The sequence below is a fragment of the Solanum dulcamara genome, chromosome 3, assembly GCF_947179165.1.
Source record: "Solanum dulcamara chromosome 3, daSolDulc1.2, whole genome shotgun sequence".
Taxonomy (NCBI): Eukaryota; Viridiplantae; Streptophyta; class Magnoliopsida; order Solanales; family Solanaceae; genus Solanum; species Solanum dulcamara.
Genome location: NC_077239.1, coordinates 74984753 through 75107623, shown reverse-complemented (window position 1 = coordinate 75107623; position 122871 = coordinate 74984753). Strand labels below are relative to the sequence as shown.

General features: G+C 33.0%; 11 protein-coding genes across 16 annotated transcripts; 5 read left to right on the top strand and 6 right to left on the bottom strand.

Annotated features, from left to right (window-relative positions):
- Positions 1-15403: 15403 nt before the first annotated feature.
- LOC129882952 (U1 small nuclear ribonucleoprotein A) lies at positions 15404-20730 on the top strand. The gene is made up of 5 exons (XM_055957470.1): positions 15404-15688; positions 15785-15957; positions 19328-19421; positions 19634-19722; positions 20228-20730. Exons 1-5 carry the CDS (start codon positions 15565-15567, stop codon positions 20519-20521), a joined length of 774 nt encoding a protein of 257 aa, XP_055813445.1. The 5' UTR covers positions 15404-15564; the 3' UTR covers positions 20522-20730.
- A 342-nt stretch (positions 20731-21072) lies between these two features.
- On the top strand, positions 21073-36839 carry LOC129882951 (gamma-tubulin complex component 4). Its single transcript, XM_055957469.1, has 16 exons — positions 21073-21470; positions 22380-22671; positions 23283-23419; positions 25534-25632; positions 26113-26230; positions 27452-27721; positions 27904-27984; positions 28056-28139; positions 28919-29005; positions 29417-29472; positions 29549-29743; positions 30014-30239; positions 34675-34763; positions 35673-35826; positions 36387-36509; positions 36593-36839. Exons 1-16 carry the CDS (start codon positions 21292-21294, stop codon positions 36653-36655), a joined length of 2253 nt encoding a protein of 750 aa, XP_055813444.1. The 5' UTR covers positions 21073-21291; the 3' UTR covers positions 36656-36839.
- A 1243-nt stretch (positions 36840-38082) lies between these two features.
- Positions 38083-41016, top strand: LOC129882950 (blue-light photoreceptor PHR2). Its single transcript, XM_055957468.1, has 4 exons — positions 38083-39174; positions 40060-40289; positions 40384-40476; positions 40653-41016. Exons 1-4 carry the CDS (start codon positions 38221-38223, stop codon positions 40729-40731), a joined length of 1356 nt encoding a protein of 451 aa, XP_055813443.1. The 5' UTR covers positions 38083-38220; the 3' UTR covers positions 40732-41016.
- An 874-nt stretch (positions 41017-41890) lies between these two features.
- On the bottom strand, positions 41891-43810 carry LOC129882948 (pentatricopeptide repeat-containing protein At3g62890). Its single transcript, XM_055957464.1, has one exon. The coding sequence runs from the start codon at positions 43697-43699 to the stop codon at positions 42350-42352; it is 1350 nt and encodes a 449-aa protein (XP_055813439.1). The 5' UTR covers positions 43700-43810; the 3' UTR covers positions 41891-42349.
- A 4626-nt stretch (positions 43811-48436) lies between these two features.
- LOC129882949 (60S ribosomal protein L22-3-like) lies at positions 48437-51053 on the bottom strand. Of its 2 annotated transcripts, none has more exons than XM_055957467.1 (3): positions 50922-51053; positions 50570-50829; positions 48437-48853 (listed from the first exon to the last, which is right to left on the bottom strand). In XM_055957467.1, exons 2-3 carry the CDS (start codon positions 50803-50805, stop codon positions 48709-48711), a joined length of 381 nt encoding a protein of 126 aa, XP_055813442.1. In that variant the 5' UTR covers positions 50806-50829; positions 50922-51053; the 3' UTR covers positions 48437-48708. The 2 variants fall into 2 exon arrangements, with proteins under 2 accessions (XP_055813442.1, XP_055813441.1); XM_055957466.1 differs by having other exon boundaries at positions 50570-50832; positions 50922-51049.
- Positions 51054-51969: 916 nt separating this feature from the next.
- On the bottom strand, positions 51970-57739 carry LOC129882947 (60S ribosomal protein L22-2-like). Of its 3 annotated transcripts, none has more exons than XM_055957463.1 (3): positions 57364-57739; positions 55138-55387; positions 51970-52434 (listed from the first exon to the last, which is right to left on the bottom strand). In XM_055957463.1, exons 2-3 carry the CDS (start codon positions 55365-55367, stop codon positions 52290-52292), a joined length of 375 nt encoding a protein of 124 aa, XP_055813438.1. In that variant the 5' UTR covers positions 55368-55387; positions 57364-57739; the 3' UTR covers positions 51970-52289. The 3 variants fall into 3 exon arrangements, with proteins under 3 accessions (XP_055813438.1, XP_055813436.1, XP_055813437.1); XM_055957461.1 differs by lacking the exon at positions 57364-57739 and adding an exon at positions 55502-55621 and having other exon boundaries at positions 55138-55390; XM_055957462.1 differs by lacking the exon at positions 57364-57739 and adding an exon at positions 55502-55608.
- On the bottom strand, positions 56840-65565 carry LOC129883680 (uncharacterized). The gene is made up of 4 exons (XM_055958295.1): positions 65481-65565; positions 62970-63061; positions 57540-57621; positions 56840-56985 (listed from the first exon to the last, which is right to left on the bottom strand). Exons 1-4 carry the CDS (start codon positions 65563-65565, stop codon positions 56840-56842), a joined length of 405 nt encoding a protein of 134 aa, XP_055814270.1.
- Positions 65566-79188: 13623 nt separating this feature from the next.
- LOC129882946 (caffeoylshikimate esterase-like) lies at positions 79189-83624 on the top strand. Of its 2 annotated transcripts, none has more exons than XM_055957459.1 (8): positions 79189-79408; positions 79502-79592; positions 79685-79717; positions 81876-82022; positions 82288-82418; positions 82552-82689; positions 82816-82914; positions 83030-83624. In XM_055957459.1, exons 1-8 carry the CDS (start codon positions 79388-79390, stop codon positions 83426-83428), a joined length of 1059 nt encoding a protein of 352 aa, XP_055813434.1. In that variant the 5' UTR covers positions 79189-79387; the 3' UTR covers positions 83429-83624. The 2 variants fall into 2 exon arrangements, with proteins under 2 accessions (XP_055813434.1, XP_055813435.1); XM_055957460.1 differs by having other exon boundaries at positions 79190-79408; positions 79546-79592.
- Positions 83625-84913: 1289 nt separating this feature from the next.
- On the top strand, positions 84914-88767 carry LOC129882945 (uncharacterized). 2 transcript variants are annotated; one of them, XM_055957458.1, is made up of 6 exons: positions 84914-85057; positions 85847-85871; positions 86741-86815; positions 87072-87176; positions 87375-87493; positions 88507-88767. In XM_055957458.1, the coding sequence occupies exons 1-5, from the start codon at positions 85053-85055 to the stop codon at positions 87489-87491; spliced, it is 327 nt and encodes a 108-aa protein (XP_055813433.1). In that variant the 5' UTR covers positions 84914-85052; the 3' UTR covers positions 87492-87493; positions 88507-88767. The 2 variants fall into 2 exon arrangements, with proteins under 2 accessions (XP_055813433.1, XP_055813432.1); XM_055957457.1 differs by having other exon boundaries at positions 86738-86815.
- A 375-nt stretch (positions 88768-89142) lies between these two features.
- On the bottom strand, positions 89143-94712 carry LOC129882944 (UDP-glucuronic acid decarboxylase 2-like). Its single transcript, XM_055957455.1, has 7 exons — positions 93985-94712; positions 93694-93841; positions 92735-92814; positions 91366-91449; positions 91183-91257; positions 90705-90797; positions 89143-89652 (listed from the first exon to the last, which is right to left on the bottom strand). Exons 1-7 carry the CDS (start codon positions 94600-94602, stop codon positions 89428-89430), a joined length of 1323 nt encoding a protein of 440 aa, XP_055813430.1. The 5' UTR covers positions 94603-94712; the 3' UTR covers positions 89143-89427.
- A 17656-nt stretch (positions 94713-112368) lies between these two features.
- Positions 112369-116219, bottom strand: LOC129882943 (mitochondrial zinc maintenance protein 1, mitochondrial). The gene is made up of 2 exons (XM_055957454.1): positions 115914-116219; positions 112369-112859 (listed from the first exon to the last, which is right to left on the bottom strand). The coding sequence occupies exons 1-2, from the start codon at positions 116161-116163 to the stop codon at positions 112783-112785; spliced, it is 327 nt and encodes a 108-aa protein (XP_055813429.1). The 5' UTR covers positions 116164-116219; the 3' UTR covers positions 112369-112782.
- Positions 116220-122871: the final 6652 nt, after the last annotated feature.

Here is a 122871-nt window from a genome sequence, read left to right as displayed (position 1 = left end):
AGACACTAAATGAAATGAATACTGAATATTTTGGTATAACCAAGAGTGTCTCAAGCCAGAAATATGTTTTGAAAAAATTACCAACTTTATCGTGTGGCCTATATTATGCAAAGATTAGTGCAATTGAAACACATATGATTGTAAACCAGAAGTTTACTGATCCAAATACATTTGTGGTATGGCATGATCGAATAGGTCATCCTGGATCAATAATGATGAGACGAATTCTTGAAAATTCAACTAGACATTCGTTAAATAACCAGAAGATTCTTACGAATGATGAATTTTCATGTGCTACTTGTTATCAAGGCAAATTAATTGCCAAACTATCGACCCTGAAGGTTGACATCGAATCTTCTGCCTTTTTAGAGCATATACATGGAGATATATGTGGACCTATTCATCCACCTAGTAAATTGTTTAGATATTTTATGGTCATGATAGATGCATCATCTAGATGGTTTTATGTGTGTTTGTTATTATCTCGCAATCTGGCGTTTGCGAAGTTGTTGGCACAAATAATAAGATTAAGGGAGCAATTTCCAGATTATTCAATTAAGGCCATTCACCTTGATAATGCTGAAGAATTTACATCCCAAGCTTTTGGTGATTATTGCTTGTCAATTAGGATTAAAATGAACATCCTGTTGCTCATGTTCATACTCAAAATGATCTTGCAGAGTCATTTATTAAGCATCTACAATTAATAGCAAGACCCCTACTAATGAAAATAAAATTGTCAATTACTGTTTGGGGTCATGCTATCTTACATGCAGCAGCACTTGTGCGTCTCAGACCGACACATTATAATAAATACTCTCCGTCATAATTAGTATTTAGTCATGATCGAAATATAGCCCATCTAAAAATTTTTGGTTGTGCGGTATATGTGTCTATAGCACTACCACAACGTACAAAGATGGGCCCTCAATGAAGGTTGGGCATATATGTTGGGTTTGACTCACCCTCCATAATTCGATACCTTGAACCATTGATTGGAGACTTATTCACTACTCGATTTGCAGATATTCGATTTGATGAAATAATTTTCCCGCCATTAGGGAAAGAGAAAAAGGAACCAGAAAAAGAAATTGCGTGAAAGTTTCATCACTATCTCATTTTGATCCAAGTACCCGCACATGTGAGCAGGAGGTCTAGAAGATCATCCACTTACATAAAATAGCTAATCAAATGCCAGATGCATTTACTGATTTAAAACAGATAACTAAGTTACATGGCCCTACAGTGAATGTGTCTATCCGAATTGATGACCCAAAAGAACCATCTACTAGTATCATAGCTTTTGAATCCCAAACACGCCTGAAGAATGGTAGACCATTGGGTTCAAAAGATAAAAATTCTAGAAAGAAAAGCGTAAAAAATAATAAAAATGATATTATACAAGAACCTCCTAAAAAAGGTCAACATTTGAGTAATCCTGATATTCCTGAAGAAATCAGTGAACCTGAGACTCATGTGAATGAAGAACTTTCAATAAGTTCTACCGGTGATGAGATAAATTTAGATCGATCGAAAATTACGGTGGATAATATTTTTGCCTATAATGTTGTAATTAACCTCATTCAAGATAGTGAAAGTTTTGAGCCTAAATCCGTCAAAGAATGTCGACGTAGATGTGATTGACCAGAATGACAAAAGGCAATTCAATCAGAATTAGACTCACTTGCTAAATGTGAGGTTTTTGGACCTATAGTCCAAACCCCTGAAGGTGTAAAACCAGTTGGCTATAAATGGGTTTTTGTGCGAAAATGAAATGAGAGAAATAAAATTATGAGATACAAGGCACGCCTTGTTGCACAAGGATTCTCTCAAAGACCCGGAGTCAATTATGAAGAAACATATTCACCTGTTATGGATGGAATAACATTTTGATATCTCATCAGTCTAGCTGTACATAAAAATCTTGAAATGCATCTAATGGATGTAGTTATAGCTTACCTTTATGGTTCACTTGATAATGAAATTTACATGAAAATCTCAGAAGGATTAAAATTGCCTAAAGCATTTAATAAGTCTCGGGAAATATACTCAATGAAATTGTTAAAATCATTATATGGTCTAAAAGAATCAAGGTGTATGTGGTATAATCGCCTAAGTGAGTACTTAATAAATGAAGGCTATATTAATAAAGTTATTTGTCCATGTGTTTTTATTAAGAAAACGAAATCAGAATTTGTTATACTCGCCATTTATGTTGATGACATAAATCTCATTAGGACCCCTGTAGAGGTTCAAAAGGCAATTAAATATCTAAAGAAAGAATTTGAGATGAAAGATCTTGAAAAGACAAAACTTTGTCTAGGTCTACAAATTGAACATTTAGTAGACGGGGTATTTGTCCATCAATCGGCCTACACTGAATTTTTTTTAAAAGATTTTACATGGACAAAACACATTCATTAAGTACTCCAATGATTGTTCGATCACTTGAAGTGGAAAAAGATCAATTTCGACCTCCAGAAGAGGATGAAGAACTTCTTGGTCCTGAAGTACCATATTTAAGTGCAATTGGTGCACTTATGTATCTTGCTAACGCAACCCGACCTAATATAACATTTTCTGTTAATTTGCTGGCAAGGTATAGTTCATCCTCAATGCGAAGGCATTGAATCAGTATCAAACATATTTTGTGATACCTTAAGGGTATTATTGATATGACATTTTCTGTTAATTTGCTGGCAAGGTATAGTTCATCCCTAACTCGAAGGCATTGGAACGGTATCAAATATATTTTGCGATACCTTAAGGGTACTATTGATATGGATTTGTTTTAAACCAACAAAGGTTGTGCAGACCTTATTGGTTATGCAGATGCAGATTATTTATCAGACCCACATAAAGCTCAATCTCAGATAGGATATCTATTTACACACGAAGGAAATGTTATATCATCGCGGTCTACAAAGCAGTCTATTATTGCTACTTCTTCAAATCATATTGAAATAATAGCAATTAATGAAGCAAGTAGAGAATGTGTGTGGTTGAGATCGATGACACAGTTCATCAAAGAAAGATGCGGTCTTGAAAATGATGTCAAAGTACCCACGGTTATATTCAAATACAATGCCGCGTGCATAGCCCAATTAAATGGTGGCTTCATAAAAGAAGATAGAACGAAACATATTTCACCAAAATTATTCTTCACACATGATCTACAGAAGAATGGTGATATTGATGTACAACAAGTTCGTTCAAGTGATAATCTTACAGATTTATTCACAAAAGCATTACCAACATCAACTTTTGAGAAGTTAAGATATAAGGTTAGAATGCGTCGTCTCCAAAATATCAAATGAAGTTTTCATCAGATGGAGTAAAATATTCGCTGCACTCTTTTTCCCTTAACCATGATTTTGTCCCACTGGATTTTCCTGGTAAGGTTTTTAATAAGGCAGCACTCAAGGCGTATTACCAGATGTGTGTACTCTTTTTCCTTCACTAGGCTTTTTCCCATTTGGTTTTTCCTAGTAAAGTTTTTTTTTTAACGAGGCACAACATCTATGAGAGTTGAGAATTACTATGTATATTATTTCTTGTAATTTTATTTTTTACACGTGGACATCCAAGGGACAGTGTTATGAAGGTGGATTGTCCACCTTATGAAAGTGGATTGCCCACCTTGTAGAAATCACTTTCTCATTGTTCTTTTTATCCCTATAAATATCATGTTTTGGCATTGTAATAAAAGGAATAAGGAAAACAACTTAATCTTCCTCTCTCTTCTTCATATTTTCTACTTCTTGAATTGTGAAGTTATTTAATCTTTTGCTCCTCTATTCTCCTTTCTTCCTCCTACTTTCTCTAAAATATTTTTTCACAATAATTTTTATAACATAAACAAGATTTTTATGCACTAAATTTGATACCACTTGTGTCTTATTTGATAATCCCACATGAATTTGACACTTGGTTTAGTCTAATGATCTTATCCATAAATTTTCAATTTAGCAATAAAGGTGATTACATCATTCAAGAATGATTAATTATACGTGTTGAGAAAAGATGGGTTTCTTTCTTAATTTATTTTCCTTTTGAACTTATCTTTATTTTCACATTCTCTTGTTATTATGCAAAAGTGGAGCCAAAAAATTAAATTTATGATTGTTGAATTGCAATTTTTTATTTACTAAATTTTAAATAAATTATTTAATTTTTTTTAAAAAATACAAACACTAAATCTGAATGAAAATTAATAAATTTTATGGAATCTATAACTATTACTATAGCTCCACCCATATTATTAGGCGGTACTATTCATAATGTTTTTCCTATTTATTTTTTTCTAAAGCTTATTAACATAGTAAAAGAGAATATCATAAATCTTCTTATGACTCGTCCTTGGAAGTTGACTCGATAATACTTCAATTTGATTTTAAAAGATTTACTCTCTTTTAACTTTAATCTCATCTAAGAAAATTAATTCAAACTTCAACCACATCAGGTCTAATTGATAATGATTTCAACTTCAATCAATTGAGCTATTAAAATTCGGCAGAATAATAATATTCATTTTTCCATCATCTCAATAGATTTTTGATATCATCTCCAATTATTGAGAAAGTTGTGATTGACAAAATATTCTAATATGTTCAGCTTTTTTTTATGTCCACTCGAAACTTGTGATGTGGTACTTTTCTTGAGAATTCAAAAGATTTTTCAAAGAATAAGTGGGACTAGTATATACTGTGGTGCACTTAATTGCGTACTGGAAATCAGGGTTCGCTTTCCAATAGAGACAAATTGTTGGGGAATAATTAAAAAATCATAATAATAATATAATTTATATTTAGCAAAATAATAGAACTTGAAAATTAGATAGATGTTACTATAATAATAATTATTAATAATACATATAAATAATACTTGAATCGTGTTGGACACTGTTCTAAAAAATTATTTTAGCGGTGTAAAATATTTTTATAGAATTAAACAAGCCTTTTCTAATTAAATAAATAATATAAAAATCAGCAAATTAATTAACATCAACAAGTTATTACAGGGAATAAAATAGCAAATTCAAATTTAATTAACTTAAAAGAAAAGGACGAGGAGAGAGGCAGAACGTGAGAGAGTAAGAGAGAGCAAGCAAGAAATACAAACTTCTCAACTACACTTCTTAAAAAATTGTCTTTCCAAATATATTTTGATAAATTCATTTGAAATAATAAATATTGCTCACAATCCCCCATATATTTTAAAAGAATTTGTCGAAAAAAAATTTAACCTGTTGGATTTATATGGATAAAATGCAATAGGTTTGGTATCTTCTGGACTATGAACCAAACATAGATCGAAAAAAATTTGCTTAAAGATTTACTGGTGAAATATAATATTTCTATGAACCAATAATTCTTATTATAAGTCAAAGACTTTATCAATCACATTTTGACCTCGATAATTTTGTTGTTCAACACGGTTTTGCGCCAATAAATCATGTGTGTGCCTGATTATTCATGAGAGCTCTAGAGAGTAGGCCAAAGTCTCATAGGAGTGGCCACACTCCACTTCTCATATAGATGAATTCATCAAGTGTATACTGCTTTAAATACACCATCCTAAATTAAGGACTATGAATTTATTAAGAGTTAATAATTCATCCCTCATAATTTGTAGCAGTTCAAGCACTCTCAGTTAGTGCGTAGTGTCAATATTGACTTGTTATTATCCATGTGAACCTACTTCATAGGATCTCCAATCACATAGGTTGGGTTACCATCTCTATTGACAATCACATTGGCCTTAAACCCATCTCTTTTGAGGTTCGAAGAATTAATTTTCTTTCCACGGATTTAGTCAGTGAATCGGTCGAATTCAATTCTGACTTTACATAATCAATGAAAATTATTCCACCTCTCAGCAGCTGCTTAATGACATCATGCCTCAATTTTATGTGTCAGCTATTACAATTGAAAGATTTATTCTTCGCAATAGCAATTGCGACATGACAATCACAGTGTATAAACACAGGAGGCAACTCATCCTTTATTAAAGGGATATTCGCTAAGAAATTTCTTAGCCATTCAGCCTCAGAACCAGCTAACTCTAGAGCTACAAACTTTGACTCCATAGTCGATCTAGCAATGATCGTCTGTTTAGCTGATTTTCATTATATTGCACCACCACCTAAGGTGAACTATCCATTAGTGGATTTTGTCTCATCTGAATCGGAGATCTAGGATGCATCACAATATCCTTCTAATGTAGAAGGAAATCCACTATACGTGATACCATAATTCATGGTTTCTCTCAAATATTTCATCAGTCTAATTAATGCAAATCAATGCTCAGTATTGGAATTATGAGTATATCTACTCAATCTGCACACAACATAGCCAATATCAAATTTAGTAAAATTCATTAAATTCAGTAAACTTCCAATAATTTGAGCATATTTAAATTGAGTAACTGGATCACCACTATTCTTTTTCAATTGTGAGTTAGCATCATAAGAAGTGGCTACATGTGTCACCTCAAAACATTCAAACTTTTTAAGAAATCTTTCCACATAATGTTCTTATGACAACATTATACCATCTTCACTCCTTATAACTTTAACTCCCAAAAGTATATTGTCACGATCCAAACGGGGCCATGGGTGGCACCTACACTTAACTTCCTAGGTGGGAGAACCAACGATACAAACCCCAACTTACATTAACGATTCAGCTTATAAACCACGATAATAATGCAAAAGCTCAATCTTATTAAAGGCAAAAATAACAAAAACTGCTAAAATCTATTACATAATGTTTCCCCAAAATCTGAAAGTCATCACATTAGGACATCTAAATTCTAAAATTAAGTCTGAAAATGTCAAACACCAAAATAAATAAATAACAAAATGTGTCCGAAAAACTAAGGACACCATGCCATGACCGAGAGAATCCATCACGAGCTAGAAAGATAGCTCACCCTGAAATCTTATGGACTGGAGACTGACTAGAGCTGAGGTCGAGTCGAAGTCGGTAGAACACTCGCTGTACTCCACAAAATAAAATAAAAAAAATACAAGTAGGGGTCAGTACAGGACAATATGTATTGAGTAGATATCATTAGCCGACTCAAAATAGAAATCAATATGCATAAAGTAGTAGCGGGAAATTAACCATAGCACTTAACAGGTGACAACCAACAAAATCAAGATCAAGTGACAACACAATGAACAATTTCATAATCAGTCAATAATATCAAGATCACACATGAGGACTCAGGCCTCCACATCACGCTATTTTGAAAAATGAGTTATTGAATATTGAGTAGCATTAAGTCATTTTAATTTATTTTCTTTTAATATTATCGTGCTAGAACGTGACACCCGATCCAAATATACCGTATCGGAATGTGACATCCGATCCAAATATATCGTGTCAGCTCGTGACACCCGATTCAAATATAATTAATTTATCATTCTTTATTATTACGTTCCACTTCATTAGCAATATTTTATCAAGCCTTATTTATTCAAGACACCATTTTTTTGATAGGGCAATTTCAAGATTATAGATTTCACGGTCTTGGGATCTCAGACTAATCACAACAACATATCAACCATCCAAACTACAATAGATAAATGCATAGTAAACTTCACACATTACTCAATGACTATCAATAACTATTAAGAGTCTATCTATGATATAGAATAAAATCATAACCTACCTCAACCGAAGAATCGAACTCAAGCAAGTTAATTCACCAACGATTTTCCTTTCTTCGATGCCTCGCGTTTCCAATCTATCAAGTATATGATATTCGTAAGTAAACGAGTCTATCAACACCCATATTACTATATGTCTAGCCTAGACCCAAAACTCACCCATCCAAATCTATAATCAAACTTCTAAATTTGATAACAACTAATATCTCAGGTCTCATATTCCTAAATTTTAAGCAAGGGTTAAGTTTTAATTTCTTCAAATAATATAACTCTAATAGTATTTACATAATATAATATACCGATTATTTAATTACATATCTCAATATATCAAAATTTAAATTATAAAATAATAACTATAAGAAAAATTCGAAGAAATAATGGAGATCAATTTGGATAGTTGCATCAATTCCCTGCAACCAACAATTTGCAGACATTCACCACTAAGGTTTGTCTCCCCAATCCCACATTCACACACTATGGGGGATAGAATTAAAAGAGACTTTTGAGTTATCTATTTGAAGATTTAGGACCCAAGTTTTAAAAATTGGGTAAAAGGAAATCTAGTATAATTAGGTATTAATGAGTTATGCTAATTTAAGAAAGAATATTTTTATACACCCCAAAGTTTTGCTATTTACAAACAGGCTCAACATATAAGATGATTGTTTAGCCAAAAGAGCAACAAACAATTTCCAGAAAATTTACTCATTTTTTCAGCGGGAGCAGCAGCAGCCACCCTTCCCACATTCATCTTCGTCTTCTTCCATATCTTTTTTTTCCAATGTCAATACATTCCAGCCTTCCAAACGCCGATGTTTAAACATTTGTCTAAACAACTAACAAATGTTTTCATATCTCGATCTCCAAAATAATTAGCAAATATTTTTATATTTCTCCAAACAACTAGCTGATATTTAAAATATTCTCATTGTTTTAACTAAAGAATCATAAAAACACCTAAACAACTTAGGATTATTTAAATATCTTCTAGTTGTTTGAACTAAACAACTTTTGGTTGTTTAAATAATTTTTGGTTGTTTAAACAACTTCTGTTGTTTGAACTAAACAACTTAGGGTTGTTTAAACAACATCTCTTGGTTGATTGAACAACTCCTGTTTATATAAACAACATATCCTCTCCTCTCTTCTCTTCTCTTCTCTTTTCATCATTTTTTAATATAATTTTCACAATCAAATCGGAGTGAAAGAATTGGGGAAAAGAAAAGAGAAGAGAGGAGAGGAGAGGAGAACAGAGAAAGAGGAAGAAATGCATTTAGAAAATGGATGGAATTTTGGATTTTGTTAAAAGTTTTTGATCTTTTAATTTTTTATCCTAAATTTTAAAAAAATTTAAATCAACCCCATCTCTTCATAATTAACCCCTAATTAAATGTTTATAACAAAAGAAAAGGAAAAAGAAATAGAAATCCCCTATCCTTCATTCCACTCTCAAATAACCCTTTTAGCTCATTTTCCCACACACTATCACCTTCCAAGCCAATTCTTCATATCTAATCTATATTATAATATATTACAACTCTTTAAATCACATATACATACTATCATTTAATGCTAAGTATTTAATGAAAGAAATAAAGGTATTCTTACATGATCGTTCTTCTCTGTCGCCGCACAAGTAAGATTTTCTCTCTGTTATTTTATTTTTTTCTACTTAATTATGTATCAAAATTAATAAACCCTACCCTTTTCCTTTAATAATTGGTATAGAGTGTTAAATAAATTTATCCCTCAACTAAATAACTATGGTTATCGAATAGTTCAAATACCCATTAAAAGTTTACGGAATGAGCCTTTTATAAAATAAAAAGTTCTAGTTCTCAAAACGACCTAATGGGTCGTTACATATATTTACTTCACCCAGATCTATCATATCAAAATTAGTACACAGAAATAATTTGGTACTTTTCACAATATTTAAATTTGTACCAAATATAAGCATGTCATCAACATATAAACATATTATCACATAATCATTTTCTAACTTTTTAATATAAACACATTTATCCACTTCAATAGAGAAAAGGTTGTCTCTCAGTAGAACTTGATCTAATTTTTCATGCCACTATTTAGGAGCTTGTTTAATGCCATAAAGAGATTTAATTAGTTTACAAACTTTATTTCTTGTCCAGAAATAATACATCCTTCGGGTTGAACCATATAAATCTCTTCTTCTAAATCACCATTTGAGAAAGCTATTTTGACATACATTTGATGAATAAAAAGCTTGTAAATTAATGCTAAGGTAATTAAAATTTGAATAAAGGAAGTCCTAGTAATGGGTGCAAACGTATCAAAATAATCAATATTTTATTTTTGAGAAAATTTTTTTGCTACTAAACGAGCTTTATATTTATCTATAGATTCATTAGAACTAAGTTTCTTTTTGAAAATTCATTTACAACCAATAGGTTTTGGCGCTTTGCATCAGGAGGTAAATCAGTCAAAATTCATGTATTATTTTTCATAATTGAATCAATTTCAATTTTTATTGTCTGTTTTCAAAATTTAGCATCAGAAAAAGATATAGCTTCAAAATAATTTAACGGTTCATTGTCAATAAGAAAAGTTTAAAAACCATTTTCATAAGAATTTTTTTTTTGGCCTTTTACTCCTTCGCAGTTCCTCAGTATCAGAAATAGACTCACTATTTTTTTTACCAGGTGCATGAAATATTTTATTACATAGTGAAAAAATATGTTCAAAAAATTCAGCATTCTTAGTCTCAATAATAGTATTGCAATCAAGCACATCACTCTTCAAAATAAGAAATCTATATGCAACACTATGTTCATCATATATAATAAGCATACAATCAACACCTTTTAAACATATTTTTCTCTTTTTAGGTTCAGGCAAGAGGACTTTAGCAAGGCACCCCCATTTTTTAAATATTTTACATTAGGCTTATAACCTTTTCACAGTTCATAAGGAGATTTGTCACTTCTTTTTATGAGGAATTCAATTTTATAAATGACAAGCAGATAATATAGCTTCACCCCACAAATTATTAGGAGCATTAGAACTAATTAATATGGAATTCATCACTTCTTTCAAAATTCTATTTTTTCTTTAAGCTACGCTATTAGACTCAGACGAATAAGGCGGAGTTACTTCATGAATAATTTCTTCATTTTCACAAAAAACATTTAAAAATACATATTCTCCACCTCTATCAGATCTTATTTTCTTAATTCTTCTACTAAGTTGATTTTCAACTTCAGTCTTATATCATATAAAAGCATAAAATGCATCATCTTTATTTTTAAGCAAATACAACTTGATAAATCTGAAAAAATCATTAATAAAAGTCACATAATATCTTTTACCACCTCTAATCATAGTCTGTTTCAAATCACTTTCAAATCACCCAAATCAGTGTGAAGTAAAGATAATAATTCAATTTCTCTATTTACAAAAATATGACTTTTTTATAAATTTAGCTTCAGCACATATTTCACATTTATCAAAATTATTTGAATCTAAATCAAATATTAAATCAAGAGACTGCATACTCTTTTTATGTGAGACATTAACATGTCTTAGTCTAGCATGCCATAAAGAAATAGGTTCAACCATATAAGCAAAAGTAAATGCATTTTTAGTAAAGTCATTATAAACATTAAGCACAAACAAGCCATGGCTACAAAATTCATTGCTCACAAAAATATTATTTTTGGTCAATATGATCTCATTAATCATTATCTTCAAAAGAAACCTTCATTCCAACATTTTCCAATAATCCCACAGAAATCAAATTGATTCGAATTTTAGAAACATGCAATACATCACCCAATGTCAAGGTTTTACCAGATGTGAGTTTGAGAAGAACCTTTCCTTTTTCAAAAACTTTAGTTGTTCTTGAGTCACCAAGATAAACAATTTCTTCTCCTTTTTCAACTTAGGTGTGTGACACAAAATCATTTTAATTTATACAAATGTGTCTTGTAGCACCAGAGTCTTATCACCCAATTTCTTAAATTGGCCTCAATATTTCTTTCTGACCACAATAATTATATCATTTGTTTCAGCCAAATTTAATTTTAGCTTAGCGGAATTGTCATTTCTTTCAGATACTTCTTTGCATTGAGGTGCATTTTTTTAAGAAGGTTTTATTATTAGCATTAGACTTGTAACCATGTCTATTTACATACCTGTATTTTCTGGCAGAATGACTGGAACAGTAGCAGTTAGGATAATAGCACCAATATCCATGTCATTAGCAATTTCAGGACATGAACTATTTGAAATAGTTTCTTAGATTGTTGGGGAACAATTAAAAAATCACAATAATAATATAATTTATATTTAGCAAAATAATAGAACTAAAAATTAGATAGATGTTATTATATTATCAGTAATACATATAAATAATACTTGAGTCGTGCTGGACACTATCCTAAAAATTATTTCAGCGATGTGAAATATTTTCCCAAGATTAAACATGTCTTCTCTAATTAAATAGAGCAAATATGAATCAGCAAATTAATTAATATCAACAAGTTATCCAATTAAATAAAGCATGCATGAATCAGCAAATTAATTAACATCAACAAATTATTATAGGGGAATAAAATAGCAAATTCAAATTTAATTAACTTAAAAGATGAAGGACGAGGAGAGAGGCAGAACATGAGAGAGTAAGAGAGAGCAAGCAAACATATATAGAGTAGTTCATTATCTTATGTATTCACCAAGGAGAATTGCCTATTTAAAGGCTAAGAGGAAGATTAAAATTAAGACAAGTGTCACTACACTTGTCCTCTAAGGAAACAATTGAGTGTCAGCATATTCCTTAGCCATCTTCTCCAAAAAATACAAACTTCTTAACTACACTTCTTAAAAAAATTGACTTTCCAAGTATAGTTTGATAAATTCATTTGAATTAATAAATATTGCTCACACAAATATCTTAGATTATGGGCCCGTTTGATCATACGATATGAAATCATTATATGAAATTATGAGATGAAGTTGAAATTTTATTTTGACATGGAATTTGGACTTTTTATGTTGTATGTTTTCTCATTAACATAAAACCCTCATAAGTTGTGTAACTATTAAAATTGTCTCAATTATTTATTCAATCTTATCAAATAAATAAAAGTTTATAAAATCGCATAATATGCTATCAGAAAACTATCCCATTGTGAAATTAATGTCATTGTTGTGAGTCCTGTCCACTCAATATAATGATGAAAAAAATATTTTTTATTAAACGTTGATTTGAATGAAGTAGTAAAAAATTTGATAAAAAATAATAAATTTGATGAATTAAATGATAAAATAGGAATTAATTTTATTTACATATGAAACAAATGGTGAGTAGATATAAATGTGGGGTTGTTTTTATAATAGATAAACTTGTGGGTCAATTTTTGTATTTGAAAAATCCCAAATCATGATTTGAAATTCGCAAATCATGATTTTTGGAGAATTTGAGATTTCATCTCATTCTATAAAATCATGCGATGAAATCAGCGTGAAATCGCATATCCAAACGCTGATTTCATCTCATGATTTCATATCGCGATTTCATATCGAATATCCAAATGCCTACTATATGTAGCCGTGTAAGTGAAGTGCGCTTAGTTGAATATTTTTGAATGAAAAATTATAATAAGCATATAAAAAAATACATATTTTCCTCTTTAAATGAGTTGATTCTTAATTTTTGTCCTTTAATATTCGAATTTATGTCCTTTAGAAACTAAAATCACATTCAAACATAACTCTAAAATATTACAATACGAAAGTATAAAGGTCTATCATGTGTAAGGTTTATTTGTTATGAGAGACAGAGATTATAAACCAACTCAAAATAGGGACGAGTGCAAATGAACCCTTTCAAATGTTAGTTTTGTACCTAATTAATTATTTTCAAACTCGATATTTTATATAAATGAGTTAATAGTTAAAAGCTTCTAAAGCTTGACACATTTTATTAAGTGCACATCTAAATTATGAAAAGTCTTAGTTATTTTTTAAAATATGTGATTTATAATCACGTAATATTAATAACTTAGGTTAGACCACGTTTTTAAAAAAAATTGTGTCAGGTCAAATTATGTCATATAAATAGGAACAAATATTATATCGTTTTGCTTTATTAGGTGTCCGTGAGAAATAACCATAAGACGTGAAGACAAATAATAAAGTAAAATGATATAATTTTAGTTCATATTTATATAATGTAGCCTGGCTTGATACGAAGTTTAAGAAATATATGGTCTAAGATAAGTTATAAATATTTGTGCGGCTATAAATCATTTCATTAGGGATAAAATGAAAATTATAAAATTAATTTTTTAATAATTATAAGAATATTTCATTCCTTTTGGGATTGACTAAAAAGAAAAGTTGAGTCATATAATTTGGGACGAAGTAATATTTTTGTGCCATTTGACATATTAGGGGGTGAATAGTTCAAAAAATCCATATTTGAGGAAGATTTCTCATAGTTTAGATATGCATTTAGTAATGTGTGTCAAATATAGGGGGCTTATAACTATTAACAATTTAACTCTATCTAAATTAATTAATAAATAAATGACGTGTATCAATTATACACATTTCAATCGTGTAATTATGATATATTAACTGATAAATATTTTCACTTCCAATCGAGTGTAGATTTGTGTTTGGACATGCAATATGAAGTTATGATTTTAAATCAACAATTAGACATGCAATTTGGAATCTTAATTTGAAATCACCCAAATTCTTCATAATAATAATAACAATAACAATAATAACAATAACAACAACAACAACAACAACAACAACAACAACAACAATAATAATAATAATAATAATAATAATAACAATAAAATAATAATAATAAGAAGAAGAATAACAAGAACAATAATTATAATAATAATAATAATAATAACAACAACAACAATAATAATAACAATAGTAAAATAATAATAATAATAACAACAAAAACAACAACAATAATAATAACAGTAATAATATCAATAATAATAACAATAACAACAACAACAACAACAACAACAATAATAATAATAATAATTATTGTTGTTAATGATGATGATGACATGATCATCATCATAATAATTATTTGGAATTTCAAATCGTGATTTCAAATTTTTTTAAATGTAAAACTTGTCAAATAAGTTTATATTTTTTTTAAATAGACATATCATTTTAAATTTTACAAAAAAGAACCCATGCTCAACGTGAAGATATTGTTTGTATCATGTGAAAAAGATTATATTAGAAAATAATTAAATACTATGGTTGTCCACCAGTGAATCTTTATAAAATTATGTGCATTTAAAATTTGTAATGACAAATATTTATATAAAAGGAACATGAACGATATCCGATTTATCAATGTGACACTTTAGGATATTACGACATCTTGTTTTATGAATTATGATTTGCTCATTAGTTAAAATTGTATAAGAATTAAGAAAATAAATTGATAGTTTTCACAACTCATGAATTTTTCATGTTTATGAGAAAAATAAAACTTTAAAAAAATTCAAATTGTATATTCAAATAAAAGTTCAACTTCAACATTCCATATCGCACATCCAAATGGGTTGGCCGCCATGTCTTAGGTGCCGTTTAACCACAAATATTCTCAAATAAATTTAGAAAAAAAAACATAAAAAATAGTGTTTGGTTGCTATTAGCTCCCTCGAAGGATCAATTGTCCAAATTAGTAAATCAAACTGGGCTGATTTTCCTTCCGATTGGATTAAGGGGCTCCAAGCCCAATTGTTCATCTAGCCCAAGCCCAAATAGGATCCCTATTCGTGCCCAGAAATTTCTGGAGAAAATTAACACAACTGAAGTTTTAGCCACCGGCGAAAGTTGCAGCAAGGCCTAGACGAGCAGCCATGGCGGAGGCGAACCAAAATACGAACCCGAATCCGAACCCGAACCCGAATCCCAGCGGCGGCGAAGTTCCACCGAATGTGACTATTTATATCAACAACCTCAATGAAAAAATCAAGCTAGAAGGTACTCCCAACTTGCATCGTATGTTTACGTAAATTATTATCTTCATGTTTCAATGTGTATTAAATGTGTTATGTATTGATGGTGAATGAATTGTAGAGTTGAAGAAATCGATGCACGCTGTGTTCTCACAGTTTGGTAAGATACTGGAGGTTTTAGCATTCAAAACCCTAAAGCATAAAGGACAGGCGTGGGTAGTGTTTGAGGAAGTTTCTTCTGCTAGCAATGCACTTCGACAGATGCAGGGTTTTCCTTTCTACGATAAGCCTATGGTACCTTTTTTGTGTCAATTCGTTATTGTTTTAGAATTTTCATTACTGGAACTTAGCTTGTAACTGTTGCAATGTGTTTGCTGCAATTCTAATTCATTGACACAAAAAGTAATCAACTTTACTATCTATCCATCAAATATACCTCTCAAACTAGTGGGGTTCAGCTATATGTAGGTTTATATTGTAAATCAATTTAGTTATTTTTATGCTGGCTGTGAATCCACCATAATCTTCATGCTTTGTCTTTATACTGACTTTGGGACTTGATATGGTTTGTGAGCATAGGTGGAACTAAAAAAATTAAATATTCTAGTGTGGCTATGATTATTTATTTATTTAATTATATATTTGTATATTTATATCTTTTGTTTTCCTGAAAATATTAATGATCTGCAGGAAAGGTATCATAAGCCTAGTTGTTCGATAAATGCTCCTAGATACATATTGATTACTCAAGCATTTAGGCATCATACCTATGCTTAATTAGAGAATACTCTTTTTCATGGTTAAACATAATACTCCCTTGCGTTTTAATTTATATGACACAATTTGACTCGGCACAAAGTTTAAGAAAGAAATGAAGAATTTTGAAACTTGTAGACTTAAATATGCCATGACAAAGAAATGAAGAATTTTGAAACTTGTAGACTTAAATATGCCATGACATTTGTGTCACTATAAGATTTTTGAAACTTGTGATCTTAAACATGTCATATCATTAGTGTGTCTCATTAGAGTGAAATGAGAAGTTAAAGTTAGATTCTTCCCAAATATAGAAATGTATAATTTTCTTGGAACGGATTAATAATGTGTAACAGAGTGAGTATCACACTGTCTGACTTTGGGGCTGTGATGGATTTCATAAGTATAGCTGTTAGGAATTAGGAGTAAGGATGAGTGTTCTTGAGGTCTTCAAACCAGTTGCGCTATATGGAAAGAAGAACTGAACTGCTTTGGCATTTTTGTTTTAGCAAACTACTAGATGAGATTAATTGAAGAGATATGGACAATGATGATTCATATAGTCAATTGCAACTTCCTTGGGATCGGATTCTTTTCATAACCCCCAATACATTTTGTGTGCATATACTAGAATAGCATGATAAAAACCAAAGATTGTGTCCAATTTGAAGCGATCTCGATTGTTCCCTCATTACTTCTCAAAGGAGCTGGAGCATGTTTGTTGTAATCTGGCAAACAACTAGACAAAATTTTTCAAGCAAAGAATGTTGTCTCAATTCTTAATTATTTGGGATTGGCTACAAGAATCCTTTGTATTTCCTCTCTATATAAGTTTCTAATATCTTAAATAATTTGTTGTTAAAAAACTAGATGCTCTTTGGATATTACAATTATCCCATACTGACATACAAGTCTCTGACCAGATTAGGGAACTCCGTTTAATCACAAGACCTTTTATGCTTTTGATTCAAGATATTTGACATTTTAAGGCTTTTGATTCAAGATATTTGATATGTTAAGAGTGATTGACTGATAAGGGCACATTAGTTAGTTCTTTGGCTAATGACATGGGCCTAGATCCGTCACGACCAAGTGTCAAGGTTAGCGGTTTTTGGTCTCATTATTTGAAGGTATAAAAACCATGTTGATTCATAAGATTCTATATTTCATAGAAACAGTATATTATTATAGTTAGCCTTCTCTCCCATGAATTCTCCAATCAACCAAATTGTATCTGCCTTCGCAAGTCTTTCTGCACTTTCTGCAAAATGTATCTAGAACGTATGATGTGATGGCCCGAGGTAGAGAACTCAATGGGTTAGGACAACCCATTTTTGTCTTATCAACACCAGTGAAACTCCCATTACAGGTCTATTAATGGAAGAGTAACATCAAAAACTAAGGCTAATTCCCAACTAGTTGACTGTTATCTATATAGTTGCTTTTGTTGTGTTGTGTCCTAGGTAAGTCCCATTTAATTATGTGAGGTCTTCATCAAAAAAAGTCCCAATTAATTATGTGAGGTTGTAGGTTTTTTACGAGACAAGTTTTCTCTTTTTATTTTTAGTCTACTTTGTTCCTTTTAGCACATTCTATCATTGTAGTGTAATATCCATGGACCGGAGGTGAGAGGTCTATATAGGACATGATCAATCCTCGATATGTGCTACTTGCATCCTCAGTCAGATCCCTTTGGTTTTGTTCTTCTGTGATATTCATGCATATATATTGGTCCATAGCTTTATCAAAAAAAATATTGGTCCTTAGATGGAAGAATGGAGTCTGAATAGATAATTGCAGTCATAATCTGCTTTGATCTCTTAATTGTTTCAATAAACAACTGTATCTCCTGGTCTCAGAGATTGGTTAAGATAATCCTTCTCAAAGATATTTCGACCTGGAAAATTATTTTTGTCATCATCCAAATGAGGATATTCTGGAATAGTATAATATACATGCTGCTTCAGCATCATGTGGCTGGAATTTGCAAATTATACTCCTTTAGTTCAATTGTGTATTATATGCATATTTCTTCTCTTCACTTGAATTTAAGAGTGTTTCTCTATGCTAGTTCTAGGTGTCACCTCATTGCTTGCTATTTTTTCAAAGACTGTTTTGATGAATACAGTTAAAAGTTAATACTTTCCATAGGCAACCAAGAATTGCAAATAGTTGCAGGGAAAAACCCAAACACCTGCAAAGAGTTGCAGGAGAAAAACTTAAACGCCCACAAAGTTCAGGTAACTCTAGTAAAGTGACTATGTGATACACATTAATGATGTTACACCAAAAAGACAAAAAGTACAAACATCTGTATTTTAGTTGTTTTTTGTTCTTTTGCAAAACATGTTACCATCTATATTTTGTTGTTTTGTCCTTATAAAATAATTGTTTTTGTTCTTGCATGGCATGCTACCGTAACTACTGATGATTCACACGCAGAAAGGTTAAAATGTTTATGGATTTTGTTTTACATACTTTGGTATTCTTACATCATAGATGCTACTCTTTCCGTTTCATCAAATTGAGTAAAACAACTTGTTTTAGTGAATTTTCACAATGTTTACTTTTAAATGGAATGTTACTCTTTACACTTACCTGTTTAGCATGTGACGGAGTTTAGCTTAGTGCATGTAATGCTATACAATGTGGCCACCTCTTTGTTTGTAGTTCTTACATGTGCATGCCATGTTCATCTGTTGATTACTCTAAGCAAAATTTATGTTGCTTCTAGATACTTAATAAGGTTGGGGTTTCATACCTGGAGTCACTCTTTAGTTCCTGAAATAACTTCTTTACCTCAATTATGTCTTAAAATGTCATTTTGATTGATACTGTTATGCTATGTTTTATTGGTGTACTATAGATTGGTTACATAGCTATTTTGACACACATATCTGTCTATCAGAGAATACAATATGCAAAGACGAAATCTGATGTTGTAGCAAAAGCTGATGGTACGTTTGTTCCTCGAGAAAAAAGAAAGAGGCACGAGGATAAAGGTGAGTTCTTTCATTTGAAAATTTTCGAGTTTCAATATACGTTTGCATACAGCTTAAAGCAAAAAGTATGTAGCAAACTTCTGTGGTTTGAGATTAGCTTCCCTCTTCCCCCTCCCCGACAACCCACCCACATCCCCAAATAAAAAAGTAAAGAAAGTACAATTACTTGACTATTGCAAAATTTTAGCTCTTTATTTACCATGATCCTGCAGGGAGAAAGAAAAAGGACCAGCAAGATGCTAATCAAGCTGGAATGGGTCTGAATCCTGCATATGCTGGTGCTTATGGTGCAGCACCTCCTGTAAGGATTTTCTCTTCTTTTCAGAGACTTCATTGAGTTTCCTGCTTTCTGTGCCATATATGTGCTTGTATTATCTGTTGTCCTGTTACTACGCACTATACGAAGTTAATCAGGTGATGTGATGTAGATGTTGTTTTGAATGATGTTTGTCTGATTTATCCAATTATGCATAACATTTCTTGGGATGAAAGAAATCGGGAGCAATACTTGAAAGTGTTCCATGGTGCATGGAAAGTGGCAGCTATGTACTTGGGAGTTGGGATGTAGATAAATCTCTGCTCTAAATCTTGTTGATTTATTTGTTGCTGCCTACTGGGTTCTTGATTAGCTTGCGATTTGTCTAATTTTGGTGAAATCTTGACTCATTAGTTTAATTTGATATGGGAATACCCTTCTTATGCACATAGGTTAAAATGTAGTCAATTTAGTACTTCTTTGTGATTATAGATGCTTTTATAAGAAACTTCCTAAAATGTAATTTTTTCCCCTTTTCCAAATGCTGCAGTTCTCACAAATACCATACATGGGTGGAGCTAAAGCTGCTGTGCCGGAGGCTCCTGCTCCTCCAAATAGCATATTGTTTGTGCAGAATCTACCTCATCAGTCTACTCCAATGATGCTGCAAATGCTGTTCTGCCAATACCCTGGCTTCAAGGAAGTTAGGATGGTAGAGGCAAAGCCTGGAATCGCTTTCATAGAATACGGAGATGAGATGCAATCGACTGTTGCTATGCAGGCCCTGCAAGGATTCAAAATCACCGCCGAGAATCCCATGTTGATTACATATGCAAAGAAGTAGATACAGTATATTTTAGCTGCTGTCTGTAGAATTAACATTATCTTTCACTAGGATTTGAGTGTTGCAATTTAAAGCTCATGATCCTTGGATATCGAAGTTTACCCGTGTATTTGCTGTGTACTATTAGACCATTTACCATTTTCAAGAAGTGTCAGTCTCATTTGAACATTATTTTTAGTGGAGAAAAAACAATCTCTTTGCCTTGTCTACATTATTGAAGTGATCAGTGTTTCAGTTATCGCAAGTCGGTACCATGGCTCTATCAAGTATCTGGAATCCACTTGTTTGATTAGTTCAAGCTCGCATAGTCTAAGGCTCATTCGTTTTATTTCTCAAATAGTTACAAAACTATTGCAAAATATAGTACTCTTTTCGAGTTGTGTCCTTGTTTCTATTATGGGTTCAAATTGGTTGACACTAGCTTTCGATCATTATATAACACAAGTTACGACTTACATTGAATATGTTGTCGTGTGTTATGACTTAAAAGGTACAACAAGTTATGCCACTGAATTTCTACGGGATTTATTTATGCAGAAACAAAAATTAAAGCCACGCCGCGAACGCCTAATCGAGAACCCGACCCGTTAAAATTCGGACTCTCTCACTCTCCAGTCATCAGTCCAAACCCTTTCCCGCTTTTCCCCCACATTCCCAGCAACGATCCTCCAAACTTTTTAAAATCAAACTCCAATACACTCTCTCTCTTCTACTTCTTCTTAACTCAAATCAATTCAATTCATCTCTACCCTATTTTGTTCAACTCAATTATGCTGCACGAACTCTTACTTGCCCTGTTGGGTTACACCGGAGATCTCATCATCGACGTTAGAGAACAACAAGAAGAATCATCTGGGGCCCACATTCCCTTATCACCAGATGCACCCATCTCTCAAGAACCAACCTTTAGGCTTGCCCCTGATGTCTCCTTCATTCAACCCAGTGAAAGGTTTGAAATTTATTGTCTTTTTCTTCTAATGTGTTATTGATACTTCCTTCGGCCTTGCGTTTTTTTTTTTAAAAAAGTACTTTTTCTTTCTTTTTTATTTGTGGTATGTAATATGTTTTTAGATGTGTATGTTGGTAGAAATGTAAAGGAACTTTAGTGTTAGAGAACCCCAAATGGTTGATTTTGCAATAAAACTAGTCTAAATGGGATAGTGAGGATTCATATAGCTAGCCCAAACTAGTTTAATTGAGTCAGGAGTAGTTTTTTTTTTTGTAAACATGGAAAGAATTCATTTCCCTTTGACGATTTAAATATGTAGAACCTCACTATGTTAGGAAGTATCTGCATGTGTAGTTAAATAATACTATGTGGTTTTCTTCGTTTAGTTCATAAAATTGTTCCAACCATTTTATTGGGTTGTGAAGTCTAGGTGCTTCTTGTGATTTTGGTTTTAGGTGCCGGGATGTCTTTGGGAGGATTTTTGCTTAGGAAAAAATTGTTTCCTTATTTATGGTATATATAGATTCTTGATGCATTTTTGGACTGCCTTTTCTGCTTATCTAGCTAATTAGTATGCGGCATATTATCTTTATAATTATACATCCAAGGGTGTGATCTAGTGGGCAATGAAGTGGTTGAAGATCCATGAGGTCTCGGATTCAAATCCCGGTGGAGATAAACACACTAGGTGATTCTTCCCATTTGTCCTAGCCTTGGTGGACAGAGTTACGTAGCCTTGGTGGACAGAGTTACTTGATAGTTGTTTCTGGTGGGAGGTGACAGGTATCCCGTGGAATTAGTCGAGGTGCTCGAAAGCTGGACCCGATACCATGGTCATTAAAAAAGTATAAAAATATTACCTTTATAATTATTTGGCTGTAACGTGCTGTGATTTTGGTTTGGGTGCAGGGATGTCATTGAGAGGATTATTACTCTAGGATTTTACTACAGGGAGCTAGACCGCTTTGCAGCCAAGTCTCGTAATTTAAGTTGGATCAGGTCCCCAAATGAGTCACCTCTGTCGAGGACATCCCAACTATTGAAAGGGAAAACATTGAAGCAGAGTGTGTATAGGAGGGCCATTGCGAATGGTATTGTTGAGGTGTTGTCAGTTTACAGGTCTGCTGTTCTACACATTGAGCAAAAGTTACTGTCTGACTCACTGCCTATCGTGGCAACACTTACTCAAGGCATCAATAAGGTGGGTCAGTCATTTCCTCTATGTAATAGACTTTGTTTTGATTCTTCTTTGCTTATGATCACATTATTGATGGCTATTTGTCCACTGTGAAAAGAGTCGAGCAAAAGTGGAAATGTAGACCATCACTTTAATATGTTATCATGGAATTCTGAATTTGAATCATAGATCCATACAGAGGTTGTTCTTTTGCATTTGTTTAACTTTCTGCCATACTAAAAACTGGACTGAGAAATTGTTAGATTGGCTGATTGCTTTGGCTGTATCAAGTCTTTTCTTGCATGTTTCTTCTGGTACATAGCTCCTTGTTTCTTTATCCTAGTCAACTGTAAGTGAGCGTGGCTGATTTTAAAGTTTTCTGTTTTCCTTTTCTTTTTCTAGTAGCTTATCTCTTCTTCCTGAATCTGCATTTCTCTGCTTTTCACTAAATTTTTATTAGTTCTTGATGTGGCACTTATTTCGCTCTGATCAAGGCTTGATGGTGCTTCCTCAAGTTTCATATTATTCTTGTAGCCATATTTTTCCATGGTTAATTTTCTTGGTCTTCCTACTTCAGTACATTCAATGAACTTGCGTTTGTTCCTTATATGACTTGCTAACATATCTTATTTTAGTTCTTTGTTCTTTTGCCTCCTCTTTTTGAGCTGATTCTAGAGATTGAGCGTGATAACATTTATGGCGGGAAACTTCTCAACCTTTTACACAAACGTTGCCACTGTGGGGTTCCTGAATTACAGACATGCATTCAGAGGTGAGCATCTAAAAATGGGAAAAGGGTCATATTTATCCCTCTACTATTAAAAAAGGTTTAATATTGCCCTCCATTATACTATTGGTTCATATATGCCCTTGATGTTATAAAAGTGGCTCAAATTCACCCTTCCTCCGTTTACCCCATCCATTTTAGCCAAAATGACATGTCAACTCACCACATCAATCCTTCTTCTTCCGTCACTACCCAAAGTCAAAGTCACCAACACATTCACCATATTTACCATCACCATCAACTTAAACCATCTACACACCAACACATTCCTTCTTTCTTGATAATTGAAAGTTTGAAATGTAAATAAATATTACAGTTAGTTATTATCTTGGTATTTTAAAAGTCATATCTTCTTCAAAACGAATATCAACTTATGAAATGATATTTCCAAAGTATGTCAAAAATTTGAACTAGGAGTTAAACAAGTCTAAGAAAAATTAAAAATGCCTTCTTATATACTGTGAAAAGAATTCATACTTAGCAAAACACATATCTAGGAGTCAAGTAATATCACATTATCAAGTATCAACGTAGCTCCAAAACAATAAACTTGAAGACTTGCTCAACATTTGTAAACCCAATTAAAATAATTACTGGACTAAATTATGAATAGGTTCTATCCGATTACCCAATAACCTATTTTCTTATTGCACTTCCTCTTTTTCTTTTTCTGTTTGTAAATCTGCATACACTAGAAATTCAATTCAAATATTCTACCTTAATGTGTTAATGTGGAACTTAATATTTTGAATGATAGACTGTGATGGGAAATTCACAACCAATAGCTTTAGCATGCTCAGTTAGTAGTATGTAAAGAAAGATTAAAATAGTGAGTTGGTGGTGATGGTACATATGGTGAAGGTGATGGTGACTTTGGTTAGTGATGGAAGAAGGAGCGTTGGTGTGGTGAATTGGCATGTCATTTTGTCTAAAATACGGGGTTAACGGAGGAAGGGAAAATTTGGGCCACTTTTGTAACATTAAGGGCATATATGGACCGATAGCATAACTGAGGGTAATATTAAACCTTTTTCAAAGTAGATGGGCAAATATGATCCTTTTCCCTTTAAAAACTTTATCACATTTTTTTGCCGTCTCAATTCTCGACTATTTTTTTCCTGTTTCTTCTTTCTTTTTCGTGGATTATCTATTTGTCATGGTTGTTGCCATACTTCTCAAAAGTTGCTTACTTGTCTTTGAATACTATGCTAGCGGTTGTACGATTTGTATTTTCCTTCTGATAGGCATGCAGATGTCTTCACAGAAAAACACACTTATTGATGGGGCATTTTTCGAGAAATTTAAATTGATATCATTAGTCAAGCTCGGTCCTTTACTAGCACTTGTGTTAATGTGTGTATCTGACCTGCCCCTTGCTGGAGCTTGTATTGGTTTATCTTCCTGTCTAACTCTGCCCCCTTCCAAACCATTCCAATTAAAGTAAAGGTGGAGTATCATAGTGTTATTAACTCAACTTTTTCGACTGTGATATCATTATAATGGAAGTAGGTCATGATTGTTTTCTGTATCCTAAAGAACTGATGTGGGAAAGGATTTCTGTCTAGATAAGTATTCTTCTTTTTCTGTTGTTTGTTTTCTGAATATGATCGAGAACCTCATGACCAAAATGTAATCAAAGATAAGAGAGTTGAATGTGGATTAGACATGCTTTTTATAAATTAGTCGTTTGGAAGTGGAAAAGTATCTTCCCTGAACTGATAACAGTTTATACTCAAAGTGGACACTGAATTGAGCAAACCAATAAAAATAAGTCAACTCATTCTCTTTGAGAGTTGATTGAGTTTGCTAGTCTCAGGAATTTTTTCAAAATAGTGCCTTAGATTTTTACTTTTTTCTTATAATTTTTCTTCTGTTATTGAGGATGCAAATGTTTACTCTTCCTGCAAGAACGTATCCATCCCTTGGATTCTTCTTCTTACAATTTAATTTGACAAAGTTAGAAAAAAATTATTCCTAGTGGAATCAGAAGCTGCAAACTCTATGATGGTATCTCTGCTATTACTGTGGCTTATGGATCCAAAAATAACAATTGTTCCCCTCCTTACACATGTTTCCTTTTCTTTTTCCTTGAAGCACAGGCTTCTATGGCATGGGCATCAGGTCATGTACAATCAGCTTGCTTCTTGGGTGGTTTATGGAATTCTTCATGATCCATATAAAGAATTCTACATCAGCAGGTAAGCACTGAGAAGGGCGTCTTTATTTCTATTAGAAAATTTTAAGCTTGTTGCAGCATTCGAATATTAATCAAAATTTATTCATTAATAGTATTAGTCCATAGCTTGATCTGGACCATTCAGTAGCTTGATCTGGACCATTCAGTTAAGGGTGTATGATTGTGAGCTGTGTGTTTCAGTAGATTCCCAACTTGCGTAGAACTTATCATACTGTCCGGTACTTGAAATTTGTCTGAAGCAACCACCTCATTCACAATACTTCATCATGCATATAGTAGATCACATTTATTATATCATCAAGCCACATGAGTGATTGCTTATCGTCTTAGAAGAACCAAACATGTTAGTCAGTGTCGTCAGTCCACCTAACATTGCTCATAGTGGTGCATGGTGGACATTCAATTTATGTCTCTATAATGTCCTGTAACTTTTCAAACAGCCATATGTAACATATCTAAGTAAGTTGTGATTATGTTTTAGTCAGGATGACAAAGACTCTGAACAGGAATCAGCTCCACATTTGCTTGAGAAACTGACGCGCTTGTCAGTCGCTGATACATCTTTAAATGATTGGCACTTGGGCTTCCATATTTCTTTGGTATGTTTTGCATTGTTCATTTTGTTGGTTCTATAATAGAAAGTATTCCCTCTGTCCCAAAATTGGTTTCCTACTTTTCTTATCAGTTTTACCAAAATAATGTCCTCTTTTTTCGAGAGGAAGCTTTTCTCACACACTTCCTCAATATTTTCCTTTAAAGAGACATCATATTTATTGGGAAACTGGTCCACATTCTTCAAGAAGTTAATTTTATCTCCACTTCACCCCACGTTCATCTTAATAATAGTGGCCAGTCTAAAGATGGGATGAATGGAGTGTTTTGTATATCTTCATGTTTTTCATCTGGATATGTCAATGTGAATCTATGAATACATTCCATTTTTCTGTTCATCTTCTTTGAACAATATTTTGATTATCGCCCTTGTAGAAGTGTTTGTTTCATATCTAGAGATGACGTGTCTTTAGTCTTACGCATCATATAGCTCTTCGACGAGACAGTTGAGAGCCCCATTTAAAAGGTGAGGTTACCAGGACTAATATTTAGCATCCTGACCATTTAGTATCTCTACTTCTCTGACATTTTGTCTTCTTGATGATGTATATATTGTTAGGGGGAAATGGAACTGGTTTGTTAGAAAATCTATTAGTCATGCTTTATATATTACTTTGGTGAATCTAGGAAGAAATAACACATTCATTAGTTTTTTTGCGCAACGCGATCTATATTAGTTTCTTTCATGTATGTTTACAATGTTCACTTGTTATTCAGGTGCAAATTCAAAGAGCTTAAATATAACATTCTTGTGAGACATTTCTAAAAAAATAATTAGTTTGCCTTTTCAAATTTATTGCATAATTATTAAAATCAGTCTTCTGAATGAAGTTAGAAAGATGTTCTATTGCTCAGAAGAAAGGCGATAGGTGGGCTTAGATAAGAAAAATAGGAATTATTCTCTATATCAATCCTTCGATGAAGCAAGAGCTGACTACAATAAAAAAAAATTATTTCCCATTTACTGGAACTAAAACTGATTAAACAATCAAATCGTTGTATCATTGATAAAATATGAGTCATTCTTCTTTCCGACCTTACTTTATCACGTTCCCTGTTATTTTTGGCCCTCTTGTCCCGTGACCTCCACCATTATGCATCCCCTTCCCCCCCTCTGTCTGTCAACTTCACACGGAATGGAACAGCTTTTGCCATCAACCTACTACCATACATCATTTAAGCTATTTGTATACTCTCTAATCATGCAGGATATGCTGCCAGAGTATATTACCATGCATGTTGTGGAATCCATTCTCTTTGCAGGAAAAGCTGTTAGGGTTCTTCGCAATCCAAGTCCAGGTTTCCAATTTAAGGATGGTTCATCTCATCCTAAAATACAAGGAGGATCTCAAAGGACCCAAGGATATACAACAACGAGTTCTTTCCAGAATAACTCCTTGGATAATACGTTAATTGGAGAAGATTTACTCCCACAGGCGGAGGCTGATAAGATTGAATCTATGCTTCAAGACTTAAAGGTTTCTATCAATAATCTTGATCAGTCCTTTAGATTGATGTGAATGCTATTTATCTTCTTTGGTAGATGTATTCAAAGCTTGAAACTTTTTTCAACCTGCTCCTTATGGATTTCTCCCTCCTGAAGCTAAGTACATATTCTATTTAGTGATTCAGCCTAAATTTAAAACTCTCTCATTTGTAGGAGTCATCTGAATTCCACAAAAGATCATTCGAGAATGCCATTGACACAATAAAAGCAGTTGCAGCCAGTCATCTGTGGCAGGTGGAACTGCATACTGTACCAGTTTTTCCCTTGCTGCAGATAATGCACTTATACATCATTCCTGTTTGCAGCTTGTTGTTGTGCGTGCTGACTTAAATGGGCACTTAAAGGCTCTTAAAGACTATTTTCTTTTGGAAAAAGGTGATTTCTTCCAGGTGAAGAAAACTGACTTCTACGACTTATGTTTCACAGCCAGTTAATGATATCCTGTTCTACTGATGATTGCTTTATCTATTTAATTTTTTTCCTTCTTTTTTAGGGAAGCTCAGAGAGAAAGTTGCATAATTCAGTTAAAGATCAATAGAAGGGAGCATTTTAGGTTTTTATACTAGTATTACAAATAATCTATAGTGGCTACTGTTTTTATCTCCAAACCCTAGGGTATTTTAACCAAACTAAACACATGGTGAAGGTGCTTATGAAGGAAATATTAGTATCATCCAGATTATCTTGAAGATATAAATAAATAATAATCTTTGTGATTGTATGATATAAATAAATAAAATTCATTCCTGGTGTGAAATGCATCATCTACAAAACATAAACTACCTATGTATATTAATAGGCAGCAACTAAATTAGCAATTTCATCAGTGAAATAAACTTATATATATGTTTGTGATCCCCCCCCCCCCCCACACACATGTTCTGTTCATGGAAAGGATACAGTAACTAATTGATGCAGCATAAGTAGAGCTAAGTTTTTATTTCATGGCTCAGTTATATTTATCTTGCAACTACTGTAAAAATGTGTCAGAAGTGTAGGTTACTAATGAATATGGCACAATGAGCTAGTACTGTTCTAATTGAGCGGGAAGTATTTTCTTCACATCTACATGAAGAGCATATGCTTTTTGAAAGCTGTTCCTTCTAATGATTTGTGCAAATAGAGTTTTTGTTCCTTCAGTAGTATTAACAAAAGGTATTGCTGACAGAGTTTCCTTGAGGAGAGTCGTCAGCTGATGCGTTTACCACCTCGCCAATCTACTGCAGAAGCCGATCTTATGGTCCCATTTCAACTAGTAGGTCTTTTACAGGAATGCTTGTGTCGAATGTTGCCTTTATTATCATATTTTTCTATTGTTTGCAGTAAGCATTCCAAACCTTAAAATATTTTTACAATTTACGTACTGGTTCCTTTCTTTTCTTGTCTGACCTCATTAAAAGGCTACTGTTGTTGGTTGCGTGAAGATCAATCCATGATCTTGAGAAGTCCTGTTGAATGGTGATTGATGTGCTTAGGTCTTTGATAAGTTGTCTATAAGAAGGCTATTGTGTTGTTCTAAATGCTTTCTTTAATTTTTGTTTATTTTCAACCAAATTTGGAGCGGAATGGCAACGGCAGAATTTTCTTTGTGCAGTTGCTTCTTCTTTGTCGTGGTTTTTAATCATTACAATTATCTAAGTCTTGAACTACCTTGGTTACATTGCAGGCTGCTTTAAAGACTATCGGTGAAGAGGATAAATACTTTTCAAGGGTGTCTTTGCGGTAAGATTATTTTTGCTTTTTCTTATTTTTAAGATGTATTAACAGTTTATATCACATTTACTTTTCCTAATGTTAGGATGCCATCATTTGGAATCACTTTGAAACCTTCACCAGTTGATCTGCCCAAGGTAAAAGTGAATAAAGATGGAGACTCAGTGGGGCACCCAGATGCTTCTTTGGAGGTGTCCCTTGATGGATGGGATGGCATTTCCCTTGAATATTCTATTGACTGGCCATTGCAGCTATTTGTTACGCCGGAAGTTCTATCCAAGTAATATTTACAGCTGCCATGAAATTTCTAGTCTTTTCAAATCCAAATAGTGAACGTAGAAGAAGAAATCTTGTTTTCTCTTATTTGATAAATCTTTTTTGGGTATATGGTTTTCTGGTGGCATAATGTCTGTGCTGACTTTCAGACTATCTTCATTGGTAATACCCACCAGAATAAAATGAGGACATGAACAGGAAGGATATATGGACAATGTTGTCGGCCAAAACCTTTAGCAACTACTCTTTTTTATTAATTGCTATTTTGCTTTAGGTATCAAAGGATATTCCAGTATCTTCTCCGTCTTAAAAGGACACAAATGGAGTTGGAAAAATCATGGGCTTTTGCTATGCATCAAGATCATATTGATTTTGCTAAACTTCGAAATGACTCTAGAAAGTCATCTGTGTCCCAGCATCGAAGGCAGCGCCTTAGACCGATGTGGCATGTTAGAGAGCACATGGCCTTCTTGATCAGAAATCTTCAATTCTATATTCAGGTAATTATCTGTCAGTTATCATTGCTTAATAGATGATCCCGTTAGAATAGGAATAGGTATATACAATCCTACTTAGCATAGGAATAGGAATAGGAATAGTAGTAGGAATAGAAATAGTAAACAGTATCCTACTTGGTAAAGGATTGTATTGTAGTTTCTATAAATAGGGTCTCTATGTAATAATGTAGATACACAATTCAATAATATTTTTTTCCTATATTTCTCACATGGTATCAGAGCCTCTACAATCTTGGTAGAGAATCAAAGAGCTTTCATTGTCGGCGGGCGACTATTACCCATATATGCCGCCCGTCTGGACAATGATTATGTTAGCAAAAGTCGGGGTCACCGTGTATCTTTCCAGTGACTATTTTCTCATATCTAATTTGCGTAGCACCGTGCATCTTTCGGGTGACTACTTTTTCATATTTAATTTGCGTAGTACCTTGCATTTTTCCAGACTACTTTCTCATGTCTGATTTGTGTAGCACTGTGCATCATTCTGGTGACTACTTTTGTTGGAAAATATAGGGGAAAATACTTGTTGTGAAACAGCAAAAAACTTCACAATAATAATATGACTTATTATTTAGCAAAATAGAAGTAATGAAAATTAAATAGATCTTTCTATTATAATATTTTAATATCAAAATAACAATGTGAAATTTTTCCTTTTTACGATTGTTTGCTTCCAAAGGCTTACGCGGGACAACAGTTCCATTCATCATCATAAAAGAGGATAAATACTACTACAATAATATTATACATAATATATATAAATAATACTTGAGTCGTTCTAGACATTGTCCTAAGAAACTATTTCAACAGTGTGAAATATTTTTTCCGGATTAAACAAGTCTTCTCTAATTAATTAGAGGATACAAGAATCAACAGAATATAATACTACAAAATTAAGCAAGTCGGAAAGAGGGTTTATATATTAAGCTAAGGTTTATTCTCTAATTGGGTGCAAATGGTATATTGTTGTCACAAGAACATTATGTGGAGAGACTTCTTAAGAAGTTTGAATGTTTTGATGTGACACCTATGACCACTCCTTATGATGCGAACTCTCAACTGAAAATAATTAAAGGTGACCCAGTTGCTCAGTCTAAATATACTCAGATTATTGGGAGTCTGATGCACTTAATGAATTCTACTAGGCTTGATATAGCTTATGTTGTGTGTAGACTGAGTAGATATACTCATAATCCCTATAAAGAGCATTGGTCTGCACTAATGAGACTAATGAAATATTTGAGAGGGTCCATGAATTACGGTATCCTGTATAGTGGATTTCCTGCTATATTCGAAGGGTATTGTGATGCAAACTGGATCTCTGATTCAGATGAGACAAAATCCACTGGTGGATATGTGTTTACCTTAGGTGGTGGTGCAATATTGTGGAAATCAGCAAAACAGACAATCATTGCTAGATCAACTATGGAGTCGGAGTTTGTACCTCTGGAGCTAGCTGGTTCTGAGGCTGAGTGGCTAATAAATTTCTTAGCAAATATCCTTTTGATAAAGGATGTATTGCCTCATGTGTCTATGCATTGTTATTGTCAAGCCGCAATTGCTATTGCGAAGAATAAATCTTATAATTGTAAGAGTAGACACATGAAATTGAGACATGATATTGAGGCCGTTTGGATTGGCTTATAAGAAGCTGCTTATAAGCTGTTTTCAGTTTTCTTTAGTGTTTGGCTGGCCAACTTAAAGTCATTTTGTGCTTAAAATAAGCCTCAATAAATAGTTGAATTTATTTGGATGAACTTATTTTAAGCAGTTTATAAGTTGAAAACAGCTTATAAGTCAAAAAAAAGTTGGCCTGCACCTACTTTTTTTTTAACTTATAAGTTGATTAAAAATAAGTCAATCCAAACAGACTAATTGTTAAGCAACTGCTGAGAGATGGATAATATCCATTGATTATGTGAAGTCCTAACTGAATTCGGCCGATATCTTGACTAATGGATAATATCCATTGATTATGTGAAGTCAGAATTGAATTTGGCCGATATCCTGGCTAAACCCGTGGGAAGAAAATTAATTCTTCAAACCTCAAAAGAAATGAGATTAAGGCCAATATGATTATCAATAGAGATGGTAACCCGACATATGTGATTGGAGATCCCATGAATTAGGTTCATATGGGTAATAACAAGTCAATATTGACACAACGCACTAAGTGAGAGTGCTGGAACTACTACTACTAATTATGAGGGATGGGTTATTTACTCTTAATGAATTCATAGTCCTTAAGGACGGTGTATTTAGAGTAGTATACACTTGATGAATTCACCTATATGAGAAGTGGAGTGAAGCTGCTCTTATGAGACTTTGGCCTAGTCTCTAGAGCTCTCATGAATAACCAGGTACGCGTATGGCTTATCGGCGTAAAACCGCGTTGAACATCAAAATATGAGGATTAAAATGTGATTGGTAGAATCTCTGACTTACAATAAGAATTATTGGTTCATAGAAATTTTATATTTCACCAATAATCCTGTAAATCAAATTTTGTCAATCCAAGTTCGGTTCACAGTCTAAAAAACGTATAACATTTTGATCATACAAAATTAAACAAGTCTTTTCTATTTATTTCAAACTTATTTTTAAAATATATAGGGGATTGTTGGATATTTTAAAATAATTTGAGCCATATTAATTTATGACTTAAGCGCTTATGTCATCACTTGAGCCATATTAATTTATGACTTAGCACTGTGCCATTTTTCTGGTGACTACTTTCTTATTTGTGTAGGGTCGTGCCATCATTCCGATTCTACCCATATAATTTTTATTTTTCAGTAGGGTCGTGCCATCATTCTGATCCTACCTATATAGTTCTCTTGCTCAGAAAGATTGTGCTATCATTCTGAACCTATCCATACAATTTTATTTTTGAGATTGTGACCACTTTCAGCCATCAAATCTAATAATTCGGTGCATGAGCATGTTCCGACCAGTTTTACAGTGACTTTCTTATTTAAGATCTACTCATTTCTTGATTTCGAGATGATCCATAAATTTTATATCAAATCTCAAGCACTTTCTAGCGAGCATTTCATTGTTTCCGACAGATCTTAGCTTTTTGCAGTATTCTCTTTCTGTTTCAGATTACTTTTGCCAAAAAGAGAGAGGATATACTCAGATATTTGGGCAGGATTAGAGTGATTTTCTTTCTCGTGTCTAAAATAGCATATGTCCCTTTTTAGAGCTATGGTTGTCATTCTCCATTGGCCTTTTAATCAGTTGGACATTAAAAATATTTTTTTTCCACGATGATCTCGAGGAAGAAGTCTATATGGAGCAACCACCTGATTTTGTTGCTCAGGGGGAGTCTGATAGCCTTGTATGTCGATTGTGTAAGTCACTCTATGGTCATCTGATACAGTTTTCTCAAGCTTGGTTTAGGAAGTTCAACAATGCGATTCAGGAATTTATCACTTTGTGCTTTATCAACATTATGCATCAAATCCAGTATTTTATGAGAAGACTAAGCATTTTGAAATTGACTGGCAATTATACATTAAATCCAGTATTTCATTAAATGACTAAGCACATTGAGATTAACTGTTCAATTTTGTGAAGTCGAGTGATCAACTTGTAGATATCTCACTAAGTCCCTAATCGATCCTCTATTAATTTACATTTGTAACAAGCTAAGTACATATGACTTGTATGCACTAGCTTGAGGGGGAGTGTTAGAATAGGAATAGATATATACAATCCTACTTAGCATAGGAATAGGAGTAGGAATAGAAATAGTAAATAGTATCCTACTTGGTAAATGATTGTATTATAATGTCTATAAATAGGGTCTTTGTGTAATAATATAGATACACAATTCAATAATATTTTCCCCCTATATTTCTCACAGATCCAACTTTCTTAAATCAAATGCTTGTTATGTGTAATAGATTTAATGCTAAGAGGCACTTCTTTGAAGTGATAAATTTCCATGATCACATGAATATATGAGCTATGAGATAGTAAACTAATCAGGCAGTTATCTTCTTTCATTTCCTTCAGCAGAAAATGGGCTTTTGAAGCACAGAACTGGGCTTATTTTCATGGACCTGCATAGGATTGTATATTGGAATGGACCTCTTTACTTTCACATGCGCTGTCCTATAATAAATATTTTTGATACCTTATAGCTTGCAAAAGCATGTCTGAGGTTATTAGTTCCTACATGTGATGTAAATGTCACAATTTAACATTCTTTGACATCATCTGAAACAACTTTACTAATGCACCTGAAAGAACATGTCGTAGTCCATCACCTTGTGATCCTATTTCTTAAATCAGTAGTTGACGAAGCATTCACAGAAGGTTCTCTGCTACACAACCTTGAAAGTCATGTTTCTTTGTTGTCTTCCATGATAATGGCTATGCAAAAACCTAGATAACAAATCTGATTTCCCAGGTGGATGTGATAGAATCTCAGTGGAACGTTTTGCAATCTCATATTCAGAATTCTCATGATTTCACGGAACTTGTGGGCTTTCATCAAGAGTAAGTAATTGAACATTTCAATCTGTATTGTACTGCCTGTAACTATTGAATAGTGATTGCAACTGCTGCTATTAGTGCTTTTCGGAATTCAAAATTTGTATAATTTATCGAATGTTCTTCCTAGTTCCTACACTTTTGCTTTATGCTTCTTATATATTTGTCTTCCTTTTTTAGGTGTATATTGCCAAAGATTATCACTGTAATTAGTTGTTGAAACATGAATTTGCATTGATATCATATTGTAACGAAATGGAGCTACTGGAACGTGATCTATCATTATGAATCTGCACCTAAAGGTGTAACCTAGTGGTCAATGAGGTGGGTTGATAACCATGAGATTTCAGATTCAAATCCCAGCAAAGACAAAAACACTAGGTGTTTTCTTCCCATCAGTCCTAGCTTAGGTAGACAAAGTTACCTGGTATCTATTTCTGGTGGTAGGTATCCCGTGGAATTAGTTGAGGTGCGCGCAAGCTAGCCCAGACACCATGGTTATAAAAAAAAGTCACTACGAATCTAAGTTGTAGACTTCTTGTTTACTCTTTTATCTCTGGGACATTCTATTTTAGATATAGGTTCTGTCTGTTTTGAACTACTTTTGCAATGTGAATACTGTTGCATAACCACTGTCGTAATCTTCCACACAGAAGTAACAAACATAAGCAAAATTTATCTGCCAAATAAGTTAGAAGTGTATCAAGAATATTATTGTGTATATCGGTAATTTGTTTGTTTTCCTGAGAAACGAAACTACCTTACCTTAAGTTCTCATTGTATTGAACTTCTAGTAGTTTTTGCAGTAACCCGTAGTTTTGACAGAAACAAGATTAGTATATAGTTGCTACTCATTTCTTGTGATTGCTATGCAGCCTTTGATATAAAAGTTGATGGACATTGGTTGTTTTTCAGATACTTGGCTGCGCTGATTTCACAATCTTTCTTGGACATCGGTTCTGTCTCAAGAATATTGGATGGAATAATGAAACTATGCTTGCAGTTCTGTTGGAAGATCGAAAATGACGAAAGCACTAGAACTACTAGTGAGCTGGAGCACATAGCTGAGGTACTATTGAGTTGATTTATGCTTCTAGTGTTTTCATTTTCTAACGATAGCCGAGAATAACATGTTCAGATAATGATTGATGTCTGGTCCATTCAAATTCATCACTAAGAAGCAAGAATTTCCCATACACAAATTGGTCAAAACACATTGCCCTTTGTTCACTAGCACTGACGTTCTTCCTCTAAATACACTCTTAAATAGAAGCCACAGCGTCTTTTGGTTGATGTCTTAAGTCGCCTGTGTCATTGTCTAGCTTCTAACATGTGATTAACCCCCAACTTATCTGACTAATGAATGCTGACAAAGGTGTGGTGGCACCTTACTTTACTCATCAAAATTATATCATGACGGAAAAATCACGCTCCTGCACTAGATTATCAGTGGTTTTTTGGTCGTTGAAGAACTTATTACATGCTGATGATGAAATCTTATATACTTGGGTACTCGAGTTTGATATTTTTTTTTTCTCTATGGTCATTGATCATTATTTTGAATTATTTATTCTATTTATTGTGAACTAGTTCCTGCTGCAATACCTCTTATTTCTTATGACTTCTCAGGAGTTCAACAAAAAATCAAACTCCCTATACACTATTCTTCGAAGTAGCAGGCTTGCTGGGAGCCAGAGAGCCCCGTTCCTTAGACAATTTCTTTTGAGACTCAATTTTAATTCCTTCTTTGAGGTAAATCTCTTCTGGAGTTACATGGAGGCTTCATATTTCATTTGCTTATGTTATTTATATCGCTTTTTTAAATTCATCAACAGGCAACTGCAAGAGGAGTGCTCAATGTTGCCAGTCCTCGCCCACCCGTATCTGTTCTGCAGTGATAATTTCTTCTTCTTAAAGCCACCCAATGTAATTTGCTGTAAGCCTTGCTTTGTCTGCCAGTTTTTTTTTTCTTTCATTTTTTACATTTCTGTGTGTGCGCGTGCTGTTAGAATTGAAGTATAGTTGATTGATTATTTGAACGATTGTTATAAGCAGTAAGGGCATCTGCCACCTTTCCTTTCACTGTTTACCGATCCCTTGCAATTCTGCTCTCAACTTGGACAGTGTGTGTACAAATTACAATCGCCTCATTCAAATGGAGGTCTTAAATTTTAATTTTTTTAATGAAGTTTATTATATCCGATTCATTTAATCTTTCCTGAGATATATAATATTATAGATTTGTCAAACTTCTAATATTTCTTTCTCCTTTATATGAAAAATTTATAATTTTTATAAATAGTACTCAATATTTTTGTAAAAAATATATCTTATAACCTATTATTGCTTAAAAAATGAGGCCCTCAAATTAGGCGGGCTAAGGCTAATGCTTTTTTTAGGCTTGTCGAGCCGCTCCTGATTATTTACAATGTTTAGAGAAGTTAGAGTTTTGTATCCCTATTAATAATAAGGGAAAATTATGTGATAAGTAAACATATACTAGTTAATTAACATTGTTAATTATGGTTCGCGTTTGTATAATTCGCACATTTGTATAGTTCGAAATTTATATAATATAATTGTATAACTTTTGTATAATGTTATTTTGTATATTATAATTTGTTAAACTGTTTAAAATTTAGATATTTCTGTTTATATAAATTCGTTTTTTCAAGTTTATACAAAAATAATTTAATTATTTACGAATTATACAAATAAGATAGTTTAAATTATAGCTATAACTTGTAAATATATAAATTATAACTAAAAAACCTAATTAAATTTATTATAATGATTATTTGCGAAATTTCTCATAATAATGTAACGTTTTTTATCCACCGACCAGAGAATACAATTTTCAACCCATGGCCTCTACCAACCCCTGGTAGGCCCCACACAACCCAATTTGTACATAAAATTAGGTAGGAAATCTAAACAAAGCTAACCAAACTGTAATAAATTGCAGCCAGCAGCTATGGTCGGAATTCTTCTACATAAGTAAAAAAGTTTCAACTTTAGATTAAATGCACTTTTCAATAGCACGAGTTTTATCTCGGTGAATCCACTAACAATTCAAATTAGATGAATTAGTGAATTTTTATATCAAAATAATTACACTCGTGATGACTGTTTTTAATTTGATATAAAATTTAAAAAAATAAAAAGAAATTGAATTTTATAATCTTAAATTAAAAATATATATAAAAAAAAGGATTTCAAATGAACTATAAAGAAAAATATGATAAATAAATTGAAACGGAAACATTATTGTAAAGTAAAATAATCAACCTACCAACCTTCAAAAAGAATCACACCTAACACGACAAATAGACAAACTTAGGCAAAATAAACAAATTCTTTGGAGGGCATTAAGCCGTCGCTTATCTCCATCTTCATCTTCATCTTCTTCCTCCTCGTCTTCTTCTTGTTAATCTGTACATTTCTCACCTGAAAACCCTTAAAAATGGATCTCAAGAATCAATCTATAGACAACCCAGAATCCCAAACACCTCAAGAAGAACAACAACAGACAGCCATTTTACCCATAGCCTCAATTTCACTTGCTTTATCCACAATCCTTCCAACCCATTTCCTTAATCCCCCTAAAATCTCCACCCTTTTCAATAAACCCAACAAAGTCAAAATCCCAACTCAAGTTTCATCTCTTTCTAATCTCTCACTTTCAGCTTTTCTTCCTCCTACAAAACCCAATTTCAAGTCCACCATTTCTGCTAACCCTCTTCAAAATACTCTCACTCTAAACCCTCTTCGTCCTTCTGAGCCTTCCAATGCTGCTGGGGTTCGACGAGCGTCAATTGTTTGGTTTCGTAACGATCTTCGTGTTCATGATAACGAGTGTCTCAACGCGGCTCATAATGAGTCCATGTCTGTTTTGCCTGTTTACTGTTTTGACCCGAGAGATTATGGGAAATCCTCATCTGGGTTTGATAAAACTGGGCCGTATCGGGCTTCTTTCTTGATTGAATCTGTTGCTGACCTTAAAAAGAATCTACAGGCAAGAGGGTCTGATCTTGTTGTTAGAATTGGGAAGCCGGAGGCTGTTTTGGTGGAATTAGCTAAAGCTGTTGGAGCTGAAGCAGTGTATGCTCATAGGGAGGTTTCACATGATGAGGTTAAAGGGGAAGATAAGATTGATGCTGTAATGAAGGATGAGGGTCTGGAGGTGAAGTATTTCTGGGGTAGTACATTGTACCATGTTGATGATTTGCCTTTTAAGATGGAGGAAATGCCCACGAATTACGGAGGGTTTAGGGAGAAAGTGCAGGGATTGGAGGTAAGGAAGACAATTGAGGCATTGGATCAAATGAGGGGATTGCCTGCTAGAGGTGATGTGGAACCTGGGGAGATTCCGTCTTTGGTTGATTTGGGGCTCAATCCTAGTGCCACCATGGGCCAGGTATTACTTTGTTGATTTTGAGTTTCACATTGATAGTTAACACATAGGTCTATTGAGTATTAGATGAAAGTAGTTTTACATTGGTCTCTAGGAAATGTAGAGAACTTGTAAGTTGACTGAAACGAAAAATTTGCGAGTATTGGAATGAAACAGGTACACATGTAGTGTAATAGACAATAAGGATGATTCATTTAGTTGAACCCAACTAGTTTGAGATTGAGCTATACTTGTAGTTCTTTAGTTTCGAGTAGCTTTCTGTTTCTTTGCCACTTCATTTTAAGTGGTAGAGACGATCAAGATTCCTTTTTTATATGGAATGGAAGTGATTCAAGTCAGAAACATTTGATGGTTTAATCCAATGTATCTCTTGTATATGTATTTTGAACTTTGTAAGATAAAACCCCATATTTAAGTAGGTTTAGTGTTTGACGTTTGAACATCAGTAATTAAATGAACCGTGCTCTATGTGCAGTGTCCTTCTATGCACTAGTTGTGTATACTGAATATCCAGCTCATAGCTATGACATTTTGATGATCAATGTATTAATGTACTTATTAGGTGCTCAACAACTAGGACACAAACAACCTGTATTTGCTAGCTTGAGATGTACGCTAGATTAGAACCGTTTTTAGTCACGTTTGGAGGTTGCTTTTTTAGTACTGCCTACATGCGGCGGTGCATAATCACTAAGAGCTGTTGCATGGTTTTTCACTGACTTGAATTTGTAATTGCCTTTTCCATACTGTATTTAAACTTTGGAACTGTAAGTTTTTTAACATCACAAACTAGTCAGACAAAGTTGATTTACTTTGCAAACTATGGCAAACATAAAACTTTCTTTATCTTAGTATATACTTAAACATTTGCATTTGCCCCTCATTTAGAATGGAAAACCAGCTGCCAATGCTTCCCTTGTGGGAGGAGAGAATGAAGCACTGCAGAGACTTAGAAAATTTGCAGCAGAATGTCAGGCTCAACCTAATAAGGAAAACAAGGATGGCACTACTGACTGCATATATGGTGCAAACTTTTCTTGCAAAATATCACCTTGGCTAGCTATGGGATGTCTCTCACCCCGTTCCATGTTTGATGAATTGAAAAAGTCCACTTCAAGGTAATGTCGATCAATAGTTTATTTCTTATCCTGATACTAATGCTTGTGAGACTAGTATCACTACATAATGCTTTTTTGGTATTTTGTGCTGCAGAACGATCTCTGCTGCCTCTGGCAAGAAGGATGGTGGTAGTGGCACTGGGCTGAACTGGCTGATGTATGAGCTGTTGTGGAGGGATTTTTTCAGGTAATTTAGCATGCAACTTAGCTCCTATGACTTGAGGTTCTTGTTTCCTTTATGGAACAATTCCCGCCCTTTAGTTTTGTGAGAAGGCTACTGCAGTGTTTTATTCTGAATCTTATTAAGCTTCTATCATATATTATATTATTCTTTGGATGACGTTCTGTTCTCCAAATTTCCAGATTCATCACCAAGAAATATAGTGCCGCAAAACAAAATAGTGCTGCTCCAGTAACTGCTTGTGTAGGAGCTGCTGCTTAACAATGGTATATTCGAGAAGGAGAATGAAGGTTTCCTTTTTGTATCTTGATTTTGTTTCCCAAAGTTTAGCCGTGGAATATTAGAGTTGGACTATCATTAGATTGAAGCATTCATCGATGATACATTTTGTCTTTGACAAATAAGTGTTGGATATCAAGGATTTGTCGCCATTTCTAGCCAGTTGCTTTACCATCTTTTTTATGCTATTTTTTTTCATTTGATCTGTAGTTGAAACAGGTGTGATAACATTCCTGTAGTTGAAATATGTGTTCCATGTTTGAGATACGTAGTAGTTGGTGTGATGTCCCCCGGAAAGATTTAAAAAGAACAGTATCAAAGTCTGAAATAAGTTCGAAGTTTTCTAGAGTTTTAACTTCTAACCATCGTAATTTTCACATTATGAAATCACCTAAAAGATAATTACAGATAATCATTCATAATAAGTGAGACAAGTAGATGTTGACAACTATGGCTCAACTCTGCCTAAGTGAGCTTGCTCGCGCAGCTGGTCTCAGGTCTTATAAATGAAAAGGGTTGCAATGAGTTGACAACCAACATAAAACTTATCAATTTATGGTGATGAACCACAGAATATGGTGCTACATTAACAGTGGACACATAATGAAGTGAACTAGAAATCCAAAGAGGATAGTAGAGATTTTTTCTTTGGGAATTAAATAACGAATGTATGTCATTTATGAAGTAATTGTGAAGTTCAAAATCTTAAACAAACTTTGTCTGATGTCTTACAACTTACCTATTCCCAATTATCAAATGACATGTTCACCAAACACGTACTAGAAATTTAGCAACCTGCAAAAACTATGGACTGTTGACTTAGCTAATCAACAAATGAAAAGGCATATTAGGCTTTACTTTTAAAGATACTTTAAAAATTCAAAGAAATGAAGCAAGTATCTTTGGAGTATGAAGCATTTTGTAGTGGAATTGACTATTATAGTAAGCTTTGAGTGATTGATGGAATGATTTATGAGGAGCCTCTTTCTTGATGGGCAAATCATGGTGCATTGGCTCTGCTTTTGCAAATCTTGGCTTACAGGTTGCTTTTCGCAACTAGCTTCATTGATTCATAATATTAAAATAAACAGATTAGCTATTTCAAGATTCGATATTTCCAGAAAAAATAAAAGAATCTTAATTCCGCGGGGCACTCCCAGACTTTGATATTACCAGGACAGATGAGTTTGTAAGCTAATGAGCCTAAAAGGAAGGGATATTCCCTATCAAAATTCAGGTACCACCAGTCACTACAAGAACATTCCCCATCAACAAAGTACTGAAACCAGTTGCAACGTGTTACCACAACTCCACCAGCAGTCCTTGAGGCAATTTATATTGCAACATTACCCTGCACGGGTGCATGCCTGACGTTTTTACTGGGCATATTCAAACCACGGTGTAGTATTAGCATGGAGAATTTAATTGCCATGTTCTCAGTATGAAGTGAAAACTGCTAAATTCTTTCATTCCTCATTCAAATTTAGCAGTACCTTTTGTATTGTCTGCATAACCTTCCATCTTGAACCCACAGAGAGTATCCTTGAGCATCACATGATTTATAGTGCCTGCCTGATACTCATCTCAATGTAAATTTGTTCTACTGGATATTTGAATTGACCTCTATGGAACTACGCCCAGGAACTTTCTGTAGCTTCTTTGTCTCCATAAGGTTTCTGATGTCCCTAGCATCTTTCCACCGACCCATCTTAGCGTAGACATTGGAGAGAAGAACGTAAGCTGCACTATTAGTGGGATCTTTCTCGATTATTTTGTTGAGTGCAATCTCACATGTTTCAATATCTCCACATATCCTGGCTCCACTAAGAAGAGCTCCCCAAATAAGCACATCTGGCTCCATAGGCATTGTATTAAGAAGATTCCATGCTTCATCAATCAAACCAGCTTTGCCATAAAGGTCAATCATACAACCATAATGCTGAACTGAAGGAGAAATACCAAACTCTTTACTCATCCTCTCAAACATTTCCTTCCCTTGGCTCACCAATCCTCCATGTACACAAGCAGAAAGAACACCTAAGAACGTTATGTCATCAGGCCTTACTCCGCTGTCAACCATATTTGAGAACAAACAGAGGCAATCTTCCCAGTGTCCATGCATCGCAAGGCCTGAGATCATCGCACTCCAAGCCATTGCATCCTTCTTTGGACCCAAATTTTCAAAAACTAATCTTGCCCGGACAATACTCCCACATTTAGCATACATTTCAATCAAAGAAGTCCCAAGAACAATATTAATTTCCATCCCAAGTTTGTAAACACAAGCATGAGCCCATTTCCCATGTTCAAGTGAACCCAACTGCTCACACGCTGCAAGCAAAATGGACATCGTATACTCGTTAGGAATAACCTCATTTTCCTTTTTCATCTGATTAAACAGCTCCAATGCTTCTTCACACTGACCCCACCTCACATAACCATCCAACATACTACTCCAAGATATAACATTTCTGCTTGGCATTTTAACAAACAGTTCACGGGCAACACTAAGAAAACCCGCTTTCACATTCGCGTTAACGATAGAATTCCACGCAGGCAAATCCGGTTGAGACATTTCATCAAACATCTCTCGGGCAGAACCCACATCGCCACAAGCAGTGTACATACTAATCAGCGAAGTTTGGATAAATGGGTCAGATGAAAAACCAAAAACAAGAACTAGTGAGTGAATGGATCTTCCCAATTGGAGGTGTGGTGGAGAATGGACAGACTGGAGGAGAAAAGGGAAGGTGTAATAATCAAGATGGACGCCATGGAAGCGCATTCGGAGGAAAATGGAGAGCGGGGTATGGGTGGGGCTTGAAGGTTGATGAGTTCGTTGAACATAGGCTCTGATGAGAGTATTCCAAGTGAAAGAATCGACAGTGGGATGCCAAAGATTGAGAGAAGGGTGTGTTAAAGATATGAGCTTTCTGGTTGATACCTTCATTTGGATTTTGGATCCTTCCTCGGCGGGAAGGATAGTTAACCAGTGGTTTCAAAGCTCAAAGCACAAAGTTTAGCATTTTACTTGAAAAATATTTCAGTTTTTGACAACTTAAAAAAAATAATAAAGATTTTCAAAATAAAATTTTGTAAGCTTAACTTATTTTTGTATAGTGATGGTATAAATAGCATATGTAATATCCCCTGACCCTGCTTCAAATTATTTATGAAACATTTTAATCATATTTATGTTTTAAGATGTGACTCTCTCTTTAAAAAAGTTTAATAACTGTCGAAAAGGATTACAAGTGGAAAGTTGAATTTATGAAAATTTAGCTAACCAATTAATTGAGCTATTAAAATTTGTACTTAATATTTATTTTATTTTATGTGTTTTCTTATACTTGAGATGATCTTAAGAAATAATTAATTTTATTTGGAATTTCTAAAAATCATGACAAATAATTTGATACAGGAAGAATTATTAATTCCATTATAAAAACTCAAAATTGCATCTACAGTGTTAAAACTTATTGTTAATGTATATAATTTAATTGACCACTTGATTAAAAAGGGCAAATTGTTGTGAGAATAATAAGTGAATGTCATTATATAATTTTTCCTTCACCTTCATTGTTTCCCACTAACATATTTTATTCGACTTTTTCTACTATATTGTGGCTATAAATAGTCAATGTTTGTGTGCAATTCGTAACACAAATCAGAAAAATACAATTATCTTTCTCTGCATTTCTTTCTAATTTCTGTTTTCCTTCTTGTTTAACTAAGTTAATTTGTTTTATAATACGTTATCAGCACGCTGCTCTAATTTTCTCCAGACAAATTAACTTCTTCAGTCATCAGTTAAATTCAAAATCAATTATGATGATATGTGTCTTATTGATAGTGCCACAACACACTATTTTAAGAGATAAAAAATATTTTTCTTGTTTGATTATGAAAGAAGCTAATGTTAATACAATATCTGATAGCATAGGATTAATTGAAGGATTCGAAAAAGCTAAGTTGTACTTATCGGAGGAACAAATTTAACAATTAATGAAGCATTATATTGTAGTAAGTCTCAAAGAAACTTATTAAGTTTCAAAGACATTCGTCAAAATGATTATCATATTTAGACTACAAATGATGAAAAGAATGAATATCTTTACATTACTACAATGATGTCGGGCAAGAGGTTTATACTTGAAAAGTTTCTCGCTCTTTCATCTGGTTTATACTTTACAAGTATTAGCATGATTGAAACACATGTCTTAGTAAACCTTTGGTTTACTAACTCAAATGATTTTATTATTTGGCATGACCGGTTGGGTTATCTTGGTTCCAATATGATGCACAAAATAATTGAGAGTTCACATGGACACTCTTTGAAAAAACAAAAGATTCTTCAATTTAAAAAATTTTCTTGTGCCGCATGTTCTCAAGACAAATTGATTATTAGATCATCAGTAATCTAAGTGGAATTGAATCCCCAGCATTTCTAGAACGTATACATGCTGATATATGTGGGTTTATTCACCCATCATGTAATTTAGCACAATTTTCAAATTATGCAATAAAGACAATTCGTCTTGATAATGCTGGTGAGTTCACATCTTAGTCATTTAATTATTATTGTTTGTCCACTGAAATAACAATTGAGCATCCGATTGCTCATGTTCATATTCAAAATGGTCTAGCGGAATCATTGATAAAACGTCTCCAATTAATTGTTAGACCAATGCTTATGAGAACAAAACTTCCTATTTCATTATGGGGTTATACTATTTTGCATGCAGCAAGTCCTGTGCGGATCAAACCCACAAGTTATCATAAAGTCTGTCTATTACAATTGACTTTTGGTTAGGAGCCGAACATTTTCCATCTTAAAATATTTGAATTTGCATTATATATTCCAATTGCTCCACCACAACACACAAAGATGAGATCCCAAAAAAGATTGGGATATATATTGGGTATGAATCTCCTTCTATCATAAAATATTTGAAACCTATGACTGAAGATTTATTTACTGTAAGATTTGTTGATTGTCATTTTGATGAATCATTATATCCAGCATTAGGGGGAGAAAATAAGCATTTAAAAAAGGAGATAGATTGGAATGCATTATCATTATCTCATTTAGATCCTCGTACAAATACATGTGAACTGAAGTTCAAAAGATAATTCATTGCAAAATATTGAAAATCAACTGTCAAATGCATTCACTGACCTATCAAAAGTTACTAAATCTCATATTCCAACTGCTAATGCTCTAATTCGAGTTGATGTCCCAGTAGGACAATTAATTAAAACAAACGTGGTAGACTAATCGATTCAAAAGATAAAAATCCTCAAAAAAGAAAATGAGTAAACAATCAAGATGGTCATGCTATTAAAGAACCTTCTCAAGAAGAGCGAAGAGACATAACAATTGATAAAATCTTGGAAGAGGTTAAAACGCTTGAAAATGATGAAGAAATTTTAATAATTTATGTCTAATCAGGAAAAATATGAAACCGAAATAATGTAATTGTCGATAATAGTTTTGCTTAATATGTTGTTATTGAAATAATGCAACAAAATGGGGATCTTGAATCAAAATCTGTCGATGAATGTAGATAAAGAAATGATTGATCAAAATGAAAAGATGCAATTCAAGGCTTCGCTTGAAAAATGCGAAGTTTTTGGATCGATAGTCCGAACATCTGAAGGTATAAAACCAGTGGGATACAAATGGGTCTTTATGCGAAAATGAAATGAGAAAAATAAAATCGTAAGATATAAAGCACGACTTGTGGCATAAGAATTTTCGCAAAAGACCTGGCATTGATTATAAAGAAACATAATCTCCTGTGGTGGGTGCAATCACTTTCATGTATCTTATAAATCTGACAGTTCATGAAAAACTTGGCATGCATTTGATGGATATCATTACAACCTATTTGTATGGCTCTGTGGATAACGATATTTTTATGAAAATTCCTAAAGGATTTAAAATGCTTGAAATATATAAAGATTTCCGAGAAACTTGCTCAATAAAACTTCAAGAATCTTTATATGGGCTGAAACAATCAAAACGAATGTGGTACAATCGTCTTAACGAATATTTGCTAAAAGAAAGATATAAAAATGATCCAATTTGCCCTTGTATTTTTATGAAAAGGTCTGGATCTAAATTTATCATAATAGTCGTATATATTGATGATTTGAATATTATCGAAACTCTTGAATAACTTTCAAAGGCTATAAAATGTCTGAAAAAGGAATTTGAAATGAAAGACCTCAGAAAGACAAAAATTTATCTTGATCTACCAATTGAATGTTTTACAAATGGGATATTTGTCCATCAATCAACATTTACAGAAAATATTTTAAAGAAATTTTACATGGATAAAGCACATTCACTAGGTATCTCAATGGTTGTGAGATCTCTTGACCTCATGAAAATGATGAAGAGTTTGTTAGTGTTGAAATATCATATCTTAGTGCAATTGGTGTCTTAATTATCTTGCGAACAATTCTAGACCACATATAGCTTTCTTTGTAAACTTATTAGAGCATATATTCAGATATCTTTGAGGGACCATCAATATGAGATTGTTTTACTCAAATGAATCCACGTCAGAATTGATTAGTTATGCATGATATTTATCTGATCCAATAAAAGTCAATCGCAGACAAGCTACTTATTTACATATGGTGGTACAGCTATATCATGGTGTTCAACAAAGCAAATTATGATTGCCACTTCTTCAAATCATGTAGATATAATAGTCATTTATGAAACAAGTCAAAAATGCATTTAGTTAAGATCAATAACTCAACACAATCAAGAAACATGTGGCGTTTCTTTGACAAGAGAAGCTTCAATAATATTGTATGAAGACAATGTTGCATGTATAACTTAATCAAAGAAAGGATAAATCAAAGGAGACAAAACAAAACATATTTCACCAAAATTCTTCTTTACCTATGATCTTCAAAAGAAAGGTGAAATAGATGTTCAACAAATTCGTTCTAGTGATAATTTAACAGATATGTTCACCAAGGCATTGTCAACTTTAACCTTTGAGAAATTGAGATACAAGATTGAAATACATCATCTTCGAGATATTAAATGATGTCTTCATCAGGAGGAGTATAATATGCACTGTACTCTTTTTTCCTTAGTCTATGTTTTGTCCCACTAAATTTTTCTAGCAAAGTTTTTAATGAAGCAACAATCAATGTGCATTGAAAATAACTATATATATTTATTTTTCTCTACATTGACATCCAAAGAGAGTGTTGTGAGAATAATGAGTGAATGTCATTATATAAGTTTTCCCTCACCTCCATTGTTTCCCACTAACATATTTTACTCAACTTTTCCTACTTTATTTTGGCTATAAATAGCCAACGTCTGTGTGCAATTCATAACACAGATCAAAAAAATACAATTATCTCTCTCTACATTTCTTTCTAATTTCTGTTTTCCTTCTCATTTTGCTAAGTTAATTTATTTCATAATACAAATAACCTACTACAATATTAGACTACATCAATCGTCTAATAATTGGTAGGTTCACAATCCGACTATCTAAGAAATGTTCTCTGTGGAAAATGTAAGAAGCAATCTAGACAGTCTGTGAAAAAGAAAATGGAAGTTTCAAATGTATCTTTAAGTATATGAAAATTTCAATGTCTCTAATTGGTATCCCCTTTCCTATATCTCCTGCCTAAACTTTCACCACGTTGGTTAGCTTCCAAGCAACCCAAATCAAATTGTATGTGATCATCAAGAGGAGAAAGGTATTACAGGTAAAATTATGAGTTTTGCATAGTTGACCCAAAAGATAAACAAACCAAAGTATCAAACTTAATGTGTTCTTTTACTGATAAGCAAACTGCAAAACAATAATCTAGAATTGAGAAGACAAGACTCATTAGTAATACGAACAGATGATATAAGGATCAAAATAAGGAGGCCGCATAAAGAAGAAGATAAAGCGAGACATTGAATGGCCATGTTTAATCTTCTTCATCTACTTCATTCTCAGCAATGTTGAAGTAGCGCAATTCATAAACATTCCTGTCCTTGTTGGAAGCAATCACCCTAAGCCAATCCCTGACGTTATTTTTCTTCAAGTACTTCTTGACAAGGTACTTGAGGTACCTGGAAAATAGAAGTAAAGATTGTATAACAAAGCTGTTATCTACTAGTCTTGAGTGCCAGAATTCACTACTTCTGAAAGGCTGTTCTTTTGGTTTTGGTGGGGGAAGAGGATTAATAGAACACATAGCAATACCCTAACATCACAAGAACTTCTTTCATTAGTCGGGCATACATAATTTGCCCCAAAGTAAATTGAGACATACATTGCACATTAGCATCTCTTTTAGACTATCAGTTTCTTTTACAAGTAGCCTTTAGAATATCACTTGAACCTAAGATGCATAGGTGAATGGTGATGCTAATACGTGGTTGATTTCACTTCCAAAACAAGCTTAGAAACATAAAACAGATGAAACAAGAATACCACTATAGATTCCACTCAGCTGCATCAAATGTATTTTGTCCGAGCCCAATAAAAATACTTGAAAATCTGCTTACAAGCCCAGATGTTTTAATTGGAAAGAATATCTACAAAAATTATTAATATCAATTACCAATCTCTTTCAAGTTGAAAACCAAATAATAAATATTAATTCTTTCAGACCTATTTTCACAGGTAATAATGTCATATGACATAATCTGAGTATTACTCTGTCTATAATCATGGAAAGTAAAAGATGAAATCAACAAAATTGCACTTAATGCAAACTAATGGACAAGATAGCTGCAGTCTAATTGGCCTCACCAACAACTACCTACTTAAGAATAAACTTCACTGAGAAGTGGGCGAAGTGCTAAATAATCTAGCAAATGCTCATTGACAATCTGAACATAAGTTTAGGAAGAGCTGCTGAGGATTATAATAATAATATAACATTATGTACATATCCTATTCAAGTTACAAATAATTACAACATATTATGCCACCATTTTGTACTGTTGTTACTTTGTTTCTCAAAGTAAGTAGGATAATGCATTAGACAAAAAAACAGTAGAATGGTATAAGCCCATCATCTCCAGTGTAAAAACTCCACAATAGATGCGGTGCAGGGAACTCTAACTAAAATAAACAGTAAAAAGGACCCCTTTTTAAAACAAGTAGCAATAGACTCCGGAGCTTAATTTATGAATGACTACACTATTCCAAACAAGAGCTCTTTGTAAAAAACAGACGAGCCATGATAAAAGAGGCTATGATAAGTTACTCAATCTGTCAGTTGTGAAAATAATCAAAGAACAATAAAAGCCAACCCCAACTAATCAGGGACCCATATATAGCCGTTTAAACATAGAGCACGTAGACTATCTGTTCCATAAGTTTAGCAAGAGCTACAAGAACTATTAGAATACCCTGTTCAAGTTACAAAATATTACTTATGCCGTTTTAGTTCTTCTATCTCTCAATGAACAGTAGAACAACATAACACAATCATCTTAAGTTTGATAAATCTAGAGTGGAACTGTACTTGAAAATTCTTAATACAAAAATAAACAGCAAAAAGGACATATTTTTAACCCATTATCAACTGACTCAAAGCTCAATGTGTAAATGACTACACTATTCCAAATAAAAGATTTCCTTGCAGAGCATAACGAGCCCGGCCTAAAAGAATAGGTCTATGACAATCCTTCAGTGTAAACATAATCAAACTACAATGAAAGTCGACCCCAGGTAGTAATTTGGGATCTACACCATTTTTTTCCAAATAAACCCAACTGAAAATGAGGCAAAAATACAAAAATTAAACGAAACGAGTCATAATATAGAATGAGTACCTCTTGGAAAAAGCAGAGTTGCAAGTGACGGTGATTTTGTTCTTTTCACGGGAGACGGTAACGGAATCCCCAAGAGCACCAGCTTTTCCACCAACCTTAATTCTCTCTTGAAGGAACTTATCAAGAGAAGCAATCTCCATGATATTGTCATCCACTGGCTTCGAACAGTCAATCACGAAGGTTGCCCCCTTCTTCTTCCCGCCCTTAACTGCTGCTGCTGCTGCTGCTCGGCTCATCTTTACACTCTCTCTATTTCTCTTCTGCTGTCATTCAAATAATGAAAACAACACAAAAATCATCAGATCTCAACAACAAAAGTTCATATCCGGAGAAAAAGTTCGCGCATACGTACAGGACGAAACACGACGGCGGCCGACTGCGAGTGTGTGGATGTGGATGATTCTATTTAATTAGGGTTTTTCTTTGTTCGCACCTCGCTCCAAACTTGGGTCATTTGCACTTTTGGCCCTATTTTAGGTTGGTATTTTTTAAAAAAATAATCTCCGTCGTAATAAATAAAAAGGATAATAGTTTGAAAAATATTTAAATTTTGACGAAATTTGTTGTTACGGTATCAAATTTTGGACTGGCCTTATTATCTCCTAAACTATTTAATAGTGCATTTTAAAAGTATATTCGTGGTTGAGTTAAGTTTGAAGTGTTGTTGTTTGGATCAAAATAGCTAGTTGAAGCATTTTCTTGTGTTGATGTAAATTTAAAAGTGTTTATGTTTGCTAGTTTGTATGGTTAAAGTCAATGAACTTGATTTTGTGTTGAATGTAATATCCTTGAAGTCAATGAAAAATCTAAAATTTTGACTTCAAAATCAACAATTATGTCAATTGTTATCAAACCCACAAAAATTTGGATTAACTCAACCACGAATATACTTTTAAAATGCACTATTAAATAGTTCAGGGGGTAATAGGGCCTGTCCAAAGTTTGGTATCGTAACAGCAAATTTCGTCAAAGTTCGAATATTTTTCGGACTATTAACCCTAAATAAAATTTATATGTACGTAAAGTTTAAATTTTTGCATAATAATAAAACATAGTTTATGGACAATATGTGAATATTTCTGTATAATTATAGTTCACAAATTATGTCTCAGTTCTTGTTGGAAGCAATGGTGAAGTAGCGCAATTCATAAACGTTCTTGTCCTTGATTTAATATAGTATAATAGTTTGTTTGGCATGATTTAAAAAGTATTTTTTTTTTTTGCCTTCTAATAATTCATTTGATATTGCTTTGGGTGAATATTTTGATAAAATTAAATTGCTTATGACTTATAATTGAGTTGTCAATAGATGAACAATAGAAGCAGTGGTCTTTATAGAAGAATCTAAATATCCACAAAGAGCTGAATACATTGAGGAAAAATTTATTTGGATTTTAAAGTTGAAATTTTAAATTTTAAATATTTAAAAATATGTTTGGATATACATTTTACCCTTCCCTATTTGTCCTACCTAAACTTTAACCTTGTTGATAGCTCCCATGTACCCAAATTAAATTACATGTGACTTTTGCATAGTAGACCCCAAAAGATAAACAAACCAAATCATCAAAGTAATGTTTTCTTTTACTGATAAGCAAACTGCAAAACAATAATCTAGAATAGAGAAGACAAGACTCATTAGTAATACGAACAGATGATATAAGGATCAAAATGAGAAAGCCGCATAAAGAAGATAAAGCGAGACATTGAATGGCCATATTTAATCTTCTTCATCTGCTTCATTCTCAGCAATGTTGAAGTAGCGCAATTCATAAACATTCCTGTCCTTGTTGGAAGCAATCACCCTAAGCCAATCCCTGACGTTATTTTTCTTCAAGTACTTCTTGACAAGGTACTTGAGGTACCTGAAAGATTGTAAGCCAAGCTGTTAACTAGCTAGAGTGCCTGAATTCACTACTTTTAACAGGCTGTTCTTTTGGTTTTGGATGGGTAAGAGGATTAATAGAATACATAGCAGTAAGCTTAACATCACAAGAACTTCTTTTATTAATCGGGCATACATAATTTGCCCCAGAGTAAATTGATATATATGTTGCACATTCACCTCTCTTTAGACTCTCAGTTTCTTTTACAAGTAGTCTTTAGAATATCACTTGAAGATAAGATGGGTAGGTGAGTTGATGTCACTTCCAAAACAAGCTTAGAAATATAAAACAGATGAAACAAGAACACCACTATAGATTCCACTCAGCTGCATCAAATGTATTTAAAAGATGAAGACTTTTGTCCAAGCCCAACAAAGATACTTGAAAATATACAAACCCTGAAGGATGTTTCAATTGGAAAGAGTATCTACAATGATTATTAATATCAATTACCAATCTCTTTCAAATTAATATCTATTTTCACAGGCAATATGACATAATCTGGGTGTATTATTCTGTATATGATCATGGATCAAGTAAAAGATGATATCAATAAAATTGCACTTCATGCAAACTAATGGACAAGATAGGCTGCAGTCTAATTGGTCTCACCAACAACTGCCTACTTAAGAATCCACTTCACTGAGAAGTGGGAAGTGCTAACTAATCTAGGTAATGCTCACTGACAATCTGAACATAATTTAGGAAGAGCTGCGATGATTATTATAATAATATAACATTACGCAAATACCCTATTCAAGTGGCAAATGATTAAAAGATATTATGCAGCCAGTTTTGTTCTTTTATTTCTTTGTTTCTCAATGTAAATAGTATAATGCATTAGATAAACATATAGGAGAATGACATTAACCCATTATCAGTGTAAAGGCTCCAGAATAGAAGTGCAATATTTTTTTATACTTGCAGGCAAGGAACTCTAACTAAAAATAAGCAGTTAAAAGGACTACTTTTTAAAACCATAAGCAATCCGACTTGAGAGCTTAATTCATGAATGACTACACTATTCCAAACAAGAGCTCTTTGTAAAGCAGAGACGAGCCAGAATTAAAAGGCTATGATAAGTTACTGTCAATCTGTCAGTTGTGAAAATAATCAACAACAACATACCCAGTATAATCCCACTAGGTGGGGTCTGGAGAGGGTAGAATGTACGCAAACCTTACCACTACCTCGGAGAGGCAGAGAGGTTGTTTACGAAAGACCATCGGCTCAAGTGCATCAAACCCGCACAAATAAAGAAGAAAACAATGAAAAACATAGTCAATAATAAGGAGAGCAGTGTAAAGTCTACGAGAAGAAAGCAATAATAACAGCGAAATAATCTATACACAATACACAATATACAACAAGAACTACAAGGATATGATTAGTACTATGGTAGACATTAACGAGCCTAAACCTATGCACTCCAAGACAAGATTTCACTCCTACTAGCCTTCTACCCTAATACGCGACCTCCACTCCTTCCTATTTAGAGTCATGTCCTTGGTAATATGAAGCTGCACCATGTCTTGTCTAATTACTTCGGCCTACCTCTACCCCTCTAGGTACCCCCTAAAACCAACTTTTCGCATCTCCTCACTGGCGCATCAGCACGCCTCTCTTAAACATGCCCAAATCATCTGAGTCTCGCTTTCCTCATCTTGTCTGCCACTGGGGCCACTCCTACCTTCTCCCGAATAACCTAATTCCTAATCTTGTCGCTCCTAGTATGCCCACATATTCATCTCAACATCCTCATCTCTGCAACATGCATTTTTTGAACATGAGCTTTCTTGATAGGCCAGCACTCCACCCCATATAACAAGGTCAGTCTAATCACCACTCTGTAAAACTTACCTTTAAGTTTAGGTGGTACCTTCTTGTCACACAGAACCCCAGACGCAAGTCTCCATTTCATCCATGTCGTCCCAATACGATGTATGACATATTCATCAATATCCCCACTACCCTGGAGTACGGACCCAAGATATTTAAAGCTTTCACTCTTGGGAATAATCAAAGAACGATAAAAGCCAACCCCGACTTCTAATCTGAGATACATACAAAGTCGTTTAAATGTAGAGCTAATCGACTATCTATTCCATTAGTTCAGCAAGAGCTACAAAGACTATTGGAATACCCCGTTCAAGTTACAAAAGATTACTTATGCCATTTTAGTTCTTCTGTTTCTCCTTATTTCTCAATGTAAATAGGATAAAAGATTTTTGGATAAACAAACAGTAGAAAGACATAAAACAATCATCTTCAGTGTGATAAATCCAGAATGGAACTGTAAATCTTTCAAGACTTGAAGCCTAGGGTGTTGAGAATACAATCAAATAATAAAAGTAAGTGTGCTCTCTCAAACAGCATGGAGAACTCTTAATAAAAAATAAATAGCAAAAGGGACCTATTTTTAACCCATTATCAACTGACTCAAAGCTCAATGTGTGAATGACTACACTATTCCAAATAAAAGAACTCCTTGCAGAGCATAAACGAGCCCGATCTACAAGAATAGGACTATGACAATCCTTCAGTGTAAGCATAATCAAACTACAATGAAAATCGACCCCAGGTAGTAATTTGGGATCTACACCAATTTTTTCCAAATAAGCCCAACCGAAAATATGAGGCAAAAATTAAACGAAATGAGAAGTCATAATATAGAATTAGTACCTCTTGGAAAAAGCGGAGTTGCAAGTGACGGTGATTTTGTTCTTGTCACGGGAGACAGTAACGGAATCCCCAAGAGCACCAGCTTTTCCACCAACCTTAATTCTCTCTTGAAGGAACTTATCAAGAGAAGCAATCTCCATGATATTGTCATCCACTGGCTTCGAACAGTCAATCACGAAGGTTGCCCCCTTCTTCTTACCGCCCTTAACTGCTGCTGCTGTTCGGCTCATCTTTACACTCTATTTCTCTTCTGCTGTCATTCAAATAATGAAAACAAAACAAAACAAAACAAAAATCATCAGATCTCAACAACAAAAGTTCATCGTCAGGAGAAACAGAGAAGAAAAAGTTCGAGCATACGTACAGGACGAAACTCCACAGGCTACTGTGAGGGGTGACTCTTAAATTAGGGTTTTTCTTTGTTCCTACTTCCTATATGTGGCACCTCGCTCCAAACTTGGGTCATTTGCACTTTTGGCCCTCTTTTAGGTTAGTCTTTTTTTTAAAAAAAATCTCGGTCCTAATAAATAAAATTTATACGACGCAAGTTTATATTTTTGCATCATTATAATAACACATAGTATATGGATAATATGTGAAATTTTCTGTACAATTATATTTTACAAGTTATAGCTCATATCTTGTTGGAAGCAATGTTGAAGTAGAGCAATTCATAAACATTCTTGCCTTATTTGATATAGTACAATAGTTTGTTTGGCGTGATTTAATACTTTTTTTACCTTCTAATAATTCATTTGATGTTGCTTTAGGTGAAGATTATTTTGATATTAATTAAATTGCTTATGACTTATAGTTGAGTTATCAATAGACGAGCCTCAATTAGAAGCAGTGGTCTTTGTAGAAGAATCTGAATATCCACAAAGACTTGAATACGTTGAGGAAGAAAGCTATGAGTAGAAGTTAGAAGCCAAACAGGTTTTTAACTTGAATATGCCTTTTCAATTAGTTAAGTTCAACTGCTCATTGTTCATGATGATTTGGATCTTTGGTTGATTTGTATTTTCCCCTTTCTTCGTAGACTATTAGTCTCGTGACACCTATATCAAGAACTTATTGAATTTCTGTTTTCTTCACTTTTAAGTTGACTGTATTTCTGTTTTAGTATGAAAATTTAAGCTTCCTCCAGTCATTAGACTATATCATTTTCCGTTTTAGGACCCAATATTAGAGAGGTGCAAGTCTCGAAGACCTCGATAGAGCAAGCAGGACAAAAATAGAAGATATGAAATCAAGATTTTATCACTACATAATATGAATCTTAATCTTGGAGATATATCATTCTGCTCCCATGCATCCAAATTGAAGATCTCACGTGTCCTGAACAAGCAGAGATCTTAGTAGAACGATGAAGGGAGTCTCAAAATTCTAATGACATTTCTATCATTTAAGACAAACTTAAGAGGAAGCCATCAATCATGGGGTGATTAAACGAAAGACACAAACAACAACAACAAATGAACTCAATAAAGATAAATTCATGACTTGCGCATAATTGACCCCAAAGATAAACAAACAAAAATATCAAAGTAATGTTTTCTTTTACTGATTGATAAGGGAACAAAAAATCAATAATCTAGAAATGAGAAGATAAGACTCATTTTTAACTCAAAACAGATGATAAAAGGTTCTAAATAAGAAGACCGCCTCAAGAAGAAGATAAAGGGACATTGAATGGTCATGTTTAATCTTCTTCATTTGCTTCATTCTCAGCAATGTTAAAGTAGCGCAATTCATAAACATTCCTGTCCTTGTTGAAAGCAATCACCCTAAGCCAATCTCTGATGTTATTTTTCTTCAAGTACTTTTTGACAAGGTATTTGAGGGTACCTAAAAAATAGAAGTAAAGATTGTATGTCAAGCTGTTGTTTACTAGTCTTGAGTGCCTAAATTCTCTACTTTTGAAGTCTGTTTTTATGGTTTTGGTGGGGAAAGAGGATTAATAGAATACATTGCAGTAACGCAACATCACAAGAGCTTTTTTCATTGATCAGTCATACATAAGAATCTACTGACTCAAAACTAAATGTATGAATGAATATACTATTCCAAATAAAAGAACTCCTTGCAAAGTATAACACATCCCGAATAAACGAATAGGTCTACGATAAGTTACTATCAATCTATAAGTGTAGGCATAATCAAATTATAATTGAAGTAAAATGCTTAAATTTAACGAAATGAGGAGTCGTATTTAGTAGTTAGTACCTCTTGAAAAAAGTGAAATTGCAAGTGACGGTGATTTTGTTCTTGTCACGAGTGACAGTAACGGAATCCCCAAGAGCACCAGCTTTTCCACCAACCTTAATTCTCTCTTGAAGGAACTTGTCAAAAGAAGCAATCTCCGTGATATTATCATCCACTGGCTTCGAACAGTCAATCACGAAGGTTGCCCCCTTCGCTGTTTGCTGCTGCTGCTCGGCTCATCTTTACAGTCTTTGTTTCTCTTCTACTATTATTCAAATACTGAAAAAACAAAACAAAAATCATCAGATCTCAAGAAAAAAAGTTCATCACCGGAGAAAAAGTTCGAGCATAGGTGGCCGACTGTGAGTGTATGGAAGTAGGTGATTCTGTATAATTAGGATTTTCTATCCTTCCTATTTTCTATATGACCCGTCGCCCCAACGCAAAATCGATTTTACCTATTTTCTAAGTTTTATTTTAATGTTTCAAATATAACTTTCAGTATTTTTAATCCCTCAACTCTACATCTCCTTTAAAGATTTTATTTAAAAGTAACGGTGTTAAACTCATATGACATCCATGTAAAATATAAAACCTGAGCATTATGGTTGCTTTTCTAAGGTTGTGTTATGGCATATTTAGGCTATTTATTTAATATTTTCAAGTAGGGCAGATTGTTGTATTTTAAAGTATTATCTCCTGATATAAATAACTATTATTATTATAATAATTCTAAGAAATGAAGAAGGCAAAAAAAAAATATGCATCAATCAAGAAAGAGATAGTACCGTCAGTTGAAATTTGCACTTTAGAAAAATTATATTTGCCGTTAATTTTTAACGTTGTTATGTTAGGGAGATCAAAAGTGCTCCATTTTAACTAAGTAAAGAGGTTAAAAATGCTCAAGTTATATTTAAAGGATCAAAATGAACCTACTCCTATAGATAATGGATAATTATAACATAAAACTCTTACTTTTTGGTTTCTAGTTATTGGTAAATTTTGATTTCTCTTCTTATAAAATCTGATTAAATACTTTGAGGTCGTTTGTTAGATGGTTAGAGTTATACAGTTATTAGTACTATATGATATTAGTTATGAAAAAAATTCAAAATTAATTTAACCAGAATTTAGTTATTTATATATTAGTTATTCCATCTTTTATCATTCTTCATAATTTACATATGTATTAGTTATGCAGATTTTTAAATTACAAATCAAACATAGTTTTATTTTAAACATGAATCTCTATTACTTTAAAATCAAAGCTCATCCATTAAATTTAATTAATTATATGCCAATGCAATAATTATTATTTATTCTTATTCAATTTATAATTTAAGAACGAAAGTCTTACGTGTTGATTTTGCATTCCCATTACTAGCTCCCTCCAAATAAATTTATCTCTTGACCTTCTAGCATTAACAATTTTATGAACTATAGTTTGTGCAATATGAAACCACGAAAGTGTCTTCGGAATGTTTTTAGGGGTGTGCACAAATCGAATCGATTAATAAATTGAAATTAAAAAAAATGTTATCGATTTATTATTATTGGGTTAACAATTTTTTAATGATTTTATAAAAAAGATTATCGGGTTATTGGTTCACTTTTGACTTTTTAAATATTGAGTTATTGGATAAATCGATAATCTATTAAAACTATAGTAATTTATTTCTTTACTCCTGCATAAATATTAAATATTAATATCAATACCGTATTGGTTATTACCTTTGCCCCTTAGCCTTCAATTCCCATTATTGTCCTAATTTTTTATTTGTGTTGCACTTGTATAGTTCTTTTCATGTTAGTTATTATTATTTCTATTTTATGAGTATTATGTAAAGTTACAGTATTGTCCTATCGTGCCAAATTAGTGAAGAAGTTATATATTGTCACGCCCTGAGAGGGTATCTTAGGCATGGCCGGCATTCGAAAACTATTGTTAGTCTCCAAGAGAACCATTTGGTCCAATCACACATTCATTCATTTAGCGGAAGACTTAAAACAACAGAAAATGGGACAATCAAATGGGCTAACCAAATCAACAACTCAAGAAAGAATAACGTATTTAAACCAAATCTCAACTCAACTTCATGTCAAAGAACAGTTTTGAAAACCAAAACAATAACTCAACATTATCACTATCTGTCTATGAAGTCTTCATCACTATTCAGAAGGTGCCAATGATAAGTCCATGACTATCCAAAAGAAAAATATCAAAAGTAAAATGAAATAATATGATTCCTCCGAAAGCAATGAGGTCTCACCACTATCAGAAAAGAAAAATAGATCTTCAATGGAGCGCCTCTTGATGATCTCTAGCACTTGTATCTGCATCATAAAACAATGCAGACCAAATGACATCAGTACATGAAATGTAGGAGTATGTAAAATAGCTCGAGAATAATACAATCAACAGACCCAACATCAATCAACTCACTTCAAGAGACACAACTGTACAATCAATCGACTGGATAAAGAATGCAAGTTTAGAGTAAACAATACTTTTAAAGAGAATAGACTCAGTAATATGTAATTCAACCAATCAAACGTTCATTTTAAATTTGAGAGTTTCTCTTATCGGACAACCACCACTTATGAGCCGGTGATGTACAATAAGCCGATATTGTTGTCACGTCCGTCCGATACTTTGCCATGATAAGAGATAAATCAATCGGATCCATAATCAATCAAATCAAGTCCTCTTTTGGGACAAAAAAGGAAACATTCAATTTTATGGTTTAATCTGCTCTAACTACGTAGTTATTGAGTTTGAGTTGTTAGTTACCCTCACTCAATTCGGTGCTCGATACTCCTCTCAAGACTCAATATACTCATAAGACTCAAATCAAATTATGCAATCACCTCATGTAGTCACATTAGACTCTAATCAACTCAATTCAATCTCAATTCATCAATTTTTTCTTTTAAACTTCTTTTCAAGACTCATTCATGATTTCGAATCAACATTTATTTAGACTCCAAAATATTCAATTCAAACAATAGTATATGTAAAGAATTTTAATATGCAACCCATGTTCGACTCATTCCCATTCAATATTCACCAATCAAACCTTTGAGACTAAATCATATTATAAAATATTAAAAATAATACTCGATTAGGGTTCATGGGAATAAAGGCATGAACGGGTATCTCAATTACTCAACTCATCGACATCAGCAAGACAAAATCAAATTTGTATATGCAAAGACACGTTAAGAGTATAAATATATCAAGAAAACTCAAATAGCAGAAACATTCGAATTCGACTCTAGGATCAATTTAATTCAAAAAAGATGTAGGGCATGTGGACGAATACAGTCCAACATTCTGATAAGCCTTACATATATGGAACTCGAAGAACAATCGTGTCATGATCCAACTTCGTAGACCGCGACGGGTGCCCGAACTGGGCACTCATGTATACCCTTGCTAATCATAAGTAAACCTGTCTCCTATTTGAGTCATAGTGTGCCAACAGACAAGATAATATATAAGCCGATGAGGCTATCGTAACATATCAGCATAACTGTACATACATACATATACACAACCCACATACATGTCCACAGACCTCTAAGAGTAAGAACAGTAACATAAGGCGGAACAGGGCCCCCACCGTACCTGTGAACAAATAAATATATACATCAAGGGTTAATACCAAAACTAGGCTGCGGCACTATGGAGCGCTTCTGAACTGCTGAGTGGAACTCCTACACTGATAGATCTCCAAAGTGTGCATCTGTACCTGCGGGCATGAACGCAGCCCCCTCTTCTCGAAAAAAGAGGGGTCAGTATGACATATGTACTGAGTATGTAAAGCATAGACATCGTAAGAAAATTACAGTTGGCGTAGGGAAGCAGGGGTAAGTGTGATATCTAATCATTTACTGTACCTATAGCTTATAACATAAGGTCGTACATACTATCATCACGTACTGTACCCGTCCCGTTCGGGGACTTGGTGTAACGACTACATCACTCTGTTATCATAAACATTTGTATACTATTAGTGTTATCTCATATAATAATGTCGAAGAACATTTGGCCCGATCTATATATTATATAGTAATATCAAAGAATGTTTGGCCCGATCCATATATCATATAGCAACACCGAGGAATATTCGGTCTGATCCACATATCATATAGTAATACCGAAGAATGTTCGACCTGATTTGTATATTATATAGTAATACTGAGGAACGTTCGGCCCGATACGTATATCATATAGTAATACCGAGAAACGTTCAGCCCGATCCGTATATTATATATCATACCTGGCCCTTTATGGGATTCGGTGTCATCATATCATCATATACCATACCCGACCCTTTATGAGACTCGGTGTCATAATCATCATATATCATACTCGGTCCTTTATGGGACTCGGTAAAAGATGTATTATAGTATACACGAATAAGGTAGTGAGTAACCATATACAATCTAAATCATTATCAGAGACTTAAAAATATAAGAAGATTAAGCTATCGTCTGAGGACCAGAATAGTAGTGTAGCCATCTCGAGTGTCTTCTAAATGCCATTAAGGCCTATACCACTTAGGATCTCGGGAACTCTAGACATGTACTAAAATAATACCAACAATTTATAGAATCAGGGATACCCATCGTCACATCGTCCTTAGGACTAGGAGCTTATGTATCCAGTATTTCTCAACCTATGGAGTTCAAGAAAACAACCTACTACAAGAGTTTGATATTTAGAAGTGAATAAGAGATACGAATTACATTTAGGACTTAAGAGTGGCATTACCCCCGAGCTCGTATCACATTTTACTTACAATTAGGACATGTCAAAAGAAGAGAAAGAATAAGCTTTACATAGTCTCTATTTTTCCTCATAGAGTCATCATTCACATATATCGTACCCGGCTCGTCATGGGCTCGGTATCATAACCTTCTTATTGCATTACCTTACCATCATAGAACCACACTTATGTCAAAGACATATCAAGAGGAAATAAGGATAGTTTTATGTACTTATGCCAAAACACGCCAAGAAAAAGGAGATAACTTCACATACTTACTACTCTCCATCATATAGAAGCCTTGAAAGGCAATAACTCAACTAGTATAGGAATTCTACCATCGAAAAGTGACTAAGACTTATAAATCATACTTGGAGTTCTATGAATGGAATTATCCCCACATTTCGCATATTAATCACTTAAAGTTAAGACATGCCAAAAGAAAAGAAGGATAGCTTCACATACCTCTTACGAATTACTCTTACACGTTCGCCTCGTCGTCTCCTCAACCTATTTAACATGAAAGTAATACTAAGGTTAATGACCTTTCACTTTCCAATTCCAACTCTACACCCAAGTACTCATAGGAGTTATTTCCTTATCCATTACCCTCGACTAGTTTGTTACTAGTTTTGAATCTATCGAAAATTGGGCAGCATCTCCCCTATAACTTTAACATCCCTGAGATTTCAACTCGACCACAATATCAACAACCATACCACCAACAACAACCAGCAACATATTTACAAGTAAATCACTTCAACCCTACACAATACAAGCTCCAAATGGCTAGCTCCAAACTACGATACGAAAATAGAGTTTTTAATCTTTATTTCGCAAAATCTTTAACCATACCAAATGGAGGGTCGTATGGATGCAACCAACAGCACCTACACCCTTGTTAAAACACTTTGGATCCCTGCAACACGAAACCCAACCAGCTGCACCTGCAGTACCACAACGACAATCCACTACTCGACTTCGATTTAACGTTAGTGACTTAATTTAGTTTGTTTCTAACGTCAAGCATCATTATGCAATTCTTACACTTCCAGCCTCATTTAATACATGTAATATACCCCATAACAACATCAACAACAACAACAACAACAACCCAGTGAAATCCCACATCGTGGGGTCTGGAGAGGGTAGAGTGTACGCAGACCTGACTCCTACCAATGTAGGACGACTGTTTCCGAAAGACCCTCGGCTCAATAAAAGCATAGAAAAAGGTCAGACAAGAATATTAGAGTAAATAAGTAGATAAGTAGATGACGAAAACAATCCAAACAATAGTATAATCAAAGCACAAAAAACAGTAGATATTATTATTGGATAATAACATAAATACCATAAATAACATACATCAGAGTACAAGAAATCATAGTGCGTTAATACGCCTACGAATAAGGGAGAATAAAACCACTATGTACTAGCCTTCTACCCTAATGTGTGTCCTCCACACCCTCCTATATAGGGTCATGTCCTCGGTAAGTCGTAAATGCGCCATGTCCTGTCTGATCACCTCTCCCCAATATTTCTTCGGCCTACCCCTACCTCTTCTGAAACCATCCATGGCCAGCCTCTCACATCTCCGTACTGGTGCATCTGGGACTCTCCTCTTTACATGTCCAAACCATCTCAGTCGCGTTTCCCGCATCTTGTCCTCCACCGAGGCCACTCCTACCTTTTCTCGAATAGCCTGATTTCTAATCTTGTCACTCCTGGTATGCCCACACATCCATCTCAACATTCTCATCTCGACAACCTTCATCTTTTGCACGTGGGAGACCTTAACTGGCCAATACTCCGCCCCATATAACATAGCTGGTCTAACGACCACTTTGTAGAACTTGCCCTTAAGTTGTGGTGGCACCTTCTTGTCACATAACACACCGGAGGCGAGCCTCCATTTCATCCATCCTGCCCCAATACGGTGTGTGACATCCTCGTCGATCTCTCTACTGTCTTGCATGATAGAACCAAGGTACTTAAAACTACTTCTCTTTTGGATGGCTTGGTCCCCGAGCCTAACTTCCGCGCCAACCTCTTGAGGTGTCTCACTGAACTTGCACTCTAGGTACATAAACTTTAATTTGAAAGGGAAAGCCTAACCTTGTCCGAAACTCGCCAAAACTTGTCGAAACTTGCCTCGGAAGTTCCTTTAGTACGCCTAAAACTTCATGGCTGTTGGATAACGTTTTGGACTGCTCCAAACCATAAATTTTCATTACTAACACTTCATAACATCGTGGTACACCCTAGGTAATTAATTCGCAGAATGAAATTGGAGACCTGCCTTTTTTTCTCCTCCAAAACTGAAGCTCTCTCTTCTCTCTTGCTCAAGTTTCTCTTCTCTTTTCTTCTAGACTTTTCTTGAATTTTTTTTTGATAAGATGAACCTTAAAGGATAAGAATGACTTAAAAGTCATCAAACACACATATATATATATATATATATATATATATATATATATAGGCCACCTTAAGGGGTGACACGTGTCAACCCTTAAGTGGTGACAAGTGTCAAGCCCTTATAGGGCCAATGCATCACCCCCTCAATTTAGGGGCTGCCATGTGCCATGTGGGGCCCACCCCTTGTTACAGTTGCTGCCACGTGGCACTCTCTCATGGGCTGACACGTATCACTTTTTTTCTCCTCATGAATTTGTAATCTCGTCTTGCTTTACGAACCTGTGTATTCCTTACTACGTATCCTTGGTATGTACTCAAGTAACTTAAGTATGTAAGATTTTCAAATTGATAGCTTACGTAAGTAAGTCGAGTCCTATTACTCATTACTTGGCCTCCAATTCCTTCCGGATTCTCATAACCACATTTCCAATCTTCCCTTCTATGGGGTGCCACATTCTCCCTTCCTTAGAGTTGTTTGATAGAGTCATAAATTATCCGGCTCACATGACAACTTATAAGAGTACGGGGTGTAACAACTCAAAACTTGAAAGATAAAAGTGAACGTTTGAACCCTAGTCTCTTTTTGCTCTCCAATCCTTTCTCTTAAATAATTCTAAGTATTAATGAGGGTCTAGGCATTCATGGTAATGATAAGGAACTCAAAATTGTCCCAAAGCGTCGGGGTTTTGAATTGGGAAGAGTGAGAAAAAACCAAACTACCATTTATTAAAACATACATTTGGCCTTCTACGAATCCTTCTACAACTTATAAAAAATTCTACGGATCATAGAAGACCAGTCATAGAAACTATGACCACCTACGGGTCCTTCTACGACTCATAAAATTTTTTACAGATCGTAGAAGACTAGTCATAGAAATTATGGCCCAAAATTTGGACTTTATGGAAATCGTATCTTGGGTCTACTACCACCCTTCTACGGGTCGTAGACCTTTTGACAAATCATAGAACCCTCTCATCCTGGCAACTTCCCAAACCTTGAAAGCATCAGTCTCTGAATCTCTCTTATGAGTCATTTCTACGACTCATAGACCCTTTGACAAGTCGTCATTATTCTATGACTCGTAGACTCTTTGACGAGTCGTCATTATCACTAGTAGGAATGTATTCAATTCTGAAATTTAGCTAAGTATCAAGGGGTTCTATGAGTCCTTTCTACGACTCGTAGAAACCCTTATGATTCATAAGGTCAATCATATGAAGGGGCTTCAAGACTAAAATTTCACTAATTATTGGAGGGACCTACTAGTCTTCCCTACGACTCATAGTACTCTCTATGAATTGTAGGTGACACTCATGGTCTACTGGGTCAATTTATTTTCTCAACATTTTTCTTGGTTTTCGGACTCCATCTAGGCTAGAATAACACGAGGTGTTATAATATCTCCTCCTTGGCATCATTCATCCTCTAATAAAGACCAAACTAAGGGTTTTCTCAAGGTACGAATACAATTAAGAACTCATATACTCAAACACTCAAACAATGAACTACTCGAACTAAAGAATACTTATCGTATACTCAAACTCGGAATGAACATCAACTCAAATATAAGAGAAAGGAACATTACCTCAATATAATCATTAGAAAGCACTAATAGATGCGGTATCTAGCCTTCATATCCTTTTCAGCTTCCCATGTGGCCTCTTCGACAAACTGGTTTTGCCATAGAACTTTGACGGATGCTACATCTTTGGTTCTCAATTTGCGAACCTAACGATCAAAAATCTAAATCAAAATCTCCTTATAAGACAAACTTTATTTCACCTCAATGCTCTCAATCTGAACAACAAGCGAAGGGTCTCCCAAACACTTTTTAAGCATAGAGATGTGAAATACAAGAGGAATAGCTGTTAACTCTGATGGCAACTTTAACTCATAGGCTACATTACCAACCCTCTTCACAATTTGATAAGGACCAATGTAACAGGAACTAAGCTTCCCTTTTTTCCCAAATCTCATCACACCCTTCATGAGTGAAACCTTCGAGTATACCCAATCATGCACTTCAAACTCCAAATCTCTCCTCCTAACATCAGTGTAGGATTTTTGGCAACTCTGAGCAGGATTCAACCTCTCTTGGATGATTTTCACCTTTTGCATGGCCTAGTGAACTAAGTCTAGTCCAATCAACTCAGTTTCACCAACTTCAAATCAACCAATTTGTGATCAACATCTCCTCTCATACATAGCTTCATAAGGAGACATTTGAATACTCGAAAGCTATTATTAGACGCAAACTCAATAAGAGGTAAATGGTCATCCTAATTACCTTTGAAATCGATGACACATGCCCTCAACATATCCTCAGAGTCTAAATCGTATGCTCTGCTTAGCCACCTGTCTACAGATGGAAATCAGTGCTAAGTTTCATTTTTGAACCCAAACCTTTCTAGAATGACTTCCAAAACTGAGTAGTGAATTGAGCTCTCCTATCTGAGATGATAAACAAAGGAACCCCATAAAGTTTGACAAATTTTTGAAGATACAATCTGGCATAGTCCTTTGCAGTATCATTAGTCTTAACTAGTAAGAAATAGGCTGATTTAGTCATCAGATCCACGATCATCCAAATAGATTCAAGCTACCTACAAGATCATGGAAAATCGGCTATGAAGTTCATATTGATCATCTCCCACTACCATTCTAGAATTGCAATGTTCTGAGCCACTCCACAAGGCCTTTGGTTCTCAACTTTGACTTGTTGGCAGTTCAGGCACCTGGACACAAACTCTGTTATATCTCTTTTCATTCCACACTACCAATATACTTTTCTTAAGTCATGGTACATCTTTGTAGAATCTGGATGGATGGAATACCTGGAGCTATGGACCTCTACCGTGATTATTTCTCAAATGCCATCAATACTTAGAAAACACAATCTCCCTTGATACCTCAGCACTCCATCTCTCTATTTGGCAAAAGCCATTACTTTCTGTTGGTGAACATAATGTTTCAATTGGAAGAGAATGGGGTCTTGACCTTGCTTTTTCTTCACCTCTGCAACTAGAGATGATTCAACCCCATTCTGAACTATAGCACCACTCTCACTAGAGTCAATAAGTTGAATACCCAAACGTGCAAGCCTATGCAACTTTTTAACAAACTCTTTCTTTCCCTCATCTACATGGGCAGTGCTCCCCATAGATAACATGCTAAGAGCATCAACAACCACATTAGCTTTACCTGGGTGGTAGAGGTTACTCATGTCATAATCTTTGAGAGACTCAAGTCATCTCCTCTTTCTCAAGTTCAATTATTTCTGAGTAAACACATATTACTGACTCTTGTGACCAGTGAACACATTAACATGCACACCATAGAGATACTGACGTCAAAACTTAAGAGCAAACACTATGGTTGTCAACTCAAAGTCATGAGTCGGGTAGTTCCTCTCATAAATCTTAAGCTTCTTGAAAGCGTAGGCAATAACTTTACCCTTCTGCATCAATACATAACCTAATCCAACTCTAGACGCATCACAATAGATAATAAACCCATTTGTTCCCTCGGGTAGGGATAAAACTAGAGCAATAGTCATCCTTGTTTTTAGCTCTTGAAAAATTTTCTTGCAAGCGTCTAACCATTGAAACTTATCCTTCTTTTAATTCAGCTTAGTCAATGGAGATGATATAGACGAAAAATCCTCAACAAACCTCCAGTAGTAACCAGTCAAGCTTAAGAAACTTCTTATGTCAATCGGGGATGTGGGTCTGGTCCAGTTCCTTACTGCCTCAATCTTCTGCGAATCAACTCGTATACCCTCACCAGATACAACATGGCCTAGGAATGCTACAGAAGCAAGCCAAAATTCACACTTTGCAAACTCAGCCTATAACTATCTATCCTTGAGAATCTAAAGAATAATTCTGATATGGTTGGCATGCTCCTTCTTATTCCTTGAATAGATCGGATGTCATCAATAAACATAATCATAGATATGTCCAAACATTATTTAAAATCTCGATTCATCAAATCCATAAATGTTGCAAGAGTGTTATCAAACCAAAGGACATAATAAGAAACTCGAAGTGACCATATCGAGTTCGAAAAGTTGTCTTTGGGACATCACATTCTCTTAATTTCAACTGATGATAGCCTGATATGAGGTCTATATTTGAGAAACAAGTGGCACCCTGAAGTTGGTCAAACAGATCATCTATCTTGGGAAGGGGATATTTGTTCTTTATGATGACCTTATTCAGTTGACGATAATCAATGCACATTATCAATGACCTATCTTTTTTTCGCACGAATAGGACAAGAGTGCCCCCAAGTGAGACACTCATCCTAATGAATACATTATCTAACAAATCCTTCAATTGATCTTTTAGTTCTTTCAACTCAGCAAGAGGCATTCTATATGACGGAATAGAAATAGGTTGCATATCAGGAAGGACATTTATCCCAAAGTTGATCTCTCTATTAGGAGGAACTCCGGACAGATCCTCAGGAAATACTTCAGGGAACTCATTAATAATTGGGATAAACTCAAGGGATGGAGCCTCCATACTGTCATTTCTTACTCGAACTATGTGATAAATACGCCCTTTAGAGATTAACTTTCTATCCCTAAGGTAGGAAATAAATTTACTCTTAGGCACAACAAGACTACCCTTCCAATATAAGATGGGCTCATTTGGGAATTTGAACATAACTATCCAAGTCTTATAATCAACGGAGGCATAATAGGCATAAAGCCAGTTTATGAGAAGAATCACATCAAAATCAACCATGTCCAACTCGACTAAGTCAACCATGGTTTCTCTGTGATAGATGGACACAGGACAATCTTTATAGACTCTCTCAGTTAGAATAGTCTCACCAATAGGAGTAGAAATACTGAAAGAATCAAGAAGACGCTCAGGAAGGGTCTCAAACTTATTAGCCTCATATGGGGTTACAAAAGACAAGGTGACACCAGGATCAAACAAAATATAACAATCATAAGAAAAGAGTCCAAGCATACCAGTGACAACATCTAGTGAGTTCTCCTGCTCTTAGCAACTCGCCATAGCATATAGACAGTTTGAACCTCCCCCCGCACCTGAAGTAACAACTCTCTGATTACTTCGAACAGGTGGTGCAGTAGTAAAAGATTGGGCTTTGTTTCCCCATGTCAGACACTCTCTCTGGAAATGGCCCATCTGACCACACTTATAACAATTATTTCGTCCCTCTCTGCACTCTCTCAAGTGGAGCTTACCACACTTGCCCCAAGGTGGTTTTCCTTTCGAACCTTGAGACACACTAGCTTAGGATTAAAAACCCTGGACTCTGAAATTTTGGTGACTCTGTGCCTTCTGATACTACCTTTTATTTGGTGCAGGTGCACTTGCCGATGATAGAACAGAGTTAGAAGACCTTTTCTGAAAGAAGAATATATTGCCCTTACCTTATCTCGCCCAACTGTTTTGGCCTTCTTGCTTAGGTGCTCTTTTTTGTCTTTCTTCTTATCATCCTCAATCTGCTGATCATACACCATCAATCTAGAAATATTCATGTCAGAAATCAAAAATGATGCCTTGCACTCCTTCTTCACAGGTTTATCTAATCTGGAGATAAACGTTCTTATCTTATACCTCACATCAGGAACTATCTCTAGAGCATATCTAGACTGCAGTATGAACTTAAGGTTGTACTCTTTTATGGTCAATCCCTCTTGTTTCAAATTTACGATCTCTTCAACTTTTCTTCCCTCAATTCTTTAGGAAATAACTGATCAAGAAATACTCTCTCGAACTTATTCCAAATAGCAGGCTCAGCATCCTCGCCCCAACTCTCATCCCATTGGTTATACCAGACATTAGCAACATTTTTGAGCTAATAGAAAACCAACTCAACTCCCTCAACCTCAGTAGCATATATGGAACTCCCTCAACCTCAGTAGCATATATGGCCTTCATGATCTTCCACATCTCATTAATGAAGTTTTGGAGATCCTCCTCAACCTTATACCCTGTGAAGACCAGCAAATTCATTCTAAAAAAATCTCTAATCCTCGTGGTAGGAGATGGTTCTTGAGAATTAGAGCTAGGAGTTGGTGAACTCTGGTTACCCCTATGGGCATCTGCCAACTGAGTGAGCATGGCAATAGCTCCTATGAAATCAGCCTTTGAAGTTGGGGCTGAGTAGTAGGAATTTGGGTTTCCTTCGTAGACTGGACAGGTCGACCCCTAGTCTTCACTCCAGAAGGTGAAGGCATCTCAGACTATGGAATCTCAAGGCTGGCGGCATTCTTCTGATTGGCGGTACGCTTAAGAGGCATTATCAACAAACGCGTAAATGCACAAGTTAGGGAGAAACTTCTTATAGTTAAACTCTTTCGCACGAACTCAGAATATGAAATAAGTGAGACAATTCCTAATGTCCAATAGCCTCCTGATTATAAGAGTGGTGCACGACACACTTATAAGAAAGAATCTACTAGAAACGGCTTTATAGACACCCTATGAATATTGAACTTTGTGCTCTGATACAAAATTTGTCACGCCCCGAGAGGGTACCCTAGGCGTAGTCGGCACTCGAAGACCATTGTTGGCCCTCAAGCGAACCACTTTGTCTAATCTCACATTCATTCATTCAGCGGAAGACTTAAAACAACAGAAAAGGGGATAATCAAGTGGGCTAACCAAATCAACAACTCAAGAAAGAATAACGTATTTAAACTAAATCTCAACTCAACTTCATGTCAAAGAATAGTTTTAAAAATCAAAACAATAACTTACACTATCTCTATTTGTCTATGAAGCCTCTATCACTATCCAGAAGGTATCAATGACAAGTTCATGGCTACCTAAAAAATATATCAAAACTAAAACGAAATAATATGATTCCTATAAAAGCAAGGAGGTCTCACCACTATCAGAAAAGGAAAATACATCTCTAATGGAGCGTCTGTTAATGATCTCTAGCACCTGTATCTACATCATAAAATGATGCAAGCCAAATGACGTTAATATATGAAATGTACAAGTATGTAAATAGATGGAGAAAAATACGATCAACGAACCCAACATCAATTAACTCGCTTCAAGGGACTTAACTCTACAATCAACTCGACCCGATAAAGAATGCAAGTTTAGAGTAAATAATGTTTTTAAAGAGAATAGACTCAGTAATATGTAACTCAATCAATCAAACCGTTCATTTTAAATTTGGGAGTTTCTCTTATCCGACAACCACCACCTATAAGCCGTTGATGTACAATAAGCCGACGTTTTTGCCACATACGTTTGATATTTTATCACGGTAAGGGACGAATCAACCAATCTTGGATTCATAATCAATCAAATCAAGTCCTTTTTTAGGACAAAAAGGAAACATTCGATTTTACAGTTCAATCCTCTTCTACGCTGGCTTCGTAGTTATTGAGTTCAAGTTGTTAGTTACTCTCACTTAATTCGATGCTCAATGCTCCTCCCAAAACTCAATATGCTCATAAGACTCAAATCAAATCAAATCATGCAATTGCCTTATCTAGTCACATTGGACTCTAATCAACTCAATCTGATCTCAATTCATCAATTATTTCCTTTAGACTTCTTTTCAAGACTTATTCATGACTCATCAAGACTCCGAATAAACAATCATTTAAACTCCAAAATATTCAATTCAAACGATAGTATATGTAAAGACTTCTAATATGCAACCCAAGTTCGACTTATTCTCATTCAACATTCACCAATCAAACCTTTAAGACTAAATCACATTATAAAATATTAAAAATAATACTCAATTAGGGTTCATGGAATGAAGGCATGAACGGATATCTCAATTACTCAACATATCGACATCAACAAGACATAATCAAATTTGTATATGTAAAGACTCATTAAGAGCATAAATATATCAAGAAAACTCAAATCGTAGGAATATTCGAACTCGACTTTAGGATCAATTCAACTCAAAGAAGATGTAGGACATGTGGACGAACATAGTCCAATATTGATTGAATTTTTTGCCCTTCATTAAAAGACTTCGCTTTAGATAAAATCATTTTTTCACCATTTTACTGAAATTATAATTATACATAAATATTAATAATATATATTTTTTGAAAAATCTAAAACATTCGTTATTTTTGGCATAGGAGTCCTAACAAAAAAAATATTTTTTAGAAAATAAAAATTGTCATTATTTTCGGAAATCTAAACATGTAGTAGGAGTCATAACAAAAGTCAAAAAGTGCTTTATTTTTTGCTAAAAAAAACGTAGGAGTATGTTTTGGCAAAATAAAAAATTTCATCATTTTTGGGAAAATAAACAATAGATAAACTTTTTAACCTTACTCTACAATAGAAAAAAAATTGACATGTAATTATTATTCTAATATTTAAAGATTTGGAACTAATTAAACTTTTTATTTGATTTATATAAGAATCATAATGTTTAACACTTCTAAATCAATTAGAATATCTTATACAGATAAATAAGAAGATCTACAATTATATTTAAGTAGTAATTTGATCAAATTTTTTCAGAAACATGTGGTCGTTATTCTACTTCTATGTTTACTTTTTATTTTGGTTATGATTCAAGTCATCTTCTTGCGTTCATTATCATGTTCTCTCTGTCTTAATTTATTCCTTCAACATTTTACATTAGATTCACCTTTATTGATAAGTTCTCATGTTTTTCTTATAGTTGAAAATTATGATCGAAAAATTGAACTAAACAAGCATGTTGCTGGCGAATGAAGTAGTCGAAGAACTCTAAGGCTTATCTCTTTCCTTTTTCAATTATTTTCTACCGGAATGGTGGTTCTTTTTTGAGTTGTATAATATGACACTATTATCACAGTGATTTCCGTCAATTCGAACACTTGTGGGTGTTGATTTATTTTTTGTAGGTAGCCAATATTGAATTTTTTTATTGTGTATGTGTGAGTATTATAGCCATAGACAATGCTATTATAGAATCCGCTATTTTTAGAATAGAATAAGCTTTGTGTCTTAACTTGTATTCTCAATAGGCTAAAGGGGATCTTAGGAACTCTCTTGGAATTCCAATTTATCTAAAGCCATGGTCACCCTAATTTTAAGCTCTTGAATCTAGATATTTTTCGTTGTTCAATTTATTATTTATATCTAAATCAGATCTATATATGTGTTATGTCTAATTAAATCATTGAATAATTTATCCTAAACTTCGTTGTGCTTATGTCCAGCAAATCGTCTTCTCAAGTCATTATATGCTTTGCTGCTAGGACTTCATCCTAAGAGGTATTAGAAAAATTAATAAGAAATATATGATCAAAGGAAAAATATATTTTACAAATTAAGAAATATATAACTTAAACTATACTAACAATTGTATTATATTATTATGCTCATATATAATGTAGTTCATTTTGCCTTTATCTATTGTTTGGCGTGTGTTTTTCTGTATCAATATCAACATAATTTTGACTTTTGATATCAATGACGAAATTTTATTCACTACATTTAATTTTGCTCCTTAATTGTAATGTGATAGTGATTCATCATGTTCCTCTATAAGTACATTTTTATCTTAAAATTTTTTATGCTATTTTAAAAAAAAATTGTACTTAATAATATACATACACACAATAATTTATGTTTTTATATACATCTATTATTAATTCACGCAATACAAACGTGCAAAATACGTACACTAAACTAGTTTAATGATAAATCTCTTAGTGTGTTAAACTGGGTAGAAAGAAAAATCTTTTCTTTTAATATAGGTCAAATAAAATAAAACGAAAAAAAATTCTAATTCCAAAAATAAAAATGAGATGTGAACAAAGAAAATTCACCTTCCTTGAAATTAATGGGCCTCACGAATTAAAAGGCCCGTTTGAAACACTCAACGGCCCATTGTTATGACACCACCCCAAAGAAATGAAGAGAAGTCTCTGTATATCAATGAACTATATATACAAAACTAAATATTTTATATGAAATAAGAATTTCAAGAGATATAATTTTGCACAAAGTATCACAAAAGAATACACCATATTCACTTGATTAAAATTTTGAATCCGTCTCTTATAGCCAACCGAAATAGTAAGCTTCAACGTGAGTACGCTTCAACCGAAATACTACCTAGTATTATTTATTAGTATGATAATATTTTCACAGTTTATTATATAAAATAAAAACGAAAACTGCTATACTCCCAAATGCATCCCTCTGTTTTCTTTCAAACTAATTATTATACTTGTTTGATACGAAAGATGTGATTGTATCATAACTAATACATATTGCACTTCATCAGAATTCTGAAACTAAACGTGTTTCAACAAAAATATAGTATTACGATTAATGCCGTACGATAAAGTTCTTATATTGCATTTCTCCTTTCATTTATGAAATTATATTTGATTATATTATCATTATTCATGACATGTAGTTGATCTTTGAGTTAGTATCACTCATTTATTGTAGATATGGCTTCAAGAATGGGAAGAGCATTCTCCATAGTGAACTCATTTATTATCTTCCTACTCTCTTTTCTTAGCACTTATCTTTCCATTTTTTTAGGCATCTTTAGACATTCTTATTTTTTATTTCGCAAATTAGTAAACCTAAAAATGTACGTCTACTAATTTGTGATTAAAAAAAAAAAAAAGAAGGTCCTATACAATTAATACGATTGTGTGAAGTACAAAATAAATCTTTTCGTGTTTTTCAAATGATACACATTTATCATAGTTAAAACTATTTTGTTTGAGTGTATGTTTCATCTTTACTATTACAATTAACATCAAATACTTAGATAGCTCCTTAAATTTGATTTATTTTAAAATAGACATTCAAACTTAATTTGTGATCAGATAAACACATCTGAACTTGTCAAAGCTAACTCCAATTGGCATGAAACGGTGATGAGACTTCTAGAGGTAATTCATGTCACATTTTTATATCTTACTGTTAGATGCGGATCTAGAATTTCTAGAAAATGGGTGTGCCATTGAAAAAAAAAAAAGCTTATTAAATGGAAATTGGTCGCTAGTGTTCTAGGTAAATAATAACTCAACATTTAAGTGTATCATTTAGCTTTCTTATAACATGAGTATCAACAGATAATATTATATATTTTAGAAAATATATACATAATTTGCACAATTTAATGAAGAGATCATGGATTCACGTGCCTCATATTTTGCCTATAAATTTGCCCCTACCTACTACAGATAAAAAAGTTGTAATTATTTGTAAATTTTATAGTGTTCTTTTGGTTGATATTTCAGTTGATGAATGAGGTTCTTAATCGATAATTCGTTGTTGAATTTGACATTTGAACTTTAGAGATTATTGACAAGTCAAAGTAAAATAAAGTAAGTTTATATTTTTTAAATTATGTTTATTAGATTTTAAAAAAAATACTATAAATGTCATCAAATAATTGATGAATTTAATATATGAGACGAAGTAAATGTGTTTCACTCAGTGATTAAATTTAATTGTCTATCTTATAAAACATGTGAAATTCAAGGAACTATTAAATTATCAATTTTTATGAACAAAGACTGCATCAACAATAATAATAACATATTTAGTGAGATTCATTAAGTGGGTTTTGACGAGAGTAGAGTGTATGCAGATATTATTGCCATCTCGTGGATGTAGAGAGGTGGTTTCCGAAAGACTCTTGATTCAAGTGCATCAAATCCAAATAAAAGAAGAAAAAAGCATAGTCGTTAATAAGAAAAGTAGTGTGAAGTCTACAAGAAAGAAATAATAGCAACAACAAAATAGTATGATAATCGAAACACAATAAACAACATACAACAAAAAATACAAGAGTACGACTAATACTATGACATGCAACTAACACGCAAAAACTTACGCATGACAAGACAACACTCCACCTTACTAACCTTTTATCATAATACTCGACTTTTAATCTTTTCTATTTAAAGTCATATCCTTGATCGATAATATAAAGTTGCGTCATATCCTATTTAATCACTTCTCCAATATTTTTTCGACCTACCTTTACTCCTTCACATATTCCCTACAATCAACCTCTCGTACCTTCTCATTAGGGCGTCAGTGTACCTCCTTCACACTTGTCCAAACAATCTATCTCAATATGTCCACACTTCTATCATATAACCTCATTTCTAATCTTATATCTTTTTATATGTCCATACTTTTATCTCAATATATTCACGGTGGCCGGTGGAATAGAATACACATGGGGAAATTGCTAAATTAGTTGATGTCGAGTATTAAATGGATAAGCAAAAGAATGGGCAATGAATAGATAAAATATAACATTGGGGTTCGGGATAAGGATGGGAAAGAGAAATTGGAGGAACATGGACACAATTCCAGCACTCTTCAGACTTCACATCATCATAAAATTTTGTGATAGGAATGGGTCTCAACTTTCTCAAAGTCGTCACCTCATTTTCAATGTTTACTTTAAAAAAAAAATATTGAGCGTTCATATTAGAATTTAATTAATTTAAATTCAAATTACATAAAGCTTATTCAGGAGAGACGCTTTCTACTAATTCTTTTTTGGAGAAACTATTTTATTAAATATTCATACCATTTATATTAATTCTACATATATTTTTAAATAATTACGTATCTTAACACTAATTAAGAGCTTCCTAGAGGCGAGTGAGATAGTCATGTGTTTCAGATACATGTGAGCCACACTAGGTACACACTAGATAAATATATCTGATATGATTTACATATATATGGGATACCATATACATATGAGAGTGGCGAGCGAGATTTGTCTATATATCCCATATATATGTGAATCAACTTGAATACAGTGTATCTAGAATAAATTACACATAATTTTAACTCTATGTAGCCCGAGATACATATATCTAGACATCTATAAAACACATCAAAATTTGGTGAAATTCGTAATATTACAAACTAGAATATATATAAGTAATTAACTCATAAACTAATGAAATTTTTACATATTTCCTTTTTTTTCATGTTTAGCACTTAAATCAAGACATCTAATTACACAAGGAGCAATCCATCAAATGCACCATATCCGATGCTTTATTTTTCAATCTAATACAACCTCTGTATTTCCAACAAGATTTGAAGGAAAAAAATATCCATCCATACACTACGTATTATTAGGGGTGTGTATTGGTTGGTTCGATTCAATTTTAAGTATTATCGGGTTATTTTATAGGTTTTTGATTTTCAAATACGCTGAATCGATAACCAAACCAATAAGATATTTATTATTGATTTTCGATTTATCAGTTTTTTTTCCTCTAACGGTTCGATTTTTGGTTTAACCAATAAGAAAATGCTTTCAAAATAAATATACGACTTCTCCAATAATTTGACGCAATACAGGCATACAATGAAACAAACAAATCAAACGTTTTTGTTGTGAATACTTATAATTCACAACCCTTTTCATCGCCTAACCTCTGTCGTTATCGTTGCAAATTGTAGCCGCCATTCTTAGTTCTTTAGATTTTGACATTGTGAAACTAAAGTAATACTAACGCCTAAAGGTAAATACAGTGTGAACTGTAAATTGTGTAGGGTACAGATAATCTGATAGAGTGATTACATTAATATTTTTTATTTGATACTTTGATATTTATGTATGAGTAAAAATTAAAATAGTAAATTATTATAGTCTTAATGGATTATAAGTTTACCCAATAATCCAATATTAAAAAATTAATACCGAATAGATAATCCAATAATTATTTTTTTATAAAATCATTAAATAACCGCTAATCCAATAACCCAATAGTAATAAACCAATAACACTTTTTTTGATTCGATTTATCGATCGGTTCGATTTTTGCACACCCCTACGTACTACACTAGATTACTATTTTCACCATTTATTTTTATTTATTTATTATATTAAAAATAAAAATATTTATTTTAACTTATTCAATTTCAAAAATTAAAATTTAATTTGTCATTTTATATTTATTTTATTCTTATTATTAAGTATCATATTTTTTTAATTAAAATATTAAGTTTATTATATTTAAAATTAATATAATAAATCTATTGTTATATTATATATTTTTTTAAAACTACGTCAAATCAGATATTAACAAGTAAAAATGATTAAATGACAAAATTATATATTTAAATATTTCAATTGATAACTAGACATCCAATATAATAAAGATGTGACAAATAAATTTTAAAAGCATTTCTACTATTATTTTATAAGTTAAAGTATTTAATGAATATAATAAAAATAAATTGAGGTGTTTAGACGCATGTATAGATGTTAAATTGTGATAGAATTTTTTATAGAATTCAGTGATAAATATTTTTTTTATTTTTAACTAGAGCTTTGGGTTCGAGTCCACTTAATGATGGTCACTTTTGTTAGAAAATGCTTTACTATCAATATAAAATTTTTTAAAATAAATTTAAATTTAATCAAGCTTTAATATAAATACCAAACATCACACATGAAAGATAGAAAGAAAAAATTGTGCTCGAAATCTAAAATTCTGGAAAAGAGCAAAGGGATGGGCTTAGCCAGTCAGCCACGTTACCTCACAAATTGGAAGCTTCCGTTATCAATGAAAACCCACAAAAATATAAAAATCCTTCATAAAAAAGAAAAAAAAAATCAAAACTTTACAATCTTTTTATCTATTTATATCTCTGTATATATTCCAACTTCTCAGGTCCACTTTATCCCCACTCCCTGCTTTCCAAGAATTGAATATCTTATTATACTTTTATCATACATCAAGAATCACTTATTCTCTGTTTGTCCTTCTTTCTACAAAAAAATTTCACCCATAATACACAGATCTGTCACTTACTCATGAATGCTGAGTCACATTTCTGAGTTGGGGTTTGGTTCTTTTTTTCTGAAAATATACCATGGGTGTTGAATATCATGAGGTGGGTTGTTTTCTTTTTGCTTTGTTCTTCCATGGGCATGCATATTTTTCTTCTTTTTCTTAATAAAAATTGTCTTTACATCACCGACATTAGGTATTTATAAGGAATTCAAGAGGTGTACAACTCTTTACTTGCAGATGGTTGCCCTTTTCTTCTCCAAAAGCCCTTCTTTTCCTTTGCCATGGTTTGTCTTTGTTTCTCTCTTTTCTCTACACTTTTTTTTCTTGGTTTTTGTTGAAATTTGATCTAACAAATTGATTAATGATGTTGTTGCAGGCTATGGCATGGAATGCAGTAGATTCATGAGAGGTACAGTAATAAATGTTTCCTCTTTTAATCTGTTTTTGCTTTCATGGCCAACTTTTTTTCTGTAGAAATGTTTGTATTCCTTGTTTTTTAATGTATAAAAAGTACCATCCAATGACGGATGGACAATTGGGTTCATATGAATTCAGTAATTTCTATGTATAAATAATGAATATGGTTTTTTTTTTGAAAAATTTAAAATTTGAACGCATAAAGCTTCAATCTTGAATTGGCTTCTGGGGTCATCAATGCATGTCATTACTCTTTCCTCCTACCTCTCGTGCCTTTCTGTATAGTCATTCAAGAGATTGTTTTTTACTGTTCTTCCTTTCTTTTCTTATTGAGTTTGTCACAGAGTAACAGTGAAAAAGAAGCCCGCTTTTTATACTTTTGGGGTCCATTTCTGTGGTGAGGTGACCTTTAAATTTAGTGTTGTACAATATGGCCCATTTCCCTGCTACACTTGTCCTCTATTTGTATTGATTTGATTTCATTAGGTGACCAACCATACCAGTAAAATTTATGTCTCTTATATCTTATCATATCTTTTCTTAACTTTTTTTTTTAATATTTGTGAACTGTTGGCTGAATTCAATAATTTAGAGGATTTTCAGTTGGTGCCTATATCTTGTCATTCACCAATCTTGTAGAGAACTTCTACTACTTTTTTAAATAGAGCGACATAGACAGCGAGGAGGATTTGTTGAACCAACCCGACTTGTTTGAGATGGAGACATAGTTGTTTCTTGCCCATATCCTGCCATTATGTTCATCTTGTTGTGGAATATCATTATACAATATTATCATTTTTTGAGGGTACAATTATTGGTGATATAAAATAATGCAATTATTAGGAGGTAGTAGTTAAAGATGCAATGAAAAATGGTCCTCAAATTAATGGTCAAACTAAGAACTCATCTAACACTAGTGTTCCTCTCCAATTCTCACCCTCAAATAACATCTGTACATGGTTTCCAGCTGCATGACTGGTTTTAGCTTTTCCTTTTGTTTGGGGAGGTTAATATGATAATTAACAGCTATCTTGGAACTTAATTGTTTGTCTACTAAAATAAGGGGGAATAATGGCTAGCTGCCAGGTTGGCTGGCTACTGAGAAACCATTAAATTAAAAGTCCTATTTTGGTAGTTTGATTGGTTAATTAGGTTAGGAAATATGTTGGGCCCTGTAAGTAACCTTAAGAGAGATTGCTTCACACACCAAAATTTGTGGGACACTTTGGATTCAGCTACTCGAAGTCAAATAATAAAAGTCTAGAACATACATTGATTTTAATAGTAGGTAAGTATGATAGGTACATCTGAAATCATTTAAGACTTTGACTATTCAAAAGAAAAACTAAATAAGAAAAATGAAAACTTAAGCTGACAAAGTTACCGAGTATCTATTGGTGGGAGGTAGTAGGTGCTGGAAGGATAGTCGAGTTGCGTATAAACTAGCTCAAACACGATTGTCAGAAAAAAAAATCTGAAATGTTTCTTGCCCTGTTGAACTTGGCTTCCAGTGAGAAAAGCTTCTGGTTTTCTTATTCTTGGACCAGGGCACTTGAGCTACTAGTCTATTTTGGAGTTATTTTCTTTTCCCCTGGCCCACCTTAATATTAGCACTTTTTCTCTATAACTTCTACCAAGTTTTTTCTGTTGAAAAATGATGTGTCATCAAACAATTGTATTTCCCTTCTGTTTCTGTTTTTCAAAAAAGAATGGTGTGTGGGACATTTTACCTCATGCACATAACTGAATACTGTTGTGAATTTACAGTGTTTGACATTGCTCAATTCATTTGCTTTGAGTGGTTCAACTAACTCTTTGAGAACCTTTTGTAAATTGTAATCTTCGGTTGATTTCTCAAATGATTACTTAACTAATAGTTATTATCTCAAAAAATTATTTTTATTCCTGATTCCAATTTTCTTCAACAAAGAAACTGATTTTCTAAAATAATAACTATTAGTTGATTGACTATCTAGGAAATCAACTTTGTAATCTTCTCTAGCCCCATATACCTAAGGAAAAGTCTCACACAATTGCTATCTATGCCTGCCTATAGCCAATATATTGATGCTCTTTCTTGTGCACAATAGAATTGTGAAAGCTCATGTTGTAGATTTAACATAACATAGATATTGTACTATTATGGGTAGGTGTTGGGACAAAGCTGGCAAATAATGGATACGCAGTGTTTGGAATCGATTATGAAGGACATGGACGGTCAGCCGGTGCCCGCTGTTACATCAAAAAGTTTGACAACATTGTCAATGACTGCAGCGAATTTTTCAAGTCAGTTTGCGGTAAGCTACCAAATGCCCTCTTGGTTCACAAGTAGTCTAACCCTCACTGTTTTCAGTTAAATGTATATGCCCCATGACCTCAGAAGCCATCACAGTGACAAATAATCTATCTCTTATTTTCCTTTTTCCTTTCTCTTGGAAATTTTGTGGAGTAGCTTTATTTAAGTTGAATATTGTTCAGCCTGATAGGTATGGTTATAATTGTTAAAAAGTTTAACATTGTTGTTATCCTCTTTGCTAAAAGACCTGTTCTCTTGAAAATCAGCGCAGGAGGAGTACAGAGAGAAAACACGGTTTTTGTACGGGGAGTCGATGGGAGGGGCCGTGGCTCTTTTAACACACAAGATGGATCCTTCCTTTTGGCATGGTGCTCTTCTGGTTGCACCTATGTGTAAGGTAGGCCAATTAAGACTTTCAGTCTTAGCACATTTACTGTAATCGATATGCTTTAGTGCTTGCATTTAGTATTAAGGGACCTTGTGAAGTCTGTCATGGTGTTGTTGCTAATTTATTTTGCAAAAATCACCAGATATCTGAGAAGGTAAAGCCGCATCCAATGGTTATAAGCTTACTAACTAAAGTGGAGGATGTCATACCAAGATGGAAGATAGTCCCTACAAAGGATGTCATTGATTCGGCCTTCAAGGACCCCATTAAAAGGGAAGAGGTGAGGCTAATTGTTAAGTCAATATGCAACATTTGCAAGCTTCCAAGTATTAATGATTCGCGACGTCCATTTCTTGTTCTCCATCAAAAACAATGATGTCCATTTCTTGTCATTTTGCAAGTAAAGGTACGCGGGAACAAGTTGATTTATCAGGAAAAACCAAGACTAAAGACAGCTTTAGAAATGCTAAGAACCAGCATGCACCTTGAGGAAAGTTTGCACGAGGTAACTATTACTTAACCGTCTTCCATGTAAACAATAACTGAATCATTCCCAATAAAATGGAAATTGCAAGTGTTGTGTAGTTCAAAAATTTGAATTTGTTCTGTTGTTTCGACAGATCACTCTACCATTTTTAGTGTTACATGGGGAAGCAGACATAGTAACTGATCCAGAAATAAGTAAGGCTTTATACGAGCAAGCGAGTAGCAAGGACAAGACTATAAAACTCTATCCAGGAATGTGGCACGGTTTGACATATGGTGAGCCAGAAGAAAACATTGAAATCGTCTTCTCAGATATCATCTCGTGGCTTGACAAGCGAAATGGAGAGAATATCGATGATGCTTCATTAATTGAAAGATCAGTTTGTCGAGCTACATCTACTATTCCATATGAGATGCACACAATTTCTTCTCCTGTAACAATGAATGAAACAAAACCACAGAGAAAACGTCCACAAGCGAATTATCTGTGTGGATGGAAAGGACGCAGGATGCATCATCATTCATCTATGTAGAAACTTGATCGATAGTTATGGCGTGTTGCATCTCCTTCATTTGTTCATTCGCGTTATGTAACATAAATGTTACTAGTATTATTTATGAGGGAACTGGAAAATAACATGTTTTCCAGTTATTGTAAGATGCAAAATCTCAAGCTATTATTGATATCCTAATGTTTCAGTCAAAACTTATTGCCCAATGATGGTTATACTCTGGTAGTCTTGTTCCTTTCCCTTCCCTTAATGTTGTCACATTCAGGTTATGTAGAGTAAATTAATTGAAAAAGAATCAATTTATAATACACTAAAGTAAAATGGTTTAATGAAGTAGATCAACATCTAAGGAAATGATAAAATGATGGAACACATAGATAGGTGAGCGTAATTAATAATTAGATGGGCAGTTCGATGAATAAAGTACTGCGTTTAGAGGTGTGATGTAGATAATTTATACTAATACAAAAATTAGTTATTGTTTTCATGATTTGAACCCTAACCCTTAGGTCAAAGGGGACAGCTACCTTGCCCCAAGGTTCCCCTTCAAAAAATGTATCATATAGATATTCATCGTAATTCATAATTAAATGAACAAATCAGTTTAAACTATTAAAGCAATATTTTAGTTAATAATAAAATATTTAACGCATAATATATTAAGAAAATATTGATTTTAACTATTAAAGTAAGACCTAAATTGATCTAAAATAATTAATTCATCAAGCATTAACAAAAAAAGATCTAATAAGTCTTTTTTTTTAAAAACGATCTAATAGGTCGAATTACACTTGTTGATAAATTGATGGAGGATATATATATATATATATATATATATATATATATATATATATATATATATATATATATATATATGTATATATAGGTAATTGTAATTCATAATTATATTTATCATATAAGTGACTCTTTATTATTAGATGGAAAACTGATTCAAATTAGGGAAAACTATCTTATTAGACATACATTCATACCATATATGCTAATTTTATCTATATTTTCAAATAATTACGTATCTTATTATGATTAAGATTTTTCTATCATATATTGAGGAAGATACATGTATTTTTGCCGCCAAATACACTAAATTGGGGAGGGAGGCTAGCAAAGATAGTCATCTATCCTAGATACATGTATCTGGTGTGATTTGCATGTATACATAAGAGAGTGGCGAGCAAGATGAAAGAGATGCGAGCGAGATTTGTTATGTTACCCAGATATACGGGAATCTGCTTTGCTACAATATCTAAAATAAATTACACCTAATTTTGACCCCATATATTTCCAGATACATCTATATGAACGTACCAAAATTTTATAAAATTTGTAATATTACAAACTGGAGTATATCTAATTAATTACACCTAAATTAGTGTGATTTCCGTAAGTTGCTTAGATATATGACTCATAGGGGCACAACTCCGACCCAAGAGAGGATTTTGGGCTGTAATCCGTTTGTATAAGTGGCCCAGCCCATAAATCCCGCTTGAACCTTAGAAGCCAAGAGAGGAAGTAAATCTTTTTCTTTACTATTTTGGTTGTCCCCTCTTTAAACCCTAGCTCTTTTGCCAGTTCAAATACTAATCCCCTTCTGTGTTGCTCTTCAATTTCTTCTGCTTGATCAAAGATGAGGTAAGTTTAAACTGATATTTTACACTTCGCTCCATCTTCTCTGATATTTCTGTATTCTGAATTGTTTTGGTTTTTTCTTGTCATTGCAGTAACCCATTTAGTAGATTACGTATGTTAGACTACATTTCTTCAAATAAGTAGATAATTTGCCTAGGTAATGTTAGTTGTTTGACGAGGAAATTGAAGAATTATAGCCGTCTTGTGGACTAATTTTGTACAGTTTTTTTTTTTTTTTGGGGGGGGGGGGGGGGGTTTCGTACTTTTGGATTTAAAGATAGTAAATTCACTAGTATTGAAACGAAAGTCTGAATTAGAGTGAGAAATTGATATAGCTGACCCCAACTAGCGTGGTGCTAAAGGTGTGGAGTGTTTCTTTTTTCTCTTTCGAGCTCTTTGCGCAGTTCAAAAACTATGCTAGTTGGGTTTCCTGTAGGGTAAACCATTGCCTTGGCAGATGGGGAAATTGGATTTTTGACTATTCACCTTCCCCTCTAACCTTTTGTTACTACTGATCTTAGTTCCTTTTATTCACTCTCTACTTTATCCAAGCTTAAAAACCTATGTTATCCCGTGCACATGAGTGATAGAATCCTTCTTTTGGCTAGAATAAAAGACTAGCTAGGTTGTAGGATGTACAAATAGAAGTAAGAAAAAAACTCGGTCGGTGTCTCATGTTTTGTTGTTCATTGTTTCTCTTTTCCTGCTGATTTTTGTATTGCTCAAATATTAGCAAGTGGAGGTTACTAACTGTTTTCCTTTTCCTTTTGTTTTTATTTTTATTTTTGGCAGTCGGCCAATGGAAGAGGATGCCCCTGTAAGTCGGCTTACTTTGCAAGTCTTTTACCTATACACAGCTCTTATTGTTTATTTTTCTCATTTTTTTCCCTTGGCTTATGTCTGTGTTGAGAACTATTTTGTGTTTTACGGCTTGTCTGCTGCTTAGTACTTACTTTCATTTTTCTTTCTATTCACCTTAGTGCCATGTATTCAATTAGATTTCTTTTGTTGGTAGCCGCCATCCTTGCTTTACTCATTACAACTGATAGTTTTCTAGCCATACATCTTTTATTTTATCATATGGAGAACAAGAAATTGTTTGATCTGTAGAATCTTTTTCAGCACATAACATTGACAAGTCTGTTAAGTCATTTGAATTCACCACTCATAAAACAAAAGACAATCAATTAGAACTTCAAAATAACAATGTAGCTAGGATGATTTTTTTGTAAAAACTAGAACCTCTCAAGAATAAAAATTATTAGTTGAATTAATAGACTTTATTTTCTACAGTTGTATTGCTCCCACCTTCACACAGATAACCTAGAAGCTAGTTCTAAACTTTGTAGTTCTCCTTTAACAGACGTCCTATTGACATTTCCTCTTTTATACTTGGTATGCTTATCCATACATGTAATCTTATTGTTCATTTTCCATATGAGTTACTTTCTTGTTCATCTTCCCGATGTCAAAAGTGCTTTGCTTCAAAATTTTCCAGATTAAGCTCATAGTGAGAGTGTATGAATTGGTAGATTATCCAGCTTAAGCACATAGCGAAAAAGTGTATGCCCTTCGATGTTGGTGTGATAGAGGAATGGACCTCATCAGTCCCCAGTGAATATGATTTGCTTATCAGATTTTATGAAAGATTGTCTTATTTTTGCCAATGGATCTTTTTTCTAGCAGGGGAAAAATGAGGAAGAGGAGTTCAATACTGGCCCACTTTCTGTCCTGATGATGAGTGTTAAGAACAACACACAGGTATCTAATAGACTTTAGCACCGACGACTGTCTTTCTTTATGTTGTGCCTATTTATTAATGCTAATTATAAAAGAAGCGATTAAATCTGTTCTGGAATCTTGCTTATGTTGACCATTTACTTTCTAAAGTCATGCTGGTATAGTTTCTCATTTATCTTAGATTTCAATACTGTAGAATTAGATGCAAGCTTCAGTTGTGTGTGGAAGGGCATCAGCTTTGTGCATGTTATCTTACAGATGTTTTTTCTGGATCTAGGTGCTCATCAACTGTAGGAACAACAGGAAACTTCTTGGTCGTGTGAGAGCATTTGATCGTCACTGTAATATGGTCCTTGAAAATGTTAGAGAAATGTGGACTGAGGTTTGTTTTTTCTTGACTTTCTTAATCAACTTTTGGGACAATGTGTATTGTGTCTTGGATTTGTATCTTGCGCCAAAAGGCTCCAGTTACCAAAATTGTTTATGTTTATTCTTCAGGTTCCTAGGGCAATGTGTCTTGGATTTGAAACTTGTGCCAAAAGGCTCCACTTACCAAAAGTTGTTTATGTTTAATCTTCAGGTGCCCAAGACTGGAAAAGGAAAAAAGAAAGCTGTTGCTGTTAACAAAGATAGGTTTATCAGCAAGATGTTCCTTCGGGGAGATTCTGTGATCATTGTCCTCCGAAATCCTAAGTAGAGGTATTACTGGATCTTTGGCATTGCTTGTGTTTAATGGTGGTTGGAGTAATTTTATTTGAATTAGGAGCTAGCTCCTTTCATCAGTCCATTTTTGAAGTGCAATCACCTTCTAACCTGCTATTATGAAATCAAATGTTTGGTATGAAAAAATTGCAAATGCTGAGTAATATTTGTGTCCAGTTTAAATTTATTATAAATAAAATTTGGAACTTCGAAAAATGATTAACTCTTAGCATTTAAATAATTGTCTTTTCTGGAAACGAGGCGAGCAAGCTGTCGCCAGCGAGAATTGAATATCATGATAGGAAAATTAATTGCAGTAAATGGTAGCAAGAAAAGTTTTATGTTCTTTTGTCCAAGCTACGGATATGGAGACAGATAAAGAGGCACTGGTATCTGATGAACTATGAAGATCGATAATAAATGAAATATAATGGTCCTATAAACATAGGAAGAATGACTTGTGTGCAATGTTGTATACGTATGATAGGAAGCTCAATGGTTGGGACTAGGAAACGATTATAGGCTTAAAATCTGAATGTTCTATTCTCCAAGTTTAGCTAATGAAAGTATGGAGGCAGTAAGAATGATACTGAAAGAGCTTACCTTGTGCTCAAAAGTCTCCCTTGCTAGAGCAGGGTAAGGGATTAGGGAAGCATGGACATATACTGTTTTCGCCACTTTCTTTTCATCTCTTCTTGAGCCGAGGATCTATCGAAAACAACCTATCTACCTTACAAGGTAGGGCCAAGGTCTGTGTACACTATACCTTCCCCAAACCCCACCTGTTGTTGTTGGACGTATACCATTTTCCTTACATTTTATCTGAAGAGGCTATTTCTGTCTGCATACAGAAATGTTCCATTTTCTCTTCCTTTTTTTTTTCTACTTGAAATGCAATTTTGGGTGGTAAAGCACATTCTTAATTTATTTCCTTGGTGTTGCCACATTTTTTGTGGCCCGTCTTTAAATATCTTATCAGTCTTAACTATTCAATACACTTGTGTATGCAGGTGAATTGGATTTGTATGCTTTGGAGCAAAACTTGTGAGCAGCTAGGAGTTGGACCAGCTCTGTATAACCTTTCGTATTTGGGAATTTACCTAAGCAGAACACCACCTTTGATTGCTGTAAGACTTGATATAGGATTTTGATGTTCTGCTACATACTGTTATCTTCTTCACGAACTTCTTGTAAACGTTGGAGCTTAAGTGCTTTTCATGTATGTTGAATCCTATGACCAGCTAATATGTACGGTAACTTATCTTGCTTAACTCCAGCTACATTGTTCGGTGTGAAGCATTGAATGTGCTTGTCTATTTAACACTGTCTAGTTGCGGCACATGAATTGACTGAACAAATGCAGTCTACTCAATTTTGAAATTGATAAGCAGATATAACCAAATGAAAAGTAGAATATTACCTTTAGTGTTTGAATCACCAATTGATACATATACATCTGTTGGTTATTTTTAGTTTAACTGGTTTGGTGTCTATTTAGGTTAATATTTTTTGCTTATGCTAGAAAATAAGTAGATTCCTAGAAAACATTTTCTATGGATAACATTTTTGCTTTGTTATTCACGGTATATAGTATCTACCAGATATGGAATCTCCTTTATTGTGGGGTGACAATCAAAAGTTCCAAATTATATAGGGGAGGAAATAGGAACCTGTTTTATTGTTATGATAATAATGAAGGTTGGTCGACTACATCAACTGTTAATAAAGGATAATAATAGAATTACAAAATTGACAATGAACCAACTATTAAGACCACTGAAAAGGAAGAAGTAGATGGGGGACTGAGTCTTCTGCTGCCTGCACTTCTGCTGAATCTAAATGAGCACAAGAGTGAGTCATCTTTCGCCGCCGTGCATTTCACCCCAGACCAAGTTAAAACACCATAACAATATCCAAACATACATACTCTATTAAGCTGTGGTGACCTTTGAGCTACTGTCTTCTTTGTGGTCACCAAAAATACGTTGCCTAAAGTCTTGAACCATCATAGGTAGACCTTTTCTGAGAGCCACTTTTGGTTCCCAACCAAGCAACTCTTTAGCTCTTGAGATATCAGGCTTTCTCTTGTGTGGGTCATCCTCTGTGTTTGGTCTGTGTTCAATCTGAGCATTTGGGTCAATGGTTTCCTGGACCACCTGCATCATCATAAAAACATTGCAACGTGTCACCAAAAATGGTAATAATTTCACAGGGCCCTTTATTTACGTACTGCTACTTAACCTAATATCCAGTTATCACATTGACATACTTGACAAATGTCTCAAGTTGTATCTGGCTGAAGTTGAGACACTTGTAACTTAGCTAGTGTTTCGCCCCTAATTCCCAAATATTCTTGGCAAATTATTTTTGAGTAAAATTTTATCATGCGTTTGACCATAATTTTTTTTAAGAATATTTGACCATTTCAAAAATATTATTATGTACCCCTAAGTTCTAAAAATTATTTAAAATATTCATAAGTTTGTATTATTATTTTATAATGAACATGTTCCGTTAAAATAAAAAACCTTATAACATAATTAAAAACAATCAATAACAACAAAAAGCAATATGTGCAAGAACAATACATTAATCACATTATAAGCAAATTGTTCTTTTTTTCTCAATCTTGTCACTCAAATTATTATTTTCTGAAAGAGGTAGATAGAGATGTTATTTAATAGTGTTGGTTGGCCACATTAGTAGAGTAAGTTGGTAGATAAATATTCGTTGAAATTAATAAATGATGAGTATTTTTATTAAATATAAAAATTTAGGGTAATTTTTAAAATTTTAAAACGTCTAAAATATTAGAACTTGACCCAAGTTGAACTGGGAAACTTAAAATGTTTTTTCAAATATATTTGTCAAGTAATGGCAAATTATATGTCCAGAAATTAATTTCCAATTTTTTTTCAAAAACTATTTGAGGCCAAACGGCACCTTAAATTAAAGATAAAAAAGATTGCAATATGAAACATCAGATACCGCGTGTTTGAAGTTGTTTTGAAGTGAATAGACTTTATTTGTGGGATTGCATTGAGTATGTAGTTGTAATATGTAGGAGTTAAATCTATAGCACTAATTAGTGCTATAGATTTGGATTAGATATAGAAATCTGATTCTGTATACTTGACTAAAATGTAAAATGCTAATGCAAAAGAAACACAGCACCAATTTGGAAGTTTACAAGTGTGCCATTACATACCTTAGCGAGTTCAAGCATTGTAAATTCCCCAGGGTTTCCGAGGTTGAAGGGTCCGACGTGTTCTCCTTCCATCAAACGCATTAGGCCCTCAACCTTCAACAAAATCAACCAAAATTAAGCAAAGTTTAGATTCTTAATTTTGAGACTGCAACGTGGTTTTATACATTTATTACATAATTGGTTTCAGAAACAGCAATTTGTCATTATATACTGTTAACCCTTTATATGGAAATAAAAATGCTGGTCACAAATATATGGCTTCTACCTGAACACGGCATGTGCTTCTACACTACAATATTTTACCTTGCAACAGACTAGGGACCCTACTTTAGGTCCCAGGATATTAATTTCTTTATTTTCTAATCATGTTGTACAATGTAAGCTAGAAGTCAAATTATTAAAGAATCTTGCATTTGAAAGCCACTTTGAAAGAAGGCTAAAAATAAGCAAAACGAAAGAAGAAAGGAGAGAAAAGTACCAGATCTGAAACAAATTGGAAACTTCTTGTTTGTTTCCCATCACCATAAACTGTCAATGGCTCCTTCCTTAAAGCCTGTATACAAATTTTATATCAGCTTTCTGTTCTCTTTTGGATGCTTAGTTCAAGAATCCATTAACTTTTACGTTAGATTTAAATAATTGGACAAGTGGGGAAGTTAACCTGAGCAACAAAGTTGCTGACAACGCGACCATCATCAATGCACATACGAGGTCCATAGGTGTTAAAGATCCTAGCGATTCTCACCTGTAACAACATAGATAATTAATACTGAAATAAGTTATTTCGAGATTGACAATTAGTAAGAGAATAAGTTATTCCTTCTCTTGGGTGATATATTAATTAGTGAATAAGTTATTCCGGGATAAAATAGGTAAATAACAAAGATATCCCTTTAAAGTTTTTTTACATCTCACTTTTCATATTCATATATATTTACATTATTTTTAATACCATATATAACAACATTCACAATCTTCAGTCCTTATTTTTATTAAAAATCTTCATATTTTTTCTATTAAAAAAATTACACTATATAATATACTTTTTATTTATAAATTTATTTGACTAATTCGTATGTTTATTTATATTTTGAATTCTCATAAATTCTTTTTTACTTTAACAAACTTAAAATAGAAATTCTATTTTTAAATTAAATAAAAAGAAAATTTTATTCTAAATACATACAGAATCATGAAAATACACACATAAAAATATTTAAGCTAATGAAGATGAAAATTTTATTTTAATACTGAATATTGAATAACTAAAGTTTGAAAAGAAAATATAAAAAACTAAATAAAGTGAAGAATATTTTTGTAAACAAACAACTTATTCTTAAAATTTATGCAATGCATATTATTTTGAATACAACAAACCAAATACTCCATAAGAAATAATTTCAACATAATTTATCCCATCATAACTAATCATATCATAACTTATATTCAAACAAAACAACCCCTTAATTCCTAATTTATCCTTATTACTACCTCTGTCCAATATTAGATGGACACTTCCAACTTTACACGGTGATTAAGAAATCATTAATACATTGAAAGACTTTATTATTTTGCCCTTTGTTTATATCAATGCAATATATATAGAGTATAGAAATAGTTAGTATTGAGAATTGTTTACATCCAAAAAGCCATATTAATTGTAGGGGTAAAATAGAAAAACTTTAATTAAATTTTATCTTGATTTAGTAAGTGATCAAATAATATGAGACAAACATTTTTAATAATATGCCCATTTAATATGAGAACGAGGGAGTATTAACTATAATCGACCATCTCCCAATCCATTGACACAATAAAATTATCATTCTATTCAATGTTCCTTAAGAGATATCCCAAATTAATATTGAACAACTAAAACTAAAGGAGGAAATATATCATTAAGTTTTTTTTTTTTTTGATGAAAATTAAAATCAAAAAGAAAAGTAACTTTCTCAGTGACCATCCGTAAAATAAACTTACTAATTTAACCTCAACTTTAAGTTTAAAAAAAGGGGAAGAAAAGTACAAACCTCAACGCCAGCACCTCTGTGATAGTCCATGGTCAATGTTTCAGCTGTTCGCTTTCCCTCATCGTAACAACTTCGGACACCTGTGTGTTTCTTTCTTGGTCAGTTAACCCCACATTTTACATTAAAATAAACAAAAAGCAAAACAGACCATCTTCGCATGATTTTTTTCATTAATGTATTTCCTTTTAACTACTTGGTATTATGCTCCGATGATCTTCTATTAAAAATGATTTCTTCATTTTCTCAAGATAGAAATAAGGCTACGTAAACATCACTCCTTGTAATATTACATTGGATATATAAATGTTATTATGGTAAAACAATTCCTAATTTATTACTTCATTTCAATTTGTTCGTCTCTTATAATCTTAAACTAATAAAAATACGTAGAATGTATCAAAATATTTTTTAATCTTATTATCTTAAACGCACCAATATATAAAATTAAAAAATTATAAAAAAAAATGTAATAAAAAAAAAGTAATCCAAACAAATTCAGAATGGAGGAATTATCAAAAGACTAAAGACAATGGAAAAATAAAGAGGAGAAAAAGACAAGAAATTTAAGCTAATTTATTTTTCTAGGATAAAATAAAAGAGAGAGAAGTTTCAAGTGAAAAGGGCGCGCCAATAAAATTGGATGAAAAAGGAAAAAGATAGGTGAATGAAGCGGCCGGACCCGCAAATCACGGTTATCATCGTTGACAAAAATTAAAATTTCCCTACAGGATCTAAGGATATAAACGTCATTAGTGGTCATCGTCGTTCAACACGTGGCTCCACATTTCTACCACCAACTACTCTTAGCCACGAGCCATCAAAGACCATAGCTAACATGAACCGTAACCCCCTTTTACGGTGAGTTACTTTTTCCATTTTAATTTATTTGATTTAATTTAAAGAAAGATAAAAAGAAAAGTAGCTAGTATTACACATGAAAAAGAAAGAAAAAATCTTACCAATGGGATTAACGTTGCCCCAGTATGTCTCTTTCTGTGGATGTTCTAATGGATCACCGTAAACCTCGCTGGTGCTCGTCAGCAAAAACCGCGCACCGACTCTTTTAGCCAATCCCAGCATGTTCAAAGTCCCCACCACATTAGTCTTGTAAAAATTACTCCGTTAAGGATTAGACATATTTACAATAATAATAATAATATATTTAGCATAATTTCTACTATTAGACCTATTTTTTTGCATCACATAAATAATGTTACGAAACATTAACCAAAAAAAAAGGCAGAGGATATAATAGTTTTGACGGGATTATGTTTGTAATGAACAGGAGAGGCAGGGCAAGCAAGGTGATAGATCTGATCAACTTCAAGCAAAAGTGGTTCAACGACGTCGTGTCGTATAAGCTCAAACCTAGGGTTACCAAAATGATGCATAACATTTTCTTTCCGTCCGGTGAAGAAATTATCAACGACGATCACGCTATCACCTCTCGCAATCAAACGATCCACAAGATGACTACCTACAAAACCAGCACCACCGGTCACCACGATCCTCAAACCTTTACGCTGCAATCCCAGCGGGATCTTCCCACCAGAATTAAACGACCCGAACCCGATCCGATTCTGATACACCATCCGGTGAGCTACCTGAGACTGAGTCGACTCGGACGGCAAATACGAGTCGTAGATCCCGGTATTCGTATAGCTCAACCCTCCGGAACGGGAAGATGGAAAAAGGGCGAAAATTATAGAGGCAATAGCAATGCCTGCTAATAGGAAAACAATTCTCTGCTCTCGTAGCAAGTAACGAACGGGTCGAATTACAGTAAACCATGGTTTGTGTGGTTTGGGAGTGTAACCGTCGGGAACCGGGAGTGATTCCGGTCCACGATAGATCAATTCAGAAGCCATAATTGTTGTATTTTTTTTTTCTTCTCTCAAAATTTCTGTAATGTAAAAGGGATAGAGAGGAAAAAAAAAAAGGATAGTTTTTTTTTTTGGGGTATGAAATTAGGAAATAAATATATAAAGGGGAGAAGGGCTGCTATAAGAAGAGGTGTGGGACAAGAGGATTTTTCGCCGGGAATTCTCACTCACACTTATGGGTCGGCGCGTGGAGCTGATTGTTGAAGTTACTCTTAACACTTTTTAAAAAAAAAATGTAGTTTCAAATTAGGTTATTCTTGCTTACTTTATTACTAAAATGATACTTAACACGTTTCATTTCATGTGACACCATTTAATTAGATATAATATTTTTTTAAAATAATTTTTAAAATTTATAGTCCAAAATAATAGTTAGATATTTATTTATTGTAAAATATTTTATTAAAGATGAAAAAATAATTATAAAATTAATTTTTTTAATTATAATAAAGTGATATACTTTTTGAGTGTCATATAAAATAGGACAAGGGGAGCACTTATTTTTCATGTTTTGTTGATCGAATATTTTGAAAAATATAAATGAGTTTCTTAAAAATGACTTTTTTAAAGAGAAATAGAGAAAACGATCTCATTAAGTGACATGTCAAATTTATTATCTCTTCCCTACTCACTTAGTATCTACAACCCCCGCCTTACTTGTCTCATTTTCATAATATTTTACTAGATTACATATAAATATTTTTAAAATAATATTTATTTACTAATTAACCGAACATTACAAAATAAGTAAAATATCTATTTATTTTCCAAGAACATATTTCTGTACCAAACACGCCCTTAATATTTATTGTTTTCTTTCATTTTTGAATAGATCCACCAAAGATTGCTTTTACTTTTCTAGATATTGAGATTCATTAATTATAATAGTCCGTTAGCTTCGTGACTGATCTCGACTATCTTTGCTCTATCAATTTCATTTATTTGGTTTTTCTGCTTAAAATATTTTTTTTGTTTTATTTGTTCATTCTAGCGAATTAAAAAATTATTATATCATTTAATACTATTTTTAATATTAAATAAGTATTAATAATCAAATTAAAAATTTTAAAATATAATTAATTTAATAAAATAAATTTATAATAAATACTTTTTAAAAGAAAATATTAAGTCAATATGAGTAAAGTAAAATAAAATGAAGGAAATAAAACCACTTCTCCTCGTACTTGTTCAATTAGCTGCTAATATGTTGTTCTTTTCCATTATTCCTTATTATGTTCATTAGCAAGTTATCTAATGTCAAAAATATTTTATTTGGTCATTATAATTCACGTTCTTTTGAACTTTGAATACAAATTCAATTGTTACTGATTTAGGAATAAACAACGCTAACATTTTGCAAATGTAAAGGCTTAGATGATGAATCAGGTTTTGAGTATCATCGAAGGTGACATTTGCTTGATAAATTTTGTTAACAAATAAAGGTTTCTTCTTCTATTTTTATATCATTTTATATGATATTATTCCCTTTTAATCAATCGTAAAAAGAATGAAAACTTTTCTATATTTACTAATCTTTCCGTCATAATTTATGTGAAGTATTAACTTGAGATAGAGTTTAAAAGAAAAATTGAAGATTTTGAAATTTTTTATCTAAACAAGACATAAAAATTTATGTGCCTAAAATTATCCCTTTCAAAGTAAAATGAATAGTTAAAGTTAAATTATTATTAAATGTAAAAATATTTTTTTCCTAGACATAATAAAAAGAAAGTCACCTAATTGAATTGGGACAAAATGAGTAACAATTTAACTTTGAGATAAGTGTTAAAAAACATATCTGAACTATTTCTCTGAATTTCATATCTAAACTATTGGAGTGTGAATTTCATATCTAAACTATCACTTATTAGTTTGAGAAACACATCTCTCTTTTATTCCATTGTAATCATTGTATGTGTACTACATTCTCTTTTTTATTTAAAATTTTTTGTCACATTACACTCCGCATAAACAAAACATTCAATAACAACAACAACAACCCAGTGAAATCCACATCGTGGGGTCTGGGGAGGGTAAAGTGTACGCAGGCCTAACTCCTACCAATGTAGGACGACTGTTTCCGAAAGACCCTCGGATCAATAGAAGCATAGAAAAAGGTCAGACAAGAATATTAAAAGTAGATAAGTAGATAACGAAATAATCAAAGCACAAAAAACAGTAGGTATTATTAGATAATAACATAAATACCATAAATCAGAGTACAAGAAATCATAGTGCATTAATACGCCTACGGATAAGGGGGAATAATGTCACTATGTACTAGCCTTCTACCCTAATGTGTGTCCTCCACACCCTCCTATCTAAGGTCATGTCTTCGGTAAGTCGTAAATGCGCCATGTCTTGTCTGATCACCTCTCCCCAATATTTCTTTGGCCTACCCCTACCTCTTCTGAAACCTTCCATGGCCAACCTCTCACATCTCCGCACTGGTGCATCTGGGACTCTCCTCTTCACATGCCCAAACCATCTCAGTCGCGTCTCCCGCATCTTATCTTCCACCGAGGCCACTCCTACCTTGTATATTCCAATTATATTACATAAAAAGGCAAGCAACAATCAACATAGTGTGATGCAGTAAGAGAGTGTCTACATTAACTTTTCGAAGCAAAAAATAATCACTGCAATCATGGTTATGCAGCTAATTATGCACTTATATATTTAAGGACTTCTAAGTGATAGTACCAACAATATCAACAATCATATGGTTAAGAGTGAGATCACACTTACAGAAGTACTCCCTTATTAATCCTTCTCCATGCATAGTCCTCCCATCCATTTGGTAGGGCATCAATGTACTCCTTTGTACTGTTCAATCTTAACAAAAATTAAATAAATTATTAGAATTAGTTAAAATTATTATTAAAGTATTACTATCTCTCGTCCAAAAAAAATTATAAAATAAAATATAAAATATTTTTCTTATCTCACTCCACCACTTTCTCTCACCATAAACCCCTCCCCCCCCCTAATTTTTTTGTTTTATTTTTATTTATTAAATTTAAAGTTTTATAAAAAAAAATTACTTCATCTCCCCCTCCCCCTTCAAATAATAATTTAGATATATATATTTTTTAAGACCTACCAAACCTTTCGCTTTCAATTTTTTTGCTCGCTTTGTGTTATATATACATATATATATATATGTGTGTGTGTGTGTGATTTTAAGAAAGCATTTTTTAATTGCCGCAAGACTTTTCTCAAAATAAAATTTTTATTTCTGTTATATTCAGTACGCAAGTAGAAAAAAATATTTTCCTAAACATATATGTACATATCTAACACAAAAAATAGAGTTAAGGGTTAGATGGGGTGGTATAATTTTATTTTATTTAAAAAGAAAAATAGTAACATTTTTTAGGAAGGAATGGGGAGGGGTGAAGTAAGAATTTTTTTAAAATATTTTATAAAAGAAATTTTAAAAAATAAAAGGACGGGGATTGTGTGCGGGAGGGGGGGGGAGTGCGTGAGCAAAATATTTTAAATTTTATTTTTTTAAAAAGTAATTTCTTTTAATTAAAAATAATTTCTTTTTTTGGGGGATAGAAATACTTTAATCTTTAACTTTTAACTAATATTACTAGTTTATCTAATTTTTGTCAAGGTGGAATATTTTATCCATGTGGTAAGGTTTTTTCAAAAAATAGAGAGAGTAGAGAGAGTGTATTAAACACACCACTGAGGTTTGTTTTTCAAACCAATAAATGATAGTTTAGGTATGAAACTCACATTTTCAATAATTTAAATATGAAACTCAAAAAAGGGGATAATTTAGGTGTATTTTTCACAGTTATATCTGTAACTTTAAATGTTTCATCTAATCCCTTAATGTGATGATTTATAACAATAGAAATATTAATAGCTTATTTAGCCACAAATTTTTTAAAAAAAATCTTTCATTCTTTAGTTCGTACCAAATTAAATACCATCACTTAGGACAAAATGAGTAACAATTTAACTTTAAATATTTCATCTAATCCCTTAATGGGATGGTTTATAACTATAGAAATATTAATAGCTTAGCCGCAAATTTTAAAAATCTTTTCTTTCATTTTTAAGTTCGTATCAAATTAAATATCACCACATAAATTAATACAAAGGAGATAACTTTTGATATGATAGCGCTTGATCCTAAATCATCACAAAGGGTTAGATTATTTTTTTCTTTGGCCTAAATTTAAATTTAATGGACTATCAATTACTTGTACTCGTGAAAAGTAACATACAGTAAATATAAGTGTTTGGGCCAAACTATCGTCATTAAAAACTTACCATCTAACCTAAATTTTTAATCTCAAGTTAAAATGATTAACTATAAACCTATAAAAATAACTTTTTGAAAGTCCTTTCTTTTTTCTTTTTCTAAGAAAACGCGTGTGGTTGATTATCAATTATAAGAAGTTTTATAAGTATTCAATAAAAGTTAGTTAAAAGGGCAACTTGGCATTATTGGTTTCTAGGAAACCAATCCCACCAAACAAACATTTATATATTTCAATTTTTTTTTTTTTTTGGTAACCAACCAATTTGGTGTATGTAATCACAACAATTGGTACCTCATTTTCTTTAAATGTGATGAATGTTTAGTTAAAAAGGGGAAGGAGGAATCAAGTTTGATGAAAGTGGAAAGAGAAAATAAATTGTTAATTACATAAACAAATGGAATAACTAACTAGTATTCTACTAATTAATTACTAGTTTAATTATGATTTTGTTAACAAAGTAATTAGTAGTAACGTGATAACATGAAGGATCCAGCAAACTTACAGCGCATGTATATGAATATGACTTTCTAAATTAAATAATTAAAAATGTAAAAAAATAATATATGTAGGAAGTTCATTGGTTATGGAATTTAGGACAGTGTAATTGTGGGCCATTTTATTTTTTAAAAACTGTTTTAGGTCAACTAATTTGAATTAAAAAAACTAAAATACACATGGGACTTTCGTTCCCCTTATTTTATGTTTCCACATAATCCAACTTTATGTTATATTATAATAATAGATGCAAATACTCATTGAAGTCAAGGATTCATGTACTAATTGTCACGAGCCCAATCCGCTGTGATTTGGACCCACTCTAACTCTTCGGTGGGATAATCATGCTAACAGCCTAACAACAACAATCGCAATGTATACACAAGCTTAAAGATGTAGAAGCAGGTTTAAATCAAAGATAAATGCTGAGTTTTCATAAACTCAGAAACCAATTAGTTATCAACCCAAATTATGCGAAAGTAAACACACCCTAGGAACTGAAAGTCATCCGTACCAAAATTCTAACAAAATGTTAATATAAGAAGGGAAACACTCCCGAAATAAGTCATAATACTAAACAGTTGTCTGAACATTTAAGTCCCGGACGAAGGACTAGACAAATGAGAAAGTCCACGGCGGCATAACAGAATAGCTCACCTTGGACTTAAACAAGATTTCTACTCCTCTAGGCGAGGTCTCTCCGCAGCCGGCTGAATACGCCCTGTACTCAACAAAAGGAAGAACAAAAGTAGTCTCAGTACACAAAAACAACACTGTACTGGTAGGATCACGCGGTTAGCCAATAAGCGGATCATAGACAGGTAAATTCAACACAATAGGCATATACATATACAGAATAAGTCAACTAATCTCAAGTTCAACTATATTCAGCAATATCACAACTCAATATCCTCCACATGATATAACTTCACACGAGGGACCTACAAACAATCAACTTTATGTCGAAATGTGACACCTGATTCAATTATATGTCGGAACGTGACACCCAATCTAAATATATGTCATGTTGAAATGTGACACCCGATCCAAATATGTGTCGGAACGTGACATTTGATCCAAGCATATCACAATCACAAATACATTCAGTATTTATAATATTTACATCACCAAGAATAGATTCTTCACAAAAACAGGCCAACAAGTCATCATTTTACACATAATCTAGCATGTTTCCCTATTCATATACACATGCATATCGTGAATCAATTTAATAAGTATATGAAACACATACGGAAAACTAGACCATCACCTACCTCAATTTCACGCTTCAACAACCTTACATTGCAAGAGCTTTTCCTTTTCGGGTTCGTAATTCTCGTTCTTGGTCTAGAAAATAGTAAATACATATAATGGATCAACACAATGGCTTAACTATCATGAAATATAATACAATACACACCCTAGGCCAAACCCATGATCCTAACCCTGTCCTAGGGCTATTTCCCACCATTAATTTTCAGTTCAAACCCTCCTCCAATGATTACCAACCATAATTCATAGGTTCTAGGAATCAAAAGGATGAATTTATGGAGTAAAATTTTTACCTTAAGCGTGAAAATCCGTGCGAAATTGGTAGAATTCGCCCTAGGTTGCCTCTTGAAGTCTTAGAAACTGATTTTTGCAGAAAAGATCATTTCTAGATATAGTCACAACTTAATTCGCAACTGCTCCACTCTGGTGGGATATGCGGAAATAGTGAGCTCAGAGTTTGTGCTCCAAACCCCTATTTCACAACACACCCTCTTCCAAAGACATATTAAAATATATTCTTAACGCAAATTTTGATTTCGGGAGTTTTACTCGCCCTAATGAGATTCCGCAAAGCCGTAATTGCTTCGTATCGTCTTGGCTATCAGTCTGTCCAATAAAATTAGAGATTTGACCTCCCATCATTCACATGATCACCCTAGACTTCACCTGATTCAGAATTCGTCCAAATCTAGGCTAAATTTTTTCGAAGTTACTACCCAAAGTTTTCTGGCCCGAATTCCTTCTTCATTGGCCTATTCCTAACAATGGGGACAGGTCGTTACATTAATATAAGACCCAATTGAGTAAAATATGGCAATAATATAAGATTGAAATGAGTCCATTGTTTAAAAAGTCTTTCTATTGAAGACATTAGGTTATTTATTTAGGTAACTAATAGAGTATCATGATATTATTCGTAACTTACTAGTTATCGAGTATATTTCCAATTTACAAGTAATTGTTGCCATAAATAAATTTGTGGGGGAAAAAATATGATGATGCTGATTGTATGGGTGGTGATATTAAATCTTGACCTAAGTTTCGACATCTAAATCAGGATCCAATCACGATTCGACTTGAAACTCAAGAGGGGTGGCGAATTGAGGTCAAGAATCGGGTCTAGAATCGAGAGTCGCTAATCGGATTTTGAATTTCGAATTAGTATTGAGAATCGATATCTGAGACTTGAGTTAGGATGAAAAGTTGAGGTGTGAGGTTGAAATAGAGTTCTGAAAAATGTTTTCTTTACTTTTTGGAGATATGTCATTTTTTTAAAAATTGAGAAAAATAAATTGATTTGGAATTTTTTTTACCCATATTTTACGGGCAAATACCCATATTTCTATGGATGAATATGCATTTAAACCCAAATTTTACACATGTAAAAAATCATTTACCTAACACATTAATATATGAATGGATTAGGCTAATTACCAAAATATAGGTCCATTTTGCCGGCACTAATAAAGAGTATTTTATTTGATCATTATAATTTGTTTGCTCTTGAACTTCAAATACAAATTCAAACACACAATAATATATACACTTTTACTGTCTAACTATTCAAATAGTGTGTATATACCCTCGCTGCAAACAAATGATGCATATTTTCCATTTTCGTTAATAAACCAATTTTTTTTTAAAAAAATAAATCCTAAGACTGAATACATCACGTGGCTTTAAAAAATCATCCCACCCAATTTTTTACCCCTCTAGATGCGATTCAGACCCGACCCAATTAAAAAAAACTCAATCCCTTTTTTATTCAGATTAGACCGAAACCCATTTTATGACTGATTAAAATTAGAGAGTTGTTCATTTAGGTCAGATCCGAAGGGATAAGAAAAAATAGTGAAGTAATTTTTTAAAGCCCACTAGATTTTTTTAAATTAAAAAACTAGGTTTAAGATTACTTGTTTATTTTTAATTCTGACTGCTCTAATACCACGTTATTGTGTGTTATTATCTCATCTAAAAACTTAAGTTATTAGAAAAACACACTTTTTATTATTTAATTATATCGACAACATCCATTTGCTCCTTTTCCAGTTATAAAATTTACCAGGACTGATATAACTCAAACTTAAATTATGCCTTCACAAGACAGTGCACTATAATCCTAGGAACGTTACGTGAATAACTTAAATTATTTGTGTCAAGTCAAAATAAGATGAATAAATTAAAATAGAGGGAATAGTACTTACTCAAGATTATATAAGGGGACTCATATTTTGCTTTACGAGAGGTGATTTGATTAATTTTTTTGAGTTAAATTGAATTAGAATAGTTTAATATTTTAATTTAAAATTTAGATGTTCGAAAATTATATGAAAAATATTATAAATTATAATTTTTTTATCATATTAATATAATTAAAAAATATATCTTAAAATATTGATCAAATTCATATAATTTAACTTTCGAAAAATTGGATAGTAGTTCTTGTTCATAGTTCGGTGTTATTTTGGTACTGACTAGGTATATGCACACCTATTATCAACATTAATTTATCATCTATTGGGATGTACTACAAGAAATTAGGTTTATACCAAATTGTAAATAGACAAGGAAGACAATTAGAATAAGTCAAATAAAGAAAGTTTGCCAAAAGTGAGCCTCTTTTCCCTCCTTCTCATATCCCAAAAATAATATGAATAAATACTTATAAATACCAAAATACTCTTTTCATTTCATTTTACTTGATAATCATATTAAAAATATTTTTTTTTCTAATAGTTCATTTAAACATATCAAAAGAAATTTATTGTTTTCTTCTTATACTACTCATATTATTAAATAACTACATAAAGTATTAGTGATGACATCTAGATTTTAAAATATAATTAATAATATTAATTTAATAAAATAAAGCTCTAATATATATATATGTATAAATTTTATTTTATTTTTTAAAAGAAAAATGTCAAGTCAATCTGAATCAACTAAATATCAAAAGGAGGGAGTACTTACTCGAGATTAAATATAAAGTACTTCAAGATTTTTTCACCTACTCCTACTACATAGTAATCAGGGTGTAGTTTTTGTACTAACTACTACACTAACTAGTATATGGACCAATATGAATTGTAGTGTAGTGGTGAAATCATTTTACACTTAATCAGATGTTTTGGGTTCGAATCGTGGATAAGGAGAAAATTTTGTTGGGAGCGTCACACTCGAATGGACCCTACAATATGCGATCCAAATTTACTGATTTAGTCAGGAGTTCGATGCAGTGGAACCAAAAAAACTAGTATATGCACACTTGTTATCAACATTAATCAATTATTTACTCATGATATGTATTTCTAGTAATTAGGTTTATACCAACTTGTAAATAGATCAAGGAAGATAATAATTAGAATAAGTCAAATAATGAAAGTTTGCCAAAAAGTGAGCCTCTTTTTTCACTCTTTCTCATTTTCCAAAAATAATATATGAAATGTATATTATATGGATGATCCGATTCGCAAGATTCGTATAAAAAAAAAGTATGTAATATAGAATTTGAAGAAGAGTATTTGACTTTCATTTAATAATAACATAATACTAATGGAAGAAACAACTAACAGTTGTAATGAGAGTTTGATCGACCAAAAAAGAGTACTTAAGTAGGTTTTAACTAATTTGCATTATTAAAAAATTAAATAATGTGCGACTTGCACTCCCTCCGGTTAAAAAAAAACAGCTTGTTTGGATGGTTGATAGCCATTGTATTGTATTGTACTATCAGTTTATCAGTTTAAATATAATGTTTTATTTGATTGTTATTTAAATTTATTGTATCGTATCATTTAAATGTATCATTAAGTAATGATAAAAAGTCTCATTTTCTGTAATAATCGATTTGATGTGATCACATAATTACCTTAAAATCTTGTTCTTATTTTGTCTCATCTTATAATTTAATAATCATACTTTAACTTTTACCCTATTTTTTTTATAATATCTCTATCTTGTATTCTACTTTTCTCGTTGGTTATCATTCAAATTGAAGATGTGTGACATTATGTAACGATAAAGAACGATACAATCTATCAAAATATTTTATTCATTAAAGCTATACAGTGCGATATAATACAATACAATACGAAACAATATGTAACAACTAACAACCGTCCAACAAAAGAAAAAAACTATCTCAAAATAACAATAACTTTAAAAAATTCAAGACAACAATTTGTAATTTTTTTTTCAAACTATATTCTTAACATTAAAGAAGATATAAAGAAAAAATGAATTTACATATATTAAATAAAGATAATTTAATAAATTATATATTATATTTATTAATTTCGTAAATAAATTTACATATACTTAACTTCTGGATCGAGTTTTATCGCACCTAATTTTCCTAATGCAAATTACCTTTCTGTGTGATTTGCAAGCTATTGCTTAAGAGCGGAGATTTTATCATGCGTGCCTCAAAAGAATAGCAACTAAAGATTTCTCTCGTCATTAATTTTTTTTTTATAATGTAGGTGAAATGAGTTGGAAACAACAAGTGGCGTTTAGGTGTTATTAGTGAGTGTGCCTGCCGCCCAAAATGGAAACCCAAAAGCTACTCAAAGGCAAACATTTGGTGGAATAAATATGAAGGAAAATGCATAGAGTAATTTGAACGTTCGGTTTTTCTTGAAAAAGTCAAAACATATTATGCACCCCCTAACCATATTATATTCTCTATATATTGTTTATTCAACAATCATTTACTTTCACTATAATATTGGTTTTAGCTAATTGGAGACGCAACCTTGATTTGTACGAAAATCGACTGGCAATTTCCAAATGTGCTCATTGTAAATTTATGTTGTTACCTAATGCACTGACAAAATAAGAATTTAAAAAATAAAGCGTAGAATATAATTAATATAAGAAATTTTACATTGATTTGTGAAAAAATCGCGATCTTATCCTTATAGGATTTATTTCAAATTTTTATTAAAACTCTAGCAATTTTGAATTATAACTCTATAATCAAAGAGGCTAATTCTAGCATTTTTCTCTTCCTATATATGATGTGTTTATATTGAAATAGGTGATGAACCAATTTTTTTGGCTTCAATCTCCATATATATCCCATGGAAAATTGGTCATCATATATATTTATTTCGATCTTAACGTGGAATCTCTTATTTCTAAAGACGTTTTTATATGTGCAAATAATATAATATTTTTATCTTGAGTTCTTATTTCTTGATCCACACGTTTATTAGTAATTAAATTCAGATCCTTTTGAAATCTGCTTCGTGTCAGCTGATCATCAATAGTTTCCAGTCCATTGCAAAGGACCTGATTCCTTTACTTCTAGAAGTTAGTTCTTCCAATAAACATGATAAAGATCTGATTCTTCAACAATAGTTTAACAATCATAATCAGTATCAGTTCCTTATTTGGACATGTTAAAAATGTATTTCTCCTATAATATTTATCAATCATCAAGACTTCAAATTTGATATAGCTCAACTTGACTCAACACTCACTTTACGTGATAGTGTGTCTCTCACTCTCTCTCTATATATATATATATAATTGATTTTGATTTTGTTCAAAAAAATCAAAAAAATAATCAAATCAACAAATTATGTATATATTTTCTTATAATTATATATAAATAATATTTTTGTATGAACATTTTTTAAATGCAAAAAATGCAGCACATTAATTTAAAATAATAAGGTATGATGCGTATTTTATTTATACAATAATATCATTAGCTTATGCATTCTTCGGTAAGCTTAAGTTGTTTAGTACATTGAATTAACTAACAATATAAGCAGGAAGTTAAACGTAATTAAAATTCTGATATAACAATTATAAGATCCAAATGTCACGAAGACAATTTTTTTTGGATCAATTATTGTCTTTTTTCTTTTTTGAATGAATCGTTTCATTTATTTTTATGTATGGTTAATAACCGCGAACTAAACCAAATCAAAATCGATAACAACCAAATCGATATATATATATATATATATATATATATATATATATTATTTGGTTGAGTTTGATTTTAATAATTTTAAATCAATTAAATTGATTTGATTTTGATCTTGACCAATAGTTGACTCAAACTGAACTGTGAGTCTGTGAATATTCCTAGACAAGAGAATAACATTACATACTCCTTTTTTTAAAAAAAAAATTAATATTATTTTCCTAATTTCTTCTTATTATTATTTTATTTTTAAAAAGGGGAAACAAGAAAAGGGAGATGGGAGGAAGAATTAAGAATAGTATATGGCGTGTTTGTTGGTGGGAAGTGGGAACTATGCACGTCCTAGGAAACTCTCACATGGGAAAGGACCTTTCCTTTTCTTCTCTTGGTGTATTTATTTTCTAATTTTCCTAATATTTTAGGTGGTCCTAATTCCTAACGTATGGATTTTTCATTTTTCTCATCAAAATGGGTAGGCTAGGGTTGTGCTCGTCTTGAATCTCATCATGCTATTTTGGATTGTTCGAGGTCATGCAATGCCAACGTCAATTAATTTGAACACTAAAAAGATAATTATTTGAACACCAACATGAATTGTGGTGCGATGATGCGATTACTTTATAATTAACTAAAAGTTTCAGGTTCATATTCTGGGTATGAAAAAAATTATGTTGGGAGCGACATCCTCGAATGGACTCTGCAGTGCGCAATTCGAATTTATTCGAAGCTCCACGGGCTCAAACACCGAATGAAAAAACAAAAAAAGAAAAATATTTAAACGTTATTATCTATTCGTTGAAAAATTATATTGTATTAATATATTATTATTGGTGAAATTTCTAACTTCGTCAGTTATTCGAACTTGATTTTACTAGCAACTCTTGTCGAGACGGAATAAAAATAGAATTTGTTTTGTAGATCGGTTCAATTTAACCTTTTTAAAAGAAATTTTCATTTTTATACCTAAGATATCCTATTTTTGTCAGCTCAATTTATGAGTGGTCGAAAAATCTTATTTCCTCCCAATAATATCATATATTTTCCAGCAAGTTCAAGAAAGTATTGGCAAGAACGAATGGAGAATATTGTGGTTTCTAAACTTTTAATTCGAAATGACTTTACCTATATTAATCTAAGACTTTAAATTCGTTCGCAATATGACTTTACCTTAATACATAATTATTCTTATAAATTTGTTAGAATAATCCATTCTAACTCGAATTAAGTTCTCTTCTAATTAACACCTTAACTCCTAAAAAGACATTTGAATTAGATACTTTCAATTCAAATTAAAAATGTGTCTATTTTCATTCGCCTATTAGTTATTCAAATTACTTTTATGCATAGTTTTCAATTAAATATTTTTGTTCCAGTAAATAAAAGAGCAATAAAGTGATCGAATAAAGATAATTTATTAGCTATTCTATATATTAATGGATCGTTTGATAGTTGGATAAGAAATAAATTATTTAAATATTAATTTTTATATAACTTATACGACATTTGATAGGTAGATAAAAGATAAATTATTCATGTATAAAATTAATACGATGTTTAATTGACAATTTAAAAATTTACATAATTAATATATGTATATATTATAATGAAATCTATATATTATTTTATATAAAATAAAAAATAAAATAACTAATTTATGTATAACTAATACTATTTAAAATAATACATAAATTCAATAATAATTAATTCTTACATTATTAATATCTCCATAACTATGATCCGTTACAAAACACCACCTTAGCTTTGTTTTACAAGTAAGTTCCTCCTTTGGTATGGCCTAAATTGTGTGGGCCCAATTAACACTTTTGTGGGCCCACTGAACACAGATAAAATTGACTGAACCTTCCATTTGAAGTCTTTGCCTTCCACGTGGCGGTGTACTGTTCCCCCGTGTTTCAACGTGGTCCAGCTGTAATTGCACGCGTTTCACTCGCCCACCTATGCGATTTCAACTCCAAATTATAATCACTCCTGTCGACTACATTACTCCCTTTCCTTCCATATTAATTGATTATGAAATTACGAAAATATTAATTAATTTTTACTCGTATTATCTTGTACTAGATTAGTTTTTAAAAATATTCACATTTATTTATAAAGTTTCAAAAAAGTCCGTAAGGAGTAAATTGATAAAATTATTATTTTATTTATGATTTTTTAATATACATGTAAAAAGAAAAATGGTCAACTAATATGAAATGGAGGGAGTGACTTTATTCGAATCGATCCTTCAGGATGACTCAGTTGATTTGAAGGGTTTATTCATACGAATAACTCGAGATTGATCCCCATCAATGCCTTCTAAGTCGAAATTATTGTATAAAAATTACATAATGTGATTCACATTACATGTATAGTTTATAAGCTATTATCAGTTAAAAATTTATCAATGCGTATAAAAAACTCACACGAAAAATAGAAGCTGTGACAAAAATTACAACCTGCAAGTTATCCTGGAGTTTTTTTAAAAGAAAAAAAAAACAGATCGTCCATTTACCTTTTTTTTACCCGTTTGGATATGAGTTTTTTCTTTTTGTAGAAAATAGTTTTAAAATATTATTTGATTATATATTAGAATGATCTTTTCGTTAGTTTTCGAGGTTAAGCGGAATCAAAGTCCTCCCAATAAACTTTTTTTTTAAAAAAAAATCAAGTAAAAGTATGTCACAAACACAAGTTCAACTATCAAATCTATCATTGTTTTGTTTCAACTTCAAATTTTATTCTTTCCGTTTCAATTTTATCTTTGTTTAATTTCAACTTCAAATGTTTTTTTTGTTTTAATTTGTTTGTTTTATTTGACTTCACACAAAGTTAAAGAAAGAAAAAAAATTGAATATTGTGATCTTAAACTAAAAATATGTAAATATATTAAAATGTTCTTTAACCTTATAATTTTAAACATGTCATATGAAAAGTTGAAATTAAAGAATTGCCAAAAAGAAAGTTAGACAAATAATTATAACGAAGGAAATACTTTTTATTTTAAAGTATTACTCAAATCATGTCCAAACATATACTTAATAATTAAAGAGGCAGCCGAGTGCACTAAGCTCCCCTTATGCGCAGGGTCCGGAGAAGGGCCCGACCACAACGGTCTATTATACGCAACCTTACATTACATTTCTGCCAAAGGCTGTTTTCAAGACTTGGACCCGTGACCTCCTGATAACATGACAACAACTTTACCAGTTACTCCAAGGTTCCCCTTCATATACTTAATAATTATCACTATAATAATTGCGAATATATTTTATTACTACATTCGTATTTTTAAAATGAATGGACTTCTTTTAAATTTGTAGTGTTAAATATATATATTCATGTGTTTATAGAAAAAGTTAATATAAAATTTCTAAATTAAATAATTTTAAATACGAAATGATTTATTTGTAGAATGATTAACAAGAGAATATTTTCATATAAATTAAAATATGCATACTTGAGTATTTCTTTTTATAATTTAAATTAATTTTATAATATTTTGTGATTAATTAAATGATGAGTAATTATCCGGGAAATTAACGTTATAATAAAAAGAAAAAAGTATCAACTGGTGTAGTTTCCCATTGAGCTATCAACATCCTCAACCTAAATAGACACATATTGCTTAAAATATTCATACCAGATCTAGTTTGACTTTAGTGGACATGGTTTTTTTTGTTAATAAATCTCGAGTGTCGTTAAACTGTAATCACAAAATAAATGTGAAAAAATATATCATATTAATAAATGTTATTGGGTATAATTTTGGGCATCTTTTATTTTTTTCTTCTTCAAATTATCTGTGATTTATGAACTGAAATAACGTATTTCTTGAACATATGATGATATTCCACATCAAATAATGATCTTTTTAGTGTATGTTGCTTCTTTTACAAAGGAGAAATTACTTTGGGGGGGTTGGGGGGGGGGGGGGACTATACAATAATCCTGTAATTAAGCATTAAGAATATTCATGTATGAACACCTAACATCAATATTAATAATACTTTAAAAGTAAATAAAGGTTTTAAGCATGCAATCGTTTAAGTTTTAAAACATAATGGAACAATGATTGTGCTTAAGTTGCTGAAAGTCATGTAGTTCATGAATTCTAGTATTTTAATTAGAGTGATTAGGAAAAACATTCCATCATAAAATCCTAAGTATTGGTTGGATTCGAAATGATCTCCTCATGTACGAAATCTCCACCAGTTTGGGGCCTCAAAAGTAGATCTGTCGATATGGGTCGGCCCAGCTTATTCGGGCTAGCCTATACATGCCTTAAAACTTTACGGATCAAGTCGGGTTGGTTCATTATTTGGGAGTCCGTGCCGGGTCAACCCACTTATTTTTAAAAGAATATATATTTTGTATAATTTAAACTCTAATTTTAAAATATTAACATAAATATTTACAAGACAATATTACATGGTGTTTACTATTTATTAACCATGTCTCAAATTCATAAATAAAGTAATCTTAATAATACTTATTAAGTTTGGCTTCAAGTAAAGATTTGATTGTATGACTTCAATCTGAAATCATTGTCATTTTATGTAAATATTTTGGATACAACCGTATAAGAAAGTATTTTTATTATTTGGCGTTTTAAAACTTTCTAATATTTATATGCATGATTGGGCCAGGCTGACCCAACTGGCCTAGCCTTATTGACGGCTGTACTGAAAAGGATGCATCCTTTTATGATTATCTTATCGAAATTTCACTACTACTTTCAATCAATCAGAAAAGGAGGATTTATTTAGCTTCACGCTAGTTTGCAATATTACAAATCTTACCAAGTGACTTCATCTTACTGAAATACTTCTATTACGCTGATTACTACTTGGACAAAAATAAACGAATTTTTATTTGAGTGTGTACATCCTTAGGTTAACACGACAGTATATAAAAAAAAATTGTTCACGGGACAATGAGCAACTGCTAATATCTGATAACATAAGATAAAGTGATTCATTCACAAAATGAAATAGATGATGCTTAGTAGTATGCCAAGTATGGAAAGGTCCAAGTTCATAATTAAATAGTGAAGACTGCCCTCTTATAATTCCCTGGACATCAGATGGAGAAAAAGAGAGGAAATTTCTAGCAATTCCACAGCACATATGGTTCTTGACAATGCATTCCCCTCCCCCCAAATAATTGGCCCAAATATTGATGAAAATTCAGGTAGTCAACCAACTGAGCTACTAACACTCACCATTGTTGACATTTGACAATGCATAATCCAATGCAAGGTTCATCTAGATGCTATTTGGAGTTGTTGGATGGATAGAATCCAAGTAATTTGTACCCTCTCCGCTTAAATGCCAAACTTGGCACAACATCCGGGTTCAAATTCGAGAAAGTACACTCACTACAATCTCATTCTGTACTACCTATACCCATTGAACTAAAAGCCTCGAGATCTCGTCAATGTAATATCCCTGTATAAGAAGTTTCTTTGGGCAAACAAAAGGAGCAATCTTTTGGAATAGTAAAGTTAAACAGAGTGAGATTAGTTAAAAACTAAATATACCAAGTAGGAGCTTGTCAACAGGATTGAACCTGAAAGGTGTATAGCAGTCATGTCCCTGTATAAGTTTTAAGACTTTATATGCTAGTAATTCCTTTAGGCAAAAGATCGAGGGTCTTTTGTGCTACTATTTTCCTCTCGCGAGTTTTATCCACTGATAAAAAAAACATTCACACAATTGGATCACATAAAGGCCAATTATAGGTAAATGTTCACACTGCGCATTAGTTGGTGCAAAAAGGGATCATACCCTATTGGAGCAGGGCATATTACACTCATTGTGCAAATATTTTACACTGTCAACAAATAAAACTTAAACTCTATTTAGTGGCACACTTGGTCCAACTAACCTTTTAATCATTTATCACAGTAGCCATGTCTAAGCAAAGCAGCATCTGCTTGCTTTCTAAGGTGGTTGTGGTGACACAAAGGAGAGAGGTATAGATAGATGGATGTAATATCCACTAATTATGGCCTAAATATAACAAAAACAGGAAAGACTGAAATGCCATGACCTTGGAGAAAGCAGAATCTCCGAGAAAATTCCAATTGGAGAAACTCAAAAGACAAACTCACGGTTTATGAAAGATAAAATGTCAACGCAGGAGTCTAAATACTCTGAGCTTCCTTGAATATGCTCAAGCAGACTTCTTAAGAATCTCTTCAGAAGGAATCTCGAGCGTTGCTCCAGCATGTTCTTTCTCAGGCTTCACCACTGCAGCAAATAACATTCCAATATTTGTCAAAGTGGCAGCAGAAGTGAACCAATGCAAGGAAAGAGCATCAGTAAACTTAGTAGATACAGAACAGGAAAAATTATCAAAATGGTACTTTAATGTACAGGGGTTGGACTGTTTCGGTCCTTCGTATGTACCCCATTTAAAGGAAATGGTCCTTAATGTATGTAAAAAGTGGACATCTTTGATCGCATGTTCTAAAACTAACGGTACAAAACGAAAATACTGTTAAAACTTAATGGTGCAATTCAATTTGATAGTAGAACTTCTAGTTTTGTTGTGAGTTCCACAAAGTCCATTTCTTCTTCTTTCTTTACTTACGTACTGCCAGTGCTTCCTTCACTTTCTGATTTCCCTTATATTCTTCTTCCTCTAGACACCCCACACATTGATTAAAGCACCACTCCTCCAGAGGCGGATCCGGGACTTTTGCTTTATGGGTTCACCTTAGATATTTTTAGCATTGAACTCGTGATCTTTTACATATAAAATTATACTCTGTGTCAAAATTATCGGGTTCAAATGAACCCGTAACCTTTGAACTGCATCCTCCCCTTCACCCCTCACTCTTCTCCATTTGACTAAGCTTGGAAAAAAGATACCTTCTTATACTCTTTTTTTTTTTACATAGACCATTTGATTGCACAATTTCGAACAACACAACAAAGGCATAGTGAAGTAATTAGCAATGTCTGAATATTTAGCATTTCCAGAAATTAAATTAGTCATCTGAAATGGAGGACAATTATAAGAGAAAATATTGAAAGCTAACTGTTAAAGTTAAATTGCGTCTGAACAAGAACCAACCTCCATTAAAGTAACTTCCTAGTGATTTCCACTAACATAGTATATCCAAATACCAAAAACCGAATGGAGAAGATAATTTTTTGTATGCATGAATACAAAAATAATAGGGTGAGGAAAAATCCAGAACTAGAAAAAAATGAAAAAGAAAAAAAGTATTTATACGTGAAATTTCTCTCCTGTGCTCTTCCCATTTGACAATTGCGAAGAACTGAATAAACCCATCAAATAGGAGCTAAAAATGCTCAACATAGGGAGCAGAAAATTGGAAATGAGGAACCTTCCGTTCCAAAGTAGGACAAAAAAAGGATGAGGATGGTTATCCAAAACAGCCTTAGGAAAGTTTCAGGTGGGAAATATGATAACCTTACATTCAGCTTTTTTCAATCTTCTTCAAGTAACAAAATTGGGGAGTGAAACAATCCAACACGGTATTTTGGCAAATCTCTAGATGATCTGCATTTGTCGCTCTCTCTTTTACATGCAACCAGTGATTTTGCAGCCATGGGAATTGAACTTTGTCCAAGAAAAATGTAGTATCTGAGCCTCAATTTTTGAGATTGGAACTTGGAAATTCTTGCGCTTTGAAGTCCATTTAATTTAACAGATCTATGAGGAGGAACCATAGTTTTACGGTATGAGACCAAAACTATACATTTTACTAATATAAACTAAGGACTATTTCTGTTAAGGGGTACATATCAAGGACCAAACAGTCCAACCCCTTTACATTAAGGACAACTTTGATGATTGTCTCTACCGAACATACTTTCAATTAGTGTAAGCTGATAACTGTTGCAAATTAAGGAAATTTGGATGGTAAACAGAAATAAAGTAAGAAACCAAGATAAATTGAATCACTACTCTTTAGTAAGTTAGTTGACATGACAAGATTCATAACGGATTTAGGCAACAACAGTCACAAGACACAATGATTGAATTTACATTGTTTTTTGATCGGTGAAAGATGTTGCAGAGGGTAATCAACAATGATTGAGTTTTACATTTATGAGATCAAATAGTTCCCAAGGTTCTTTAGAATAAGAGCCTCCAAACTTATGGTATTTCGACTTAACCACTAGTTGACAAAAGTAATAGATCACCCATCAGACAATTCCAAGGAAATGTGTCTCAGTGAGAAGAGACAACATACTTCCCAATGGTCATGCATTTACTAGTGGAGATGTCATAATGAAAATGCCTTTCGATGGTGTTGTGCAGGAAAGATCTTAAATAAAATTAGCATACTCTAAACATAAAGTGTCTTGGCGCCAGATAACCGGTGCCCAGGCTCTGCTAAAGATTTAAAAGCATCAAATAGAGCCCAGGCAGTAAAACTTCAGAGAGTGTGCCAGGGCACTATCTACAAGTTGTGCAGTCCCAACTTAATGTTTAGGCACTATAGAATAGGAGGCTTAATGTTTAGGACCTACTTCTAGTTTCTAAAATTTCAAGAAAAATCGCATTCTTTCACTAGATGTTACTATGACAGTTATCTTGGCAATTCAAATCAGAAGTCCCCAAGATAGTGAGTATTTGGATTTCTTAGACCAAAAAATCACAAAAAATTACCATTCAAAGTAATGGTGCTGGGTGCAATAACTGTTGTTTGAATTTGTTCTTTACAATTGTGCAGTTTAAAGGTTTGAGGAAGTCACAAGCTATCGTACCAACCTAGGAACACGTTGACCTGAGATCTAACAGATAACATAACCACACTCAGAGCCTATTTGAATGGACTTATTTAAAGCAGCTTATAAGTTGAAAATTAATTTTAAGTTTAAAAAAAATAAGTAGGTACAACCCAACTTATTTTTTTTGACTTATAAGCTGTGTTAACCTATAAGCTGCTTAAAATAAGTCTATCCAAACAAATTCAATTATTTATTGAGGCTTATTTAAAACACAAAGTAATTTTAAATTGGTCAACCAAACATTAAAAAAAGTGAAAGCAGCTTATAAGTCAATCCAAATGGCTCTCAGTATTGCATACGGTTTGAACTAAGCTCTAGTAGGTAATTTAATCTTATTAATCAAGATTGTCATCATGAAGCATGCATTTGCACCAATAAAATGTTTCCCGTCAATCTGTCGCCTATGCTTTCAATTAAGGGGAAAAAATGTCATTGCGGCAATACAACAAACACCTGGTGTGTGCCAACATAATATCCAAAAATAATAGCAAATGACATTGATAAACGCAATAATATTGAGATTGGGGTTTGTACCGAAAGCACCGGAGGGTGTAGCTTTGGCTTGTACAATCATAGTGGATATGAACAAAGACGCATCAGTTGCATCCTCCAATAGCCTCTGAATATCAGCCTCCGAGGTGACGTGGCGATTCTCCTCGAATTTCTTTCTGACCTCGGCGGCGGATTGTTGGAGCATGAAAGTATCTCCGGCGAAGGCTTTGTGAGTGGCCTTCAGCACTGATCTGTAAGCTCGAAGTGCTTCTACTGCTCTCCCGCTCGCCATCTTCTGCTTATCAAACTGGTCTCTGTGATTGTGGACTATTTTAATCACAGTGAATAAACAAACATATATTAATTAATTAATATAATTATAATTTAGCAAATTTATAATTTGTCATTAGTATTTAATGTTAATTATGATTCGAGTTTGTATAATTAGCGCGTTTATAAAATTTGAAATTTATATAATTTTTGTATGATGTAATTTTATATAATTTTATGCTTTCATTGAGCTGAGGTCTCTCGAAAACAACCGTCCTATCTTTGTAGGATTAAGGTCTGCGTATACTTTACCCTCCCCAGACCCACGTTGTGGATTCCACTGGGTTGTTATTGTTGTTGTAATTTTATATAATATAATTTGTATTACTGTTTAAAGTTCAAATATTTTGTATTTGTATGAATTCGTTATTTCGATTTTATATAGAAATAACTCAATTATACAAATATACCCGCTAATTATACAAACTACGCGAATTATATAAATCCGCAAATTATACAAACGAGACAGTTTAAACTATAGCTATAATTCATAAATATGAAAATTATAACTAAAAAACCTAATTAAATTTATTATAATGGCTCCGTCTAAATCATTTTAGTACTTCATATAGATTACATAACTGAAATAATTATTAATGAAACAATAATCATTTTAATCCATAACCTTAAAAGTAAGGATGTAAATTTTAAAAAATGTTAAATATAATTAGTAACTCACGTAAATTTACAAAAATATAAAATAATGAAAGTGAAATTTTTCGATCATAACTAAATCTTATATGATGAGAAAAAAGGTTAATTTTTTGCTATCTTTAATGAAAGTTCTTGTACGAATAATTAACATATATTTTACCTTTATAGATTTTTAAAATAAAATATATGAAATAAAAAAAAAATAAAAAAAATTGCAATAACATTATGACAAAATTAGAGATGATGGTTCCACAAGTCACCAATCTAGGCAAGGATGGATTGGTGGGGTGATTAGAGACCATATTGGCAGATGGGTTGCAGAATTTATAAAAAATTGTGTCTACATTATAGGAGAAAATGATCAAAATGATTATGTATAGGTAATATTTTATTTTGGTCATTATTATATTTTATTTAATTGAAATGATTCTTAATTTATAATAAAGGTGTTCAGTTTAATTTTTAATGTATTTTAATTGATTGAAATGGTCCTTAAAGTATAACAAAAGATGTTGATTTTGATACTTTATCCTAAATTTAATAAAAAAAAATTAAAAAAAGGTGTTAAATTTAACTAGGGACCTACGTGGCTAAAAGAATTTACCATTTTTTTTGTTAGAAAACGTAAAGACAAAGTTGTTAGATTTCATGGAGTTTTTCTTTGAAGCTAACGAAAAAAAACAATGGAGGATTTTGTTAACCACGTAGAGTCCACAGTTAAATTTATCATTTTTTTGGATAAATATATTAAGTTTAAGGTGAAGAACCAGAGTGAATACCTTTTGTTATAAATTAAGAATCATTTCAATCAAGTGAAATATATTGAGGATCAAAATGAACACATTTACATTAAGGACCATTTTAGTCAAATAACATATATTAATGACCAAAATAAATAATTACCCAATATTTTGGTCATGTTCTCTACATTATAACGACCAAGACTAATCTACTTGTCATCCTATGTGGACAGAGGCTAGCAGAAAAGAAGATCCTCCGACCACTAGAAATTAATATCGAGTCAATTAATGTCATTTTTTTTTGTTTTCCATTCGGTATTGAGAGTCTGTGAAGCCCCGACTAAATCTGAATCGCACACTGCAGGGTCTATTCGGTGGTGACGCTCCCAACAAGATTGTTTCCAAACCCAATGCTCGAATTTGAAATCTCTGATTCGGGATGAAATAGTTTCACCACTGCACCATACCCCATATTGGCAACGAATGCCATTTTCATGATTAAAACTGACCATCTATCTAATAATAATATTATTATCGAATGCAAATGCTTAATGAGGAAGTTGGGGGCTTCAGTTCTCAAAGTCTGTTTGAATTGATTTATTTTAATTAACTTATAGGTTGAAAATTGTTTATAAGTTTTTAAAAAATAAGTATGTGCAGTCCAGCTTATTTTAATTTTTTTGATTTATAAACTGTTTTCAACCTGTAAGATGTTTAAAATAAGTCTATCTAAACAAATCTAATTATTTATTGGGGCTTATTTTGAGCATAAAATTACTTTAAGTTAGCCAATCAAACACTCAAAAAAAATTAAAAACAACTTATAAATAACTTATAAGCCAATTCAAGCAGGCTCTCTAGCAAGTATTCAAAAAATAAAATAGAGTGGTACAAGAATAAGAAGGGTGCTCTTTGAATGACAAATGTATTTTTGGAATCTTCTCCAATATATGCAACTATGTGGTTGAAACAGACACTTTAAGAACTATTTTTTTTTTGTTACAAAGATTTCTAGTTGTAACATTGGTGTTGTTGGTCAATTATCAGTTTCATTTATATATAATATAGTCCACTTAACAAAAAAAACACTAAAAATAATATCAATAAACTCATAAATTTAAAAATATGAACAACTTATAATATAAGAGTGTTGGGAGGAGGAAGCACCACAACTAAAGTTTGATATGAAAATAAATTAGACACGAGAATTTTACGTGAAAACCCCTCTAACAGATAGAGGAAAAAACCCACGGGGTAGAAGAATCTCACTATTTTAATATAGAGTACACAGCTCTCAAATACAAGGAAAAAACAACAATTAACACTTCTCTCTTGTAAAAGGAACAACTACTAAAGAGGACACTCAAGACTACAATATTTATCTTGGTGTATAACTCTCTTTGTATTCTTACTCTCTCTTTCTGGGATGATGAGGATGATCTAAATGAGGGCAAGAGGCCCTCTATTTATAGAAAATGTCAAAACGCGTAAAGGAAAACGTTTACTCGTTTTCGTGTTGAAAACGAGTAAAGAAAGGTTGAACGGTTTCTACGCGTTGGACGGTTTCTACGCGTTTTTGTTTTGTCAAAGTTGCTGCCAACTTTCTTCCTTTTCTGCAGCCTTTCTTTCAACTTTCCTTTTTCTCCTTTTCTGTTTTTTTCTTTTTGGCTGCCTACCATTGTTGACTTTTCCTTTCATTCTCCCATTTGAAGATTTAATTGAGAATCAATTAAGTCTTCACACCATTTTTTCTATCCAATTACTGTAATGTTACGTTTCTGCTAGACCAATAGAAGATCGACACCATATGAACTTGTTACTGTTGATCGGCTTCGTAAACATATCTGTTAGGTTGTCATCAGTGTGAATTTTCTGAATATCCACACTGCCTTCTTCCACCTTCTCACAAACAAAGTGATACTGAACTCGTATGTGTTTTGTCCTTGAATGAAATGCTGGATTCTTTGCAAGATGCAAAGCACTCTGACTGTCACAAAACAGAGCAATCTTCTCTTGTTTGTGCCCGAGCTCCTCCAGTAACATCTGCATCCGTATTGCCTCTTTGCTAGCTTGTGTAGCTGCTATATATTCTGCTTCCGTAGTAGATGTAGCCACGATAGATTGCAGTTTTGAAACCCAGCTTACTGCTCCTCTAGCAAGAGTAAACACATAACCTGTGGTGGACTTACTTTTATCAAGATCACCTGCATAATCTGAATCAACATAACCTTTAACAGTAAAGTCTGATCCTCCATAACACATTGCAACATCTGAGGTACCCTTGATGTATCTCAGGATCCTCTTAACAGTACTCCAATTCTCTCTACCAGGATTAGCCATGTATCGACTAACCACTCCCATTGCTTGTGCAATGTCAGGTCTTGTACATACCATGGCGAATATTAAACTTCCCACTGCTGATGCATACGGTACTCGAGACATCTCCATCCTCTCTGCTTCATTGCTAGGACACATACTTGAGAATAACTTGAAATTAATAGGAAGTGGGGTAGAAGTTGACTTATAGTCTTGCATCTTGAATCGTCTCAAGATTTTCTTCAAGTAGTTCTTTTGAGAAAGCCAAATCTTCCTATTATTTCTGTCTCGGTGAATTTGCATTCCTATAATCTTGTTTGATGGTCCTAAGTCCTTCATTTCAAAACTCCCTAGCCAACTATGCCTTTAAATTTGTAAGACGATCTTTGTTGGGGCCTGCTACCAACATGTCATCAACATACAACAGCAAAATAACAAAATCGTCATCACCAAATCTCTTGTAATAAACACAAGGATCTAAACTATGTTTGTTGTATCCAAGGCTTATAATGAAGGAATCAAATCTCTTATACCAACACCTCAGCTCCTGTTTGAGGCCATATAGAGATTTGTTCAACCTGCAAACCAAGTTCTTTTTTTCCTGTTCTTCAAAACCTTCTGGTTGGAGCATATAAATTTCTTCTTCAAGCTCTTCATGAAGAAATACAGTTTTGACATCTAACTACTCCTAGTACAAGTCAAATGTAGCAAACATCGCCAGGACCACTCGAATTGTTGTGAATCGAACCACAGGAGAAAATATCTCATTAAAGTCTATATCTTCTTTCTGAGCGAATCCTTTCACCACCAATCTTGCATGATACTTCTCCACTTGATTATTACCATTGCGTTTGATCTTGTAGACCCATTTATTTCCAATGGTCTTCCTTCCTTGTGTTAATTGAACAAGATCCCATGTTTTATTTTTATGAAGAACTTCAATTTCTTCTTGCATTGCTGCCACCCACAAAGATGATTCTTGGCCTTTCATAGCCTCGTGAAAAGTTGAAGGCTCTCCATCTTCTGTTAGTAGACAGTATGCAATATTACTCTCCATAGAATAATCTGAGTGCCAAGCTAGTTCTCTTCTCTCCCTAGTTGACCATCGAACTTGTGTAGTTTCGATGTCAGCTTGCTCTTGTTCTTCGTACTCTGGTGCTGCTTCAGAAGAAACTGAAACTTCTTCTATTTCTTCAAATTCAACTATAGTAGTCTCTGATTTTTCTTTTGAAGTGCTACCTTCTTTTGCTTGTATCTTATTTTCAATAAATATAACATCCCTGCTGATTACCACCTTGCGAGCTGTAGGATCCCACAAGCGATACCCCTTGACTCCATCAACATACCCTAAGAAAATGCATTCCCTGGATTTTGGATCCAACTTCGATTTTTCTTGGGTGTTGTACATAACATAAGCAGGACTTCCGAATATATGTAAGCGAGAATAATCAGCTGGTTTTCCTGTCCACATCTCCATTGGCGCTTGCTTTCAGATCAATTGCGGTTGATGGTGACCGATTGATCACATAACAGGCGGTTTTGACTGCTTCTGCCCAGAATGGTTTTTTCAACCCTGCAGTTGCCAACATAACTCTTGTCCGTTCCAACAAAGTTTTGTTCATTCGCTCTGCTACTCTATTTTGTTGTGGAGTATATGCCACCGTGAACTGTCGTTTAGTACCTTCTTGTTTACAGAAGTTATTAAATTCATCACCAGTGTATTCTCCCCCATTATCTGTCCTCAAACACTTGATCTCTTTCTCAGATTGAAGTTTCCCCCGCGCTTTGAACTCTTTGAAAACTGGAAAAACATCTGCCTTTCTCTTGATTGGATACACCCAACTTTTCCTGGAGTAATTATCGATGAATGACACAAAATATTTTGCTCCTCCTAGGGACTCCATCGGTGCTTGCCAAACATCAGAGTGGACCAGATCTAAAATTTCCTTACTTTTAGCAAAAGAACTGCTAAACTTCAGTCTATTTTGCTTGATGGTAACACAATGCTCACAAAAGGGTAGTGAAACCTTTTTGAGCCCCGGAAGAAGCTTTTGCTCAGCAAGAATCTTCAAACCTCGTTTTGACATATGACCAAGTTTACAATGCCATATCATCGTTGATTCTTCAAATGAACTTGCTGAGGCGGTTGATGCTTCTCCTTTTTTATGTGTTTCACCTTTAAGCACATATAGGTTTGCAGCAAGTTTTTCCGCTTTTATCACTACAAGCGCTCCTTTGGATATTCTCATGACTCCACCATGAGTCTTATATAAACATCCATTATCATCTAGTTGTCCTAAAGACAATAGATTTTTCTTCAAGTCTTTTACATGTCGTACCTCCTGGATGGTGCGTACCGTGTCATCATACATCTTTATTTTAATGGACCCAATACTAATAACATCCAAAACATGATCGTTTCCCATGAACACAGACCCTCTTGAGGTAGGATTATATTGATGGAACCATTCTCTCCGAGAAGTCATGTACCATATTGCTCCCGTATCCATGATCCAAACATTAGAAAAATGTTTTCTGCCTTCATTATTTGATATTGCCTCACTACATAAAATATCGCCATCATCCGAGGTACATGCAACATTCCCTTGAGCATTTGATGGCTCAGGGTGTTCACTCTTCTTCTTGAACCGACAATCTTTCTTGAAGTGCCCTTTCTTGTCACAGTTGTAGCACTTGATATTCTTCTTACTTCTTGATTGAGATCTGCCATGATTATGACTCCCACTGGGGCCACGTTCCGTTGGTGTTCCTCTCGCCATCATCAAGGCTTCAGCTTGCTGCGAACTTGCTTGTCTGTCTTCCTTGTTTTTGCGCCGATTTTCTTCTTCCAAGACAACGGCTGCAATTTTATCGAAAACTAGACTATCTATATTGTTCTTCAGATTGATGATGAGTTGATCATACGAGTCAGGCAGACTTTGAAGTAGAAGCTCCGCACG

Excerpts from the sequence above, each read along its gene's own strand:
- LOC129882947 (XM_055957463.1), bottom strand. The coding sequence starts at position 55,367 with ATGAGCCGAACAGCAGCAGCAGTTAAGGGCGGTAAGAAGAAGGGGGCA. Across the intron at positions 52,435-55,137 it reads AACTCCGCTTTTTCCAAGAG|GTACCTCAAGTACCTTGTCA; the intron begins GTACTAATTCTA and ends ACAATCTTTCAG.
- LOC129882946 (XM_055957459.1), top strand. The coding sequence starts at position 79,388 with ATGGGTGTTGAATATCATGAG. Across the intron at positions 79,593-79,684 it reads CCTTCTTTTCCTTTGCCATG|GCTATGGCATGGAATGCAGT; the intron begins GTTTGTCTTTGT and ends ATGTTGTTGCAG. Across the intron at positions 82,419-82,551 it reads TGGTTGCACCTATGTGTAAG|ATATCTGAGAAGGTAAAGCC; the intron begins GTAGGCCAATTA and ends AAAAATCACCAG.
- LOC129883680 (XM_055958295.1), bottom strand. The coding sequence starts at position 65,565 with ATGACTCATAAGAGAGATTCAGAGACTGATGCTTTCAAGGTTTGGGAA. Across the intron at positions 57,622-62,969 it reads TCCATACGACCCTCCATTTG|TATTTGAATAATAGTAGAAG; the intron begins GTATGGTTAAAG and ends TTGTTTTTTCAG. Across the intron at positions 56,986-57,539 it reads CAGCGAAGGGGGCAACCTTC|GTACCCTCAAATACCTTGTC; the intron begins GTGATTGACTGT and ends TCTATTTTTTAG.
- LOC129882950 (XM_055957468.1), top strand. The coding sequence starts at position 38,221 with ATGGATCTCAAGAATCAATCTATAGACAACCCAGAATCCCAAACACCT. Across the intron at positions 40,290-40,383 it reads TTGAAAAAGTCCACTTCAAG|AACGATCTCTGCTGCCTCTG; the intron begins GTAATGTCGATC and ends TTTGTGCTGCAG. Across the intron at positions 40,477-40,652 it reads TTGTGGAGGGATTTTTTCAG|ATTCATCACCAAGAAATATA; the intron begins GTAATTTAGCAT and ends CCAAATTTCCAG.
- LOC129882943 (XM_055957454.1), bottom strand. The coding sequence starts at position 116,163 with ATGGCGAGCGGGAGAGCAGTAGAAGCACTTCGAGCTTACAGATCAGTG. Across the intron at positions 112,860-115,913 it reads TACACCCTCCGGTGCTTTCG|TGGTGAAGCCTGAGAAAGAA; the intron begins GTACAAACCCCA and ends TATTTGCTGCAG.
- LOC129882948 (XM_055957464.1), bottom strand. The coding sequence starts at position 43,699 with ATGAAGGTATCAACCAGAAAGCTCATATCTTTAACACACCCTTCTCTC.
- LOC129882944 (XM_055957455.1), bottom strand. The coding sequence starts at position 94,602 with ATGGCTTCTGAATTGATCTATCGTGGACCGGAATCACTCCCGGTTCCC. Across the intron at positions 92,815-93,693 it reads GGGCAACGTTAATCCCATTG|GTGTCCGAAGTTGTTACGAT; the intron begins GTAAGATTTTTT and ends AGAAACACACAG. Across the intron at positions 90,798-91,182 it reads TCCAATTTGTTTCAGATCTG|GTTGAGGGCCTAATGCGTTT; the intron begins GTACTTTTCTCT and ends ATTTTGTTGAAG.
- LOC129882952 (XM_055957470.1), top strand. The coding sequence starts at position 15,565 with ATGGCGGAGGCGAACCAAAATACGAACCCGAATCCGAACCCGAACCCG. Across the intron at positions 15,689-15,784 it reads TGAAAAAATCAAGCTAGAAG|AGTTGAAGAAATCGATGCAC; the intron begins GTACTCCCAACT and ends AATGAATTGTAG. Across the intron at positions 19,723-20,227 it reads CTTATGGTGCAGCACCTCCT|TTCTCACAAATACCATACAT; the intron begins GTAAGGATTTTC and ends CAAATGCTGCAG.
- LOC129882945 (XM_055957457.1), top strand. Across the intron at positions 85,872-86,737 it reads CAATGGAAGAGGATGCCCCT|CAGGGGAAAAATGAGGAAGA; the intron begins GTAAGTCGGCTT and ends TCTTTTTTCTAG. Across the intron at positions 87,177-87,374 it reads TTAGAGAAATGTGGACTGAG|GTGCCCAAGACTGGAAAAGG; the intron begins GTTTGTTTTTTC and ends TTTAATCTTCAG.
- LOC129882949 (XM_055957467.1), bottom strand. The coding sequence starts at position 50,805 with ATGAGCCGAGCAGCAGCAGCAGCAGCAGTTAAGGGCGGGAAGAAGAAG. Across the intron at positions 48,854-50,569 it reads AACTCTGCTTTTTCCAAGAG|GTACCTCAAGTACCTTGTCA; the intron begins GTACTCATTCTA and ends TCTATTTTCCAG.
- LOC129882951 (XM_055957469.1), top strand. The coding sequence starts at position 21,292 with ATGCTGCACGAACTCTTACTTGCCCTGTTGGGTTACACCGGAGATCTC. Across the intron at positions 23,420-25,533 it reads TTACAGACATGCATTCAGAG|GCTTCTATGGCATGGGCATC; the intron begins GTGAGCATCTAA and ends CTTGAAGCACAG. Across the intron at positions 25,633-26,112 it reads AAAGAATTCTACATCAGCAG|TCAGGATGACAAAGACTCTG; the intron begins GTAAGCACTGAG and ends ATTATGTTTTAG.